The sequence below is a fragment of the Motacilla alba genome, chromosome 5 (assembly GCF_015832195.1).
Source record: "Motacilla alba alba isolate MOTALB_02 chromosome 5, Motacilla_alba_V1.0_pri, whole genome shotgun sequence".
Lineage (NCBI taxonomy): Eukaryota > Metazoa > Chordata > Aves > Passeriformes > Motacillidae > Motacilla > Motacilla alba.
This window is the reverse complement of record NC_052020.1, coordinates 53,877,173-53,996,451: the sequence shown is the minus strand read 5'-3', so window position 1 is coordinate 53,996,451 and position 119,279 is coordinate 53,877,173. Positions and strand designations below refer to the sequence as shown.

The 119,279-nt window shown below is 46.3% G+C and overlaps 1 protein-coding gene across 3 annotated transcripts; it reads left to right on the top strand.

The window, feature by feature from the left end:
* The first annotated feature begins 44,731 nt into the window (after positions 1-44,731).
* Positions 44,732-117,154, top strand: LOC119701204 (protein AHNAK2-like). 3 transcript variants are annotated; one of them, XM_038137490.1, is made up of 7 exons: positions 44,732-44,801; positions 91,632-91,708; positions 92,479-92,568; positions 93,346-93,402; positions 94,007-94,148; positions 94,499-94,674; positions 95,468-117,154. In XM_038137490.1, the coding sequence occupies exons 1-7, from the start codon at positions 44,747-44,749 to the stop codon at positions 116,156-116,158; spliced, it is 21,288 nt and encodes a 7,095-aa protein (XP_037993418.1). In that variant the 5' UTR covers positions 44,732-44,746; the 3' UTR covers positions 116,159-117,154. The 3 variants fall into 3 exon arrangements, with proteins under 3 accessions (XP_037993418.1, XP_037993420.1, XP_037993419.1); XM_038137492.1 differs by lacking the exon at positions 44,732-44,801 and adding an exon at positions 52,919-52,935; XM_038137491.1 differs by lacking the exon at positions 44,732-44,801 and adding an exon at positions 66,452-66,865.
* Positions 117,155-119,279: the final 2,125 nt, after the last annotated feature.

Genomic DNA, 119,279 nt, shown 5'->3' with positions numbered 1-119,279 from the left:
GACCAAAATACCCAATGTGGTCTCTTCCAATCTTACCCATTTTGTGATTCTGTGATCCTTGCAAGAAAAAAAAACCAAAAAAACAGTGGAATCAAATAGCAAAAAGACATAATTTGTTTGAATTTTACATATGTGTGTAAGTAAGGTAGTCACCTGCCTTTCCTACCAGAGAGTGCCACCTGTCCAGTAAAGCAGTATGGCTGCAGTACAGACAGCAGGCAAGGACTTAGCTGTCACATAAAACAGGTGACAATTTCTGAATCTGAAGTAAACTGCCTCCTGTACTTCCAAACCCCAGCTCTGCCTGCTTATGCCCCTGGGAGGTGGGAATGTGCAATATCAAACATAGCTGGTGAGCTAGAATGTGTGTCCCAGGGCTAGGACAGGTGACAGATGGCAGCTGGTGAAGCTGCAGTAAGTCCATCACGTTGGAATGCAGGTGAGCCCAAAGCAGCCAGGCAGGCTGCCACAGAATCATAAAATCATACAATATCCTGAGATAAAAGGGAACCACAAGGATCATCGAGTCCAGCTCCTGTCCTGGGCACAGGACAACCCCAGGAATGAAATCCCGTGTGCCTGGGAATGTTGGAAAGGTCTGTGGGAACAAATCCTTCTCTCCCACTTTTGCTACACACATCCTTCATGTCACCTTGTCTGTCCCTTCCCCTCACAGCTGTGGTGACAGTGTGTACCACACCACAGTTGTTTTAGAACCGTGCCTGCATCGTATGGGCCGCATTAAAAACTTACTCAAGCGCCTCCTTGAGCCGTGTCTCCAGATGCTCTTTGCAGCATGCAGCTCATAAGAAGTCAGGCTTTAGCCTCGTTTTGTCTGTACTGCGAGTGGTAAAATTAAATACAACCAACTGGATCACAAGGTAGTTGTTTTTGCAAAGAGAAAACTGTTTAAACCTCCGAGGCTGGAGCTGACAGCCAGGAGCTGGCTGGGGAACGGCGGCTGCTCCCAGCTCCATGTCGGTAACACATAAATACAAGGCTGGACAATTTACAGCAGAATCAAAAGAGGGCAGAGGAGGGAACACAGCCAGTCCCTCCTGCGCTGACAACACTATCACAGCTCCAGCTGGAAGAGGGCAGCATGTGTTTTATTTAATGCTTTATCTTACTCCACGCTGAGGCCACGTTTCTGAGAGCAAAACAAATCAGCAGCAAAAGCAGGGAACCTCTGCTGCAGCACCTGGGTCTGGCCTGGAAATTCAAAGTTTGGGTCCAGATCCAAACTCTCCCCAGGTGCCTACAGACTTGCATTTTAAGATTTAGATTTTGCTCATTTCTATTTATGCTAAAAAACCTCACCAAAGAGAAAAGGCTTAGCATGCATCTATTAGCAGCTGGCCTTGGCTTCTTATGCTATTGTAAATGAGGTCAGCAGGGCTCTGCAGAATATTATCATAAGGTTGCAATTAGCAATGAGACTTATGCCACACACATTTTACATTAAAGGAAACAGTTGCAGTAAAAAGCTGTTTAATTCAGACATCAAAGCACACGGTTCGTGTCAATTAATAATACAGCAAAATATGAACTTGAGATGCACAGACACATCAATAGTTGATTTTTTAAAAGAAAAAGCATTTGTTGAGAAGTTCAATCACACTTTATATTAATTTTCCATTTTTGAATATTGTATAAAAGCGCATACATTTATTATTAGCTTGAGTACAGACATGAGTTACAAGGGTATGAATGCGTCAGGGAAAATCAGAAGTTATATATGGGTAGGATCATGTCAAGAAAAGGCATTTTGTTAAATTAAAAGCTCTTTCAAAGTAAATCTAGTGAGCAATTAAATTTTATTAAATACTTAACCATAAACTAGCCTGTCAGTCTATTCACCAGTTGCTCTTTTGCTACAACCCATTTAGAAGTGCTGTTCAGGAGTGGAACCTTGCAGAATAAGGTGACTAGAACACTTCAGATTTTCGAGTTTATTGCTAACCTGGATGTTGTTCTCCCTACAGTCAGTGAGATCAGTTCACTAGCTTTAACTGGAAAAAAGATTGGGTCCTCTCTTTTGAAATAATGTCGCCAAGGATTCCATATTTAAATAAATTTATATGGAAGAGATGGCTGGCAAAAATATTGAGAATACAGAGAAGACTGAGCTGAATATATTGTGGTAAGGTTAGTACTTTAGATCTTTGCCTTGTTTAATTTTTAATGTATTCATTTTGCATTTCTATACAGCATCTTTCAACACAGAGGAACTGGGCTAAATTTAGTTCCAGTTAATGGGAGCTCCTTACTGAGTAAGTAAGGGTTGTGAATTCATTTGACAAAGTCTGCATGAAGGGCTGTGGCAGCACAAAGGAACTTCCAGAGAGCCCCAAGGAGAGGCTTGGAAGTCAGTGACATTAGATGAGAAATGCATGCAGTCTGGATCAGCATATCCCAACAGCTCTGCTGCAGGGGCCCCTCCCAGCCACAGCCAGCTTCAGGCTGCTGTTTTCCAGGCTGGAGCCTCGTGGAGGACAGCAGTGCAATTTTCCTCAGCCCCCAGTTGAGACTGATGGTGTATTTTTTGTGTGTGTTAAGGCATCCTGTTTTCCATACTGCCCCAGTGGGGCGAATTATGGCGAGAAAATCTCATTGCAGGACTGCTGAGTATTGGAAGGGCCAATATGCTGTGGGAAGAGAAAAGCAGCAAAGTAGAGCCTGTAATATAGAGAAAAGCATCCCAGGTGGTTCCACAGACTGAAAACACTCCTCAGACATGATTCTGCAAGGGAAATGTTGGTACTGCAAGAGAAATGCCAGCTTAGCTGTGGAGCCATGGTGATGGGAGCTCTCAGACTCTCTTGTCCTGTGAGCCACACGCCAAAATCTGCTGCTCTTAGGTTACAAGCATCCAAAGAGGTGGATCCAGCAGCCCTCCCTCCATCCCTCCATCCTGGTGATACCCTGAACAAGGCTGGGTCACTACTGGTCAGACTGGTGAGCTCAGCTGGAGCGTGTGTACCTGTTTTGCCCCCCATGCTGGGGATTTTGCTAACCCAGCAGAGCATCAGCTGTAGTTCTGCAGAGGATCTGTGCTCCATCTGCTCAGCAGGAGCATGTGGCTGCTGGTGGATCACCCTGGTGCAGACTGCTGTGATCTGCTGCCCAGGTTTCACCCAGCTCTGCCCAGGGACAGAGCCCAGCCAAGCCCTGTGTCCCTCAGTGTCAGTCCACCCTGAGGGTGGGCTGCAAGAGGCTCCTTCCCTTCTCACCCACTGGCATGAGGGTAAAAACCTGATTACCCATCACTTGCCCCTCTTCTCAAATTTAACTGTCCATGAGATGGCTGTACAGCCATGGCCATAAACAGATGCTTTGCACCTCACTCCTCAGACAGCCATGCCAGCAGTCTGCCATTAGGAGCATTCTGTGTGAGGCAGTTGTCTCTTTCCTGGTTTTGCTGTTATCTTTACCCTTTTCTTTCACTACATCTCAAAAAAATCTGCATAGTCTTAGCTAATTTGGCTTCATTTACAGCAAGGATTTCAACATTCAGTGAACCAGACCAAATTACTGATTTAAATGTCTGGTGTATAACATGGATAGTCTTGAATCAATTACAACCAGCAGAAATTATGTGTGTACAAAAGTGAAGCCTGGTTCTAGCGCTACACCCCTTTCTATCTCTATGCTTTTCCCAGGAACTGAAGAAACTTTCTCAACAAGACACAGAATCCATGATTTTACAACTCTGCTTTCTAGAGAGCAGTCCAGAAGCCCCTGACTCTAAAAAGCAAGCCTCACCAAGAGCCTTGAGAATACTGTCCTGTGGCTACAGAGCTCATCCTTGTGTGTTTCAGTAAACCCCTTCCTTCATTGGCTCAGATTTTCTACCAGCATAATCACAGGTTTGGAATAGTTAAAATCAGGAAAAAGATTTGCAAAGTCCATCCTAAAATGTTCTCCCCTTCTCTTAGGCAGCAATTTACTCTAATAGAGCATATGAAATAATTGCATAATATGATAAATTCACATCAAATGTTAGTTGTTCCAATTGATACAACAGTTTTCCCCAATTAATCTTTCTGTAATATAAAAATTAATCAAGTAATTTATTAGATTTTCAAGGTGAGCTTCTGAATTAATTAATCCAGATTTTTACATTTCTGAAGTGTATTTATACTGCTGAAGAGTAGGTGTGTGTGTGTGTCAGTTTAAATAATCAGACTAAATTATTCACAGTGAATATATATAGTTGCAAAATATTAATCTTAAAGAAAACACGCATTAGAAGAACATTAAATGATTATTTTCCTATTATTTGAGCAGTTTTGAAAGGCATTTTTCATGGGTACAGGGTGTCAAGTAAGAAATATTATGGTGTTTTGCCTTGGGGGGATTGTGTGCTTATCTCCCAACTCACAAGAGGCCTGGGGTGAAATGTCCAAGCTGTTCTCACAGTCACAGCCACAGAATTCCACTCTGCAGTGTGTTAAGATTCTCTCTGAGCTGCTCCTCCGAAACCCTGCTGTTACAAGCTGTCTTCAAATCACAGAAACAGCTCGAGGAACCCTCAAGCTGCAGGGCCATGCAGTGCTCCCTCAGACAAGTTGCAGAAGAGGACAAGAGCAGAGGCGGAAGGAGAGCCGGCTGATGTGGTTGCACTGGGGAAATTCACGCGTCCCCAGTTCCAGGGATTCGCTGGAATCGGTCCCGCAATCGGTTTGGTTAAGCTGTCTAAATCCTGGTGCAAGCAATGTGAGGGGTATTTGGTAAGGCTAAGTCAAGGAAGACTTGTTTGCCTGGGCTCTTTGCACAGTCAAGGGAGAGAGAAGAAGGCTTTTCCAGGAGGACACCTGGGGCTGTGGGTGCACTGAATTGATCTCACGATCAGATGTTGCAAGAGCAATGTCTCTTCCTCCTGTCTGTCTGCTCCCTCCAGCTTGCCCTTACACTCACTAGGCTTTCCCACCAGCCAGATAAGGTTTCTAACACTGGAGAAAAAGATTCCCTGTTTTTCTGCTGGGTTAGTCTGCTGCTAGGCTGGGGGCTGATCTGGCCATGGGGTGACCTGGCCTTCTCTGGGCAGGGCTCCCCTCTCAGGGTGATGAGCAGTGCTTTGAGTCACTGAGCATCTTCACAGAAATCTGACTTACAGGGCACCACCATAATTTTGATTACATGTATGTATCTCTGTCACCAATATCTTTATACATTTATCAATGTGTATATGTGCATGTTTACATTCTAACCACAGAGACACATACCCCCCCTACATTAGCCTAAGAAGAGGTTACATAAATGCATAAAAAAACTACATTGAGGAGCAGTTTGTTTAAAAAGTGTTGCTATGGCTGCAGTGGCTCTTGTGTACAGTTACTTAAAATATGGGCTTGTGCAGGATGAAGTGACACAGACAGATTTGTATCTGCCTGTGGTCAGACTGCCACTGGCTCAGCTCTGCTTGCTGGTTATAACCAGGGGCAGCATCCCTCTGATGTCCTGGGTGAGCAAGGCTGGAGCTCAGCACTCAGCTCTCTTCTGGCAGCTGTGACTCAAACAACTGCTCTGGAGCTGTTTGTTTGCTTGAGAAAGGAGGTGGATGTGTGTCATTTCCTTGCCTGGACACATGAGCATCATTTTCCTTTCTCTTTTTTTTTTTTTTTTTTTGTTTTGTTTTGTTTTGTTTTTGTTTTGTTGGGATTTTTTTTTGTGTTTTGTTTTGTTTTTTAATGAGACAGCAAATCACTTGCCAGAACACAAACTGCATCAGAAGGCTGAGGCTTCTGAGCATAAAAAGACTGAAGGAACTGAATTTTTTAACGGGTCTTCATCTGAAACCCTAAAAGTTCCAAGAAGTACCTGAAATGTCAAGGCACTTAAAATTGTTGTCCTTGGATTACACAAGGGCGAAACAGAGAGCCTATCAAATCATGAAACTCAACTTGTGAAATGTGGGAGCAGAGTGTGGGGCTGAAGGAACTGCAGCAGAAGTGAGTTCAAGGAAGAGCAAGTGAGTGCTTGGCAGACCTGAAAGGAATATTGTCCATCTCTACGGATAGTTCAGCCTTACCCATTCTGTGATTCTGTCCCTCAGCTTCCCCAGGAATCAACAGGCAAATGCTGTGTGCAGAAAACAGACCCCAATCCTGTGAGGCCCTCTCTGGTATTTCACATCAGTTCTGCCAAAAATGTCTGCCAAAAGTCAATTTGCAATTGTTTCCATAGCTGTGTCTTTATAATGGGGTCATTAATTATCCTCCATGATGTTTATGAAACAATTCTAGTGATTTTCAGATTTGGCCTTTCCATGCTGACATCTGTGCTCCAGAGGTGTATCCACCATTGCTCTGCTGCCTCTGATTTCCAGCTGGGCAGAGTCTTGCCCAGGTGAGCTCTCTGGAGATGCAGACCCTGCCCCCAGCAATCACAGTAGACCAGGTTTTGCTCCAGGAATTTCAAAGGTGAAACATGCCCAAGCTTCTAATTTAAGAGACAGGGATAGGGAGATCAGGATCATACTTGGCTGGTTTGGCTAGAAAGTACCTTTCTATCTGAAGGAAAGATCCTGTAGATCACAGCCTTTACAACCTGAAATGCTGATTACATTTGTATGGGAGAGAGTGTGTGCCCATAGCTGTGCCAGCATTGCCATACCTGTTATCCACCATCAGGTGGAAATGCTAAAGAGAAATAAAGAAAATGCGTCAACCATTATCTGGGAGGAAGTGTAGCAGAAACAGAACAACTCCCAAGGGGCCTTGGTACACTGTGAGGTAAACACAGCACATCCTTAAATAGATGTATGAGTCTGTAGTCTGAGCTAAATGATCATTCTCTGTGAGCAAATAGGACAAGGCCTGGATGTGAGCACTGCATCTGGCCATCCTCTTCATTAAGCTGCTGATGGACACCATGGCATACTTGTCTGCCCATGTTCAGAGTTACCAGGGCCAGCATCTCTCCCTAGAGCATCTCTTGGTCTAAGCCACCATGTCCTCAAAGAGGATGTCTCCCCCAGCTTCTATCTGAGAGGTGTTCAAGGTACATTTTGTCAGGAAGAGAGCAAGTGAAAATGTTAATATTAAGGTAATGCCTTCAGAGTCAGGAATGCTGTAGTATAAACCTTGTTCCTGTTCACCTGCTCGTGCAGATGATTTTCAGATGTAGTGCACGAATAGTCCCAGAAAGAGGTTAAAAATCAGGCTGGAAGTCACTTAGACTGTCCCAAACCTTTGTCAGGGACTGGTGCTGGCTGCCCCCTGTCTTCAATGCTCTGAATATTCCTCATAAAAGAATGCATACACCTCCTTCCTCAGTGTGATGCTGTCACATATTTTGAAAGAAAGGAGTGGATTTTATTCCTAAGAAAAAGGCCCTGAGTGGGCTGAGGCCCCTCTCTTGACAGGGTGCAGAATATGGATTCCAAATGGATAAAGGCCCAGGCTAACAGCTCCAGGAAGGTGCATTACTGCATGTAGGTGAAGTTTATATAGTTATTTCTGCTCTTCCCCCAGCAACCTGGTGATCCTGTGCTGCACAGAGAGGACCTGCTCCTTGTCTGAGGATCCCAAGTGCCCAGCACTGATGCTGGATTTCTCTGTGAGCAGTGGGGTTACACTGCTGTGATAATGACACACTTCCATCAGCTCCTGAGCTTGTAGTGCTGCAGAGATGCTGACATGGCTGGCTGGATGCAGCCAACACAAACCACAGGTCTACATCCCAAACCAAAGTGGTGTTGTGCAAACTTAGTAGGAAATGACACCATTTACACACAAAGCACTGTTTGAGCACATGGAGGAGTTGCTGGGCACTGACAGAGCAAACACACTACTGCTGACTGATCTCTTTGGCCCATCAGCTCCTCTGCTGCTTACTGAGATGTTAAATGCCCATTGGAACAGCTGAGGCTCCTGAATATTGCCTTTGTTGCCCCGAAGCCAGGGTAGGAAGGAGAGATGGCTGGATCACAGAGCACTTGCCCTGTGTGTGTTTGTGTTTCACATGTGCCTGAGAAACACACACCACGCTCTGGTTGATGCTGCACTGTTGTACCACTTACAGTGACATTACACTATTCCAAGCAGGCAGTATTTTGCAAAAATCAATAACCATGTTAATTAATAATGGCTAAAATCTTCACAGACTTTTTTTTTTTCCAGAGATATCAAAGTACTTGGCAAGCATAGGAATAATTCATGCTCCTATATCCTTAAATTAACTTATTGGAAATATTTATGTAGAAGAAGGAATTTGCTTATTTCCTACCAATGGCAACAGAAAAGATGAGTGAACCTTGTGTGGTTTCTCTTCAGAAAAGGCCTGGCACTCCTGGCTTGACCGGATGCAATGTTGGCAGTTCATTTTATTCTCTTCTTTGCTCTAACTTCTGTGAGACAAGGCTCCTCCTGGGTCTGTATTTCAGTGCTTTTGATACTCTGCTGGATTAGATTCACTAAGTTAAGGGAGGTGGCTCAGGATCCCTATCTTCACATTTGGCAGTGTGCTGGAGAAATCAAAAGGAAGAACTGTACCAGTATAGAGAGAAGTCTGTGTATAAAGGCAGAATTAATGAAACTGCTCCAGAATCTTCTAGTAGTGTGTGACAATGTCTCCTTTCCTCTTACCCACCTGTGTGACAGATTCTTTTATTTTACCACACTGGTATCACAACAGCAGTTCTTAGAGATTGGAATGTCAATGAAACAATAAAGTCATGATGTGTAAGTGAGACATGTGTGATGGTGAAATATTGGCCACTTCTGCTGGATCCCAAAATCATCATTCAGTAGATCCTTAAATCTGAGCCAGACAAAATTGTTTCTCATGCATGTTTCAGATAAAATGAATGGGAACAGCACACAAAACTACGAATACAGAAGAATAATAGATGACAAAGGACAGAAACATTGAAAAATTCAGGTTGGAAGGGACCCCTAGCTGTCATCTAGTTCAGGTCTTTTCTCAAAGCAGGGCCAGCTACATGGGTTTCTCTGGACCTTGTCTAGGTTTTTACTGTCTTCCAGGATGGAGATTTCCCATCCTATGCCTTGCTCAGTGCTTGTCAGTCCTCCTAGCAATTTTCCTCAGTAGGTGAGCTTCTCACTCTCCTACTTTTGTCCATTGTGTTTTTTCTTATTGCTGTGCACCTCCAGGAAAAGTCCGACTGCATCTTCCAATATCCTGCCACAAGGCAGCTGAAGAGAGCAGGAAAATCACCCGCAGCTTTTGCTTTTTAAGGCTGAACAAGCCCAGTTCCCTGAGTCCCTCCCTGTACATCATGTTCTCCAGATGCCCACCCATCCTCTCTGCTGAACCCCCCCATTTTCAGGCCTTTTTGAATCAAGGATAGACAAGTCCAGCTGGACAGTGACCCACTGTCCAAATCGTGCCCTACTAGAGAGAACTGCACTGTTTTTGGGGCATGGTCAGAGCTCTCTGGGCTCCAAAACATTCCTCCAGAACCAGCAATTTCTAAAATACAGCAGTCTCTGGATCCAAAGCGCTCATGAGTGCGGCTGCCAAAGTAGTTCTACATTTCTGCTCATTGCAGTTATTGCTACAGGAACATTGCTGGCAAAACATTTTCTCCTGGAGTCTTTCTAGAGCACCTGCTTCATTCACCATGTGTGCAGGCATCAGCCAGGACAGATGCTCAGGGAAAGAAAGAGCTGAAACCCCAAAGCTCACAGAGCTGACGCCCTTTATCAGAAAAGAGGCCACCCAAGTTCTTGTTTTAAGTGAGGAGGCAGGAGAAAGTCTTTGAAGAAGAAGCAGCTTCCTTAAAGTGTTTAAGGAAACTCTTTCCAGAGAGAATATTAAAAATGCATGGGTGGAGTGAGAGAGAAAGAATTCTTATTTATGTATAAAGTTACACATGGAGACAATGTCCAAAATTACTGAAAAAAAAGAGTCTGTGTGTCTCTGTTTTCCTGAGTTTTGACAGCATGTGTTTAGTATTATGGCTAGTCCATAACAGGAGCCAAAGTTAACATCTTCCAAAGCATAAGGGTTTTTTTTGGGTTTTTTAAAGCTCAGTTAAATTCTAGCACTTCAAACCTACTTAAACATGGCAAAATAAAAATCTCTGGAAAGTATTTAGTTTTCTGTAGTCGAAACAATTATGCAATGGGATAAGCAACCAAGTCAGTTCAAATTTGTGAAATTCTGCATTACAGGGCAGGATGAATTACATTTGATCCTGGAGAAAAAAGCAATATAAGAGATGTAGTGGAGATTTTTCCATTAAGAAAGGACAGCCACACAGCTCTAGTCCAAAGGGGTCTTGCTGTAGCTCGAGGAAACAAACCCAGAGACTTCATGGGATGGTGCATCATGCACATCTTACAGCACACAGCTGCCAGAGGACAGCTGGATGCAAGGAGCTGGTGCTGGAGATGGGGCCTTTGGAGGCTTTGCACAGTTCTGGCACCCCAGTGTACAACATTCCAGTCACTGAGGGTGCTCTCTGTGGGTTTTATGTGCCCACAGTGCACAGAAAACTGGGCTGGAGTGAGCAGGCTGCAGGCAGCAAAGGGGAGACAGGAGATGTTTGTGCCTCCCCATCCTTTGTCTTTTCAAGCAATTCATCCATTAGATCAGCAAGATGGTAAGGCACATCTCTGCTTCCCGAATGGCTTAAGTCACTTGTCTTTACAAAAACCTCTTTTTGTTTGCCAAGTAAGAGCTTTCACTTTTAAGATGATCTCTTCAAACCAAGCTGCTGGGAGCTGTGAGTGTGGATGTTCTGTCAGGGGCTTTCTGTGGAGCTGCTGGTAGGAGCAGCATAAAAAGGAGAGTTGTAGAACTGTTGTTTCAAGGAGTATTTCTTAAGTAGGAAAGGGCATAAAGCTAAAAGGGATGATACTTCCCAAAAAATCAGTCCCCCCACATCCTCTCTCTGCTGCTGGCCTCCAGCTCTGAGCTGGCTGGTGGTGGCAGCTGCTCGCTGTGGTGCTGTGCTGTCAGGAGCTGTCCCGAGACGCTGTGGGAGCAGCAGGGCATGGGCAGGCTCCTCTCCTGCTGCTTCTGCCAGGATTTTCTGTCATGGTCTTCAGTTCAGGACTAACAGATTGGGATTCCTTTCTCAGGTACTAATTGCCCAAGAAGATATAATACTGCTATGTATTGTTGCCACTGGGTGTCTTTAGCAATTTTCTTGTCTTAGGGACTTGAAGACAAGGGCCAGGACAGTGCAGTACGTCATAATGCCTGGAGAAGGGGACCACTGAATGCAAGACCTGTGATCCCTTCCAAAAGCCAGCTCTGCCAGGACAAGAAAAGCACAAAGCTGGTGGAGTTTCTCACCTCATTCCTCCCTCGTCCAAGGGCAGTTAATTCCATATGGTTTAAAGCAGGGAAATTGAACAAGAAGCAAAAAGGCCCCTTAATTAAAACCTGAGGGATTCAGCACAGACGTAGTGCCACCCAGTGTCAGCCAGAGCTCCCATCCATCCATCCAAGCTCAATTTCCTGCAATTTGTTTCATCTCACCAAAACAATGAGTAACAAATCACCTTCTCAGATAGCACAGAGAGATAGCCATAATTCCACAGCACAGCAATTGGAAACTAAATGTTACTGGGGGACTCCTTGGGTAAAGAGCAACCCAAGCACAGAGAAGATGAATTCTGGTGGTTTCTTACATGAACAGAGCAGTTCAGTTTTTTAATCCAGCAGAAGGAGGAAAACACTGAATTGTTAACTTGATTGATACTGGCATTGTCCAGGCTGCCAAGTATTTAGCAGCTGATAGTTAATTTGTACAGCTTCTTTTATCTGACTGATCCAATATATTTTCCAGAGTTTAAGGGGAAAACATGGCCAGATCCAATTTCTATATTTCCAGAGAACTGACAGAAGAGACAAGCCCAATTAAACATGGGCACATCTTTTTTTCTTCACCTAAGGTCAGGAGAACACAAATCACAGGAAAAACCATGAATTTTCAATGCTTTTAGGGCTGGATGGATCAGGTAATCTCCATCCAGCGAGCCAAGGAAAAGAGAGGAGAACATGTTTTCCTACACATCATCACTGGAGAACATGTTTTCCTACAGATCATCACTGGAGAACATGTTTTCCTACAGATCATCACTGCAATGGCAGACTTCCGTGACAGAGCCCCCTCACTGGAGTGTTTGTTTGGTTCTCAGCTTTGGCCCCTGAGTTTTACTTGTTCACACCTTCCTTGCCATTACAGTCTCTCCACCTCACTCTCTAAGTGAAACTCAGAAAGGAAATATTTTTGACAGCCTGCCTGCTCTGCAGGGATGTTTTTATTGGTACAATATTAGTGGCTTTCTCTCTTTGGTGGTTATAATATTATTAACTCTGATCTTACCTGGACACCATTCTCCAGTGTTACTCAAACTTTGCAGTGGGACCTTCACTTAGGTGAAGTTCCTTTAGGAGGATAAAAGCAGCAGTTTTGTAATTCTCACTGCTTCTCCAGCCCAGTTGCAAATCCCCCCATTCCCCATGCAGTCAGAGACAACCTCAGACAGAAAAGCCTTACAAGATTTTGTAGATTTGATTAAGTAGGTTAAATAGACACAAAGATGAAATTTGCAGAGCCCTTCCTGAGAGGCTGCTCAGTGGGTGGGAACAAGAACCTCCTCACTAATTTGATCACTTGAACCCCTCTGTGTTTTAGAGGCCCAGCCTGCAGGCAGAGATGCTGGAGGAAAACCAAGCTATCCAAAACTATTGTGAGGGTCTGGTGAGTGCTCTCCAACACTCAGCATCTACATGTATTTAGGTAACCTATTAAAATCACTCATTTAAGTTCCAAAACAACCCCTCCTTCCTTCACTGACTTCTTAGAAGAGCACAAAGCAGCAAAACCAGCTGGACTCAGGCCCTTGGTTGAGCTCTCTGCCTTTCCCCTTCACAGTAAAACCCCAAGTATGTGACGAAAGCAGCACTGCTCACTGTGACTGTGCTCCCTACAGCCTGTCACAGCCTGGAAGCAAAGCAGATGAGCAGTGGATTTATTCCATACAAGAGGCACACACACACCTCTCACCCACAGCAGAGCCCTCACAGCAATCTTCCCCATAGGCAAGTCATCAATACAACCACAATTTCTTCCACAAATAAGCTTGTGTTGCTAAATATAAATGCCTGCTAGGTCAGAAAGTCCTCTGACAGTTCTCTCTGACAGAGACAAGAAGCAGATTCCTGGGGGAAGAGGTAGGAAATACAGCACATACTGAGTTACCTGTTCCCTGCTTATGCCATTCCAGCCTAGATCCCTGCAACCAGTGCTTTAGGGACTGGGAATTATAGGGAAAATCTGAATTATCTTATTCAATAGCTCTCAATGGACTTCTTCTCCCTGAGTTTGTAGAAACCTGTGCAGGCTTTTGTCCTCCACAACATCCTGCAGCAATGAGTCACGATTCAGTTATGCATTGTGTGAACAAGTACTTCCCCTTGTTTATTTTAAAATAAATCTGCTACTTGCTCTTTTCACTGGACACCCTTCAGTTCTCATGTATGACAAATAATGCCCCGTTGTTCCTCAACCACCTTCTCTTTGTGACTGTAAAACTCTCTTAATTTCTTCCCCTTTAATAATTCCTCATGTTCTTCCCATTTATTGCTATTCAGTGCCCCAATGCCAGGAATTCAACAAGGCCAGTGTCCTCAAATGCATTCCAATATTTTCTGCCTGACCTAATAATTATCCTTATGAAGTGGATCAATTACTTTATGACCCAAAGGCAAAAGAACCCAAGAAAAGTTTAAAAAATCCCCAGGTGTATCACTTTAGGATGGCAAAACCTGCAGGAAGATCAATCTCATCTACTTCAAAATGCACCAGTTCTTGTACCCAGTCCATTTTGTTACAGTTGGTTTAACCACAGCAAAACTGAGCTCAGCTGGGTGAATCTTTTGAGCATTGACAGAACTGTGTCTCCTGGCTAAAAAACCCAAACACCTTGATTTTGTTTTGTACAATAATATATCCTTGGACATATTAGTCCAAAGTACAGCTCATCAGCATTCAAAGGAGATAACTGATGCCCAGTTCTCACCAACACGGCTCTGCTTGTCTTTGAGTCACACAGATATAAGATGTTGGATGCTTGAGGTGTGGAAATGCTACTGAAACCAGACATGCCTTCAGGTGGGAACAGGAGCATCCTTTGGCTCAAGGGTTTGCTGAAATAATTGAATGAACATCAAACAACACCTGAAGTGGTTTTGGGCTGTACAAAATTAGCTAATTGTCCAACACAGGGCAAGGATTTTTTATTAGAACAAGCAAATGCTTGCCATTTTTATTGGCATCTTGTGACCACAAAATAAGCTGGGACACTCTTCTTGCAAAACAGCTTGACAGTGCAATCTGAAATGAGTATGAGACACAGAACTGACCCCATAGGATGATAAAAAGGAAGGTTATTCCAAAGAAATCTGACAGATGTGCAGAAAAACTGTCTGCTCACTATGCCCCCTATGAGACAGCTATCTTAATAAAACTGGTTTTGCACATTGATTATTATTACAGCCAAGCAGATGAAATCACGTGTGAAATATGAAAATATTAAAATGTTATGAATAGTGGTAGCTGTAGATCAGCCCTTACATAGTGTCAGAGGTCAGGCAATGTAAAGTAATCTCCTAGCCCTGATGGCCAGGGACTGACAGACTCCAGGCTTGAGGTTTGGTAATGCAATTTATTTTCCATAAGTGATGGATTGAGGTTACTTTTCAGCAGCCAGGTCACAGCAGGAAGATAAGGAAATCCAAGGGAATCTGTTACTCATCATGGGTTTATCTCACTGAACCACAGTGTTTTACTCCTAATTTACACCAGTGCAGAGCTCAGCTGAAGGAGTTCACTGCTGCACAAGTGGTTCTGTGAAGAAAGTGTGATGTGCTCCCCCAGCTATGCCAACACTGAGCCTTTCTGATGCCAATGTGGGGATTCTCCATGGGGGAACATTTGATACAGGGCTGGAGGGGAACTGTGATGCCCAAACAGGTCTTGTGCTCCAAACAACACGGGCTGTAATATTAAAGTGTCACAGACTGACCTATGACTATGAAAAAAATCTGTGATGAACCTAGAACTCTAACCTTTAGCAATTGCAAAAGATGCCATATTGATGTTCTTTCTGCCACAGAGAGATTCCTTAATTCGCTGCCCTGGAAAACTGCTGCCATCAGGGGTTTTGGTTGTTATTTTTTTCTCCCCCTACCTTCTTTGGTGGAGAAAGTAATTTTTCTTCTTTCTGAGTTTGGAAGTTTATGGCCTTTGACCCCTGTCTGCACATGGAGCAGTTCAGGGTCAGCTCCTGGGTGAGGAAGGGGTCCAAGCAAGGGATAGCGGAAGATGGCTCTGCAGAGCATCATTGCAAACATTTTTGAAGGACACTGAAGATTGTTGCTGCTGTGTCTGGTGTAGAGCCCTGGCAGCCAATGCAGATGAGCTCTCCTGCTAGAACCAAGGGGATGGCAGGGAGCTGTCAGACATCCTGCTCTACAGCTGCCAGCCCTCGTTCTTTCAGAGAAAAAAAAGGCCTTTCCCTTAATTCCTTCTTCGCCTGCTCCTTGTCTGTCTCTCCTAATTCACCATGCTGGAGGGCAAACTTAGTTTGGTGTGGGTAGAGTTAATTTTCTCTCTAGTATCTTGTATCCTTGTGTTCAACCCTGCTCGCCTGCCAGAGCTTGAAGGATCCGTGGGTTTCGGGCTGTAAAATCCCCCCTGCTAGTTTGGGATTTAGGCCAGCACAGATACTACATAGACGAAGCAAAGGACAAGAAGCGCTCTTTCTCCACGTGGTTCTGATGTCCTGTTTTATTAGCTGGAAAGGGACATCTGCATCAGAGACCATCCAAGTGAAAAAAGAGGCCAAATTCCAATCCCAAGGGACATTTATACCCGTGGAATGGGAGGCGGGGACGGAAGGCCGCAGCCAAGGGGACACCAGTGAGGAGGGGCGAAGGGAGGAGCTGCAAGGGACAGATCACCTTATCAAAGGGATACAAAGGGAACAAACCACCTGAGGGAAAGGGGAACCGTTCATGTAAAATAACACCCAGTGCAGAACATCTAAATAACTATTTAGTGCATCACAACAAGGGCTGAGACAGGAGAAAGGGAAAACCTGCAGTTCCTCTTGCCTCTGCACCCCCACACCCCTTCCAGGTCCTTTGGGAGGTTCTGACATCTCAGTCTCACTGCTGGATGAAGCTCCTGCTGCAGGGTGGGATAAGGCATCCCATGCCTCCAGCCTACTGGGGAGGAGAGCAGAGGTGCATGGAGAAGGCTTCGAGAGGCTCATTTTAAAGTTTTTTCTGGGACTTCCACTGCTCTCCCCTGTGGTATTCACATTCTCTGAACAGAGAGAGACATAATTCTCTCTCCCAGGATTTTTCCTGGGAAGGCAGTGAGAAGCACAGAGAGAAGAAGAGAAAACAATTCTTATCTCTATTCACTACTCCTGTTGTTTTGCACCTGTAGAATGCTTTATGGAGATTGTTTACCCAAAGTGATTTATCAGTTAGATTCTACTGAGGACTGTTTTGTTGCCTTGGCCAACTGGGTCAAAGCTGTGTCCTGACTGTCTCAGTCAGTCACGGGTTTTTCTTTAGTATCTCTTTAGTAAAATTTTGATATAGTATTAATGTAATATAATATAGTGTTAATAAAGCAATTTTTCAGCCTTCTGAATCATGGATTTAGAACACATTATTCCCTAGCTAGAAGATCACCTGCTTCTACAATATTCCCCTAAATAAGGCAAGTGCTGGCCTAGAGCCCTGCTCCACATGGGAGCTGAGATCTTGTGCTAAATGGGATGGGAAAGCTTTCATCAGGCTACACTAAGAGTATTTTCTTCACTTTTGAAAAGCAACTGACCTGTGCAGTTTTGTTGCTGCTGGTATGGGAAGAACAGCCCTCCGGGGGGAGAAAACCTGGACAAACTGGCCCCAAACAGTCAGCACAGGCTGAGGTTGAGCTGAAGAGCAGCTCTGCAGGGTTTTTGACCCCCCACAATCCCACACTGGCAGGGTGATGACCGAGCAGAGGCCCTTCAGGAGGGAAGATTTGCTTTGCCATCACACTTGGGCAGCATCTCCCCAAGGGATCATGGGCTCCCCTTGTGCTCCCTCATGGAGGCAGCTACACCCAAACCACCACAGGACTGCACTGGCCAGGATTTAGGGGCATCCTGGATAGGATCAGTATTGCTGCCCGAGTGTTTGCTGTAGGTGCAGCCATGGCTGACACCTGCATGGGGGGCTCCTCAGAGGAGCTCTCTGTAGATGCAGCAGCAGCAGGATTAAGCATTAGGATTTTGCACACATCCATACACAACTGGCTGTGCCAAGGGAGGGAGGGAGGGAGGGAGGGAGGAAGGGAAGGTTGCAGAGCTCTCTGCTGGGGCTGAGGCCTGGGGCAGGACACCAGAGTGTGGATGTGGCAGAGGGATTTGTGCACATCCCCTGAGAGCACCTACATCCAGGCCAGGGAGAAGGAGGGTGCTGCACCTCCAGCCAGGTCTGTGCAGACAAGGTGGCCCCACAAACAGCCCCAGTGCTACCCACACAAATCACGGTGAGTTCCCACAAGATCAGATTCCATCCCTGCAGCCTGACACAGTCATCTTGCTTGCTTGCTTACCCTTTCCCTATATATCCCAAAGGCAGAGCTGGGAAACATGCTTTTTCTGGTATGGCCATGCCTGTGTGCTTCTGAGTAAGCTGCCACAGTTCCAGCCTGAGCTTTTTCCATTCTAATGGCTTCAGGTTTAATCATAAAGCACTGCTATAAATAATGGATTGTGAGAGACGACGTCTTCCAGTAAATCCTGCTGTGTCTGCTGGTGTTTGGATGGCTGCATTATGCCAAAGTCAGCTGCTCAGGAGCTATTGATGTGGGGAGGCAGGAGGGGATGAGGGAGGGAGGGAGGGAGGGAGGGAGGCATTCTGCTCTTTGTTGGGTGATGATTAAGGGGCACTGCTGGGGTGACTGGTTTGATCCTCAGAGTGGCCTGACTCTGCTCTGGGATAAACCGTGGGCAAAACCAAGTCCAGCAGGAGCTGGATCAGACAGCTGTGTGCTTGATTCACAGTGTAAGGGGGATTTCAATTGTTGATGGATTCACCTGGGATCTCTGGCAAATGGGTCATTTGACTGCCAGAGAACCAGGAATATGGCAGGGAATTTCAGTCGTGGATCAAAGGGTATCTCCTTCCATTTTTATGATGTATTTATAGGGATTTCAGGTGGGATCTGCTAAATGCACAGTGAAAATGTTCATACTGCTTGTGCAGCTGGAACAGACCACTCCTCAACACCAGGCACATAGGACCAGCAGCTGGAGCTTGTCCTTGCTGGGAAATTTCTTACATTAAACCAGCTTCTCTCTGAATGCAGTATCATGATTAGATAAGACCTGAATCAAATTAAACACAGCTCAGAAAATATAGATGGGACTTACATGGCCTCCTTTGAGCAGCACTCTGAGTTTTGATGGATTTAATCTCAAAACTGTGCAAAGTATGCATCCTACAGCTCCCAATATATTACCAAAAAGCTGAAACAAGAGGAGCTCAGCTTGGCAAGACCTGTGTGATGCTGGTGACAAAGAGTGAACCCCTCTATGTGACAGACACTGCGCAGGGACCCAGAATGAGCACAGGGTGGGCAGGCTGTAGGACTGGAAGCTGTCTAGCTGGGCTGTAGCAGTGCTGTTCCTGCAGCAGCAACTTCCAGGGAGGCTGGGCTGTGCAGCCCCAGCAGAAGTGCCTGCCCTGGGGCTCCCTGCTCCTCTCTCAGTGTTGTGTGCTGTGCTGTACCACCCTGCCAGCCTGCCTGGCTCCCTCACACCTCACTGCACACAAGTTCTCTGAATCTCCTCTTGAAAAGCAGCTCAGTGCAGGTCCCCACCTCCAAAGGTTTGCATTCACAACACCCCCACACAGCTGGCCATGGATAATTACTGTCAGTGGACACACAGCACTTTACAAAGCTACCCAGAAATGGATGGATTGAGAAGTCCTGCTGCTCACCAACCTGTTTTAACGACAGTAAATGGCTCTAATGAAATACTGTGCTGTGAACAATCACTTGCTGGCTCTGGACTGATTCATCACAATTCCTGAGCTCTTTGTACCCTGCATGGCTGAGGGCAGCATCACCCCCAGCAGGCACACAGCCTCTGGATGGAGCCCAGTTCACACAGCCTTTGTTTGTGGGAGGTGCACCCTGGACCAGGCCCTCCTGCTGCTCAGCCACTGCCATGTCCAGAGTGGGGCTGGAGCCACGGGTAATGCCCCAGCCGTGCAGGGCAAGGGATGTCTTGTGTTTCCAAACATCCCATGTCCCACCTGTCAGACCCAGCCCACAGCCAGGAGCATTATGTGTTACAGGAATCTGGATGGCAAATTATGGTAAGAACCTGAAGTGTTGTCAGTGAGAAGTGCTTTTGAAATAAGAGATTACTTTTCAAATACCACAAGAGCTATGGTTGTTCATTAACTTGCTCAGCACTCTCAATTTGCAAACAAAAACTTTATTCCTTGTTGATGCAGAATGAAACATTTTCTGGTGTTTCACATTTTTCACTTGTTTAGATTTTGTGTGGCTGTTCCTCCTCCTCTGCTTTTCCATCCCAAGTCCTTCAATCTGGCACTGATGGAACTTGGAGGGGAAGAATATAAATAAAAAGAACCACTCTATTCTTTTGTTGAAACATGGTTTTACTGGAGATTCAAAGAATTCCTAGGAGAGTGCTGGGTGGGAAGGCAAATAGAAGTTGTTATAATCACCTTCCAACCAGGACTGCTCCCATTCCCCCCAGCTTCCAGACCCAAAGCCTTGCTGAGCCAGCAGTCCTGAGCCTGCTGAGGGCTGCTGCAGTGTCCCACACTCCTGCCTGCAGCATCCCAGCCTCCAGCCAAGATTGGGAGTGCTGCAGACCCCATCATTTAACCTTTCAAAGGGCTCCTCTTGTCTTGGAGACCGTGCAAATATTCTCCACTTAATGCGAGTTCTTGGCCTGGCCCTGAAATATTGAGTGGTTATGGCAGAGAAGGAGTCTGTGATGGGTGATCAATTAGAGATGGTAAACATGCTGTCAATGACTGTTCCAGGAAATACAAATTTTTTTGAGTCATTTTTATGTGAGAACATGAGGAGGGTAATTAGAAAAGCTAACAAGTGTATTCACTTGGAATGAATAACATCTCACTGAGATGCACAGGCTTCCCATCAGCAGTGGAACAGAGATATCCTGGAACCCAGACTTTAGAAATGGATGAAGAATAACAAAGGCAGGTGATGTAACTGCTGAAAATCAGATTTTTCAAGACATCATTCACCTGTTAGGCTGCTCCTGAGGTGCACTCATGTTTGGGGTAGCATTTTATTCTCAGATCAAACTATTTCGGGCTCAGAGAGACTAGAGCCTCAGCTGGTTCAAATCAGCAATATCCCCATCTCCACCCAAAGCCAAGGGAGTTAAGATATTTCCACCTGTGGAGTATTCCTCAAGAGATTGATGGAATAATCTTAGGGAGGGCAGAGAGCTGAGAAAGGGCTGTGCAAGATGAAAGAGTTTCTGACCTGCTGTCCTGACCCTGAAAGTTGTAGTTTGAGAAAAACATTAGTATTAATTTTGTTTATCTTTGTCTTTCTTCCCTTCCTTTTTCCCAGCACCAAGAAACAAAAGTTTCACAATGGGCCTCTGAGCCCTCGAGAAACCTTCCAGGGGTGTCTGTATCTTCCCTCATCCAGTCTCACGAGCCTCAGACCTTTCCTGAGGGCACAGCCCAGTTCCTGGATGCCCCTCCTTGCCAGTCCCCAGCCACTGGATCACTGGGTGTCCTCATTGCTGTAAACAGTGAGCCTGGGCTGGAAGCAGCATCCAGCAGCAATGGATGAGAGTGGGCCAGCATTGCCAGCAGCTCACTTGGTGCCAGGGGTGAGGACAAAAGGCAGAGCCTACCCATCCAGGGCTGCCTGCAAGAGAGAATTGCCCCTGGGCTGCATCCTACAGGTCTTGGTAGGCTGCTCATTTGTGCATTTCTGTGTGTTGAGTAAATTGACGAGTTTGTCAGTGATTGCTACAGTGAAAGCAAGCCAGAAATGATGTGATGGAATGTTCAGACAAATTAAATTACGTAATATTATCCCAGGGAGATTTTCTCTTCTGATTACCCCTGAACACTCCAGCTCTTATCCTGTCACAGTTCTTCACCCTCTCTCTGGACTCTTCTCTTGCCTCTAGGCCGTGTTTTCCCTTCAGTCCCTCACTCCTCATGTGTGCCAGCTGTGCTGCCTGTGCCCTTCCCCCTGGCCTTGCTCTGTGCCATTTTCCATACCAGCCCTTCCCCCAGGAGCATCATCTCCAAGGTGTGCTGGTAGCTCTTCCATTAATCCAGACCCACACACCATTCCTCACTCCTGCTGGTCTGTGCTGTGCTTCTCACATGCTTTCCTTCCCTTACCTCCATCCTAGAGGTCTTTTCCAACTTCAACAATTCTGATTCCACGGTTCCTGTGCCCTGGGATGAGGTGAGTGCACAAGCCAACCTCTGTGAACTCTTCATCACAACTGGGCAACAACAGAGCTCCAGGGAGAAGAAGTTCTGGATCTCTTTGGTGAGAACCTTGGTGGGCAGGAGCACAGGAGAAGCTGAGGGAGCTGCAGAGCTGCTCCTGGTCAGAGGGGCTGTGAGTGGAGCAGCAGGGAGCCTTTCTGCACGGGGTCATGACTGCAAAGTGTGCTTCACTCACCCTTCCCCTTCCAGGCATTTCGGCTATGAGGCAGTTGTGATAATTTCCTAATTTATTTTATTTTATCCATGCTGCCACACTTGTAACTTAGATATGCTCCACTTGGATCAGAGCCTGCTGTCTGCTGGACATGACCCACCCACGGCACATTCTCAGAAATGCTAAAGGAAGGTAATAACAACATAAATGTCTTTTTCATCAGTGGATCTGGGAGTGCTCCATGAAAGATGCCAGGACAGTATCCTTTCTGTGAAGGGGAAGCTGAGACTGCTAAGGGTCTTGTCCAAAGTCACCCAGCAAGCCAGGATCCCAGTCCAGGGATCCTACACTACATGCACTCCTCTTTGTTGTAGGTCTTTAAACAAAATGGTATGAAACACCTTTTCCTCAATTCTCACCTCCCCAGAATAACAAAAATCACTTTGAAGTCCCAGGGCACATTTCACACATTGCCTGCTGAGAGTCTGCAGCCACCCTCCCCTCTGGCCTGGGACCAGGAGGATTGTTCCAAGCTGCAGAGAGCCTGGTGCACGGACAAAAGCCTCTGGCATGGACACATGAGGGTTATTGCACTTTCAAAAGCCCATATGTGAGTTCTGCTGGCACAATCTGGGCAGGAAATTTCACAAACATGCCAACTTTTCTTTGTAACTTCATCTCTCCTGACAGTGTATGTATGACTCATTCAGACATATCTGTACTCCATACTTCTCCCATTCCTTTTTAATTTATTTGAACTATGTCTCACTCTACTTTCTTCCAGAGAATGCCCTGTCATCTCACCACTACACGGGAAAAAAAGTGACTTTTTTTTTGAGAATAAAGGGAAAAAATAGTATTTCAGTCCTTTTTTTTTTTTTTTTTTTTTGGTGAGTATTATGATGACTGAAATCATCAACAACAAGCTTCAAGTCAGGGATCACAAAACCAATTAGGTTGGAAAAGACTGACACAGTCAAGCTCTCTACCTCTTTTATATACAGATATACAGATATTCATATATACATACATATATATTCTATATATATATATATATACACACACACACAGTTATTCATTACAACCCCTTCTTTTATATCTTCCTTTTCCTAATAAACACATCTCTTTTTTATACCTTTTGGGTCACACTGTGGTTTAGGCATGTGTTTCTGTTTTCTTAGGGTCTGAAACTGCTCAGACAAGAGCTGGCTGTGGAGTATGTTGCAGCTAGGGAGTTATTAGCAGCAAATTGAGCAAGGATCAATTCCTCACCCACACACTTCTTGCAGCAATCCAGATCTGCTTATCTCTTTGGTATGATGACCTGGCAAAGCACACGGTGAGCCCTGGCTGTGTCTGTCTGCAGGGCTGAGCAGCAGCTGCCAAAAGTGGCCGGGAGGGATCTCAGAATGTCCCAGATCACAAATGGGACATTGGTTTGGACAGGGAAAGCCTCAAGAGCTCTCAGCAGGGACAGTCATTCCAGAGGGGTTTTTTTCACAGCTAGAGAAGTGGCTGAAGGTGTACAAGCCTTCCATGACTATGTCTTGTCTGGCTGATTGCCAGAGACAGAACGTTTTGCCACAATAATAATAATAATTAGCATGTATTGCATAATGGCATTTCTTTTGGAGGTGGATGTTGTCTAGGATTTTGCAGGGAAGAAGCAGGGTTTGGAAAAAGGAATTACAGCTCCTAAATACCCAGCTCAGCCCCTGCTCTCAGAAAGATGCCAGAGCATCTGTCCAAGCCTGGGCAAGGAGCCTGGGCACGGAGCTCAGCCCAGAGGATTGAGGTGCAGTACCTGGTGTTAACTTTTTGCCTTCTTCTGGCCAAGACAGCTCCTGACTCAGTTTCCCCATCTGTAAAGCAGTGCTAATTATCTGTTTACTCCCGTTGTGAAATGCTTTGAAGCCTACTCATAGTATGTGTTACCTACAGGGCTGGTAATGGCTATTATAATGAAATTAAATTCAAATTATATATATATAGATATAATTTGCATATACATCATAATTAAATTATAATTAAAACTGATATTAATTTTTTTTCATGACTTGGGACAACATACACAACAGTTCCCAGTAAGCCAGAAGATTGCAAGTTTGTTCAGTATAGAGCAAAAATGCAATTAATTTCAAGATGGAGTTCTAGTGTAAGCAAACCAACAAAGAAAAGCCTAAATTAAAGAAAAAGTATTAAGGGATTCCAGGGTTGTTAGTACTTTACTGAGCATTTCAGTTATTTAAGCAAAGGTGTTTTTCAACATTGTTTTGACAATTACATAAAAGTAGAAGTAACAGAGTTCAGTTCTCTGCACCTAACCTGGAGATCCAGATCTGGTTCTGTCCATTTTTTGTCTGTTTTTTTCTACTTAAGCTTAGCAGTACTAATTCATAATTCAGACAGATGTGTTGACATTTTGGGAAACTGGAAAAAGGTTTGATTCTTCCTTAATTTAAGTGCCTGTTGGCTGCCAGTCAGAGGAAACTTTACTCTTTCCACTGGTTTGCAGTATAAGACTACTTCAAGCTTTGCATTAATTTGAAAGCTCTTTCCTAAAACTCTAAATTCCAGTAGTTGTTCAATTTAATAAGAAAAAGTTGAACTGACATGTAAGACAGGTTGATTTATTTGTGACTCAAATTGTCCGGGAACATGATCTCCAAAAAATAAAAAGAAAAACATTATATTAATGGAGCAATGTCAGATGCAGGGCACAGTTCTCTGGCTGAAGATGGAGTGAGTTGCATTTCCAATTTACCAACACATCAGTCACCTCTGCTTCAGAGGAACTGTGACATTGAATGAGTTTTTCTTCCTAACAGGGCACTGGGCATATTACAAAATTTTGGGTTAGAACCAGAAATGCATTTATCTGCTTAATGCCTAATCTCCATTAATTTCAGTCAGAATGCAACTTCTGCTTAAAACGTTCAACTATTTTTTTTTTTAATTGCTCTGGCAAGTTCACCAAATCCCACCCTCCAGTGGGCACCTTCACCAAATCCCACCCTCCAGAGGGCACCTTCACCAATCCCACCCTCCAGAGGGCACCTTCCCTTCCAAGCCCTCCCCAGCAAGCCTGTGAAGGGCCACAGGCAGTACTAACAGATTGTGGGACTCCCTTTTTGCAGTCACCACCTAAATGTCCCCTCAGCAGTGGGTTTCCTAACCCCAAACCCCACCACAATGCTCCTGCAGCTTTGCAAGCCTGGGATTTGCGCAGAAATGGGGCACAGTGAACACAGGAAGATGACCATGCTGAGGTCTCACTCTGAAATGAAAGGTCTGCAGTTTGTACCACCCAGGCTCCAGGGCTGAGCCCTTCCCACCTGTTGGACGTCACCTAAAGGGTCTGGGCAGCAGCGGTGCACAAAAAGCCTTCTCCAAGAGCAGGCAGAGAGAGCTCAGCTGGGCTTGGCTGCAGCTCTCACGAGTTCTTTGGAGAACACTTGCCATGCTTATAAAGATGCCCTCAGCTCACCTGCCTTCACATGCACACAAGAAGAGCTGTGAAATCACACCAGGCCTGAGCTTTCAATAAAGACAATGCAGCTCCCACAGTCACAGCCTGAAGGTTGCTGTTCCTTCAGGAGAAGTTCTTGACACGTTTGTCTCTTTGTGCTGAGCCATCAATCCCCATTGCTCCGTGCTGTGTGATTAAATAAATTACTGCTCTGTGGAAACTCTGCCTGGTGCACATTTCACACGGCTCAGTAGCTGGGGGAAAACTGGGGCTGATTTAGGTTGTGTGCTGCAAGGAGATAAAGTAGTCCCTGCACTTCTCCTGTAGACGTGAAAGCTTTGCCACCACCTGTAGTTTATTTCTACTGTGTTGTGGTTGAAGGTGTGTCAGAGCCCCAAATCAAAGCTGGAACTCTCAGCTGTGGATGCTGCAGAGAAAACAGTGTGTGCCACCCAGTCCCAATGTATCTAAACAAGCAAGAAAGTCATCAGGAGAAAGGCAGGGCTGCCCAGGCTGGGCCTTGAGGCTGAGCTGCACTGCTGCCAGGTCCTTGGCACACACTGACCTCATTCAGTGGGAATCAGGTACCTGCCTGTGCAGGAGGAGCTTCAGTCTGAGCAACTTGCTGGAGATCACACAGGAAACCTGGGATAAAGTTAGGAACTGATAGGCAATTTTCTGACAGTGGTCTTTATTGTGCTTTTAGAACAATTTCACAGTCGCCCAAGAAAGAGGCAGAGGGCTTGGTCTGGCAACTTTGCTCTGTAAGAATTTTCCCTTCAGGACCTACAGGTTCCTTCTTTCTCTTACCCCTGAGGGTATCTTGGCAGCCATTAAGCCTGAGTGCTTCCAAGCTGTAATTTCTAGAAATATAGGTAATTAATTTTGCCCTGAGTTGCTTTTTTTCTAGCAACAGGTGCTGTTGGAGAGTTTTGCAATGGCTCAGGAAGGAGAGACTTCACTGGGGGAGAAGGCAAGGAGCCTCCTGGGAGATCTGAAGAGCCTGTGGGTTGAGAGAGGATTTTTTGAAGAAGAAGAAGCAGAGAAGATTTTCTCCACAGAGAAAGAGAGTGAGCCAGCAGGAGCCATACTGCATCAAGAGACAGTGGGTAATAAGAATTTATAAAGATGCTTTGTTCTATTAAAATCTGGTTTATTTTGCCGAAACTCACTCAGTAGGAAACATCACTCTGGAGTTTCTCTTTCTCAGCTCCAAGTGAGCCCTTTACAGTGCCACTATACTCAAGATGAGTCCTTCAGGGCTCATGGACACACCAGGTCTACCTTTAAGACAGAGAGAGGTTTTGCAAGAACTGGGAGAAATCAAGATTTAGCATGAGAGATAAAGGTGGAAGCTGCTTTAATTATAGATTCAGAACACGTTGCATTAAGGATTACTCAATGATGAGATGACCACTCAGTCCCCATATAACCTCATTAAAGACTGATAGGCTTGTCTTTTGAATATGTGCTTTTCCCTGTGCCAGATCTTAAATGGTTCTCTCCCGGTAATGCAGCTGCACCTTTAGCAGACCTTTAGCTTTTTTTAGGCTATTGAAGATGCATAAAAAAATGAATCTGCAATGCTTCAAATCTTGGATCTTAAATGCTGACTGCTTGGCCTCTCAAAGGGCCTGGGGAGCAGCTGCTGGGCTTCCAAAGGTTAAGTTCTGCAGCCGAATGCCAGGATGTTTTAAGCAGCCAAGCCTGGCAGGCTCAGTAACCAGCCTGGTGGGTGCCACACTGGCAGCCCTGTGTGGTCAAAGGTTTGGATTGTGCCTCTTGTCTACAGTGCAGTTTGCACTTGTTTACCTGGATCTCTCAGGATCTACAGGGTCTTCTGTGGTGGTTGTGAAAGGACCACAGGGGATGTGAGCCCACCAGGACACAAGTGAAAACTCCAGGGGGACGGAGGAGAAGTGATGGAGACTCACCACCAAACAGCACCTGGGTGTTTCTGCCTAACTCTCACTCCTCTTGAAATGAGTTGAGGATGTTTCCTATAGGAGGAAAACAGTCTTATGCATCTAGGACACTCTCCACAGTCAATGCCACCTTTCCCATGGATTCCTCCTGTGACTTCAGACAAATAAGCTACCTTTTCCCTGCCCTTTTCTCAGAAAAAAAAAAGAGAATAACAAAATTTGCCTATGATTTGTCTCCCTCCAAAGTTGAGGTAAGTCAAGAGCATCTCAGCTGGGGTGAATGGATTGTCAAGGATGTAAAAGCAGGTGAAACAAACAGTGTTCAGTTACAAGTCTGCTTAGGTTTGAGGTGTCCCTGGCTGTTTTTACACCTTGCTGTATGATGTGTATATAATACTTGGTACACTGTGTCACAATCTCAGCTGGAGTCATCAGATGATTCTATCCTATAATTAATAAACACTGTTGTCTAAATATGACATGCAACGTTTATAACAGCAGAGTATTTTTCATCTGAGAGTCTTAAAACACTCTCAGAACAAACACTGATTTCTACTTTAGAAATATGTGCTTTTCACTGGTCTCATGGAAAGAAAACAGCCCTCCCCCTTGTCTCTCAATCTAGAGAACACAGAGTAAAAAAGCATTTATATGTCTTTGCATTCCTGCCAAAGTGATTATCAGTGTCTTTAACAATTACAGTATTTTGAAGTGAATCATCAGCCCACATCTCATCTGAGCATCTATTTTTTCCCCATAATCTGCTTTTAGAGGGGCTTTTAACTGCATCAGATTTTTCTTTCCCATTAAAATGCTGTCTGGATGACTGGAAAATAGAATAGCCAGTTCCTCACTGCTTAGTCTCCATAGTGAATGTCTGGAGCAAAGGGCTGTGGGATTATTCAATTACTGCAATAATGGCCTTTGACCTGCTAAAAACAATCCAGAAGACAGAATTCATATATTGGATTATTTTTAACATTAATCATATTCTATTTAGAAATCACAGTAGAGCAGCTAGGGTTGAAGAGAGACTGTAAACTATTTGTGTATACTTTACTGAAGTGGCGAAAATTTTTTATGCAGCATAGTTGTACAAGTGATGCCTTCAGGGATTTTCCTCCCCTCCCCACATTTCTGTACTTTGCTAAATGTGCTTTGGACTGCAAAGCCTCCTCCTTCAGCAGTGCATTACTAAATACAACGACTGGTGTGATCTGAGCACTCTGTGTAGACATTAAATTGCAGATAAAGAAACATTCTTGATCTTGAAACTGCAGAAGAGAGGGAAAGCAACAACACCTCGCACTTGAGCCCAAACTGGTCATTTCCATGAACTACAGCAAGAGACAGCAGACTGAAACAACTGTACCCCCCTTAACTATGCCCCCTGTCCACATGCCATAACCTCCCCCACAAATCCCCTTTTTGCAAGACTTTACTTTGGAAAAGAGTGAATCTCTGCCCTGGACAAACTCCAGGGAAAGATTCCTGAGATCACCATCTAGACGACCATGTGTCATCTAGATGTGCTCCCCTGATGTCCTGAGCCACTGACTGATGTACAGAACAGCCAGGCCACCACTCCCAAGGAAGGAGGAAACACACAGGGCTTGGAAAGGAGATCTATGGGGCTATAAATCAGGATTAGGTTTTAAGTTCAAGTACCAGTTGAAAAACACTCATTATTCCTGCAGCCTAATACAGGATCAGATGCCCTTGCTGAAATTTTGGGAGGTTTTTATTGGCACCAGAGCTACACCCATAGCAGGGACACACTGAGGACATTGGCAATACAAATAAACATCTGAAAAAGGAATTCACACAGCAGTAACACTGGCAACACACAGCTTCCCACCCAGCTGTTGTAGAAACTACAAAATCCATCTGCTTGGAAACCTGGTGGCTATAAAGAAGAATCATCCCTTATCAGGAGCACCGTGACTGTTTTAAACAGCTTCATCCTCTGTGGGAAGAAGTAGATTTGTGTTTTGGCATGGAGGCAGTGGTTCCATGGGCACCAATCTCTCCATCCAGGCCCTCACAAGGGAACCACTCCCCAGCTGGTTTGCTGCATGCCGAGGAGCTCTCACTGGTGCTGTAACCATGCCACAGTGTGTCTGTCGCCGAGAAGACTGGTCCTGCTGGGCTGATGGAGATAAAGGGATGGGAGCACCCTTCCCTCCAGTGAGATCTCCCTCCTGCCACATCTGCTCATCCAGCTGCTCCCAACAGCACCAAAACCACCCTGTGCCTGCTGCTCCTGCACCGCCAGGGCTCTGCACGGGCAGATGTGGAGGCTGCTTTTGTCCTATAACAGCAAACATTCCCAGTGACCCCTCTCCTGCAGGAGCACATTTTGGGGGAGCATGTTTGCTTCAGACACATAGTAAAATGAAAACTTTGCTGGTACAAAGGGAGGTCAGCCCTGGAGCTCCTGAACTGCGAGGTGAGGCAAACCCTGCAAATTGCCACTACAGAGCAGTGGCTACTCTGTGATGCTGTGACAGTGTGGCTGTGCCTTTACACTGGGGCCAGGCACAGTGCAAAGGGGTTCAGATGCTCATTCTGTCCTGGCTCTGCCCAGGGCTGGATGACTTTCAGAAATCCCTTTCAGCCCTTATTTTTGATGGTGCTGTGATAAAATTTGAGACGATGAAGAAAAAAATATAACTTTTCCCCCCCTAAATGTAAACTAGTAATTTCCTAACACAGGCATAGTGAATAAATCAGGTGTGTGCTCACTCTGACAGCAGGATCTATGGCACCCTGTGACAGTCAGTTATAAATGGCCCAGCAGAAATTCACACTGGCCAAAACCAGAAATAATTGTCAGAGCAGGTGGCACGAATGTGTTGAGGGGAAAATCAGATGTTACAAATAAACTGTTACCTGGAGGAAGAGGCTGAATGCAAAGGGGTTCTTAAAAGCTCAGTTCTTCTCTGAGAGCCCTCTAGGTCCCTTCCAGACCACTGGAAGCTTCACTGCTGCCTCCTGCTTGGCAGGAATGTGTGTGCACACACGTGTGTTTCTGTGTGTGTGGCCAAGATGCACAAAACACTGCCCTGCTTATCAGTCAGCCTCTGCTGATAAGGCTCTGCCTGAGAGCAAGGAGGTCTGTGTGGGGGAAAGATTCACCTGATCTGAGGGGATGGTGGCACAGGGCACGGTTTTGCAAAAGCTGTTTATGTTTTAGCCCCTTCAAATGCAATGCAAAAGCAAATCTGAAGCCCACCAGAGCACACTGCAAGGACAGACTCCAGGGCAGAAAGTGTGGAAGTGAATCTGTAACTTCACATCCCTGCCTGAGGAATTGCCCCGCGGGTGTCAGTGGTGCAAGGAATGAGAAAAGCAGCTGACACTCAGTGCCAGTGGCAGCTGGGCCAGGAGTGCTGCAGGTCCCTGGCTCAGCCGGGGATGGTCCCAAACACCTCCCTCTGCACAAGGGGTGTGGTGGTTGGTGCAAACCAGGGCTGTGTCCCAGCCCACGGGGAGCAGACAACCCTCACAAATTAGAGCCTTCCAGCCCTCCCCAAAACCTTGGGCCCCCAGCAGCAGGTACAAGCTGTCCCTCCATGCACATGCTGCTTTCCAAACTCAGCCTGAAAATGAGGCTTCTGTCTCCAGGCTGCCACTGAGCAGCCAGGGCTGAGCTGCTGAGCACCATCAGTTTCCTATCAGGTTCAGGGCTGGCTGGATGTGTCCATTTAAAGGGATGGCAAAGCTCTGTAAGTTGCCATCACTTGATGGCAAAAAAACTCTGTATTTTGGGACTGGGGAGTTCCAGTGCCCTGCCTTGGAGCAATCACCTTGCAGCACCCCACCAGAGCTTTTGGCCATCCGGCTGCTGGAAGTGGCATGCAGGAACCTGGAAAGAAACCCATGGCTTCAATATGAGAGAGGTACAGACAGGTTATAAAAAAGCCAAGCAAGCACACACTAGCACAGGTTTCTGTAAAGGCAGGGAGAGCTAACCCACTTCACCATGGAAGTGCTGCTTTTGATAGGGCTCTAATTGGGGATTTTTATTCAGCGTTGACTCTCTTTTATCAACTCCTTGTCTGCATAAGGTTCTTTCAGGCATGGTAAAATGAGATTCATATTACCACATTCCTGCTCCTCCAGGCATTTTCACATCACTTTTCCCCTCTGCAGATGAAAAGCAGTGCAGTAATAAGTGGCATTTCTGTGGAATATACTGCCTCCAGACACAAACTGCATGCACAATTACTTCTCCCCATGGGGAAGGTAAGGTGACTGAAGACATAATGATAACAGCACCTTGCCTTTGCTAGGCTGCTTTGATCCTGGAGGATCTCACAGATTTCCAGAAAGCCTTATCCTGAGGCAATAAATCATGTGAACTAGGCAAAACATTTCCGAGATTGTTTTTTTTAAGTACAAACACCGGTCATACATGGACAAAGCCCAAGAGGTTCTGTCAGATGTCTCCCGTGACAGCTTTGCATAAAAAGAGTGAGAGAGAATGAAAAATGCCCATGGATAAGAATACACCCAAACATTCTGTATTTTCCTTAAAAACTGAATCCCTTACCTGTGTTTCCTACATCATGACAATGTGCAGTTGAGGACATGTGCAGGTAGGGAGTTCTTTACCCCCTCTAAGTGGGGCTGGGCACAGCCCAGAGATTTGGAATAAAAACACTTTATTTTTTTTAGTGGCTGCAAGGGATTGGAGTTACACCCATCTAGCTGTGAGAAGACCTGACTGCCCACCTCAGTTCCCAGATACTCCTTATCCCAAGTATCCTATAGCCTGGAGATCAGGGAAATTCCCTGTTAGTGACGTGTTTGCATTGTACCATGTCAAGAAGGGCTTAGGCATGTGTCTTCTCTATCCATAAGTACATAAGATCTCTGAGATCAGCTGGAGCCACATCCCTCCAAGTCCATGTTCTCAGGGCACAGGCAGACCTGCAGCAGCCCAGAAAGAGAAATACCTGACATCAGGAATCATAGTAGGCAAGACTTGAATGCAAGTGGCATTGCACTTTTGAATGTCTCCACTTCCTTTCCTTATTTAGCTTAAAGACAGGTGATGTCAAATGGGTGCTTTGAGTCAAATAGCACATTTAGTGCCTGGGATATTCCATGGGAGTAGTTTTAGCTGCAGTAATTCAGAAAACATCATTGCCTGACCACCCAAGTCACTGACCCGATGTCGCTTTTTTAGGAGGGAGCTGTAAAGCACAGTAGGGGAAATTAAGAAAACTTTTGGTGATCTGGCTCTCTTAAGTAATACAATAAATGCAGAGGGCCTATGAGTGACTATACTTCACAGCCAACTGGAGTTTCTGACCACTGACTGGCTTGTGACAGGACTCACTAACAGACATGCAGAGACACCACATGAAAACTCTGCCCTCGACAGAGCTGCAGGTCTGAGAGTTTCCTTTGGTCTCACCCTGTGCTGGTGAAAAACTTTACTTCCATCACCCAGCTCTCAGCCAGATTTCACCTTTACTTGGTTTTAAACAGACTCATTAGACCATTCCTGAGATGGGCTTTGGTTGGTGAAACGTCACTTCCTGAGACAAAGTGAAGTGGGAAAGGAAAACTTAAAAGGTAAGGCAAGATGATTTTGCTTCTTTGCTGTAAGTAGATGGTTTTGCAGGCGTGACCAGGAAAGTCTTCCCAAAATCTGCGTTCATAAGCTCTCCAATCTGCTCTCTGCTGGCTGGCTCACAGATACTTTGCTGGCTCGGTAATGAGCTGTTATAAGTGAGACTCCTGTAAATCAGATGACTCTGAAGTCATTTGATGCTTATATTTGGCCTGCTGAGTCACAAGGACAGGGGTTACATCATGTCAAGCTAATCATGCACAACGAATTACAGATAGAGCAGAGCTCTGGGGTGTGCATGGGGTGGCCCTGAGGTGTGGGAGCTGGGCAGCCACCATCCTGCCCTTACCCCATCGTCACGATCGGTGGGGCTCTGTCCCTCACTTCTGCTCCTGGCACAACTCTTCCTCCTCCTCTGGAAGGAATATCTCCTTTGAACAGTATTTACAGCAGACCTCTAGAAGGCCCCCACCAGATAAGGTCTGGTCACACACCCAGGTTCAGAGCAAGGTCGGACAGGGTGTCCCAGCACAGCCTTACACAGAGGATGCTATTTTTCTTTAAAACAGAAAAGCCAAATCATTTCATTTTCCAACATAGTGTTCCCTCTAACAGCCCGTCCCTGACCCCGCCTGTTGGCTGTACACTGAGCCATGGCTTCCTCCCTGTGGTTCCTCCTCTTCTGCACCTTGTTGCTCCCAGTATGGTCCCCAGCCTTGCACCCTCTCCTCATCTTCACACCCATGTGCTGGCACTCACCCACTGCTAAGTGCTAAGCAACCTTTAGACTTCCTAAAGAAAACAGCCTTTATAGAAGGGTTTAATGCAGTAGGGAGTATTGGAGTTGCTGTTAAATGCTGCCCTGTGCTGCAGCTGGAGGTACCCACCTCTCCAATCGAGCTGTGGGATCTCTTTGTACCTTTGGCTGCTCAGAGCTCACACCAAAACCACGGAGACAGGCAGAGTGGTAAACAGGCATATTAACACCCTTATTTTTCATAGGGGTGCAGCAGTTCAGAAGAAAGAGCATTTCACTCCATTAGTCTTAGGATAGTCTTGCATCATGAAATAACTCAAAAATCCTGAAAGCTGAAGCCAGGACAAAAATCCCATAAGCTCACCAAGAAGCAGTGTTTAGATAATGGTATTCTGGTATTCCCCAGTGAAATATTTTGCAAGTTACCTCCCTCAGGTCACTCTTTTTCCTTCAGATTGTAGAAAGTAAAAAAAACCTCAGCACATGCATCAAGGAAAAAAATGATGACTTTGATGGTTTAGCAGTCAAGCCACTCACCTAGAAGAAGGGGCACTCTGCTCCAGAAAACCACTTCCTTTTTTTTACGTGATAAATATTTAATGCAAGATGTACAACAAGGTTTGGCAGCCACCTGCTTACCCTGACCACTAAATCACAGTTGTACTTGCAGTGGTGCCTCTCTATCTGATCAGAGTCTGAGCTTCTTGCTGCACAGCAGAGCCGTTTTCAGGAAATGCAATGGGAATTCCCACAGCTCCCACTGGACTACCTGGTGAGCAAGCATGGATTTGAATGCCATTACTCAGCAAATCTGGCTCCCCCAATTCCTGAACCAAAGCTCCAGATCCTGTGTAATCACTGAAAAGGAGGAATGGATCCATTCAGAAAGAAAAGATTCAGCTCTGGTGAGGTCTGTGAAAGGTAGTGTGTGCCTTCAGGAAAAGGTGCTGGGTGGTGGATCCCAGCTGGCTGTAGGTGTCTCCTCGCAATCCTGGAAAGGACACTGGTCCCACTGAGGCACAAGTGTTCAGGTAATAGCCTGGGCTGGGTGGTGGCACTCCCGTGGCAATGCCAGCCACTGACAGTGTGAAGAAACCAGAGAACCTAATGGGCCACTGCAGGCAGACACCTGGAGAAGGGCAGAGGGAGGGGGCCAGCAGACCCTGCTGGCTGCTGGAGAGGGCTCTGCTCCAGCACAGAGTCTCTGGCTGAGTATCCACAGTCTCTGCAAGGCACAGTGCTGTGCTGAGCCACCCCCAGCTCCCACAGAGCAGCAGGGGGTTATTCCTTAGGGAGTGCATTATCTCTGATGGTACTGCAGCTACCCTCCCTCCCACCAGCTCTTATCTCTCCTCCAGCCATACGTTTCAGTTACGTGACCATTTTCTGTTCAGGATGATATTTTTGTTCACACACAGAGTATTTTCCTTGGGAGACCAGTTCGAGAGCATCACACATTTGATTTTTGTCCCTATTTTCTGGAAAACAGCACAGCCTGCCTGGAAGTGTCAGGCTATCCAGGGAGAACATCCTCCCTGTGAGCCCTCACAGCTGACTGGTTTCCAGAGGTGATGCTGTGCAGATCATGGCCTCTGTTAACATGAGAATGATAACTGATCCTAAATTTTATGGCAGGTGAATAGCAGTGGCTGCAGCTAATGGTGTGTCCTTGTGTTCTGGTGGCATGGCTGTCCCACCCCTGTGCCTGGCTGAAACTGTGAATCCCTGAGGCAGCAGCCTGAGTCACTCTCATGCTTTCCCTTCACAGAAGTACCACACATATGAAATAAATAGCAGCAGCCCTGCTGAAAGGCTCCTGCCTTGTTGAGGACCAAGTTGAAACCCCAGCAGGCAACTCAGAATTGTCTCCTCCCTCACAACTTGCTCTCCCTGCCCTCCTCTGTGAGAAAAAAGGGGAAAAAACCCCCAGCCATGACCAGACCCCTCCCTGGTGGGAGAGGGGATACCTGGGCTTGGAGGGGCACAGTTCCCACAGACAGGGAGAGTAGAGTGAGGTCTGCATGAAACCTCCTTCAGGCTTCATCCTCTTTTGAGCAGGAAGAAAAACACTCCGTGCAGCACTTGACTGACCTGAGGTTGGTCTGCAGCACAAGCGAGCAGAAGGGTGAAGCCCCTCACTCACAGAGAGCAGCCACAGCTCTTGCCTCAGTCCCTGGTCTCTGGGAAGTGGCATCCTCAGATATCTGATCTGGCATGCTCAGATATCTGATCCCACCTGAGTACAGCCCTCTCCACTGTGACAGAGCCTGCCGAGCTGACAGCAAACAGCTCAGCTGGATGTGATGGATGGTCCTGCAGCCTCGTCTGTGCCAGTGTGACAGCACTGTCCCTCCTCTGTCCCCAAGCAGAGCTACTGTGCAGTGTGAAAGTGCTCTGGTCTTTGGAGGAGAACATCATGTACCACTTGATCTCCCAAGGACAAGTAATTCTGATGCTGTCTGCTGGTGCCTTGAGGACCAGCAGTGCATGTCTTGGCAGCCCTCATGTGTTGTTCAAGGCAGATTTCCTGCACAGATCCAGGAGCTGGATGACAGCCACAAGTAGGAAGGAGATGAACACGCCCTCTCAGGAAATGATAAAGGAACAGAGCAAATGCTTTTGTTTGTGAAACAGCATCATTTGGAGCACCATGAGAGCCTCCTTCCAGAGGCAAAGGCAAAGTGTGGAAATCACAAGCAGCTCCTAAGCCCGTGCCAGGCACTGGGTGTCACTGGGTGAGCTGTGCAATCAGCTAACACTAGAAAGGACCTTAATGCATTCTCACATCTGAGTGGTGGTCCCTTTGGAAACCCCACTGATAAGGTAGTGATCCACTTGTTATGAACTAATCTCTGTAAAAGAATTTTCTTTTTCAAAAAACCAGCATTGAGGAAGCAGGGGAATGATCCTGGCACAGAGGAAGGAACAAAAGAGCAGATGCAACACAGGCTAATGGAGTGGGAGGCACTGCTCAGGTGACACACGAGTCTGCAGCAGATAGAGAAGACCCAGAGCAAAGATGGACTGGGCAGATTTCAGCACTGGGACAACACATGGAGCCCTGGAGTTAAAAGGGCTTTTTCATACGGGAGATTATTTTGCAGGGATGAGTCATGAAAGGCTCACATCAGGCATCCTTCAAGGCAGCAAGCTCTGGAACACAGCCTCTGGCAACACAGAAAGAAGAGGTGCCCACCAGCCAAAGCCTTCTCCCAGACATGCCAGAGCCCAGTTCACACTTTTGCTGCTGGGTTGAGGGATGTTTTCATGCAGGGCACAGTGCCTCTCTCCCACTCCATGGTGCAGCCAGTGCTCTCAGGGCTCTCACACAGTGAGACGTCACCTTCAGGCACCCTTCTCCAAGAAATGGAGGGAACTGCTCTTCAGCTTCTCACCTTCCAGAAGTGTCCTGCTACTCCCCAGCTGTGTTCTGTGACAAAAGGGTGGCTTGGACATATCTCCAGGGAAGAGTCCATGGTTACAGATTCCAGGTGAGAGCAGGTACTTCTGCAGCTCAGAGCTAAGTGTCTGTATCTCTTTGCAGTTCCCTGCAGCTCTCCTTGACATTTTCTTCAGGCTAACTTAGGGGACTGCTCCTTTTTGGCCTTGGTGAATCCCACTTTTACATGCTGAGTTCTCCCAGGACTCCAATCAGAACTGGACAGAGACATGTAAGAGGTAAAGTCCTGAAATACTCAGCCCTGCAGCCTCTGAAATCCCTTCTATCTGGGCAATGCATGCCATCTGAGTGGCTTTTGCCTGGTTCATGGAGGAGCACTGATCTGACCATTGTGGAAGAAAAGGCCTTCCTGCACTGATATTTTCTCTTCAGCTGTGAAGAGGAGATTGGGAAACAGAGCTATGGAAAACTAGCAGATTTTAGGCAACCAATACCTCTTCATAGCCCAAGGAATGTAACATTGAAAAATGTGTGCTTGTAAAAGGGAAGAAATTGCTGTAATTGATTTCCTGGTACTCAAATGGCTGAAATGGAAAGAGATAAATGAACTATCCTCATAACTGAACAAATCGGGGTATGCAGATACTTTCTTGTAAAAATGAAAGCTTTTATATAGTTGAGGTTGATCTGTCTCACTCAGAAATTTTCAGATACATTTTAATGAAACTTTCAAAGTTATTTTAATAAAACCCTAACTAAGAGTATTTCTGGGTAAAACACTGAGGTATTACACCTGATTGTCTCAAAAAGGAAGCCTGAAAGCAAGTGCATTTTACTAGGAACATCTGTACTGCACTTTAGCATTACTATAGTGTGATGAGAGTGCAGGAGACCTAACCTGGCCTAAGTTTTCCTCACTGTTTAAAGCAGTGAAATCTCTTCTGCCCAAGCCTTGATCTCTGCCCAGGGACTTATCAGGAGGAGGCTAAAATCAGACAGCAGAGAGGGGACTCTTCTAAAAGGTACAAAGAGCAATAGTAGAAATTCTCCAGAAAAAAAAAATTAGGCACATAGGGTCCAGTTATATCAGCAGCAAAAGCCAATGTCTTTACAAATAATAATCATGACTGGATCAGTCTCTACAGGTCCTTACCAGTCCTCAGTCAGCCTGAGACAGATGCTGAACTATATTGAGACATCCGGTGTCTAAATAGCTTAGAACAGCTGGTCAGTAGAGCTTGGCCAAAAGAACAGCTGAGTCAGGACATCAAAACATGACCCTACAGAAATTCACTGGGCACTGCATATTTTCTTCCTTCCCTGCCCCATGGATGGACCGGTACATGCTCACTTACATGCACCAAATGCACATTAAAAAAAGAGAACGAACCACCATGACAAGATCCTTCACAGTCAGGAACCAAATTCTGGAGTCTCCACTTAGTCCAGCAAAATGGTGTGGTCCCAAGTTACTAAAGGAAAAGATCTCAGGCTAGAAGGAAAACGCCAGTGTAAAGAGCTGTGCCAAATTTTGTTAGGAAAGGTCCATTTTCTCATGCACCTGGACTCTGCACAATAAAGACCAGTGCACCTGGGATCCTTCTGCATCAGGGATGCTGCAGCAGAAACTGATGGTGCCTTGCATGCTCATTTTGGATACTCCATGTGCACAGCTCCAGCAGTGCTGCAAATCACAGACATATGTAAAAGGGAGGGATGGGGCTGGGAGGCTGAAGTTGAGATCTTTAATTATTTTTTTATTTCAGGCAAAATATTTTAATATTTTGTATCTAATTTTTCCCATGTACAATTATTAGCTCTGCTTGCCTGTAGGAACAATTTCAGACAACTTCTAAACTTGCTTCTAAGTTCTCTCTTCTGTTCTTGCTGCACTGCTTAAAAAAGCAAGACATGGCAGGAATGAGTGACACCCATTTGGCTCCAGGGAACTTTGTTGTCTGACTTTCCCATTTCATTTGTGCCAGAAAAGGTTTGTGCATCTGAGATGAGAGCAGCTCCCTAAGCAGATTTTTACCTTGGGGGAGCTGAATGTTACTGTTGGAGGAGATTGTGCAACTCAGCAGATACCAGATCACAAAAGTGAAGTGGGAAAAGTCACTGGAACTGGTCCATGTCACGTAGACTAAAACCTCCAATCATCTAGAAAGTTATGTAAAACACTCTAGGAAAAAAGCACAGAGTCACATAAAGAAAACAAGAAAATTGGTAATTCAGGAGATGTTGCAGGACCTTGCAGATCTCCGGCTGAACTGGCCAGAGTATAAATCCAAGCAGAAGACATCTGGCAAATAAGAATGGGCACACCTCAGGAGGCCATCGAAGGGGAGAGGGAAGGCTGAGGAGGGACTAGCTGAGCCTCCTGTTGGACATGGAAATGTGAACGTTTCCCAGGGCAATGCATCTCCTCTCTGATCCCAAAAGACCTCAGTGGGAAAATCTCCTGAGACCCATTTTTCATAATTGCCCAGGCAGTGGCAGCCCCATCTGACCAATAACCAACCACTGAGGGTCAGTGGTAAGGAACAGGAGGACACTCAGAGCAAGAAAGAAGGGAACTGAGAGAGAGGAATCTGGGCCCTCAAAAGAGCAAGTATAGTAATTTGGATGTAGAGCACAAATGCTGGGATGCATGTAGGAACTGAGGCTGGGAAATAGCTGTGCGACCTGGAAAGTTACAGCGCAGAGTGACAGCGACATCCATGCCCACGGGAACAAAGGAGCTGCTCCCAATTCAGCAATGTGCTGCTGCAGAGCAGCTGAAGGGCTGGAGAAGACACTGCAGGGCTCACGCAGCCGGCCCCGCTGAGAACAGATGCCAGTGGCTGAGCAGCCTTCCCCCAGCTCTGTGTTTCAAAGGCACGAGCTGTGTTCCCCACGTTTTGCCCAAGTATTTGAGGATCAGGGAGGCATTCAGCCTCATTAACCTTTCAGTGGTATGAAAACTGCAGAGCAAAAGGACAGCTGGAATTCTTCCTCCTGTACACACTGACCTAGGGCAAAGTCATCTGAACACCCGGGTGTGTGGAGCCCTTGGTGAGGGCTGACATTCTGAGGAACTGCTCAGGATATAACACGGACCTGCTGGAGTGGGTCCAGAGAAGGCCACAGAAAAGATCAGAGGGCTGGAGCACCTGTCCTATGAACACAGGAGTTGCTCAGCCTGGAGAAGAGAAGGCTCCAGGGAGACTTTATTGAACCTTCCAGTGCCTGAACGGTGGAGATGGACTTTTTACAAGGGCACGGAGTAGTGGAACAAAGGGGAAAGGTTTCAAACTAAAAGATTAGATATTAAGAAGGGGTTTTTGCAGTGAAAGTGGTGAAATACTGGTTGCCCAGAGAGACAGCAGATGTCCCACCCCTGGAAGTGTTCAAGGTCAGGTAGGGAGGGGCCTTGAACAACCTGATCTATTTGAAGATGTCCCTGCTTACTGAAGGGGGTTGTGCTATATGACCTTAAATAACCCTTCCTACCCAAACTATTCCGTCATTCTGTGATACCTCTAGGAAGTATATTGCTAGCACCTACTTTCTGGCAGTATTCATATTTTTGGCAAGTCTGTGGTGTTATTGTGAGAATCGAGGAGATCAGGTCTGTGCCCTGACCTCACCCTGCCATTGTGCTCCTGCAAGGCTGCCCTCCTCCAACACCACAGAGGGAACGAGGTGTGCCAGGCCAGAGCCATAAATCCCACTGGAGGAGTCTTACCTGTGAAATGAACTGGGTCACACGTCCAGAGGAGGAAGTTTCTCACAAGAAGCCCAGTGAGGTGTTGCTGTCCAGGAAGTACACACAGGACAGGAACACAAGCTCATTTGAAGAGCCATCTTCACTTGTGCTGCACTGTTTGGATGAGTTGAACTGCAAGGGAAAGAGTAATCCAAACAAAGCAAGTAGCAATGAATGTAGAAAAATAAAAATGCATCTCTGAACAATTTTGATCTACCCATTATTCGAATTGTCAAAATCCAGAACACATGTGTTGACTCAGCTTTAACAATGTCCAAGTGCAGCCTCCCTGGCCAGGCTCAGCTGTCCAAATGTAGGCAAGTTGTGCTTCCTGAGACAACCAGGATATGCTGCCTTGCCTCTGCTGGCCTCTCTGGAAGGGGACAGGTTTATCCTGGGTCCTGGGTCAGGTCTGCTAGCCCCATGCCTAGGGGCCCTAAGGTACCTAGGATGGGCATCAGATACCTTTGTGTACAGGAGAAAATGGAGAAACTGGACTGAATCCATCCTCCAGGCTCCTTGAGCAGTAATGGAGAGGTTTGAGTGTCTGAAACACCCATCTCTAGAGGAATCTCCCTTCACAGGTACATTTCTCTTTCCAGACACTATTTAAAAATCCTTGAAAATTAACTTGCGATGTAAATGTCCCGCTTGAAAAGCTAAAGACACTTCAGTTACTCTCTGCCTTAGTCACGCAAACATACTCCCTCCAATATCTCACTTTTTGGTCTTTGTAGACTCAGTTGGAAGCAAAGAGCCCAGAAATACCACACCACCAAACTCTGGCAGCCAATGACTGCCCTGCTCTGGGACATTGCTCTATTGGTGGCCTGGTCCAGCTCAGCCTAGTCCAGGATGACAAGCACTGAAGGGACACAGAGCAGCAAGGCATGGAAAAAGGCTCCCAGACAGGCAGTGTTCCCAAAACCATTCGCACCAGGGACTGCTCTTCCCTCACCACAAATTTTCTGGGGTATGAAATGTCACGAGAAAGGTCTGGTATTGTCTTTGAATCTTATTTTTGTTCACAGCCCCTGAGGGAGCGTTAGCACTTTGCAATTGCTTTTCCCTGTTCTTCTGTCATCTGTGGATATTTCCATGACACACTTGCCCTGAGGCCATCAGACTCAGCTGCCAGCCCTGAGGGCATCTCCACCTGGCTGAACTAATGAGCAATGGAGGGAGGACGTTTTTAGAGGACAAGATGCTTGGTTTTTACAGAGAAGGTGTGATCAGAAGACTGTAGCATTAGTAGCCCTACTCACAGGTTGGAAATGCTTGCAGAGAGCAGCAGGAAGGCTGGGAAGAGCCCAGGGAGGACAGGCTGAGCTGTGGCCCTGCAGAGGGTGGCCAGCAGGTCTGTGTGGTTGTGCACTTCTGAATCTTTGGTCCCTTCTATCAGCACCCCAGACCTTGTTTCAGCAGAGACTGCGGTGACATCTGGTCCATGGGCAAGCAGCTACTGATTTATGGCCATTTCCTTCAGGAAGGGGCTGTCACTTTCCCTTCATCTGCATGTGTGAAGACTCTGATGGAATGCATTCAGCAAGCAAGAGACACAGAGCTTTCTTAACGGTGTCAAGAAAGGATGTTTTTCAGATCCAATGAAGCTCCATATTTATGTCTCTGGTTCTTCTGAGGTAAGGATAATGTGAATCCAAACCCTCACCCTTGCAGAGCAAGCTGAGAACTGAACCCAGACCACCTGGATGCCAGGAGAGTGTGTGTGTGACCACCTGCATGCCATGGACTGGTGTGTTATGACAAAAGTGGGTACCACCCCTAAACCACTGCAGGTGGAGAAGCCCAAACCTGCTACCGTGGATCAATTAAGCTCCAAGGATACCTAACAAAACATCTCTGGAGATCCAGCAGCTCAGCAAGCTCAGGAATCCAGATGGATGGAACTTCTCCTGTAGAGCAGCCCCCTCTGGGCCTGTGTGGGAGAGATTCAATCTCTTGGGCAACAGAAACGAGATCCCTCCAGAGGGTATTAGTGTTCAGCACCAGGCAGCAGCCCAAGCAGAGAGCTGGGGTGCCTGGCAGCACAGTGCTGGACTCATTTCTGCACATGTCATGCTTCAAGCTCTGAAACCCCATTTAAATCTAGTCCCCAGTTATGGATCTCTTCCAGGTCCTGCCCTTCTGCTTCCTGTGCTGGATAGTGACACATTGGTGCACTCCTTATCCTGCACACTTTCTGCATTGTACAGGAATTCACTACTGACACCAGAAGCAAAAATAAAGCTAACCAAAAATATCTGCCCCAAGAGGAATTTTGGCTTTCTAGGTGCAAACATATGGCTGAAATGAGTAAATAGGGAGATCTTCCAGCTGAGTTGTGCTTCTGTGTGTGTGCGTGCACATGTGCTTGTATCTGCATTTTCACTTGAACTGTTGTCATCTTCACTAAATATTTTACTATGTTCAAAAGCATGTCTTTAAAGGTCTTTCAACAGTAGGCAAGAACACATGCATTTTTATTCCTCTACTGCACTAAGAATAATTCACTTGTCAGATACCACACTGCTCTCTTGATCAGCTGGTTCTGCAAATAGAGAGAAACCACATCCTATGTGCACAGAGAATCCCTGAGTCACCACTCTATCTTCTGATCCATCTTCTCCATGCTTGAGCCAGGACAAGCTGGGGCCTTGGACTGGCTCTTCTGCTCAAGGATTTATGCCATCAGGCACAGTTAGCAGAATATAAAGGTCAGAGATACAATTAGCAAAATATGGTTGGATTACTACAGTCCTTTGACTGCAGTGGGACACAGCATGAAGCTTTTATTCTGTAGATATCTAAAGCTGTGGGAGTTGAACCCTGGCCTCAGAAGTCCACAGACCTGACTTCTGGTGGGACTCATCTCTCCTGTGATCTCTGAGGCACCAAGTCCCACAGAGCTGGTGGGGCCAGGCTAACTGGTGTCCTGGGGATTGTGCTCCTCAGGACAAACTAAGGGCTAGGCATAGTCTAAGGTGGATGCCAAGCAGTACAGCCACACTTCTTGTCTTCCTTGCCATAAATGCCAAGGAGGCCAACTCTGGCACAAAGCCTTGAAGTCCCTTCCCACCCTGTGCTCTTCACCAATGCCACTGTGATAGCACAGCCAGGAAACAGGGGTGATGGTATGGACACATTCCCATTTAGCAGCACTGGTCTCCTGGCTCACACTGGCTTCTCTTGTCCTCTCCTCAGCTTCCATTAGGATCAGGGAAACTTGTCCTGTTGATCTCAGTGGGCACTGGATCAGACCCAGTGCACCTTCTTGCACAGCAGCTGGTTTTGGCCCCAGGCTGGTTACATGTGGAATGGGCAGCATGATTTTCCTGTTTTTTAGAGATTACTAATGAAATGTCTGAGCATTATAATATGTTCAACACAGAAAGTCTATGTATAATTTATATCTTGTTCTTTTTCAGTCTTGGTGGTGGTAAGTAGCTGGCCATGAATACAAGTTTATTTCCAAGATGTGTCCCAAATCCCTTCTTCTGATGAGTGTCCAGGGTTTAGGAATGTAATTTTAAACAGATGAGTGGGATTCCCTTCTGCTGATTTTGGGGTGGGGGAGGTGGGGGGAGTGGGGGGAGTGGGGGGGGGGCTGCATCAGATCTTGCTCACAGGGAGGGGAAAATCTCAGGGTCTGCTCTCCCTTCTTGCATGCCTCTCTGCATTTCCTCTGGGAGGCATGCAGAACCCTTCCCAGCCCCACTCCCCCTGGCTCTCTCCATCACCAGGAGGCTGCTGTGCTCTCATGTCAGCGTGGCCTCTCCGCTGGAGCTCGGGGAGTGCAGCAGCCAATCGGGCAGCCCTCATCAATCTCCCTAAGTGTGTTCCGACTCTGCGAGGAACATCCTCACCACTCCTCTTCCCTCTCTGCAATGACCTGAACTCCAGCTCTGCAAGCAGTGAGCAGTGAGGCATAATGCGATGCAGGGCAGCCCGGAATAATCTGGTTGGCATCCAAGGATGTATATTCACTGAGAGGCTGAGGAGTGTGTCAGCATTTAGTTTCAGTCTAGCTGCACTTTTCCTGCAGCACAGAATCACAAAGTCTCCGTCTCCTCCTCTGGATTGGGACTGATTCTGCACCGGGATCCTCTGAAAAGACAAAGTTTTCCTCTCTTGTTATTGCTGTACCACCACAATCTGCCAAGATGTGTGACTGCTTTCATCTAGTTCTTCCTAACTGGCAAGGATCTCCAGCCAGTGGTGGGCTTACGTTTTCTATACTTTTCTGTATTCTGCTTCTGCTTTCCTGTGCTCCGCTCGCTGCGACTCAGCCTCCCAGGCAAGCCCTGCAGCTGCTGGGGTGTGGCTTTCTCTGATGCTGCATGAATCAGATAAGGAAAAATAGAGTTAAGAAAAGCCTGTCGTTACCTCCTCTAAACTTTCCTGCACATGTCGAAGCTATGCTTAAAGAAGTCTTTGACTTTGTAAACAAATTAAATTCAAGCTGTGTCTAAATGACCTCTTTCGGGTTGCATGCCTTAATTCACGAGCTTGCCCTTCATCTCTCAGAGTAGCAGGATTCCTGCATGATCCAATCCACCCGGCATTTACAATGGCTAAAGCTGTGCTGTGCAGTGTATGTTTGCAAATTCAACGTGTCCTATGCTCTGTATTCGGTTTGTTGGCTGGACAACACAGCACTCCGGAAGAAGGGATTCTTTTCCTGGGTTTCCCTGCAGAGCAGAGGGAAATTAGCAATTTAATTTTTTTTTTTTTTTTTAAGGGGAAAAGATACACATTTTAATATAAAATATTGCTGAAGCAGAACAGTGATGACTGGAGGAATAAGTCTAAAGAGTAATGCAAAACAGTGCTTAGCTGGCAGAAGAGTATCAATAAATTACAAATTTGCTCTTCGGTTTATGCAGAGATTGACCTGTTTTAAAACAAGCAACTTGTAGTCTTAAAGTTGTGCCTACAAAAATGGCAGGAATCTGAAATTTCTACAGTATCTTTTTCTCCCTAAAATATACAAAAAACTATGTTTATCTACATTCTGCAATAAATTTCCTCAGTATTTATTCTGGTAGAAGTTATAATCTACAAAACACAGTCTGTAAGATTTTGATAGTCTGAAAGTGGAGCACTTTTTTTTTTTCTTTAAATGGTTGATTATTTCTGTTTTCTTTTGTAAATAGTTTAGGATTATATTTTCCATAACAATGGAAAGTCAGAAACAGCTTGTCAGACTCGGAGTCCTATTATTGCCTAAGTTAACTTGTTGGACTCAGGGAGACAACTCAAGGAATAACTCCTATCTCTCCACCCAACAAAAGATACATTCTGACTCTCTGCTGGTTACCTGGTGATTAGATAAACCAGATGAATCACTATAAGGTTACAGCAAATATTTTAGGACTACACTCTGACAGTATGTAAATATGATTTATTCAAAATATATTTGACATAGTTTTAGTGAAAATAATTCCTTTTATAAATGTGACTTTTCCAGTAGTAGCATTTTCCTAATGTTTGTCTGCCTGCACAGATTTACTTGTTTAGCAAACAAACTAGTTTTGTGGTTCTTACCACTCTTTCAGTTTACCACATCAGAGACATTCTTGGGACTTCTAGGTGCTACCTAATAGAAACAAATACAACCAGAACACTAACAGAGCACTCCACCAAGCCAGGCTTTCCTCACCGATTAGCAAAATGTTTGGGTTGGTTTTTTTTCAGGCTTTTTTTTGGCTAAGGAAACAAAATTCCCCCGTGCCATGAACCTGGGTTGTTACCTCCATGGTGCCAGTTTTCTGATGGTGTGGAAGGATGCTGCTGGTGTGCCACATGCAAGAGGAGCATCTCCTGCACGGGGTCGTGCCATGGCACCAGCCAGCTCCTGGTGCCCGGGAGGTGCCAAGATGGATCAGGGCCACGGCACCTGCAACAAGACCTGTGCTGGGAAGGGGTGCAGCAGGGAAAGATGGCTGCATGTGAAATTTGACAGGGATCTGCTTTCCAAACAGTTACTGCTGATGTTTCCTGACAATGGGTTATCATCCTTGGAGCTCAGGGTGTGGCGGGGAGAAGCAGCTCTGTTTTTCTCAGACAGGTAGGCTGGCTGGCTGCCCAGGCATGTGATATGGGTTTGAGAAAGGAGTATCAGCGTGGTGATGAGGCAGGATCATCTGAGCAAGGGTGGGGAAAACCACACCATGAATCCCACATCAAGCAGAGCCTATTAAATGCCTCGTTTCCTCCCCAGCATGGAAGGAAGGCTAGCTAAAAATAGGCTGGTTTTGTAAGCTCCTGTCTCTGCCGGCTATATTCACTGCTCCTGCTTTAGCTGACTGTCATGATGACACAGGTGAGAAACAGATAAACAAAAATTTGCCAGTTTTCTTTATTAGCCAGGCAAGAACAGGCATGCACTTGGATCTGACATCTGGAGGAGACTGGGAGTGTTTTGCTGTTGTTGATGAACATGTTTTTCGTGGATAATTTTTGAGTCACAACAACAGATAAGTAGGAGAAGAGAACATCTCCATCAGCAAACTGTGGCAATTGGCCAAATCCTAAAATATAGAGGTCTTTCTAGGTCTTTCTAGCACAAATGTTTTCTAAACCTTTTCTTCACCTTGTTTTGGGGCATGATCTAAATCCCCAGAAACTAATGGCTGTAAAAGACTCCATTCACTAAGACACTGGTGCAAGTGTGTATGGCCTCCTAATTAGCACCAGATTGGTGCAAGGGCCAAAATAAAACACATACTTTAGTCCTTTGCTGAATGGACACCTGGACCCAAGACTGCTGCTTCTCGGGTGCCATGTTGATCTTTGCACTGTGTGGGAATAACACAGCTGAGATCCTGAGATCAGCTGGAGCTGTAGAAGTCCCTGGTCAGGGCTCCACTGCAAGCTGTGACATCCAGAAAAACACAGTGATATCACTTCTCCTCTGTTGTCTGCCATGCCAAAGGCTGCGTGTTCATTCCACAGTGAGAACTGCTGAATATGGTCCACAAATTTTGAGGATCTAAACCAAAATGCCAGCACAGTTGCGCTTTTTCTTAGAAATATTTTCTCAAGATGTTTGACTATGAGCTGCAACAGCATCTATTCCAGCCCCATCAAGAGACAGAGATAAAAAAACCTGTAGGAGCCAGACTCCCAGCTTGGGTGAGGAACACCCTCCCCTGGTTCTCAGGAGAAGCTCTGAGCTGACACACCAGCATATTTAATTTACCCTCCTTTTACTTCATTCAGGGAGTATATTGTTAAAATGACAAGCTGTTTCAGTTTCAGCAGACACTCACTCTCTGCACAGTAATGCTTCCCGATATCTACTCTTGTTCTACCCATGGTGACACCAAAATAACTGTGGTGCCAGCACAGACTGAAAGGGAATCTGATTAATCTGGCTCTGGCAGAGAGCTCCCTGCCAGCATCATGAATCAGGCTCAGTAAATTGCATCCCTCTGGCTTCTCTCGGTCTTCCCTCCCTCCTGAGTCATCTTCTTCCCTCCAGAGTTTATATTTTTAGTTATTAGTTTCACACTTCTGTTTCCAATGGGTACACACGGGCTCGTTGGTGACTTATGAGCGCAAGTGGGAAAGAAACATCGGCATGACAGTGCCCCACAGGCAACAAGGCTTTCTTTGTCCATACCCTGTCCAATGAAGGGTTTGCTGTTCTCCATCAAGCTGCAAGAAATGGGGATGGTATGTACCCGCCAGAGGCACAGCACATTGTGTTTGCCACAGCTTCTGATTCATGTGAGGAACGGACATACCCCAGCAGCAAACCAAAACCAGCTGAAAAATGTTGATTTTTCTTTACTGCTGCATTTCAAAACTTCAAGAAGAAAGATCAACAGACATCTCAAGTCCACTTTAGTAGTGTGCTCCTCCCTGGGCACCAAAGCGTGATGCATTTTGCCCAGCAGTTTGGGCACCATCTGCTTCTGTCCGAGGCATCTGGCTGCAGCAGCCTCTTTTGCAGGGCTCTTGTTACTGTGTTAGAGGTGGAAGAATGTGAAGCAAAGGCCAGGGAGAGCCCCCACGAGCCAGGGCCTCCAGGGCTGCTGCTATTGCTCCTCGCTCTGGCGAGTGCTGCCACCACAGGAGATAAATGACACCCTTGGTTTGAGGTGGGGGCTCGCTGCCAAGACAAACACTCAAACAATCAGCCAGGCTGGGCTTGTCTCTACAGAGGAGTGGCTGCAAAATACTTCTGGATCCAAGCTTGCAGCACGCATGGTCACCCAGTGCCAGTGTCCTGTGCAGATGGACGTCGTGTTTTCCTTGTTTCCGTGTTTCCATGGCAAAGGGCAGTGCACCCTTGTTCCAACCAGAATGCCATCTCCAGCACATCTGTCCTGTAGTGTCTGCCAGTGCAGCCACCACGGTAACCTGGATGTGTGGGGTGCTTGGGGCTGCATTAGTGAGCAGTGGGATATGCCCATGGGGTTTTGGTTGGCAGTGAGGTTGCAGGAGGGTTGTTTTCTCCCTGGTCTAATGGAGAGCACACCTTTAGGGATGATGTGGCAGTGCAGGGGGTGCAGAGAGGGGATAATAAGGACCTCCTAGAGCCAGTGTTGATGTGTAGGAAAAGGCACATGGAGCTGGTATTCTGCATGAGGGAGCTTTCTCCATCCTGGTCAGCCCATGCTGGAGTGCGTTCACTGTAGGAAATTCAGGGCCCCAAACTCTCAGACACCAAAGGAGTAACTATTTCTCAAGGATACACCCCTGCCTTTATGGCAACACAGACAATTACATAACTGTGTTCAGTCATGAGACACAGATGAGTTTGAAAATGCCAATAAGGTTCCAATTTTTTTAGCCTTAAGCCTCTGTACTTACTAGTAGTAGATATTACAACTAAATAGTAGTGTCTGTGTATCTGTGTACCAAAACTTGCTGGCATAATATTTTGTGTTGACGTATCTTCAGGGCCATAAGAGTTGCACAAGTGTAACCTTTCATTCCTGTTTCTGCAGTAGTTTGTTCCCCTACTAACCCTGCCAGCCGTGTGCTTGTACAGGGCCTCGCCATGCGGATAGCAGCCAGGTCTGAGGTTGCAGTAATTAGTCCTGGCTGGGCTTCCAGTTTTCTTTAGTACATATTACCATTAGATTTCTATCAGTGTATCTTCCTCTGTCAGAACAGGCTTTACAAAAAATAGAAAAAAAACTATCTAGTTGTTAGAATTACTGCGGGAGAAATATTAGTAAATTAATGCTAGCAAATTAATTGTAAATTACACAGGTGCATTAGGCATACAGTCTTCTACCTGCATTTAGAATACATAGAATACATAAGAGACAAGAAACAAAACTGTTTCATCTGTCTTTCACTGCCATGGGGCTCTCCATCTCACCTCAATACTTTGCTTAATGAAACACACAGCTGGGATGGACCAGCAGACTAGTCCTGTGTGAAAACATGATGCACGCTTATAGGCCAAGAAAATTAAAGGAAACAGCCCTACCACCTTCACTCTTTTCTTAGGGCACAAAAGGCAGATGCACTGCACAATCTGGGAAGTTTTCCAGGCTTCTATTTTTTTTTAAGTTCATGACACACAGCATGAAGCAGAATCCTTTAAGCTACTGTGACATCAGATGTGTTTCAGGAGAGGTGCTGGGAATGTGGATGAATGCAGAACAGATCAGGTTCTGCACACTTTTGTTTTCAAGGTCTGTTTTGTGTTGTGGCTAAAGCTGTGCTTAGCTTGGACTGACGACCAGCATCAGTAAATCCCTTTGGGACTCAACAACAGCATGACAGGGAAAATCTATCCCCAGATCCTGAGGGACCTGGAAGCTTGCTGCCATGGGCTGGAAGGGGTAATGCGATAGCCCCAGTGAAGCCAGTGCCATATGGAGTGGCTTGTCACAGACATTTATATTTCCTCTGACCCTATTCAACAAAACACCAACCCCAAATTTGGCACAACTGTGGCATGGCAAAGACTCAGCACCCATTCTGTGGCACCCATTTTCCCAGTGGGATAAACATTCTGGTAAGACACAGACAAGAGATAGGGACTTTCTTTTTTTTTTTTTTCCTCCACTCCTATTGCTGATTTTGAGCCAATAAAATCAATGTGGGGTTTCACCACAGAGCCAGGGGAACTCTTCATAGATGCCTTTGAGAACAGTGCCTCACCCTGAAAATGATAACCCTTGTCTTTATTGGGCTCCTATACTTAATTAATGGCTGAAAAGCATCTGGAGAGGGTTGAAGTAGGTAAATGATGCAACTTAACTCCCAGTCTGATGATTGGTATCACTGTTCCCAGACTACAATCTCTCTTTGATATTGGAAACAACGGCGAGAAAGATGCTGATGATGGTGACATTGGTTTTGGCTCTGGCTCCTGGAAGGAACAGTCATCTCATATCTTATGATCCCAATTACACCAGCAGATTTACTCTGGATTCACACTAGTGTAACTGGAAAAGGGAGCTGGACCACAAAAGGCTTTAGTAAATGGGGATTACAGCTATGACTAGAAAAACAAAAAGGATTACAAGAAGGTACAGAAAAAGATGGAAGAGGTGGGTCAGCATGGATCTGAAAGAGCTGGATCTGAAGTTGTTGCAAAGAACAGAGAAATTTATGATCTGGCCCAACAGTCAGCATATCTGAGCCTCCAACAGCTGTTCTCAGTATTGCACAGAAGGACCAACAATATGATGAGAAGAGAGAAGCACATGAGGAAGAGCAGGAGAAAATATGAGATCTGGAAAGAGCCACACAGATCCCACCCATCATCAGAAAGGCAACAGTGGCATTAAAGGGAGGAGGAAGAAAACAGCCTAAGAAAGCTTTGCCATGAATGATCATGAAATGATGTCAAGCAACCTATAAACAGTCTCAGGAAAAAGCTAAATAGCAAACCTTTTTTTGTCTCACTCCCTTCCCCTTTGTGTCCTCCCCTAATCCAGAGTGACCTTAGGAAAACAGCATGAGAATAGCTGGGCTCCACCTAATTTGGACTAAGGATAACTCACCTCCTCCCTCCTATTTCTAGTTCTTCGCTTGACTTGTGTCATGTTTGTCTCTTGCATTCTGATCTTTGGTATGTGCCACAGCAGGAGAAGTAGGGAAAGGAGAGAAGTTAACCTTTCCCTTGAGAAGCAAAACACGACTGGTGTGAGGGTGAACACAGTGCCTTTTCTTGGCCACTGAATAAGGCAAGCAGAGAAAAAACTGCCCTTTGCATGTGTCTATCCCGATTTCCAAAGGGGAAAAATTCATAAAGGAGAATACACTTCTCGCCACCATCAATCCTGCAATTAAACTGAACTTTAGCAAAATATTTGCTGGGTTATGTAATAGGGGCGGATTACAACAGGCTGCCACATGGCTGCAAACTGCAGTTTTAACCCCTGGACAAACTGCCTTGTGGTAGGTAAAGATAAGTGACATCAGAGCCGTAAAAACAGTCAAGCTCAGACAAACCTTTAAAATACAGTTTGATGGTCCATCTGATAGAACAACTCCAAATATCTGAGGCTGCTTTTCTTCCTGATTTTCTTGCCTATACATGGCCTTTCTGTCTTTCTCCTGTCTCTCCCTCTGAGCACTGTCAGAGCAGTCTCCCCCATTCCCCAGGTGCCTCTTTCTCAGGCTTCCCACTCTTTATGGCTGCTGAGGATGCCCTGGAGGTGTTCCTTTGCACCAATGTGTTCCTGGTGTCATCCTTTCTATGTCGCAGCCACCCCTCCTGCAACTGCAGGTGTTGATGGCTTCCCCCCTGCTACCTGAGCCCAGTGATGTGTGCCAGGACCAGGAGCACACATGTGGCACTTTCTGGCTGCAGGGCACTGCAGATACCAAGGTACAAACCCTATTACAAGACTGACCCCAAGCCTCTGTGTCTTTTCTGAAGTTCTGTGCATCAGCTGGATGAACCTGGCACAGGCAGACACCACCTTCCTTCCCCAGCACACCTTCTGCACAGGCTTTAAAGCCTCTCTAGGTCTGACCAGCTATTATTCGGGCAGCACTTAAAAACTGGAGAAGCAGAGGATTGTAGCTAATTAGCTGAGCCAGAAAGGCACAAAGGACGTTTGAAACAGAAGAGAAAACAAACAAAGCCTTGGCGAGGACTCAAAGGCGAGGCAGGCTGGCTGCAATTCGCCGCTCAACACGCAGAGAGGCTCCTCAGGAGGGCTCACACAGACATGGGACAGGGGAGCACCCTTTGGGAAGAGCTCGCTGGGAAGGGCTCACATGATGTGAGGCGGGGTTTGGAGCCAAAGCCGCCCCTGCTGGCCCCACCCAGGGACCTGGGTGCATGAATGACCCAAAGCACCTCATCCATCAGAGCAGGGACACTGCCAGCAGGACACCGGCACCGAAACCTGCCCACGGCTGCCAGGTAGGAGCTCGCTGCTTGCAGCACATCCTGCTTTGCCTCCACTGCCCTGCCGCTCGTGTGTGAGAGAAGAGGCACTTGGTGCCCTCAAGAAGATGTAGTTTCTGGCTTCTCTGAGCACACACCACATCAAGACTTTCTACCCACATGCTAAGTTTCTTCTCTCTCTTTTCCCCATCTGCTGGGGTTTGAAAATCTTGTTGGATGTGTGCTAAGGTGATAAACTGGTTTTATTTCCTTTCTGCCTGGTATTGCTGTCATGACAAGCTGAGAAAAGTAGGATACCCCCTACCCTGACAGAGCAACCAACATGCTACTGGGGCATGTACATTTGCTTTCTTTACAAATGCCTGCAAAACAGAGAGTGGCAAGGAGCTTCTTGAAATGGTTATGCATCATTGAACTTAACTGGCACTCACCCAGACCCCCAGATGGGAGAAGAGGAGCTTTTTTCTAAGCCCTTCCCACATTCTTGTGCAAATAGAAAGGATGAATGATCACCATCCCCTGTGCCAGACAGTTTTCTGGGCCAAATTCACACACAAGCATAGGAAAGCCAAGGGGAACTGAAACTGGTGAAGCTCTCCCTTCCTTCCGCTGCTTGCAGTGACTGCATTTCATATGTTCAAATCCTTCTGGGATTGCTTGGACTGACTTTGTGTAATTATTTTCATCCTTGGATTAAATAGGCCAAATATGTAAGCTGGATCTCAACTTGCTGAGATCTTACTTTACACCATATTTTGTCCCTCTGGCATATATATTACACAGCAGCAGATTGCATTTAAGTAGTTTTTTCAGAATAAAAGTCTGTCTTTGCTTGAGGGTATCAATTTTCTCATCATTCTTGCTGTTCTGTCTTGTATGGATACTTCAAAGGATCATGGAATGTCCTAAACCAGGCATCTACCCATTCTGGCTTTCAGTACACTCAGTCTGACTGACACCTCTCCAGACTTGGAGCATGCACAGATTTCTCAGCCTAGAGGTTAGGGGGAAGGTGTGACTTGATGCAAAAGCCTGTAACTACACCCTTATTTCTACCAACTGTGCTTGTCCTTCATTGCTTGTGATCACTGATGAGAGGGGCAAACTCATGGATGTGCCTAAATCTGAGCCTTGTTTTCAGAATGAGTAGACAATGAGGCTTTTTGAAATTAAAGACAAAAGGATGCAAGGGGCTATGAGACCCCCCAAGGCAGAAGCAGTGGCTTTGAAATCCACTTTTAATTGCCTTGTGAGATGCCAGTAGGTACAGGAGAGAGGGTGGCCATTCAGTGTGTCATGTTATGGGAGATCCTGAGTGTATCCTGCCCAGATGGACAAAGTATTCATGCGTTATAAAACATTCAGTGTGTTCCATCTGCCACCAGGTCAGGGTCAGCAGGTACAGCCAAATTAAAACCAGCATTTTTGATGTGCACCACCTTTCTTTCTGCTGGCAAAGTGCCACCTTAAAAAAAGCTTAAATCTTTCATGAGTGAAAATTACTTGCTCAGCAGTCAGAGATTTCCAGGGAAATAACAATGGTTTTGAAATCACCAGCTGTGGGTGGAGGTTTGTTCAGTCTGTCCTAACTTTTTCTTCAAACATTTGGGGTCTAAAATGGGAACTGTGGAACTGGCTATACCTTGGCTAAAAATCTTACCACCCAATTACTTCATCTACTATTAAGAGATGCTCAAAATCTTCCTCTAGGTTCTTCCCCATTAAGTTGTGTGCATTAAGTTGTGTGAAATGCAGTTGTGGTGAGCAGAAAATGCATGAGGGTCAAATCCTAGCTACACTCCTGTGAGGACTGTTTCCCACTAGACCCATCTCTCCAACACTCCCTTCCTCCTTGTTCCACACATTGAATTCCAGCTTCTTTTGTATTGCTGGCATCTGCCTCCAAGTGCTCTGGGGGTTTCCTCCATGCTTCTTGTTCAGTCCACGTGAAGATGTGCTCTCCTTGGCTGAGCCTTGACTAGATCCAACTTTTACCTGAGCTTAATCCCTCCAGCCTGTCACAGTTCTTGTCTGCTGTCTCCCCTCTCCACGTCCACCATCTGCAGGATTGATCCCAAGCAGAGGCTGATGTGCTGCCATCTCTCCTGCCCCAAGGGATGGGTGTTCCTGGTAAGGACATGTTCTGTCCAGAAACAGTGAAGTTTTAGGGGGTGAGCAAGCAGGGCAACTGAGCTAAGAAAATGCTGCCATGGTTGGGAAGGAAGGGCTGCTTCAGGCAGTCTGTCTCATGTTGGCTCTATCTGAAGCACATACCCAACGTTCTCTGCATCTTGGCCCTGCACTGTTCTGCTCTGCCGAGTTCCTGGTCAGTTTGTTCTTCATAAAGTGGCTGTTTCTTAATATTAATGGGTGGCCTTGCTGGAAGCCTGTAGCTAACATCTGGCAGGGTGACTTTCCTTTTTGCAGCTCCCTGGATGACGACTGTGGGCCTTGAGCAGCAGATTCCCAAACTTGTTCTGGTTCATAGGCACCCCAAGGGTGTTCTGCAGTGCTGCCCTGTTCTAACTTGTTCCCTACTAAAAAAGCCAAAATCTCCTTCAGATTAAAAAAGTGTTAACTTAAAAAATAGAAGATTAGTGCTGTACCTGAAATTAATCTTTCCCAAGATGTCTTTAAGGTCTCACCAAGGCTTCTCCTCTGTGCAGTTACTGAGAACCAGTTCATCCATGCTCTCAATCCTTCGCCTCACAACCCTTGGTCCTCCTCTCTCCAGGTTTACTGGAGGGTTAGGTGGGTGCTAAGATAAATCTTTGAAGCTGTTGCTTGCATCTGCACCCTCCCTCCTGCCTCCATATCAGTGCAGGGAGTTAGATTTGCAGCTTGGTTGAGATTTAGGCATTTCTGAGGCTGTAAATAAAACACTGCATGCGATATCCAGGTTGTCTGGATTTGCTGAATTTGCACTGGGCTCACGCTGCTGTTTAAAAGTGAATTGGCTGCCCTGCCTCATCTCTTCCTGAGTATCATGACTCACACTAGAAAACTCCTCTTGGGTTTCTAATGGCTTTATTATGGGGTATGCACATGCAACATCTTTTTGATGGTCTCAGAGTTTGTGAGATGTGGCCAGATTTTCACAGAGACCACACACAATATGATAATAAAACTGACTAATTGGGCACTTGGGACATTTCACTCCTTCATTCCTTTACTAGTTTTAAAGTTTCAGTTTGTTGATTGAAGACTTCACGTTTCTCCAAGGGCTTCTGCTTTTCTGTGGTGCATGATCAGTTTGGAGATGGTTAATGGGTCCTTCATTTCTTACCAATGGATCTGTAAGAAAGGAATAAAGTTCAAAATCCAGGAGAGGAAATTAATTCTTTTCCCAAGAGAAAAAGAAAAACATTTCTCTTTGAGTGAGAATTTTATATCTGAATATAAATTGTGTTTCATTGGCTTTTCCCTGTTGAAATTTCCCCATTCACAGAATGATGAAACTTTTCAGCAAGGAGTGAGAGAATAATCAGAAAAGCCAATCTGCAGCTTTTCTGTTGTGATTCCTTGGCAAAATGGACTACAAAAATATTCGAATGCAGGGAAAAATAGTCCTAGGCCACAGCATTATGGATGTGGTTCCAGAATTAGTCTTGGAGCTGAAAATGATGGAAGCAAGGGGAGCAGAAAGGTGTCTCTGAGGGGGTTGTGGAGGAAAAGCTGAGCACCCTTCTGCAGTGTGTCCAGCCCTTCCAGCTCCTCCTGCAGCTCTGCGGGAAGCAGGGGAGTGGTGTTCATGTTTCTTACTGAACAATGAGAAGGGCTCAGAAAAGAGAGTGAATGAGAAACCCTCTGGACCCAGCATAACTGCACATGAGAGAGAATACAAACCAAATCAAATCTGGTTTAATTGCTGTTATTTGGGTTTGCATGCTAAGCAAAATCTGCTCTGCTCCCTTTTCCCCCTGCTCACAAGGGAAGAACAGAATTCCACCTCCCTCTGCCATCTGTGGGAGCTGAAAAGCACCTGGGCAAGCAGACACGATGAAGGCTCACCCATGGTGCACGTGCTGTTCCCGGGCATTTTTCAGAACCAAGAGAAAGACAAATGTTGTGGTGTAAATGGGATAAATTATTAGCCCCTGTAGCTGTGCTTAATTCTACAGAACTACAGGCCTACACCCAGTGAGGCCTGTTTTCCACAAAGATGAATCACTTGCTGGGTTTCTGTGCTCACCAGATTCACGTTTCAGTTCTCCATTCCTCTGGCTCTCCTCCCGCGGGTGAATGATGGATCGCTGGAAACGCACCCGCGGAATCAGCGCGCGGCCGCGCTCCGTGCCATCCCTTCAGACAGCTCGCTGAGCACCAGAGCCTGTCCTGTGCAGCCACACGGGATTTCCACAAGGGAAACGGCAGGGGATGGATGCCAGCCTGGCAGCCTCTCCCCTCTGCCACCCGAAATAGCGCTCAGAGCTGAGTCACCAGGGAGCCCGGAGTAACAACGGGTGATTCCTTTATTCCTTTAACAGGGACAATACTCAGCTGTGCTAACAATTACAGATGGAAATGGGCTCCAGGCAGTAGTTCATCACAAGACACTCTGAGCCCTGTCATTGCTCTAAGCAAAAGAAAAAGGCAGCCTGAGGACTGACCCTGTGCTGTTTCCCCATGGCGCTGCAGGACCTGGCTGTCACTCTCAGCATCCTTCTCATTCACGGGGGCTGCTTAAAGGATAACTTGCTTCTCTTCTTGCATCCAAAAACCTTCAGTAAGGACTAACAAATCACACGTGAGCAGGTGATGCTTGCAGTTCTGCTTTTCCGTTTCAGTGTCACACTTTTTCCTCTGTCATGTATTTGTTGAATATTTAGAAAAGGAATAGTTTCCTGAAACCGGGATTTTGAGTTTGGAAATATGTAGGGCCAGTGCTGTTTAACTGAACCACTCTCTACATAGGAAGCCATCAGCAGAAGAAGGTGGTGAATCATGTGGCTGTGTAGTGGGAAATTGGAAGCCTTCACAGAGCTGCTTGTGAGGTGTCACGTGTGTTTGTTTCCTGAGTCATTCGAATTACTCAGAATCATGGGCTGGGACGTGGCACATGGGTATGCCCGGGCAAGAGCCCAGTCCAGGCAGGATCCTGCAGCTTCCAGAGGGCCTTGGAGGGAGCTCAGGACCGTGTGAACAGGAAGGATCAGCTAAGTGATACCATGAGGAGCACTACAGCCTCCGTTTGAGCTCCTTGAGCAAAAACTGAACAGCGGCTAAAAAATACATTTTAAAAATTCCCCACTAACTTCTGTCTTAACCATTCATCCACACGAATATCCATTTCAAATAAAGGAACTTCTAAGGACACTTTTTCCCATTTTTTAAAAACAAAGGTGTTTAAACTAAGCTAACATAATTAAGCTGACCAAGCATGAGGTAAAAAAGAGAAGAGCTACATCTCCTCTCCCTTCTTTTTTTGCTGTTCTATTTTGTTACTGGTCAATCCAGGTACTTCTTGGGATTATTTCAATTAATAACATAACTTCTTATTTGAAACAAGACAAAGAAAAAACTAAACTATCTGTAATTCTATATTTAGCTTTTCAAATTCTTTCATGAACACTGCATAAAATTCTTCAAGATTCATTTCTACTCCTACTCCCCAAATACATTCAATACCTTTTTTTTAAAGGAAAAATAAACCTAAAATACTTCTATTATTTATAAGCAAACAAAGACTGAAGACACAAGCACTTGTGTGAGATAACAGATTGTGGAAGAACAGGACTCACTGCTGGCAGTGTTCAGTTTGCTGTGATCTCAGAATAAGTGCTCTTCTCTGCTCCTGACCCATTTTGGGCTCTTTCTTCTCAGCCTACATTTACAGGGTTTTCATCAGCAACTGAAAGCACTTCTGCTCTCAAAACTCCACTATATATATAATGTCTTCCTTTAAAAATATATGAGCTATTCTCTCTCTCTTCATTGATTCCTATCTATTGGCAACTGCAGCCAGAACCAACATAGCCCTGTGTGCTGTGCAAGACTGAACAGTGACCTTGTTTAGCATTAGCATCACTGAAAATTGGGAGGGATTAATTATTACACGCTGGGTATCTTCACTCAACCAAGTGGCAGCTGAACTCAAAGGCATCAGCGCAGTGGTGGAGAAAGGTCTCTTTTAGGGCTCCTTCCTCCACACAGAAATGCTGCCTCATAGCTGAGTGCTTCAGCAGAACCCAAGAGAATCCTATTCATACTTATCAAGCTGATTTTCTCTGCCAGGAGCATCAATCAATGTTTAAATTCAATTTCTGGATGTGTATTGAGGAATCCGGCAGTTTCAGTAACATTTTACCTTTCCCTGGTACTGACTGGTGAAAAAAATTACATGATGGATTTCTCACCCCTGTCCTAGGCTGGTCGCTGTTGTTTCCTCTGCTCTTCAGAGGGAGAAAGTCAGGAATGAAGCATTAAAGGGCTCAACATTGCTGCCATTCAAAGTCACAGGCAATACTATAGCTGACTTCAGTGACAGTAAACGAATGAAACAAAAATATACATGTGCCAAGACCCTTAAAGCCCAGTGATTTAATTCCAGCCATAGGAACTGCACAGGACAAAGCCAGTGGAATCACAAATGCATTGTGGAGGGAGCACTCCTTTCCTTACTCCCTCTTGGCTGCTGTTTCCCAGAGTTTTCCTTTCTGGGACACCAGCGAGCTGGTTCAGCTGAGTAAGCTGAAGTGCATAAGTCAGATAACTGTGCTGATTATCTGATTTTACTTGTCCTGTACTTCTGGCTTTCCCCTTTCCAAGGGAAAGTTTTTTGTGATGTAGGGCTTCGAGGTGAGTTTTGTGTTGTTGGAAAATCAGTCTTAGCTCTGTGAGGAAGCAGGAGGCTTAGAAACCCCAGATGGAATTAACCTAATGTATTTCCATCTCTCACTGATGTTGTTTACACAGTGCAAGCCAGTCCGGAGTGGTGAATGGTATATTTAAAACGAGGTCCTCTAACATTTGGATCCACCCCATCGCTCAACTTAACAGATACTTGATACCAATCAAGTGACTCACTTCATTAAGAAATAAACCCTGCTGTGTTGCTGACATCCTACAGCAAACACTGAGCCCCATTGTCATCTGCTGAGTCCTTTCTCTGTCCCAGCCCACGCCCTGAAGATGCACACCGAGTCTCAGGCACAGCAGCAGCACTGACCCTGTTTTTCCATGGTGGTGCGTGCCAGCCACAGACACACAGCAGCCCCTGTGTCTGTGAAATACCGTCCCTTAATCCCCAGCCTCCCTCTGTGCCCCTGCAACAGAGGGGCAAAACAGGGTGAGCATTCATCATCTGGAGGAAAACAGTTTGTTTTATTAGCAAGACAGGAGCTGGTGCTTGCTTGTTCCCAGTTTGAGGGAGTTTCTCCTGTTTTTCCCACTCACCTGGGCTTCTTGCTGCTTGTCAAAGGCAGCATCTGCCAGCTCTGCCCACCAGGCAGGACACAGAAACAGGTGCAGGTAATCCAGTAACAGGTGCTATTCCAGATGTGTGTGAGGACTTGGGTTAAAGCACTCTTAAAAAGAAGTATCTGTAAGAAATACAGATGCCCCGTGCCCAGAGCCACTGCCAGCAAACAGCCTTTCTTGACTGGGGCTGCGTGGGCACAGCCAGGTGCCCAGGAGAGCATTTACACCCCTTCCACCGCCCAGAGCAGGTTTCATCAGGATCCCGAAGCCAGAAGAAAGGGATTATTTCAGTGCAGTTCCCAGTTACTCCTTCAACAAACGTGGTAATCACTGGTAACCACCACTAAATGCCATGCAAACCCCAGGGCGCATCGTGAGATCATCTGCCAGGACTCTTTTATTTTAAGATCTTTGTTTAAGAACTGTTCTAAGGCTTTGGAGAGAAAGACAACAAGGTTCACTGAAGCATTTCCTCAGCTGGGGTGCCATAAGCCACACGACCACCCACAAAATGCAGTTTATGCCATTCCATACAGGGACTAGTAAAAACGAAAAGGGAAAAAAAACTCAGCTTTAAGTGAAGCATCTGAAGTGTGTTTTGCCATAGCACATAGAAAGTTCTGCTCTTTTCAATGGCATCCGAGCTACTGCATTTAATAATTATACTTGGCTTTTATTGATTTCTGGTTTTTATATGAGATCTTTTTATATTCCATATCGGTGGCAATATCCTTCAACATCCAATTTGATAGGAAAAAAACTGTCTTGATCAAATATAACAAATGTCACACAGATGCTTAAAAGTACTTCAGAAATATCTAACTCAGTAAGTGAATGAAAATGAAGAGTTTGTGAATGTTGTATCCATACTTTCGACAGTCCTTAGGGCGTTTTCTTCCCTGGATTTCGAAACAAGAAAACTTACTGACTTTGTAATATCCAGAAGTACCAAAACTGTGGAAATAAAAGTGCTTAAGGCAGCATAATGACATTGCAGAAAGAGAAACTGTTTCAAATAGTTTTCTTTAGGTGCTTGAGCATTGCCACCTAGCACAAACAGGTTATTCATGGGAAATTAACACCTATCTTTCCAGCTTGAAGAGCTGCTTTTGTTTTCCTGCTGTCGGCTATTTGTCACTAATATTCACTTTTCAGGGAGGAGCCCGGGTCTGCTTTTCATACATGACAGGTTTTGAACTAGTAAAATAACAAAGATTCACTGTCAGCCAGCTCTGAATTCCACTTGAGTGGGGAACTGAGAGCAGCAGAGAGCCGGGAACGAGATGGTTGTGGAGAACATAGAGTAAACACTAACTGCTAATTAAAAGCCTCCACAGCACAGTCTGGAGACGGGTGTCCAGCAGCAGCAGCAGTGACTGCTCAGGCCAGGGGGGTGACGAGTTCTGCAGGTGGCTTTGTCCCCTCTGCTCTGAATGATGTGACACACCACTGGGAGGGCAGGAAGGCAGCAGCTCCCCGGGTACCCTGGGTTTTGTAGGAGCATTGCCAATTCCAGCAGCTTTCCCCCAGGTCCGCAGCCGTGGCTGCGCTGCCCCTTGCTCTGGCTGGCTCCTGTTTTTCTGTTTCGTTCTGTCCAAGCTATTTTGGCTGCAGAAGGTCAAAGCCAGCACTGTCAGGGCCAGTGGAAATGCATTTGGGGGACAAAGAGAGATGGAGCATATGCCCGAGGACAAAATAAAAGAAACTGAGCAGGGTGAATTAGTTTCCTTTTTCTTCTCCTCCTGTTAGTGAAAGGAGTGCTCTTGGAAATGTCTCATTTTGTTTCATTTCTAAATAATGCTTTCTCTGTTGTTGTCGGGGTTTTTTGTTTATGCTGGTTGTAGATCTGCATTTTTAGGCTCTTTTTTATTTATTTTTTTTTTCTCCCCATCAGCAACAATATTAACCCCTAAAGTGAAAAAACATAGGTATGTAGGGTCCTGGAAGAGAATATTTGAATTTCTGATATGATACAAGTCTTCCCTGGGTTTGTTTGGGTTATTTTGCCATGAGTTTGGATTTTACTACTCCAGCCCTGGATACCTGGAGTTGACATTTGTTTATCTTCACAAAGGAGAAACCTCTTTCTATACAAAATATTATCAGTTGCATCTTGGTGTTAGCGCAGGAAGCAGGTCGTGCTGGTAGAACTTGCCACAGGCAGGTAGATACTGGAGCCTCTTTTGAGTAAATTCTCAGATGAAAAGACCAATCTATTTGGAGGACAGACTTCAGTTAAGTTACAAGGTACATGAATGACACCCATTCACTTTTTTGGGGGGAACTCATCTGAATTGACTAACTTCAGAAAGAGGTCTTTGAGTCCAATCCTGAGGTTTCTTAAAAGAGGCAGTGATGGAACCTCATTTCCATACCTGGCTCTCTCTCTGTCTGTGAGGTTGCATGTCTACCTGCAAATGGAAGAGCTTTATGCAAAAGAATGTTGGAGCAAATCAATCAAATTAATGTCTTATGTATTGCAAAAGAGAAGAAATTCAGAGGAAGTTTGTGTGGCTGGCTTAAATACCTTTTCAGTTCAAACTAACTGACTGTGAAATAGATAAATATATACATTCCTGTGTCGTAACAAAATGCAGTCATGGGAGACAAAGCATGGGCGATGTCTAAATTGGTGATTAATGTTACATTTTTCTTCCTCTGGGCTAGAACTGAGAGTTGGTGGCCACATGCTTCCACCCATCCATACCTCTCATTGCCAGTCTGATGTTCAGTTCCATCCACTCTTCTACATCTTGAATTCACACTGATCTTGTCTCTCCCTTCCTTTTTCTTTTTCCTGTGGTTCATTCTCTTAGCAGCCTATCTCTCTTTCACCTGGAGGTCCTCAATTTTTCAGCTCCTTTCTGAATTGTGCAGACAAGTTTGCTTTCTCCAGCTGATCTCTGCAACCCAGACTTATTTACTTGTGGAAATTTGTGGCTTTGTATTTTTCCCCCACATATCTGAAGATTCGTAACTGCTAAAATGGAAAAATAATAGAAACTATCACCCTTGCATCCTCCATACTAAACCACAGGGATTTGTGTTCCAGAGCATGCTTTACTACAATCTCATGGAACATGCTGCCTCTCTGCCTTTGGGTCAAAGAAAACACAGGAACGTTCTCGTTGTTTTAAATCTCATTTCGTAATTACTATTAAAGCAGCACACCCTTATGTGTAAGTCTAACATGAGTCCATGCACAGGTCAGGGTGTGAGCAGCACTAATAAAAGAAAGCTTGTGTCATTCAGCTGTGTGTTTGCAGATTTACCTGTGAGCAGAGTAGAGAAAACAACGTTGAGAAAACAACAGGGAAGTTGGGAAACGTTGGGAAACGGGGTTAGATACAGGATAGAGAAATGTGAGATACAATGGTGCTTCCAAGGCAGTTGAGCAGAAAGGAATATTTTTTAATATAGCTGCAGCATAACTCAAAGAGCTTTATCTTTTAATATGTAGATGTCTGTCAAGAAGAGTAAACAAAAGGGCTGTTTGGAGTGCTCTCACTGAATAACTCATGCTGGAATCACTTGGTGAACTGGGAAGTTATCAGTCTGATAGCATTTTTTCAATAGCTCAGCAGACAAACAGGGGATTTGATAAATATTTAAAAATAAACCAAGTGAGCATTATGAACTCCTGTCAGTCAAATAATGTTGAAATAATTTGACAGTCCCAGAACAGCACCATATCAGCTGAAAAGAGGGGAGATTTTAGGCTTGAAGTTGTGTGGGGATAAATCTGTGACACAGCAGTTGTCTTCACTGGAGTCACAGCTGCAGGGCAGTGCTCAGACATCCGGACTTACACCTTCAGATCCGAGATGAAACTGGAAAAAAGCCACTGACAGTGAACGTGGATTTCCCAATACCATGAAAACCAACAGTCATTTCTTCCAGGTTTATGGAAAAACAGTTGGCTTCTCTCAACTTAGGCAGGAGTTTGTCTCATGTGGGCTTTAAAAATCCTTAAAAGATCGAAACAACGCCCATCCATATATTCAGCAAAGACAGCTGAAATGCAGCACTGACTGGGGATGGAGCACACGGCAGCTGCTGCCACCCCACAGCCTGTGTCCTGCTGGAGTGCTGCTGCTGGCACCACTCACCCTGGAGGTGGGAGTCACATTTCTGCATCCAATGAACTGTCCCCACATCAATCCAAGATGTAGGCTGGGCTTCTTGTTTTGCATGTCTGTTTCTAAAAATGTATGTTGTTTGTCAGGATGTTGTAAGAGGCTCAGAAAGGCTGGACCTTGGTATAGTCCTAAAGACGGTGCACAGGAATAGGGATGGCAGCAGAGCAAGCCTGAGCCAGCTCTTAGCAAGGTCTTGTTCCCATTCTCAGCCATCTCAGTTCATTCTCAGCCATCTCAGTTCACTCTGCACCTCAGGAGGCCTTTATTGCTTCTGGCACCTGCAGAATATCTTGCTTGAAACACAGAATGATGGAATGGTTTGGGTTGAAAGGGACCTTAAAGACCATCCAGTTCCAAGCTCCTGGGATACCTTCCACTAGATCAGGTTGCTCCAAACCCCACCCAGCCTGGCCTTCAACATTTCAGGTGCCACCTTCTCACTTCACCTGCGCTGACACTGTGCCATTGCCTCATCTTCCTCCTTCACAGCCTTACCACCTTGCAGTGGCTACAGCCAACCTCTGCTTTTACCTCTTTATGTGGGTGCCACACTCACAAGAAGACAGAGGTTGTGTGTGAAATGAATACTGCTTCACAACATATTTATATTAATTATATATGATTATAGATATAGTATATAATCACACATTATATGTGATTATATATTATTTATTTTGTATAGCTATACAATAGAATCACATAATAGACAAAATTGCTGAAGTGTTAGTCAGTTCATGTGCTAAAAACTGTATATTAATTAGATAAAATTGCATACAGTATTTCTAAATTAAGTTATATCTGTGATCTGTAATTAATATATAATGTATAATTAGATGTAATAATATACTTTAATTGCACAAGTTAAATAATTTGCTTTACTATAAATACCATAGTTGTGTGACCCTGTTTTCATAAAATGCCTGTTCAGCACCCACATAGGATGGAATCAGAGATACACACTCAGTTTTCCCTCTCAGATTTTCAAATACCCTCTGTGGAAACCATGTGAGCCCATTCCAAACTTGGGTCCAGAAACCCAACATCTGCAGAATTTCAGGTGTCAAAACCTATTCAGAGCCAACAGCATAAAAATCCCTAGCACAGCGTCTGCCTTGACATGAAACCAGGCTGCTCTGTAAACACGGGGGTTTTCCTTCTCCTTTGGCTGGAGTGGTTTTTACCTGCTCTGGGGTGTTGGCAAAGCAGCCAGAGCAATTGCAGGACACTCCCAGGGCTACTTACGTGTTGTTTGTATTTTACACCTTCTCTCACCTCACCCCTTTTTGACAGAAGGCAAACCAGCAGTCAGATGCTTCTGTGAAACACGGAAAGCCGGGCTGAAATCTGTTGCTGCGAACTTCTTAAAACTTCAAGGGAGCAGGAGTCAAAGGATCAGTGGAATTCCTGGGAGAGGGAGGAATCAGCTGTATTACAAATTTCTTTCCTTTACATGGGGTGACATAGAAACAGGTGAGAGGAGGGGCTGGGAATTACAATAAATCCCTTTTTGCTGGCGTTAAGCAGCTTCCCTCCAGTGAGGAATATCAGCGCACGCTGAACGCAGCACTAAGCGCCGGCACTCCCACCTTGCCAGCCACCAGAGTGCTTCTCTTGGTCTAAGCGCTGTCAGCTCAGCATTCTGGGGGCTTTCGGAAAGAATCAAACAGCTCAATAAAAGTGGCAAGGAAAACGAACTGAGAGGGGACGCTGGGACAGCCTCGAAGCCCGTTCGAACCGTGCTGTTGTGACGGGCTGCATCCTGCGTGTGTGCATGCCTGCACGAGAATTTACTGATTCGTACAACGCTAATTACCCAGTTGTGTCCCGGAGCAAGGCTGGGAATGAATTTCAGGAAAAGAGATGTTTGTTTTGCGCGGGCGCCCACATCCCATATACTTCCAGCCCCGCGGAAATTGCCCCGCATCTCCACCCTGCGAGCGCCTGCAGCCGTGGGCAGCGAGCTGGGAGAGGACACGGAGTCGCGGAAAGCCCTGTGCCCCCATTCCTCAGCGTCCCCCGACATGGAAAGCCCGAGCAGCGCCAAGCCCAGGGTCTATCCCCTGCTCCCGCCTCAGCTGAAGCCGTACAGCTGTTGCCTGAGCAGAGAAAGGGATTGGATTTCACGGGCTGTGTAATCTGCGAGAGTGCTCTTTGCCTTGGGGATAGCAACGAGCCTCACCCAGGCTCAGCCATCCCCTCTCGGCCCGTGAGGAACGCCCCGCTCGACATAGAAGGAAAATTGTTTGCTGGATTTCTGCACAGCCCTCCTTCCAATTGCTGGAGAGAGAGGGGGAGTGAGAAAGAGAGAGAGTTTAAGGCAGGCTCTGCACTGGTGTTCTGGGCTATTTCAACTTCAGGGCAACTTTAGAGAACTTCAGTTATTTTTGGTAAGTTTTTTTCTTACAACACAAACGTCTCTCTCTCTCTTTCTTTCTTTCTTTCTTTCTTTCTTTCTATGAAATCTCTGGTGCAGATTGCAAAAGTTTGCAGTAGATGATTTTAAAAATGCAGCGAGATGTGGGTGTGAGCATTTCGTGTCCTTTGGTACCGAAACCAGACTTTACAATTGTAAAGACATAATGTTCCCAGCTGCTGTACTTGATAAGCGAAACCTGAAGATGTTGTGTGTTAAATGACACTGCTGGGGAAAAGTATGTCCAGAGCTTCAACCAAGGTGCATCTCACCTGGTGTAAACCTTTGCCCCTTTCTTGTGTATGGGAAGAGGTGAGATCAGGGATGAACAACTGTGTTCACCCTGATAAAAAGTTTCTGATCCACGTTTTTACGCAGGGGGTTTCAAGCCTCTAAGCCTCCCAAAGCTTTCAGAGGGATGTTGGTTCTTAGTGTATACACACCCCTCCATTCAGTAATCTCTATTCCAGATCATGCGTGTTGTTTTTCTTACTTCCTCTGTCTGTATACTTAACCCATCAGGACGATCTCAAAAATAGTGAAACTCTTTTGTAGTGCAAAGAGCCCACCCATTAGTTGCAATGAATTTCAGGGTGCACAGAGCCATTTTCTTACAGTGAGGTTGATTTCTGATGAAGATGAGTTTTCTGTTATTTGTTCTTATCCTAGATATGTTTGGGTTTTATAGTATCTCTGCTCCTGCAAGAAGAATACTATTTGTGCGGATATTATACCTCAATAGATACTATTTGCAATACATATATATACTGACTTGTCATTAGGATCTCTGAATGTTCATGGAATTTGAGACTAAGATTAACCTTGAAGCATTCAAAAAGCAGATCCATAACCTTGTCAGTAGAAGTTGGATCCTGGAAGTGCTCACTGCGAGGCTGCTGAGGCTAGTTCATAAAGTGCTGGGAAATACACAGGGTAGAATTATTCTGTCCACCTGTCTAGGTTCTTCCATGTACCCTGATACCTTTCTGAACATGTGAATGTAGGTGGTCAGAAGGAGAACTTATAACTGTAACCACCTGCAGAGAAAATGAAAAGTCTGTTCTCTCAAAACTTTGATAGAAAAGAGAGAAAACATTATTCATATGAGAGAAAAGACCAAAAATCATTGCTAAAACAACAAAAAAACCCACCACCCATTATTCTTTATAATTTATGACACAAAGAGCACAGAAGGTTGGAAGATGACTTGTAAGAGACACAGTACTTAAAATCACCTGTTGCATGCATGAGGGAAAAGGTCTAAGTATTGTCTCACTCTTTCTTTTACTATGATAAAGAAAAATGACAAGAAATTTTGTAGATCTAAACAATCAGAAGTAAAGCAGCTTACAACAGGCCAATTTACTTCCAAAATCTATCCTAACATAGGTCCAAAATCCAGCATTAAAAAAATGTCAGATGTTTAACGGCACGGGAAAACCTATAACATCTCAGGATTTATTGGGTTTTATTAGCTATGTTTAAAAATGATAAGTGTAACTGGAACTTTTAATTGCAGAGAGTCCATAACAATGGAGTTAACAATAACTCTTCAGCAATAAACTGAAAACTATAAATCTGCGCCAGGCGCTGTGCGGTGCTGACATGCTCCACGATGGCTGTAGCTTTTCTGTGCAAGCATGTAGATTTGTTAGCTAAAACGGCATTTTACTATCTTTGGTGTGGCACTCTCGTAAAGTAAACTCTACTATTAGATTATGAGGCTTGTGTAAATCTCTGACTGAAGTCAGTTTGACTCTAGTCAGTGCTCATAAGCAATCCATTGGGGATGGCTGCCTTCCAAGCTCCTCTGCAGCGGGTGTTAATGTCTTTTTAGTCGGACGGGGCAGCGGTAACTTCTGGCAGTGGCTGGCCAGGGGTTTGGAGATGGCACGTATTCCCTGCTTTTAATTGTCTTGGACTCTCTGTCTGTATTCACAAAACTATGAGGTCAACGTGCCTCTATTCGCTCTTGGCTGTACTTGAAGCTCATCACTGAAAGAAAATCCAGCAGTCTGTAACGCGTGGTTATTGGGAATAGCTGCAATCTGAGTTAACCTCCTGTTGGCTTCAGGGGGTTCACTGCCCTGTGCTTGGACACACCTTTCTCCAGGAAGCCACACCGTGAACTTCACAGGCATTTCACTTCACGTTGTCACAGTGAGTGCAGGGAGCATCAGAGTCTTACTGAGATGTCATGCCTTACATGAAGCCACAGGAATGTGTATTTGAAGGTTTGACTCTCCAGATATACTCAGAGATTTGGGTTGTTTTTAGTCCTCAAATTTTCTACTTGGGCAAAGAAGTAAGTTCATCCTATACAAGTGTAAAACGCTGAGGGATAAGAATAAGATTTTTTCCAGAATTCCTCACATTCAGAGACCTAAATAATTAGAATACAAGGCAGCGTATTTGAAAGGTGTGAAAGCTTGTAAGCTGAGTAAATATTTGAGTAAATAGAGTCAATCTAATTTTTTACATCTAGCTATTTTTGCATTCCATAATGTTGCTTACATTTGTAAACAGCTAAATATTTTCTGAAAAAAACCCAGCGTTTCCTGCTCTGGAGAAACATCTCTCTCAGAGCCCGTGGTGGGCTCTGTATTGCAGGTACAATGTGAACCAGTAAGGCTGAGAAAAGCCTCACCATTAACCTTGTTTGGAGTCAGGAGGGGACCTGGCCCTCTGCACCAGCACAGGCAGATCCAGCAAGGGCAAGCACTTGCTCTCAGGCAGTTTGCCATGTCCCTGACCCCCAGTGCACCAACAAACTGTTTTCCTGACAACACCAGCTAGCAACTGCTGCCTTGTCAGCTTCCCTTAGGTGTAACATCCCAGCAGCTTTTCCCTCCTCAGCCAAGCGGTGGAGCAGCACTGAGCGATGTGGGGGATTCAGCTCCCAGTGGAGCTAAGATTAAACCTGACCAAAACTAGTTTGCCATCTCTCCACATGCTGCAGGAATCAGGGCAACATCTTGTGGCAGGGAAGGTCCTTTGGATGACCCACAGCTGTGCCTAGCCCCAGTGTGGTAGGGTTATGCCTGCTCCAATGAAGATTTGCTAAATCCACGTTTGCTCGTTTCACTCCGGATTTCAGAGTCAAGGCTGGAATTCATTATTTTGTAGGGGAAAACAAAACCTCAGGCTAGGAGAGGACTGTTCACGTGCCAAATACTTCCTACCAACATGTTTAATTCCTGAAAGGGGACTATAGGTAGCTAAATACCTGAAAGTAACCACTGACGTATTGCAGAGAAGAAGTCTGCAGTTTTCTGTCAAAGAAGGGGATGACCAAATGTGTAGTCCAGAGTGACAAGTGAGAATAGTGAGTCCAGAGTGAAACAAGTCAAAGTATGCTAAGGAGGCTATGGCATGTAAGTAATAAATAGGCCAAGATAATCGATAGAGGACCCAACAGTAAGGGATGGCAGCTCTGCAAGGGTGAGAGTCCCAGGCCATGGTAACAGCCCAAATCCCAGTAAAATTCCATGGAGCAGGAATGCAAGTGCCTGAAGAAGAGCAGGCACCAAGTCTACTTCATCTGCCTAATAAAGATAGCAGTGTCTTCAGGGGGCAGAATTATCTGTTTTTCAGAAACACAAACAAGGAGATAAGGTTTATATGATTTCCAAGCTTGCTGATAAATGCTCGAGACTCCAGAGCCACAGGAACTGCTCTTCACTGCTGGGCAAATGTTGTTTCTTCTCTGTAGTTAAGAGAACAAACACTACTTGATTTTGATAGCAGTGGTCTGTACCTGACTTTCATCGAGTCAGAGGAGCAGCTCTTATCCATGCAGCCCTCTGATTTTAAACACCTTTTACCTGCCCACTGACCTCCCAGTTCTCTCCCCTTGAACAGTGGTGTGTTTGCAGCCTCAGCCAGCCAGCACGGAAAAGCAAAGGTTTCAAGCTGCGAATATTTCTTCCCATTTCCACAAGTCCTAGCTAAATAGTCTAATAAACTGTTACAGATATAAAATATTCCACCTTGCAGTGCATCCTGAAAGCTCACACATTTTATTAGTCCCCTGTTTTCCTAGGATTCCCATACTCCATACCAGCCATAGGAAGCAAATGTCATCAGTTTTCCACAGGTCCTCTCTTTATTTCTTTGCTGTGTGATTTACTCCAGCTCCTGGACCTTTGACTGTCAGCCAGGCACAGTGCTCTACTTTTCCCTCAAGTAAATACATGCAGGAACTTTTCTTTCCTTTTCCTCACATCACTCTTTTTTAATCCAAAGAATTTGCCTTAGTGCTGTTACTTGGAGGAGTGAATTCCAAAATGGGAATTTTTGCCTAAGTAGAAGAAACTCAAAGCAGCAAAAGGAGCAAAAATTATTAAAGTTAGCAAATGGGATAGTAACTTTTCCACACAGTAGTAGTGGCTTTAACTGATGCTAGCATTGTATTCTGAAGGGGGAAAATGGCTCAATGGGACTAGGCATCCTTATCTTGAAAATTAGTTAGAGATTATTTAGCTTTTGGTGAACCTCAAAGAAGTTCGCAGCTCTCCCTCAGATCAGAAGATCAGATAAGCATCCAAAAGATTTGGTTTGATTTTTTTTTTTATTTGCTTGAAAACTGAGCATGGTGGTATTAGGTCAAAGGTTGGACTTTACTTTATGATCTTGGAGGTCTTTTCCACATTTAAAGATCCTGTGATTCTGTGTGTGTGGGTTTACTGGAAGGTCTATAAGAGATGAAGATCTGTGAAACTGTCATGAGAAAGTTGGTGGTTTCAATTGCTGATGTTTCCTGATAGGAGTTGTGCTTCCCCTATTCCTGCTTCTAAAATCAGCCGAAAGCAAATAATTTACAAGAACACAAAAATGTCATTAAACATTCCCCAAATATTTTCATATATGTCAGAGCTGATCTGATTTATGCTTCAGTGAAAGGTTGCATTGATTTTTGTATGAACTGTGTCCTCGCACTCCTTAAAGCTGACTTTTTCACATAATGGGCTTGATTATGAGAAAAAAATTGTTCGCAGAATGAATAGCTCAGCCAGCTCAGTGCCTGAAGAGCGAGTGAGAGCTCATTTTGGGGGCAAACTGGGCATTTTCACATGAGAATGACTACATGCAGCACTTGGGTTCATGGTGATGCCATCTTGCCACTCAGGCTTCCCATGAACAGTGATGGGTGTGCGTTCTTAGGCTTTGCTATCAGTATCCTTTTGGGGGGCACGTCTCAGACTAGAAAATGATTGACTATGTAAGTGGTGTAAAACAGACTCTTCACACACAGGTATTTATGAGGGGACATTCCAGTGATCAACAGAGCTGGATGGAGGCAGGGCCCCCACAGGGTCTGCTATGAAAGGAATAAATTTAGTAATGGCACTGTGATCTTATATCTGTATTTGGATTATATGTTCACAGTGGATTTAACCACTGCTTCAGTCAGTCTAAAAGCACTCTGTGAATGAAAGGGTTTGGATAGAGATAGCAGGAGAAATCATGGTTTTCTTCTTAAAATTATCCTTCCTCAGAGATTAAAAAGAAGCTTTTGGATAACTGTAGTGGGTTACGCCAGGAAAGCTCATCACAGGGATTAGTGCATTAACTACATAATTATAATGTATACATTGCATGCTTCACCAACCAAATATATAAACCTTATTTAGTCTAAATAAACCTTAAAGCCCAAAGAATAAGCCTAGCACTTTCAGATAAGCTCAAGCATGAATGTAATCTCTCCTTAATATACCAGCTTTTTTCTTAGAAAGAAAACAGTGTGCTCAGCGCATGTGACAACAAATCATCCCTGGGTCTCATGGTGAGGAGATCAGAGCAGCCATCAGGAGTCCCTGAGGAGCCCAAGCAAACTGTCCACAGCAGCATTTTCCTGGGAGCTCTGCCCAGTGCTTCTCCCTCCTTCTCTCCCTTTCTCATTTTGTCTGCTTTTCTACTGTGGATAAACAGCCCCAGTCCTGCAGAAATGCTCACATCCCAACCAGATGGCCAGTCCCAGGCCATGGGACCAGAGACCTGGATCATCATTTCCCTTCTGCTGCTGCTGAACACAGCAGGAGTGTGCAAGGTGTGGGGGTGCCTGAGGTACCCCTGTTCAGAAGTCAGGCTGCTCAGAGGTATTGGAAAATACAGCATCCCAGACAGGCAGGATCTCAGCAGCAGTAGGTAGGGAGAATCTGGCAGCAGAAATATATTTGGAGGGCAGCAGTGTGTTTTCATTCTGTGGCCAGCATGAACAGGTACATTGTCAGCAGCAGTAAGATGATGTTGCAGTCAACCCACGGGCTCCCGAGCACGTTGTCACACAAATTCAGAACGGCCCCTCTCTTGATTAGGAAATGCAGTCCCTCTCTGTCAGCACAGAACCGTGGCTTTTCCAGGAGAGCAGTGCCTGGTGCAGGGCAGCGAAGGCTGTGGCAGGCAGATGGCAGAGCAGAGGGGTGGGGGTTCTGCAGGTTGGGTGTTTGCAGGCAGGCAAAATTTGCAATGCTGGCAGGGGCATTTAGAGCACTCAGCACTGCAGGTGCTTTGGAACAGAGAGGGTGAAGCACCTGAGTCAGATCAACTTGTTGGATGTGGACCATAGTGGAAACCTGTGAAAAAAAAAATCGATTTCTTATTTTCAGTTTTTAGAGCATTTTCCCTGCCCAAAAAAGTTGAACTTCATACAGCACTCATGAAGGAAGATTGTGACAGGCCAACCTTGAAGTCCTTTGCAGCTGGTAACTCCGGGATCAGTCTGCTTGGGAGAGGCAGTGTTGAGGGAAGATACCTTGGCAAAAAGACAGGTATGGGAGTAGGGGAGCCCACAGCACACACTCCTACCACAGGCTGCTGCCTCAGCAAGGCTGCCCAAAGGTGCCTGCAGACCCTTGGGATGCAGTTGTGGAGTCAAAGACAACCCCAGAGCAGGGTCAGAAGCAAATGGCATGGAAAGAAAACCAGTGATTTTGGATTATTTTTCAAGGGCACTGAGAAAGCAGCCAGTAGGGCCACACACAGACACATCCAGCCACAGGCCAGTGTGGGTGAGACAGCCTCATGCAGCAAAATCCCATGTGGGCAACCACAGCATTTTCCAGTCCAGGAGGAACACCTTGTAGGAGTTGTGTCAGACAAGACAACACAGAGCTGTGTTGCACATCAGCAACAAGACACACTGCAGTGGCTTTGGGGTGTTTCTGCTGACCACTGCCCCCATCATTCTCAGCTGTGCTTCATAATTTATTTGCCTTCCTGTGTGTCTGGAGCTTATTGCTGGTTCACATTCAGTCCCTGCCCTGCTCTGAAAGATGGGGATTGGAGTCAGCAGATCTCCACCCTGCTGTTTGATAGGGAAGCCACGCTTTTGCAATGATGCCCCAAGTTGTGACATGCACTGAAAACTGGTCCTCTGCCAGCAGTCCTCTGTGCAGGGAGCTGCAGCTAAGCTCAGGTGCTGCTTGAACACCTCTGCACTATCACACTGTTGTTTCATGGCCTGGGCTGACAAAGCTTGAGCTCCATGACAGCACACCCAGATACAGCCCATGGACCTGGGGCTTTCATTTGCAGCGGGGCAAAGGGAGGGCAAAAGAGCTATGAAAACCCATCATGAATGTTTCCCCTCCCCACAAATCCTCCTCTTTCAAATGCCCAGTAAGGGATATAGGGGGGAGGGAAAACCATCATCCTCTAATCCAAAACAGGAGCTGGCTGTCATACCAGCACAAACAGACCACGCCAACTCCTCCACTAACTCTGCTCTTGTGAGGAGACAGAGATGGACTGCGATAAGGTTTTGGCTCTCAGACACACTTGGAACCATGGGGAAGGCCAGCCAGAGCCTGTGCATTCAGGGGAATTGCTAAATCAGCACTGACAGATTGCAGCAAGGAGCAATGTCCTTGACCTGGCTGCAGTAGCTCTGAGGAGCAGGAGTGAGAGCTTCCTGCTTCACAGGGACTTTGCAGACAGCAGCGTCTCTGGCAGGAGCACAGGCTCAAATCTGTAAAACTAACTGTTGTTGCACAAAAATGGCACAACCCAGCCATGTTTGTCAAGACCTATTCCTCATTTATTGCTGCTGCAGTCTGAGGGCAGGTTAAGGTCCCCGCTGTGTTAGGTGATAGATACACAGTCTCCTGCCCAGGTGTGCCTCGGAGGATTTAGAAGGTTTGTGTCACACAAGTTGAGAAAAATGGAGGTGACAGTAATGAGGAAATAGCAGAAACAGTTCTACAAAGAAGGAAGGAAGGCTTTTTCGAGGTGCATTTTTGTCTGCTTCATTGTCTAGAAGATCTCAGAAAATGTTGATCATAGTAAAGCCCTGTTGGCTGGAGCAAAGCTGTGGATGCAGTTACCCAGCATGTGGGTTCATGGTGGAGGCACCTGATGCAAGAGCATCCAAGAAGACCATGAACTCTTTGACCTTGCCATGTGTGGGATCTCCAGCTGCTCTTCTGCAGAGGAGCAGGAGACTGCTGCTCTCTGACAGGAGACCTGAATGCAAAATCTGGAGGGCATTTGTTTTCCAGTCAAGAGAAGTGAGGGAGTTAAGTGCTTTAGGCAACCTGCAGCTGCTGAAGAGTTTGTTCCCACTGTCATGCCCCTTGAGTATTTGGGTGAGAGGAGGATGCAACATAAAATGCTGCATTTCTTTCTAACTTCTGGCCAGCTTCCCTGAAGTACCTTCAGGAGACAGAGCAGCATGTTGGAAGTGGAGTTATAGCAGCAGCAGCACAATACCTACAACCCCAGCTGGATTTGTATGATGACAGGTAGGAAAAATGGAATGACATTCACCTTGAGGTTGAGAAAACAGGCAAGTAAGAGTGTGTTTAGCTGCTCAGAGACAGGACTTACCTTGGGCTGACAGCAGTAAGGATATTTTGCTGACAGGATGTGACATATTTGATGGAAATGAGATTTACATTGCTTTTGGAAAATATATGAACATGGCTTACCACACAGACACCATAGAAAGTTTAATAAGCACATTTTAAATATTTAGACATTCTGTTCCCAAAATAAATTGATGGGAAATTAACATTAATTAGCTATCAGGCTTTTGGCAGACCTGAATGGCTTCAATGAAAGAAACATCCTGACAGACTTTTGAATTTATACTTAAAAAAGCATCCTGTAGCTTTTTTTTTTTTTTTTTTAGTAGTAATAGCTCAGTTTATTCACTGCTTGTCTAAGCTGCTGTCATGATTTAACCCCAGATGTCAGTTCAGCCCCACAGAGCCATTCACTCACTCCCTCCCTCCCTCAGTGGAATGGGGAGAGAATAGGAAAAGTGAAAAAACTCATTGGCTGAGATAAGAACAAAATCCACACACAAAAGGAAAACAAAACAAGGAGTTAATTAATTCACTGTTTCCCATTGGCAGGCAGGTGTTCAGCCATCCCCAGGAAATCAGGACTCCATCACGGGCACTGGGGAAGACAAATGCCATGACTCTGAATTGTCCTTCCCCTCCTTCTTCTTCCCCCAGCTTTATATGCTGAGTAGATGCCACATGATCTGGAATATCCATTGGGTCAGTTGGGGTCAGCTGTCCCAGCTGTGTCCCCTCCCAGCTCCTTTTGCACCCCCTCTCTGCTCAACGGTGGGGTTGCTGTGAGGAGCAGAAAAAGCCTTGACTCTGTGGAAGCCCTGCTCAGCAATAACAAAAACATCCCTGAATTATCAACACTGTTTCCAGCACAAATCCAAAACACAGCCCCATACCAGCTACTATGAAAAAAAATTAACTCTACCTCAGCCAAAACCATCACAGTTACAAAAAAATGTGCTTTCGTAATTAGTGGTTCTTTGCAAAATCATGATATATATACATATATGTATGCACAATGTGTATCTATATAAAAGTAGTATGTGCTTAAATGAGTTTTGCACTGATAGGCTACTTGGCAAAGAAATCACTTTTAGTTGTCCATTAGGGCTGGATTCAATAGAAATTTTGGCTGACTTTACTGCAAGCCTTGGAAACCATTGGAGTATTCAAGACTTAGGCAGTCAGATGCCTGCTTTAATTTCTATTGACAAAGGAAAAGGAGGGATGAGTAAATGTAAAACATTTCCTTCCAGCTAAGAGAGGCAGCATGGTGCAGGGAGGAGGTGGAACCCAGGACATCTGGGTTGTATTTATTGCTGGCTCTGCTGCCAACTTGCTTTGTGACTTTGAGCAAGTAATTTTTTTTTTTTTTCACTTTGCTGTCTTACTTTCTGCAAGGTGGGGACAGCTCACCTAGTTTCACATGGTGCTTTGGGCAGGTGGAGGCACTTCCTTGGTGACCACGACCAAGATGGTGCAGTTGCCAAGCTGGCAGGTTAATAAGTGCCAGGCAGTGCTGTCTGTGTGACAGAGGGTGCAAGCGGCTGCTGCACCTTCTGAGAGCCCAGAGAGAAAGAAGTTCATGAAGTAGCACCATGCCTGCATAAACATGTGTCCGTAAGTGCCAGTAACCAGTGCCTCCTACATCACAAAGTAATTTGGAGCTGAAGCTGGGTTGGCAACCTCTACCTATGATCTCCTATTTCATTTTCTACAGCACTCCCAGGGAAGAGCAATTGCTTGGGGGCTAAATCACAGAGAATGAAGTGTCTGTTTTTAAATGGTCTCTGTATTTCTGCTTCCTGGACCCAAAGCTGTTTTCAGGTCCTCAGTGTGGAGGAAAGAAGGCTGGCAGCTTTTTTTTTTTTTTTTTTTTTTTTTTTTTTTTTTTTCATAAGATACATTTTCTGCCAAATGTGAAGAACTGAAAAAGCATGTGAAAGCCAAGAGAGAGTCATATATGGCCCTCTGAGTGCCACCACAACTGTGGTCCAGCAGTGATACTTGGGCTATTCCCAGAAAATTCCTGCCTATCTCTTATTTGCCTTTGTTTCTCACTTTATACAGCACTGATGTCTTAGTGCTACTTGCTGCTTCCACCAATGGAGCTCATGGCTAATCTACAAAATGCTTGCATTTTTTTCTCAAAGCATTTTCTCTTACAGAGTTGCAGGTGTGATTGCTGTGAGCAGTGATGTGTACTCTGCTGGATTTTGCAAGATGAAATCAAAGCTGACCTCAGCCCATATCACAGTCTGAGTTACAAGATGAATGCAATATCATGTGCCACGTATCAGTTTCAATGAGGCCAAGTGATGTCTTGCTTGAGTAGGCACAGAATGTATGCATGTATCAATATTCAGGATTTGATCCTGTGGCATTAGATGATCACCAGGTATCATGTAAGTCCTACTGATTTTTGTAAGCTTCCAATTATGGCTATGTCCTTATGATCCTACTGGTGGATCAAGATGTCTTTCATGAAGCCTTTTGGAAATACCTGGAACATGAGAGCTAGGGCAGACTTATCTCTCCACAAGGTTGTACAGGAACTCAAGACTCTGTTGAGTATTGTACAGATGATGGAAGAACTTGTCAGGAACAGTGGTAATCATGTGCCTTTATGCACTGTACAAATCTGAGAATAAAGATGCAATATTCAAGTCTAGAGACAGAGTGATTAGTAAAATCAATGGAAAACATTGGTGGAGACTGATCTGATCTATACACTCTACTGCAATATTCCCCTTCATTTTTTTTAACCTACGAAGGAGAAAGGTTATTAAGAATAACATGGTAACGCAAGTATAAATTTTTCCTGACCTACTCTAGCTTAGTTGTAAGCTATCCTAGTTTAGGTGTGCCTTCAACTGCATTGATTTTCTCTCCTCTGCAGGGTACATAATGTATTCTTCTTCTCACAGTAACATATTTGGCAACTAGACTCAGTCAGTTGAACCGGGGTGCAAGACACCTGGGTTCAGCCTCTGACTGGGTGGGTAATGCAGTCACATCCCCTCTCTGTCCCTGTATCCCCCTCTGTCCAGCCCCCTCCCCCTTTGGCTCTCTCTGTTAGTTTAACAGAAAGCCCTTTGGGGCCAGCACAGTTCTCCATTGTGTATTTGTACAGCATAATGAGGTGTCAGTCTTGGGGCAGGCTCTTGGAAACTACTAAAGCATAAATGGTATAAAAATTAATTAAGTGAATACCCATGTCCTAGGTGTCAAGGCAGGGTGTAAAAATTATCTCCAGTAAAGTGGTCTGAGTGTTTTAAAGTGTGATACAAAGCTTCTCCAGATTTCAGAGGCTTAAATCCATCTCTTAGCATGCAGCCAGGACTTCCTGCAAAGCTCTCTAGTCCTGCACAGACAACTTTGTGATGTGAAGTGAAAGCTCAGTTTGAATTGCCGTGGGTTAAAGGCGTTTATTCCCACAGTTCCCATTTCCTAATGTTTTCCACTTATGATGTTCTTGTCTTTTAATGTTCATAGTAACTTGCGCCAAAAAAGGTGTTTCCTATCATGTTCTCCTCACATTGTGTGTTGTGGTTTAGAGAATTTTTTTATTCCATATTTTCAATCCCCAGAGAGCTAAGGTTAGTCATAAACATGCTTTTGGCTATCAGATTCATGTGTGGTTTGCTATAGCAACAAACAAAAGCATTAGTCAGAAACTGGCATGAAGCTATAAACACATATTTTTTTGTGATATTACCCAGAGTTAGCTGAATTTATCTGGTACACTGTTGCCACACAACTGCATTGTATTTAGACTGTAATCCTGGTTGAATAGGAACATCGTAGAAAACCCAAATAATACATATTAGAGGAATAAGTAAGTCTTTTAACTGATGTTGTTGTCTGAAGATCATGGCCAGATTCTGCTATTGCACTGTTATAAATTCAGCTGAACACCTTCAGGACACAAATTTAGATCAGAGGCTAAAATCTGTATCTATATCTATGGAATAAAAGGAAAATTATCATTAAAATATAATAATCTTGCTTTGCCTTTGCTGTTTTCACCTCCATAATTCTACTGCAGCAAAGTGATTAGAGGTAGGTGTTACCAGATTGCAGTAGATGGTGTAAGTCCACTGCCAGCACTCCTGGAACACATTGTCTGCAGCATGGCAGGGAGGAGCATTGGTAAGGACAGTCTCTGGCTGTGTCTCCACAGCCCTGGGAAGGTGCAGTCTGTGCAGGGCTGGTGTCTGTCCAGCCGCTCTGGGCACGGGAGGAGCGGCTGGTGCAGCAAGTCCTGGCTTCCCTGGGGAGTTGGTTGGGTTTGTAAGGCATGCACTGAAATCCCACAGCTACCAGTCCCTGAGCCAGCTAGTTTAAAGGTTGCCCTGAAGGCTCTACAGAAGTGGTGATTTTTGCCTAGGCAGAGTAGGCACATTCCTGCTTTATTCCAACCATTTGTCTTCTCATCCCTGCACCTTTTCAGGAACATGAGCCCTGCTCTGTTTTGACAGCTGCATTTAATAAAAAACATATGCATGAAAAACGTGTTTTCCAGTATTCCTGAGCTGGCACTGCTCTGCAAGGAGAACCTAAACTTCCCTAGAAATTGTTCAGATGCATTTTCAGATCCCTCTCTTTGAAGGTATATGTGTGAAGTGGTCATGACCTTCCCTGCTGCAGAGGTGTGCAGAGTGACATAGCTGTAATATCCACACCTGCCCAAGGGATAAGAGTAACAAATCCATCAGAACCTCCTTGTACCAGCCACTCTAGAAGTTGTTCACAGGGCCAATGGTTCCAGCTGCAGAGGATAAACCTGCAGCAGCATGCACGTTGCACACGTGTGCCTGAGCCCTCTGAGAATTGGCTTTAGAAGTTCAGGGATCAGGAACAAGACCTACCATTGTCTAAGTTGTGTTCCAAAACTAAAGTTTTTTTCCTTAACCAACCCCCCAGCAGAAGGACATGCCCCAGGAGATCCTACATTTTAACCCTCACTCTGAGCTTTGTTTAGTGTTGCTGAGTCTGGGTCCCACACCCCTGAGACCCTGGCCCAGGGATAATTTTTCCACAGTAGATTTCCCTGATGTAGAAGGATCTGGTTTTTGGTTAGCAGGGCTTCAGGAGGCTTTGAGCAACCTGTTCGAGCGAAAGGTGCCTCTGTCCATGGCAGGGGGTTGGAATGAGATGATCTTTGGGGTCCTTTCTAAACTATTCAATTATTCTATGATTCTGTGACTTACTCTGGGCTTATGTGTGGGTTTGTCTTTGCCCTTTTCTCCCATGTCTCCTTTTTCATCAAGCCCTGCACTTGATTTCTCTGAAAAGAAGAAGAGGGCATTTCTCTGGGCGTTTGTCTTTAAGGTCAGCAGAGTGATTTTCTTTACTCTTGTTTTGGTCAAATGGGGGCAGATATTCTTCATAAGTGTTCAAAGTGGGATTAAGTAGTGTTCAAAGTATTTGCAATGAAAAAAGAAACAAATTCTGCTCTCATTGTAGATGCAGAATTCTGTCAACACTGCCCCAACACCACTATATAAAGCAAATATTTCAGTCTCTGCTAAAACTCTGTTAACATCTCACTCCGTGGAGGACATTGGGACTTCAGTATTTTAAAATGTTACAGTAAGATGGTGGTGGAGCCTTTTGTTTTAGACAGGATAATTTCATGGTAGCAATCGTTTTCCTTTTCTGGTGTTATTGACTGTAAGCTGTGCACAGTGCAAGGAATGCAAATCCGCCTTCCTTAGGAGAGGGCAGTGGTCTCTGTGCTGCTCACAGAACTCACAGGGAGCTGAACCGCTGCTCAGACAGCAGAGTCCTCATGGGGCCATTGGATCAGGCAGGGTGCTGGACAGCACAGGTAGTAAAACTCCATTGGTTTAAAAATACTCTTTGCAAAGATGTGCAGAAAACCCTACAGATGGACTGAAGGGCATCTCCAGGTGCCTCCCATTCTTTCCTTTTACTCAAACTCTTCATAGCTCCACCAATTAAGGTGGTCATTGCTATTCTTCAGAGTGGGGACAAGCCACTGGATTGTCCTCCTGTTGCACAGATTTAAATGACTCTGGAAAGATCTACAGTTTTTGCAGCAGATCTCAAAAACTGTAACTGAAGCTCCAGGATCTTCCTTTTCCTTATACTTTGTATTGGTACAAAGCTCTTTTATTTCAGTGGAGCCCTTGATCTGGCTGAAGAGTAAAATGTAATTTACTCTCCCTTATGAATTGGTCTGAATTTAGCACAGCTGTTTATCAAGAAAAACCTTACCACGTGCCTCTAAAAAGAATGCATCCTGTTTTAACTGAGTTAGAAGATACTTAACCTGAGTGTGAACAGACCATTATGATAAAGTTACTAATTTCCATTAGATATCGTTATTTTCGTATTACAGAGAAGCTCTGGATGTTTAAAAATGTTATGAATCAGTGTTAGGGTTGATAATCAAATCCAAGAAATAGTCTTCTTAGTGCTTTCAAACAACTCTCATTCACCAGTTACTACATGGATGAGCCACAGTGTAGTTACTTTCTTGCTATTTTAGTCTTTACCCAGAAAGAAATCCCGAACTGCAGTAATGAGTCTTGAAAGAAATGGTTTCTCCCTATCGTTTATACTTGTGTCTGTGGAACCTAAAACTGAAATCTACTTCCTTAACTAAACTGTGTTTCCCTCTAATCTATTAAGCAAGCATTTTGATTTGTTATTTTTGGGTGCTAGGAGGCACAGAAATGGAAAATCAGTACTGCACCATTTAAAAACCACATGCAAAGATTCAATTTGATTTTTTTCAAAAAATATAATGCAACAAAAGTTTGTCAGCATCAGTTTTTCCTTCTGTAAATTAATATGCACTTAAAATTCCAATGCTTTTCAGTCTTAAATAATGATTTCTAACTTCAAACAATGCAGATTAAGTTAACAGATTTAATTTGTAAAAGAAGACATGTATCAAACAACACGTTTAGAAAATGCTGGGGAAAGGTATGCATTTATTAGGGAAAGGTGTTCCAAAAAGAGGTAAAAGCCAGTGGCCTGAAATCAAGAGACAACATTTTCAAAAAGAATTTGGTATGTGACCAATTCAATTATTTTGAAATCTGACCTTTTTGTGACTGAAAGCCAAGTTTATAGTCCATTTATTCAGATTTGAATTACACTGATGTGGGCAGAACTAAGCTAATTTATTTATTTATCTGACTCAATGGATTAGTTTGTCTGTAAATGAGATTTTACGCTTTTGTAAACCCACAGTCTGCATCCAGAAATTCTCTCTAATTTTAAAGAGAATCTCCTACCACACAAAAACAAGGAAAAGTGAGCTGTGCCAAATGCTATTTTGCTACTGTCAGTGTTTATTGACAGAAAAGATTTTTATCTTAACAAAGTGAGGGAACTGTTAACTTTATCTTTGATGTAAAATATTTTCCCATAATAATTTTCTGTCACCTTTATTCCGTATCTCTTGTATTACATATACATTAAGGAATTTAAAAGCTTAAAAATATTTTCTTCTGTGGTGATTTACATCCAAACAAGTTGCCCAGGGAATTTTCTCTCAAGGAAAACCTGTTTCCAAAGGCAGATATTTATATAAAAGCCCCCAGAAAAGGCTGTGGGAAAACTACCAGTTTTTTTTCTGCATTCCTGTTTTGAGAGGGGCTGTGCCCAGCATACCAAAGTGATGTCCAGAGTAGCATCACTCCATTAATATTCCTGTATCTGGGCACTTGATTGTGCACTGAATTTTATCAGTTGGGTAAGGAGAAATAAAAGTCTTCTAGACCACAAGGACCTTAAGGCCATAAGGATCATAGTACAAACTCTTTCTCTCTATATATGTATGTATGTATGTGTTTATATTTATCTCTAAACACAAACATTTTTACTGAGCATTGATTCTGATGAGGATTTTTTTAAGCAAAGGGTTTGAAGCGCATTTTTAGCAGCTTGGGCTGAAATGTCTGTTTCTAATTTGGAGTGGTAAGTGCCATTTATACAAAGCCTGCATCAGTTTCTTTGGGCTTTCTGCAAAGTGTTAGCAGTTCCTCTTCTTATCTTAAGACCTATTCTTGCAGAACAAATGTGCTTTCTACCAAAACCACTGAGAATTAGCATCTTTCTTCAGTGTGTCAGTACTGGGCTACCTTAAGAGACAGCTTGGTGTTACAACCACTTCTTCTTAAGAAATATTGACTCTGTGGCCAGAGAAATTGAGTCTCGGGGCTGCCAATCAAGCCTACGCAGGCAGAGAGATCATTTTCCATAAATGCATTCATTTGATTCATTTATAAATCTGAGCAGGGCTGTGCTTTGGCAGTGGAACAGGCAGTCTGCTCTGGTAGAAGGCTGAATTCTTGGAAGGGTGAATCAGAGAGGAGAAGGAATGTGGCAAAGTTAATTATTGTGATCCTTATGGGCCTTATCTGCAGTAGGCACCCACCTCCCTGTGCTTCTGGGCGAGTCATGGTAAGAGCTGAGTTCACAACAGGGAGGACAGCAGGAATCAACTCCTTCCTCTGAGAGGAAGGCAGATGTGCTGTGTGTTTCCTTCCCAAGTGTAGTTTGTTGTAGAGGTGAAGGGCTTTCTTTCAGAGGGGAGAAAACTGCAAGATGCCTAATCAATATATTGGATAACCAAATAGCTGCAGAGTAGTTCCCACTAGGGTTTCTCAAGCTGGTAAGCAAGTGAGAGGTCTTAATTTGCAACACATTTCTGAAACCCTTCTTAAAACTCAGATTATCCAGATGGGCAGTGACACTCTAGGAAAATTTTATTTGGGTATCCATACAACTGTTTATGGCACAGTAGCAAATCAGTTGCAAGTAAAAGCAGTATATCCCAAGAGATAAAACTGTTGAGAGTCCCAGGAGATAAAACTGTTGAGGATCAGAGTGGATTAGACCAGTCTTTATTGCTTTATTTGGCTATGAATTGCTAACTCGCTTTCTGTCCAAAAGGGTAGTAAACAATTTTGGTTCAGTCCAGGAGACTGGGCACACATAGCAGCAATTGCTAAAAAGTGATTCCCTTCTCTCATCATCTTTGTGAGAACAGGCCCTGCAATCCTGGAAAAATCCTAATTTATAATTGTCAGAGAGGGTCCTGATTCACAGTTATTCCATTATCACAAGACTATGCAAGAAAACACTGTATGAATTTGTGCAGGAAGTAAAGTACAGACTGGAAACCCATTCTGTCTCATAAAACCTGAGAGAGAGGACAACTCCTGCCTAACACATGCAAGACAGAGACACAGAGCAGGAAGTTATACCTACCCTCCATGCAAACAGACTAAAACTGGAGGTGATACAAAACTTGTGCTTCTGAGACAGAACCATGGCCTAGGGGAAGCAGCACCAAACCTCTGGTTGCCTGCTGGGTACCATGAGCATTTGCGTTTTTCACTCATGTTTTAGCTAGGAAAAGGAGGGATTGTCCAGGAGAGCCAAATACAGCTATCTACCACTGCTGTCTGCTTTTGCTGTCTCTTTTGGACATCACTCTGTTCTAATGTTCTTGCAATAAACTTTGGTTAAGATCTTATTTTCAAACTTTTTGTTACTTGTAGGAAACATGATTCTGTTTCACTAAGAGGTGAAATATCAGACTAATGAAGTCCTTTAGTTCATATTTTGTCCTTGTAGCAGAAGAGTTATGTGGATCTGGCCAAACTACATTTCCTATATAGCCAAGTAACCAATAAATGATGATAGCTAGATGAAAGCCATTGACTCGGGATCTGCGAAATTTCAGTTTGACAGTTGGAAAAAAAAAAGTCCCCTGTGCTTTTCATGTTAAAATATGACTCAAACTGAGAAGGTCTGTGCAGAGCCCCACCACAGTGATTTATTTTCACGTTCTGAATTGTTCTGTGGTTTCTATTAAGTTTATCTTTACCATCAGAGTAAAGGTAAAGAATCAAGAACTTCTTTCTTCAGCCTTCCTCAAGGTTTTGCTCCTATTGTGAAGTACGAGCAGGAATGTTTTTAATGCTTTTAAATCTGTGGGCAGAGCTTATCAATAAACACACACTCATGGGAAAGCCATTCACTCTTCTTTTCATCTGGGGGCTGTTTTTATGGTAGTGTTTATATCAGTTCTTAGTTGCCATTGCTCTTACGCATCTTTCCTGATATTAGTCAACCTGTAGAAAATGCTCTATAAAATCCTAGCTCAGTGTGGTCTGCAAGGAACCTTAATTCCCGAGACATTTCCCTGCTTGGATGTACTTTGCAGAGCAAAGTACTGTTTCTTTTGATAAAAATAAGTGTTAACTTCACGGACAATCCTCTGGCTGGGCAAGGAGACTCATGATTGTAACTCACGTATATATAATGTCTTCAAAAGGTTTTGAGATGAAATGATTTGAAGGCTTTTAATGAAGTACTCTAACAGCCAACAAGGGCAGCTTAACATACCAAGGCAATGAATCAAAACATCTTGTTCATGCCTTGAATGGAAGGAAACTATTCACACACGTTGGTTATTTGGGAGTAGCTGCTCCTTTAGCACGACTGTGCCGCTGCTTTCGACTCCCAGGTCTGAGCTGCGTTCATCACGGCACAAGTATGCAGCCCAGGGACAGAGTGCAGCCAAGGGGCATTGCCAAACCAGAGCAAAACAAAGGCAGGAGTGTAGCTTGAACACCGGCCCAGCTGGTTCTGATAGCATCCCGCTGATAATGAGGCCTGTTAAACTCCTTCAGCAGCAAAATCTTTATCTTCATTCCACAGAGCAGTCCTTTGTCTTCATCCCACAGAAATTTCAGGGCTCGGTGGGGAGGGTCCCCCTCGCAGCACAGAGCAGAGGGGAAACACTAAAGGGGCGGTGCTGATGCTCGCTTTACTTTAACACCTTTTTTTGGGGCAGAGCGGCTGCTTTTTCGCTGTGGCATCCGTTCCGTGCTGAGCGGACGGGCTGGTTCTTCTAGGTGGAGCTGCTGCGTGCCCCGCTGTCCCGCTGGCAGCGGTTCAAGTGAAGTAACATGACATTCCAGCCATGGAGGGCTGGGAGAGGCAGCCCTGTCCGTGACAGAGCGCCCGCATCTCCCGGTGGCCATGGAGCCTGCCCGGACAGAGTGACAGCCGAGCATTCCTGCTGCGCTCCGGCCGTGCCCCAGAGCCCTGCCCTGCAGTTGCTGTAACTCAGTCCGTGGGATCTTGCAGGACAATGGAATGAATCCAGGTCTCTGGAATGCGCTAGGAAATCTCTGTAGAAGATGAACCTCTTGGTTTTCTTGCGGGTGGTTTTCCCCAGCATCACTGGAGCTGTTTATGGAAGTGCCACGAACCTTCTCGAGGTCGTGGTCGAGCCTGCGCAGGCTGTGCAAGGTCCTGTGCTATAGCCGTGTTTAAACCTCATGGCAGCTTCCTTCAGGAACACAGCACATGCATAACAGGGTTTATTTGCAGACACTTTCAGATTCTTATCTTTGCAGCTGATGCTTGCAGGATCATTTCCCTCCAGCATTACTTGCTTGGAAGTCAGGTGAGCTTACCTATCTGAAAAAGTGCTCTTGAGAGGCCAAGATTAATGTCAGGCATGTGCATAGTGTTCCTGTTATCAAGTGCTTTCCTGAACTGGGACCCGCGATTTAAAACATTCTAAGTATTCTAAGTATTCCCTATTTCAACTCTAAGAAGTGAATCAGAAGGGGCTGCGGGACTTCACGGCAGCACTGCTCAGGAGCTGTGAGAGCTCTGAGGCAGGAGAAGGAATCCCAGCAATGGCCATACCTGCAGGAGAGGGAGAGCAAGCCGTGGGGGGAAAGTCAGGCACACCATCCATCTGGAGAGAGGCATGTGGTTTTAAAAACAAAAGACTTTCTGGAGAAATGCATTAGCAGTTACCAGCCATTCATGCACGAGGAGTAACAGCCCTGTGTGACAGGGTGGCTGAGGGCAGAGGGACAGACAGACCTGCAGGTACAGGGACTGATGGCTGCAGGAGGACAGGTCTGGCACAGGAGCCAGCTGAAGCTGTCCCTGACAGCAGCCATGCACAACTTTGTTTACATTAAGACATAAGCCCATGAGGGAGCACCATGAAAACTGCTGGCCTACATGTACGAGTTCTTTAGTGGGGCAGACACGGTGCCAACAATGACAATGCCATTAAATTATTACTGCTGCTGTTTGTCTTGCAATTATTCTCTCCTCCTTCTCCTTATTAATAACACAAATGAGGTTATGTGTCCAGAGCGTGCTTTGTGCTGTCAGAAAAGACCTGATCTAAAGATGTCCCAGTCTTGCCCACGTGTCAAGGTACAAGTTTTCTAACTGGCTGTGGACTCAGAGTTATTTCCACAACACTGCACAAACAGAACTCTTAGTTTCTTGTCACAGCTTAGAAATGGTAATTAGCAAATGCCAAAATCCTCATAAAGAAAAGGCAGAGGTTGTGACAAAGCATAAAGAAAAGGTGTAGGGTGTGTAATTGTTAATAAGTGAGTGAGCAAAGCATGAAAGTTCTCACCTGTGGACAGATATTTATCATGGATCAGGTTTTTGTCTGTTAAGAGAAATTATGTGTTGAAGTAACGTTGAAGCTGATGCAAGGAAAAGTAAGATGCTTAAAGATGAGAGCAGAGCACTTAAATTCACTATTCATATGCAAATATAACTTTAGTACAAAATCTTAAAAAGCAAAAAGCCCAAATCTAAGAACCACAGAAAAAGGGCTATAGTCTAGAAACAGAGAAGCTAGCATGATCAGCAAAAGACATTTTTGTTTCTTTTATTAATATCTCTGGTATTTTCATGTACTATTTTATTTTTAAGTATACAGATCACAGGAATTTTATATGCCAGTGTTCCAATTAAAAGTAGGTTTCTCTTTATACAATACATGAAAGCACATTTGATTTAAATTCAATGACACTGTCATACTTGGAATTCATTATATTGTATCAAATGTGATTTTGGAGACTGTTGCCCACTGAATGTGAATACCAAAAAAATAGCCTCTTTTTACTTTTTTCATTCTGGTTTTTCCCAAACAGTCTATCTGGGTTGCTAGGCTAAAGATAAAATAATTTTAAAATAATTGCATTTCAAAAAGCAGATACACATTTCAGTCATATGATATGAAAATGATCCAGCCTATATAACTCCTACTGCTTACTTTCAAAAAATTCCCTTGTTCTGAAGTCAGTCCAGTGGCTATTAGAAGTAGTCACTGATGTAGATTCCAACTTGTTTATGAAAACATTTTGAACAAAGCATTGATTGTCCAGGGTCCATAAAAAAATGTTAAAATCTATAAAATGTTGGCATTGCTACTATTCAGGGCATGAGAATGACATGCATATAAATCATAGTTTGTTGGCACAGGCTTTTCTGCTCAGAAAGAAGGCTTTGCTGAAAATGTACTGTAATGCCCCTCTTTTATAATTTCTTTTGAAAGTATTCTGAATCAGGAAATAAAGAGAAGCAAATCTTAGTTTACAGTGGGAATCAAGGGCACAAGAAGTCTTTTATGACATGGGCTAGTTATCATCAGGGGCAGCCTAGGCAGAGTTTGGGGAAATCAGGGTGGGTGGCAAAGCCTTAGTGTGAAGCTTTGGGAGGGAAGGTCATCTGTGTGTCTGATGCCCCTCCATGCAGTCTCACCCACCTCTCTGTTAGCCCTGGGGACAGTCATATGTTGGTTGATTTTTTTTAGGAAAAGGCACTACTGTCACAGTTTAGGAGAGGTACCATTCTTGCATAGCTCCAGTTCCCGACAATTAAAGTGTCCCTGAAGTTACATCAGAGTAAAACAAGAGAAACTGCAATGAACCAGCCTAAGAAGTCTCACAGATGATTCTTTCCTGTCTCTTTTCCAGTAGCAAAAGTATTGGCAGCCACCAGGGATCAATGCTGTAGTTAATGTTGGAGTGCTGCACTGAAGAGCAAACACTCCAGCAATCCAAGCAATTTTCTGTTAAGTCATTCTACTGGACTGCAGGGCTTGTGGGTGGGATTCTCCCAAGTGAAAAATATGGCAATGCCACAAGACTAAGTCCTTACTATTTCTTGGAATTTTAGTAACGGCCATAAAATTTATTGTTGGCACCTGAATCTTTAGAAGCACTAGGCAAATTAAACAATCAAGCATCAATCCTGCAGCTCTTCTCCTCATATGATGCTTATTAAAATACATTTGGTGAAGTGCTCCATTAATGGATTCCAGAATTTTCAAGCAGAAATGCTTAAAAACAGGTTCATAACTCCATGTCTAAATTTTTAAGAAGATTGTGCTAATTTTTCAATTTTTTGAGCTTCTAAACACTGCAAATGCTAGCTCTTTTGGAAAAAAATCAAGCTAATTTTCAAGCAGGTCTTTAACCTGAGTTTAAATGTACATTAAACCATTTTCTAGAATTTGCTGGAATTGTCCTTTGTAGGTGTCAGGACTAGTGCTGTGAAGGCTAAAGGAGAAACGGTCCGGCAGCCCTGATGTGTTCTGGGTTGATCCTAATTCCCTGGAGCTGGAATACTGCAGGACAGCTGATTATGATGTTGTGCATATGACTAATGTGGATTGCCTCCTATTTTATCAAGTTTGGAAGCCTGACCCACAGATTGTTAGGGAATATTCCCACTGGAAGCACACTGTTTCCATCCGTCTTAACAAAGTGGTCCATCACTGATCACGGGGGCATAACTCTTGCAAAACTTTGCCTGTACTGTATAATTTCATCTTCAAAAAAATCAAGGAAGAAGTAAATGTAGGAGATCACAAAACTGTGACTGACCAACAAAATCCCAGCTGCTTTAACAAGAGCTTGGCAGCATGTGCAAGTCAGTGATTGCAGACATGACTAAGTCGTGCCATCTTGTCTGCACACACAGTGTGTGTAACGTCCAGAAATCTTCTGTTCCAGCCCAAGATTCTCCATTTAAAAGAGACAATGAGTTGCACAGTTCTTCTTGACAATTGTTTTCTCTAGTTTCTTGAGCATATTTTTAAGCCAGAGGATCTGTTTAGGAGAGCCAAAACTATGTATAGTAATGGCAGTTGCAGAACTGAGTGTTGGGGAGCTAGACAGCCTGATGGCTTGGAAAAAAACAAGCATGGAGACAGGAAAGAGACATAGTTATTGGGACAAGAACTTGGGCATGTGTGTGAATAGCTGGTGCATTAGGGAATATGTTGTTCAGCCACACTGTCCTCTACTGGCTAAGCCTGGATCTCTGAAAATGTTTCTAATCCATGCTGTTTTCATTATTTGGTGCCCAATTAAAAGTGTTTCAAGGCAATCATACTTTCAGACAGTCCATCTCCTTCACCTCAACTCTGTCTGCCGTCAATACTTTTAAAAACTAAGAAAACAGTGTCTTTTGTACTGTCAAGGTTCATGATACTTATCTGTTCTTAAGACCTTTGTCAGAAGTGAGGAAGAGTTTCAATATGAGGAATTTCAATCAATTTAATTCATTGTGAATTAGCAAACTGTTAATTACTGATTCTGCTATTTTGAAGAATAAAACAACTCAGAGAGAAACACTTCAGATTCCCTCTGAAGTACACCTCTCCTTCCCTTTTTCTGGTCTCTAATCCTTCCAAGCCTTCACTGTGGGCTATGCTCAGTCCCTTTGGAAAGGTGGGGGCTGGTGCAGGAGACAGGGGTCAGAAGATGGTCAATGCTTTTCTTTTTCTAAAGATATCAGAAATACTCATATCCAGAAATGTAAAGGCTTTTGTGAAAGAGAAAAATCCCCGATCTTGGAGAAAATGTGGAATTAGAAGTAAACCAGATTATAATCCCTGCCCATGACTAGTAGGAAGAACTAGATGATCTTTAAGGTCCCTTCTAAGCCAAACCGTTCTGTGATGCTAGGAATCTAAATATAGGCAGGCCTTTCCAGTGGCCTGTGTACAGCCCCCTGTGCTGCTGCAGGGGGTTTCAGCTTGCAGGCTGACTGCTCTGTGCTCTGTGCGGATCGTGCAGGCATCAACAACCTGTGTGCTGCTTTCAGGTTCTGGACGACAGCTGAGACCGGCCGAGCCCTCGGGAGATGCTGATGCCGATGCAGATGCAGAGGAGGAAGATTCTGTGAGTTTTTTAGAGTTGAATTTTTCTGTGATGACAGTTTGACAAAATGGGATCTTAAATGTTTTGTTTATGGCTGGGTCTTGCTGGTGGTTTTCCTTCCCATTAAAATGTTGTATTTTTGCTTGTGATAGTTCTGCCAGCTCAGAACTCAGAAAGATGTTTCAGTGTAAAGGCATTTGCTCTTTGCCATGGTTCATTGGCATAAGTTTACTACCCAGACTTAGCAAACTAATACATGGCTGTTAACTACAGTAACTTTTCTTTAAGGATTTTGACAGTTTAGGTTCCCTATTGTCTGACTGCAGAAGGAAGAATGCCAAGTGCTTGTCAGCAGAAATTCTGCTGGGACTTTTCCATGGTTTGTGTGCTTATAGAGGGCAATAAAGTTTGAAGCCATTGGATGCAAAGTTTAGGTGGACAAATAGAGCAGGGAAGGGATTTTACTTTTAATTTTTTCAGTTATTGCTAATTGATCTGTTTGTTTTCAGTCTGTTCAGTCTGTAGATACATACGATACATAAAGAAGATCAAAATAAACTTACCACTGGGTTTTGACTCTCAGAACTCCATCCCTGGTGATTTTGAGTGCTTTAACATGAGAACTGTATTTGTTCTTGACCTAAAAAAAAGTTATTGGTTATTTTTTATCCACCATCACTAATGAAAGATTTTTACTCAGGACACTATGGACAGCTAGAGAGACATTCCTAAAAATGAGTCACTGTTTAATGGTGGGTGTTCCTTTACCACTGGTGATGTCTTTTCCGCAGGTTAATGAAGTGGCAGTAGAAGACGTTCGTCCAAGGCCACAGGGATCCTCTCCAGTTTATGAGTATCCCATAGAAGAAGACTATTTAAAGGCAAGATACTGAATTTTCATGCAGGCATGGCTTTATCAATTTGATTCAAGAGGCTTTAGCTCCCACAAGTAGCAGAGAGTCACATGCCATAGAGTGGGACATTGCTGCAGCCATATTGTCTTCCTGTCCCCACCAAAACTGCATCTGTGTTCATTGATGGATTTATTTTGTGCTGGGCTTCCTGGCCATGTTCTTGTTTCTTGGCAAGAAAATGCATTTGACTTAATTCTGTAAAGGACACAAGGCAGAGAGCATAAAGAAATTGTAGTGTTTTTCCTGTTAGAATATATGGCTTGAACCTAACTGATAAGTATTTCAAAATTACCTGTACCTCTTGGTTATTCAAAGTTAGACATTTAATTAGTACAGCCATGTTAAGTAAGCAACCGTTTAAAATTCATGCTGAAGTTGAATAAGTAAAAAAAAAAAAATTATGTTTACGAAATTGAAAGATGAACAATATACTACATTAGGACACAGAAAAGCTCCAAATATCTTAAGACATTTGGTCTCTGACCAAATGCAAATTTTGTTACAATGGTCTCTGATTTAATGCAAATTTTGGTACAATGAAGGGAGGCCTTGGCATCTAATTAACTGCTGGGATTAGCATAGTTAAATCATTCATGTTGTACATAGCACTTGATCCTGATTTTGCTCTGTTGCCATTAAAGTCAGCCTCATTTCTTGCTCTAAACCAGGAATTTTACCTGACTTTTGTTGTACTTTAGTGCACCGTGGCTTCTGAACCTGAAATAATTAAAAATTGTTTTTCAGCTTCAAGAAGAAAACAAAAAACATTCTACAGACAAATCAAAGCAAAGTCATCCACAGGTCAGTTTAAAAGCACTCTGTAGTTTTAGATATGAGCCTTATAAATAGTAAAGTTTGTTAAAACACACAGACATGAATGGGTGGACAGAAGGAAGGACAAATAGGCAAAGAATCACTTTGGACTTGTTTTGATCAGGAACTTCGTGAATGGCCAAGTTGTAGCACGGGCAGGAACATTTATTTGTCATATTTGTGGTCCTTCCATAATTCTTTTTAGAATTCTTTCTTTAGCCTTCTCTGATTTGAGTGCAGTACAGCATTAGCTCTTATTCTGACTTTTCTGGCCCATTGACTTTAATTTGAGTGGTTAACATCTTCTCAGAAAATACAGTCTTTCAGCCCTAAAGGTTTCCATATGTTTCACATTTTAAAATTATAACCTGTTTTCCCTATGACCCTGATTCAACATAACCCTAACACATGTGCTTAATTGTAATTTAGAACAGAATCAAACCCACACTAAATATATCCTCTATTTTGGATAATTTTTCTTGAGCTATTGAAAATGTACCTGAGGAAACTAAATTTTTTATTGTAGAACAACTTAGAACCCTTTAATACACATTAATAAAAATTAAAAATTCACATATTTTTCTATCTCTAGGAGACAATGGAAGTGACCCTGAAAACAGAAGTGGAAGCTGGAGCTAGTGGTTTTAGTGTGAAAGGTGGAGGAAATGAAGGAATATTTATTAAAAAAGTACTTAAGGAATCTCCTGCTTCAAAAATATTTAGTCTTAGAGAAGGTACAGTCTGATTTTTTGTTTTGTTTTGATTTTATTCTGTATCTTTAAATAATGAGATTTGTAGCTGTGTGATCTGCCATCTCTTTAGGTGTCAGAAACAGTAGATTTCAAACCAACTAATGTTATCTATGAGCTTAACCTGTCCATATTAATAATTTCTAAGATCACTTGCTTGAACAATAATGAAATGTAATGTTTTTTGTGTACCATAAAAAAATCAGTTTCACTGGAACAGTGGAAAAGACACATAGAAAGTAATTTATACAAAACTAGAATGGAAAGCAAAGAACAATTGAGAAAACTGTAATAAAACACAAACTAATTAAAATTATGTATTATTCTACTTGCAGGTGATCAGCTTCTAAGTGCTACAATATTTTTTGATAATATCAAATATGAAGATGCACTCAAGATTCTCCAGTATTCCGAGCCATACAGAGTCCAATTCAGCCTCAAAAGAAAAATTGCTGTGCAAGAAGATACAGAACACTCTACAGCCCAGCACAAGAAGGAAAGAATAGGCCAGGTAGATTTCTGATTAGTTTACAAAGTTTGGTAACATACTATAGTAATGTGCTGTGTGGAAAAAAAAACCGTAAAACAAATGCATGTGTCTTCTTAAGACTTACACGTGTGTTTAAAGTTACTAGTGTGAATATTCATGATTTTAAAAAATCCCACACAGTATTTGCAGCTTTTTAAATATCTTGAGTGAGACTATGGATTTTATATAAATCCACAATCTTGTCTGAGGGTAAAAATATTCTTTAGTGAGTCAGCATTTTTTAATTGTTAATTGTCCACTGATGGAACAGACGTGGGTAATCTCTGTAATACTTTTAAGTATGTTCAGAAATGCAAAATACTGGTAAAAATTTTCATCCAAAGCTCCTTTGTAAGATTTTTCTATTAAAAAAAAAACCTGTGTCTAACCACTGATATTTTCATAGGTTTCCATCAACTTAAAGATTATATTTTCTTCACATACATATACATCAATACTATATATATTTGGATGGGCATATATATTTTGATAGATAGATAGATAGATACATACATACATATAGAAACCTCTGTTTACTGTAACGTTTTGCAAGGAATGAAAATCTTCAAAAATCCATATTTTACAGTCCATTTGTTTTATATAATTTCTGCCTGATGTTGCATATTTTTATAATCTTCAGGGGTTTTTTATATAACAAGTAGATACTACTAATAAAAAGAACATTTTTTTACATGTTTTATGGTATGTTTTTTATTTTCTGTTGCACCTATATTTAGGTTACTTCTAATCTTCTGACTACCATTTGTTCTTTTAGGAAAAAGAACTCAGTGAGAGCATTCCTGAAGAAACACTGCATGTTTCAGGAAAATCCATTTCAGAAGAAGATAGGGAAACATTAATTGTAAGCCAAAGGGTAGGAAGAAGTAAGAGACCTAAAAAAGATAGATTATCATGGCCAAAATTTCAATCAATCAAAAATAAAAAGATACTGAGGCACAGAAGATCTCATAGTACATCAGATGCATATGAGCCTGCTTTGCAGGATATTTCCCCTACAAGCACGGACACAGAGTCTCAATTTCCACAAGAGGTCCATACCAAAGAGAAAAAAGGAAGCCAAAGGAAGCTGAAGTTCCCTAACATTGGATTCAGAATGCACAGGTCCAAACCAGAACCACAAGAGAAGCAAAAAAAAGAAATAAAAACGACACTGATCCCTGAAAGAGAAAAAATACATGAATATGATATAAGCCTGGAAAATCCTGAAATTTTAACTGTTGAATATACCACATCTTCTGATTATGAAATGAAAACAGGGGAGGGACACGAAGCTTTAACAAAAGACTTAAAAGAGATTAAAAATGGCATTCCATCCCATGTAAAACAATGCCCTGAAGTTGAAATAAGCATTAAAAAAGACAAGGAAGCAATATCAAAATTTAGTGTACCTGAATTACCAGACATAACAACAGAGGTACCAAAGTCTAATTTAGAAACTGCTGATCTGAAAGTAAGCCCAACTAAAAAATCACCACAAGCCACATCAAAATCCCGAAAAAAGAAACAGAAGGGAACAGCAGATAAAAAAGATGGAGAAAGTGGAATTAACATAGACTTGATGGGTCACAGTACTAAAGGATCTGTACAGGTAAAAGGCCTAGAAATTGGCACTGCTAAAGCAGAATTACAGACATCTGACACATGGGATACAGGAGAAAAACACGCAGAAGAAGACACACACATACTAAATATTACGAAAATAAATTATGGAATTTCAGTGCCCAAAAGCAAAGAGACAGAGACTGACACTAGCAAAATGGGAAGTGACATTCCACAGTCAGTACCAGAAAGAACAGCTGATATGACTTCAGAGGACAGCAGGAATTTCACTGTGAAAACTCTCATGCCAGATGCAGAATCAGACATATCTACTTCAAAAATACAAATGCCATCATTCAAAGTGGCCAAAGCACCTAAAACAGACATAAAAATAAGAAGAGAAGAAATAAAAGAGGACACAGAAGATAGGATAAAAAAAGAAAGATTAGAGGAAGATGGTATGCCCACAAATGACAGAGCCTTAAACATAGAAATTGGAATGAAGAGAGAAGAAAAAGATACAGAGGGGAAAGAAAGCAAATTCAGACTGCCAAAGTTAAAATTCCCTACATTTACCTGGTCAAATACCAAGGAAGAAACAGCCAAGCCTGAAGGACACATAAGTGAAAGGGAAGTAAAAGTGAAAACCCTGGAAAATGCAGACGGACTTCAGGTCAGCAGGAGCCCAGAAAAAATTATGGCTCCAAGTGCTGAAACAAAAATGGTAAAATCCGTGGGAAAAAAAGATGAAAATGATATAAAACAAAAACCTGAAAGCCAGTTGCCAAGCCCGAAAAAATCAACAACAAAATCTTCCTCAATGGAAATTAAAACTGAAGACACAAAGGGAAAAATACGGATTACAAAAACCGATATAGAAATGGAGGAGGGCGAATTAAAAAAAAAATCAAAAGCTGAAACCTCAGAAATTACACCATCTAACATAAGAGATACCAAGGTGGATATCTGCCTGCCCTCCGCTGAGGTCACCCTTCCACAGGCCAGCGTCGACCTGCAGGCGCCCGAGGCCACGCTTAGCCTTGAAGGAGAAGCCAAAGTCCCAGAGAAGGAGGCCGGCAAGACCAAGGACGGCAAGTTCAAGATGCCCAAGTTCGGCATGCCTTCCTTTGGCTGGTCCAGCAGCAGAGAGGCCAAGGGCACCGTGACCGCCGAGGTGGACGTCAGCGTCAAGGAGCCTCAAGTGACGCTGCCTTCCGGAGCCACCGAAGTGGAGGTGAGCCTGCCCGCGGCCGATATCCAAGCGCCCGGTGTGGAGGTGACGGTCGAGACGGCCACGGTGGCGGCAGAGGGTGAGAAAGGCCGCTTCAAGATGCCCGACGTCAAGATGCCCAGCGTCAAGCTGCCCAAAGTCAAGGCTCCACAGGTTCAGGTCAGCCTGCCAAAGGCCGAGGTCTCGCTGCCCAAAGGCCAGGAGGGCGAAGTCGCCCTGCAGGGCCCCGAGGCCGAAGCCAGCCTGGAGGTGGCCGCTGGCAAAGCGGAGGGCGGCGGTATGAAAATACACATGCCCAAAGTCAAGGTGCCCAGCGTGGTCTTCTCCAAGCCCACCGTCAAGTCTCCCAAACTGGACGCAGACGTCAGCCTCCCGCAGGCAGAGCTCAAGGCTGCCGACGCTGACATCACTGTCACGGCCCCCGACGTCAAGCTGCCCTCCGTCGAAGGCTCCCTTGAGCTCCAGGCGCCCGACATAGACCTGAAAGCGCCCTCCGCCGAAGGCAAGCTCGAGCTGGAAGGCACGGGCCTGAAAGGCAAGCTCAAGATGCCCAAGTTCGACAAGCCCAAATTCACGGTGTCCTCGCCCAAGGCCGAGGCGCCCACAGCGGAGGTCAGCCTGCCCAGCGCTGAGGTCGAGCTCCCCTCGGCCACCGTGAGTGCCACAGGGGAGGGCACCGGCGTGAAGCTGGAGAAGCCCTCCCTCAAGATGCCCAAAGCTGACATCAAAGCTCCCAAGGTGGACATCAGCCTGCCCTCCGCTGAGGTCACCCTTCCACAGGCCAGCGTCGACATGCAGGCGCCCGAGGCCACGCTTAGCCTTGAAGGAGAAGCCAAAGTCCCAGAGAAGGAGGCCGGCAAGACCAAGGACGGCAAGTTCAAGATGCCCAAGTTCGGCATGCCTTCCTTTGGCTGGTCCAGCAGCAGAGAGGCCAAGGGCACCGTGACCGCCGAGGTGGACGTCAGCGTCAAGGAGCCTCAAGTGACGCTGCCTTCCGGAGCCACCGAAGTGGAGGTGAGCCTGCCCGCGGCCGATATCCAAGCGCCCGGTGTGGAGGTGACGGTCGAGACGGCCACGGTGGCGGCAGAGGGTGAGAAAGGCCGCTTCAAGATGCCCGACGTCAAGATGCCCAGCGTCAAGCTGCCCAAAGTCAAGGCTCCACAGGCTCAGGTCAGCCTGCCCAAGGCCGAGGTCTCGCTGCCCAAAGGCCAGGAGGGCGAAGTCGCCCTGCAGGGCCCCGAGGCCGAAGCCAGCCTGGAGGTGGCCGCTGGCAAAGCGGAGGGCGGCGGTATGAAAATACACATGCCCAAAGTCAAGGTGCCCAGCGTGGTCTTCTCCAAGCCCACCGTCAAGTCTCCCAAACTGGACGCAGACGTCAGCCTCCCGCAGGCAGAGCTCAAGGCTGCCGACGCTGACATCACTGTCACGGCCCCCGACATCAAGCTGCCCTCCGTCGAAGGCTCCCTTGAGCTCCAGGCGCCCGACATAGACCTGAAAGCGCCCTCCGCCGAAGGCAAGCTCGAGCTGGAAGGCACGGGCCTGAAAGGCAAGCTCAAGATGCCCAAGTTCGACAAGCCCAAATTCACGGTGTCCTCGCCCAAGGCCGAGGCGCCCACAGCGGAGGTCAGCCTGCCCAGCGCTGAGGTCGAGCTCCCCTCGGCCACCGTGAGTGCCACAGGGGAGGGCACCGGCGTGAAGCTGGAGAAGCCCTCCCTCAAGATGCCCAAAGCTGACATCAAAGCTCCCAAGGTGGACATCAGCCTGCCCTCCGCTGAGGTCACCCTTCCACAGGCCAGCGTCGACATGCAGGCGCCCGAGGCCACGCTTAGCCTTGAAGGAGAAGCCAAAGTCCCAGAGAAGGAGGCCGGCAAGACCAAGGACGGCAAGGTCAAGATGCCCAAGTTCGGCATGCCTTCCTTTGGCTGGTCCAGCAGCAGAGAGGCCAAGGGCACCGTGACCGCCGAGGTGGACGTCAGCGTCAAGGAGCCTCAAGTGACGCTGCCTTCCGGAGCCACCGAAGTGGAGGTGAACCTGCCCGCGGCCGATATCCAAGCGCCCGGTGTGGAGGTGACGGTCGAGACGGCCACGGTGGCGGCAGAGGGTGAGAAAGGCCGCTTCAAGATGCCCGACGTCAAGATGCCCAGCGTCAAGCTGCCCAAAGTCAAGGCTCCACAGGCTCAGGTCAGCCTGCCCAAGGCCGAGGTCTCGCTGCCCAAAGGCCAGGAGGGCGAAGTCGCCCTGCAGGGCCCCGAGGCCGAAGCCAGCCTGGAGGTGGCCGCTGGCAAAGCGGAGGGCGGCGGTATGAAAATACACATGCCCAAAGTCAAGGTGCCCAGCGTGGTCTTCTCCAAGCCCACCGTCAAGTCTCCCAAACTGGACGCAGACGTCAGCCTCCCGCAGGCAGAGCTCAAGGCTGCCGACGCTGACATCACTGTCACGGCCCCCGACGTCAAGCTGCCCTCCGTCGAAGGCTCCCTTGAGCTCCAGGCGCCCGACATAGACCTGAAAGCGCCCTCCGCCGAAGGCAAGCTCGAGCTGGAAGGCACGGGCCTGAAAGGCAAGCTCAAGATGCCCAAGTTCGACAAGCCCAAATTCACGGTGTCCTCGCCCAAGGCCGAGGCGCCCACAGCGGAGGTCAGCCTGCCCAGCGCTGAGGTCGAGCTCCCCTCGGCCACCGTGAGTGCCACAGGGGAGGGCACCGGCGTGAAGCTGGAGAAGCCCTCCCTCAAGATGCCCAAAGCTGACATCAAAGCTCCCAAGGTGGACATCAGCCTGCCCTCCGCTGAGGTCACCCTTCCACAGGCCAGCGTCGACCTGCAGGCGCCCGAGGCCACGCTTAGCCTTGAAGGAGAAGCCAAAGTCCCAGAGAAGGAGGCCGGCAAGACCAAGGACGGCAAGTTCAAGATGCCCAAGTTCGGCATGCCTTCCTTTGGCTGGTCCAGCAGCAGAGAGGCCAAGGGCACCGTGACCGCCAAGGTGGACGTCAGCGTCAAGGAGCCTCAAGTGACGCTGCCTTCCGGAGCCACCGAAGTGGAGGTGAGCCTGCCCGCGGCCGATATCCAAGCGCCCGGTGTGGAGGTGACGGTCGAGACGGCCACGGTGGCGGCAGAGGGTGAGAAAGGCCGCTTCAAGATGCCCGACGTCAAGATGCCCAGCGTCAAGCTGCCCAAAGTCAAGGCTCCACAGGCTCAGGTCAGCCTGCCCAAGGCCGAGGTCTCGCTGCCCAAAGGCCAGGAGGGCGAAGTCGCCCTGCAGGGCCCCGAGGCCGAAGCCAGCCTGGAGGTGGCCGCTGGCAAAGCGGAGGGCGGCGGTATGAAAATACACATGCCCAAAGTCAAGGTGCCCAGCGTGGTCTTCTCCAAGCCCACCGTCAAGTCTCCCAAACTGGACGCAGACGTCAGCCTCCCGCAGGCAGAGCTCAAGGCTGCCGACGCTGACATCACTGTCACGGCCCCCGACGTCAAGCTGCCCTCCGTCGAAGGCTCCCTTGAGCTCCAGGCGCCCGACATAGACCTGAAAGCGCCCTCCGCCGAAGGCAAGCTCGAGCTGGAAGGCACGGGCCTGAAAGGCAAGCTCAAGATGCCCAAGTTCGACAAGCCCAAATTCACGGTGTCCTCGCCCAAGGCCGAGGCGCCCACAGCGGAGGTCAGCCTGCCCAGCGCTGAGGTCGAGCTCCCCTCGGCCACCGTGAGTGCCACAGGGGAGGGTACCGGCGTGAAGCTGGAGAAGCCCTCCCTCAAGATGCCCAAAGCTGACATCAAAGCTCCCAAGGTGGACATCAGCCTGCCCTCCGCTGAGGTCACCCTTCCACAGGCCAGCGTCGACATGCAGGCGCCCGAGGCCACGCTTAGCCTTGAAGGAGAAGCCAAAGTCCCAGAGAAGGAGGCCGGCAAGACCAAGGACGGCAAGTTCAAGATGCCCAAGTTCGGCATGCCTTCCTTTGGCTGGTCCAGCAGCAGAGAGGCCAAGGGCACCGTGACCGCCGAGGTGGACGTCAGCGTCAAGGAGCCTCAAGTGACGCTGCCTTCCGGAGCCACCGAAGTGGAGGTGAGCCTGCCCGCGGCCGATATCCAAGTGCCCGGTGTGGAGGTGACGGTCGAGACGGCCACGGTGGCGGCAGAGGGTGAGAAAGGCCGCTTCAAGATGCCCGACGTCAAGATGCCCAGCGTCAAGCTGCCCAAAGTCAAGGCTCCACAGGCTCAGGTCAGCCTGCCCAAGGCCGAGGTCTCGCTGCCCAAAGGCCAGGAGGGCGAAGTCGCCCTGCAGGGCCCCGAGGCCGAAGCCAGCCTGGAGGTGGCCGCTGGCAAAGCGGAGGGCGGCGGTATGAAAATACACATGCCCAAAGTCAAGGTGCCCAGCGTGGTCTTCTCCAAGCCCACCGTCAAGTCTCCCAAACTGGACGCAGACGTCAGCCTCCCGCAGGCAGAGCTCAAGGCTGCCGACGCTGACATCACTGTCACGGCCCCCGACGTCAAGCTGCCCTCCGTCGAAGGCTCCCTTGAGCTCCAGGCGCCCGACATAGACCTGAAAGCGCCCTCCGCCGAAGGCAAGCTCGAGCTGGAAGGCACGGGCCTGAAAGGCAAGCTCAAGATGCCCAAGTTCGACAAGCCCAAATTCACGGTGTCCTCGCCCAAGGCCGAGGCGCCCACAGCGGAGGTCAGCCTGCCCAGCGCTGAGGTCGAGCTCCCCTCGGCCACCGTGAGTGCCACAGGGGAGGGTACCGGCGTGAAGCTGGAGAAGCCCTCCCTCAAGATGCCCAAAGCTGACATCAAAGCTCCCAAGGTGGACATCAGCCTGCCCTCCGCTGAGGTCACCCTTCCACAGGCCAGCGTCGACATGCAGGCGCCCGAGGCCACGCTTAGCCTTGAAGGAGAAGCCAAAGTCCCAGAGAAGGAGGCCGGCAAGACCATGGACGGCAAGTTCAAGATGTCCAAGTTCGGCATGCCTTCCTTTGGCTGGTCCAGCAGCAGAGAGGCCAAGGGCACCGTGACCGCCGAGGTGGACGTCAGCGTCAAGGAGCCTCAAGTGACGCTGCCTTCCGGAGCCACCGAAGTGGAGGTGAGCCTGCCCGCGGCCGATATCCAAGCGCCCGGTGTGGAGGTGACGGTCGAGACGGCCACGGTGGCGGCAGAGGGTGAGAAAGGCCGCTTCAAGATGCCCGACGTCAAGATGCCCAGCGTCAAGCTGCCCAAAGTCAAGGCTCCACAGGCTCAGGTCAGCCTGCCCAAGGCCGAGGTCTCGCTGCCCAAAGGCCAGGAGGGCGAAGTCGCCCTGCAGGGCCCCGAGGCCGAAGCCAGCCTGGAGGTGGCCGCTGGCAAAGCGGAGGGCGGCGGTATGAAAATACACATGCCCAAAGTCAAGGTGCCCAGCGTGGTCTTCTCCAAGCCCACCGTCAAGTCTCCCAAACTGGACGCAGACGTCAGCCTCCCGCAGGCAGAGCTCAAGGCTGCCGACGCTGACATCACTGTCACGGCCCCCGACGTCAAGCTGCCCTCCGTCGAAGGCTCCCTTGAGCTCCAGGCGCCCGACATAGACCTGAAAGCGCCCTCCGCCGAAGGCAAGCTCGAGCTGGAAGGCACGGGCCTGAAAGGCAAGCTCAAGATGCCCAAGTTCGACAAGCCCAAATTCACGGTGTCCTCGCCCAAGGCCGAGGCGCCCACAGCGGAGGTCAGCCTGCCCAGCGCTGAGGTCGAGCTCCCCTCGGCCACCGTGAGTGCCACAGGGGAGGGCACCGGCGTGAAGCTGGAGAAGCCCTCCCTCAAGATGCCCAAAGCTGACATCAAAGCTCCCAAGGTGGACATCAGCCTGCCCTCCGCTGAGGTCACCCTTCCACAGGCCAGCGTCGACATGCAGGCGCCCGAGGCCACGCTTAGCCTTGAAGGAGAAGCCAAAGTCCCAGAGAAGGAGGCCGGCAAGACCAAGGACGGCAAGTTCAAGATGCCCAAGTTCGGCATGCCTTCCTTTGGCTGGTCCAGCAGCAGAGAGGCCAAGGGCACCGTGACCGCCGAGGTGGACGTCAGCGTCAAGGAGCCTCAAGTGACGCTGCCTTCCGGAGCCACCGAAGTGGAGGTGAGCCTGCCCGCGGCCGATATCCAAGCGCCCGGTGTGGAGGTGACGGTCGAGACGGCCACGGTGGCGGCAGAGGGTGAGAAAGGCCGCTTCAAGATGCCCGACGTCAAGATGCCCAGCGTCAAGCTGCCCAAAGTCAAGGCTCCACAGGCTCAGGTCAGCCTGCCCAAGGCCGAGGTCTCGCTGCCCAAAGGCCAGGAGGGCGAAGTCGCCCTGCAGGGCCCCGAGGCCGAAGCCAGCCTGGAGGTGGCCGCTGGCAAAGCGGAGGGCGGCGGTATGAAAATACACATGCCCAAAGTCAAGGTGCCCAGCGTGGTCTTCTCCAAGCCCACCGTCAAGTCTCCCAAACTGGACGCAGACGTCAGCCTCCCGCAGGCAGAGCTCAAGGCTGCCGACGCTGACATCACTGTCACGGCCCCCGACGTCAAGCTGCCCTCCGTCGAAGGCTCCCTTGAGCTCCAGGCGCCCGACATAGACCTGAAAGCGCCCTCCGCCGAAGGCAAGCTCGAGCTGGAAGGCACGGGCCTGAAAGGCAAGCTCAAGATGCCCAAGTTCGACAAGCCCAAATTCACGGTGTCCTCGCCCAAGGCCGAGGCTCCCACAGTGGAGGTCAGCCTGCCCAGCGCTGAGGTCGAGCTCCCCTCGGCCACCGTGAGTGCCACAGGGGAGGGCACCGGCGTGAAGCTGGAGAAGCCCTCCCTCAAGATGCCCAAAGCTGACATCAAAGCTCCCAAGGTGGACATCAGCCTGCCCTCCGCTGAGGTCACCCTTCCACAGGCCAGCGTCGACATGCAGGCGCCCGAGGCCACGCTTAGCCTTGAAGGAGAAGCCAAAGTCCCAGAGAAGGAGGCCGGCAAGACCAAGGACGGCAAGTTCAAGATGCCCAAGTTCGGCATGCCTTCCTTTGGCTGGTCCAGCAGCAGAGAGGCCAAGGGCACCGTGACCGCCGAGGTGGACGTCAGCGTCAAGGAGCCTCAAGTGACGCTGCCTTCCGGAGCCACCGAAGTGGAGGTGAGCCTGCCCGCGGCCGATATCCAAGCGCCCGGTGTGGAGGTGACGGTCGAGACGGCCACGGTGGCGGCAGAGGGTGAGAAAGGCCGCTTCAAGATGCCCGACGTCAAGATGCCCAGCGTCAAGCTGCCCAAAGTCAAGGCTCCACAGGCTCAGGTCAGCCTGCCCAAGGCCGAGGTCTCGCTGCCCAAAGGCCAGGAGGGCGAAGTCGCCCTGCAGGGCCCCGAGGCCGAAGCCAGCCTGGAGGTGGCCGCTGGCAAAGCGGAGGGCGGCGGTATGAAAATACACATGCCCAAAGTCAAGGTGCCCAGCGTGGTCTTCTCCAAGCCCACCGTCAAGTCTCCCAAACTGGACGCAGACGTCAGCCTCCCGCAGGCAGAGCTCAAGGCTGCCGACGCTGACATCACTGTCACGGCCCCCGACGTCAAGCTGCCCTCCGTCGAAGGCTCCCTTGAGCTCCAGGCGCCCGACATAGACCTGAAAGCGCCCTCCGCCGAAGGCAAGCTCGAGCTGGAAGGCACGGGCCTGAAAGGCAAGCTCAAGATGCCCAAGTTCGACAAGCCCAAATTCACGGTGTCCTCGCCCAAGGCCGAGGCGCCCACAGCGGAGGTCAGCCTGCCCAGCGCTGAGGTCGAGCTCCCCTCGGCCACCGTGAGTGCCACAGGGGAGGGCACCGGCGTGAAGCTGGAGAAGCCCTCCCTCAAGATGCCCAAAGCTGACATCAAAGCTCCCAAGGTGGACATCAGCCTGCCCTCCGCTGAGGTCACCCTTCCACAGGCCAGCGTCGACATGCAGGCGCCCGAGGCCACGCTTAGCCTTGAAGGAGAAGCCAAAGTCCCAGAGAAGGAGGCCGGCAAGACCAAGGACGGCAAGTTCAAGATGCCCAAGTTCGGCATGCCTTCCTTTGGCTGGTCCAGCAGCAGAGAGGCCAAGGGCACCGTGACCGCCGAGGTGGACGTCAGCGTCAAGGAGCCTCAAGTGACGCTGCCTTCCGGAGCCACCGAAGTGGAGGTGAGCCTGCCCGCGGCCGATATCCAAGCGCCCGGTGTGGAGGTGACGGTCGAGACGGCCACGGTGGCGGCAGAGGGTGAGAAAGGCCGCTTCAAGATGCCCGACGTCAAGATGCCCAGCGTCAAGCTGCCCAAAGTCAAGGCTCCACAGGCTCAGGTCAGCCTGCCCAAGGCCGAGGTCTCGCTGCCCAAAGGCCAGGAGGGCGAAGTCGCCCTGCAGGGCCCCGAGGCCGAAGCCAGCCTGGAGGTGGCCGCTGGCAAAGCGGAGGGCGGCGGTATGAAAATACACATGCCCAAAGTCAAGGTGCCCAGCGTGGTCTTCTCCAAGCCCACCGTCAAGTCTCCCAAACTGGACGCAGACGTCAGCCTCCCGCAGGCAGAGCTCAAGGCTGCCGACGCTGACATCACTGTCACGGCCCCCGACGTCAAGCTGCCCTCCGTCGAAGGCTCCCTTGAGCTCCAGGCGCCCGACATAGACCTGAAAGCGCCCTCCGCCGAAGGCAAGCTCGAGCTGGAAGGCACGGGCCTGAAAGGCAAGCTCAAGATGCCCAAGTTCGACAAGCCCAAATTCACGGTGTCCTCGCCCAAGGCCGAGGCGCCCACAGCGGAGGTCAGCCTGCCCAGCGCTGAGGTCGAGCTCCCCTCGGCCACCGTGAGTGCCACAGGGGAGGGCACCGGCGTGAAGCTGGAGAAGCCCTCCCTCAAGATGCCCAAAGCTGACATCAAAGCTCCCAAGGTGGACATCAGCCTGCCCTCCGCTGAGGTCACCCTTCCACAGGCCAGCGTCGACCTGCAGGCGCCCGAGGCCACGCTTAGCCTTGAAGGAGAAGCCAAAGTCCCAGAGAAGGAGGCCGGCAAGACCAAGGACGGCAAGTTCAAGATGCCCAAGTTCGGCATGCCTTCCTTTGGCTGGTCCAGCAGCAGAGAGGCCAAGGGCACCGTGACCGCCGAGGTGGACGTCAGCGTCAAGGAGCCTCAAGTGACGCTGCCTTCCGGAGCCACCGAAGTGGAGGTGAGCCTGCCCGCGGCCGATATCCAAGCGCCCGGTGTGGAGGTGACGGTCGAGACGGCCACGGTGGCGGCAGAGGGTGAGAAAGGCCGCTTCAAGATGCCCGACGTCAAGATGCCCAGCGTCAAGCTGCCCAAAGTCAAGGCTCCACAGGCTCAGGTCAGCCTGCCCAAGGCCGAGGTCTCGCTGCCCAAAGGCCAGGAGGGCGAAGTCGCCCTGCAGGGCCCCGAGGCCGAAGCCAGCCTGGAGGTGGCCGCTGGCAAAGCGGAGGGCGGCGGTATGAAAATACACATGCCCAAAGTCAAGGTGCCCAGCGTGGTCTTCTCCAAGCCCACCGTCAAGTCTCCCAAACTGGACGCAGACGTCAGCCTCCCGCAGGCAGAGCTCAAGGCTGCCGACGCTGACATCACTGTCACGGCCCCCGACGTCAAGCTGCCCTCCGTCGAAGGCTCCCTTGAGCTCCAGGCGCCCGACATAGACCTGAAAGCGCCCTCCGCCGAAGGCAAGCTCGAGCTGGAAGGCACGGGCCTGAAAGGCAAGCTCAAGATGCCCAAGTTCGACAAGCCCAAATTCACGGTGTCCTCGCCCAAGGCCGAGGCGCCCACAGCGGAGGTCAGCCTGCCCAGCGCTGAGGTCGAGCTCCCCTCGGCCACCGTGAGTGCCACAGGGGAGGGCACCGGCGTGAAGCTGGAGAAGCCCTCCCTCAAGATGCCCAAAGCTGACATCAAAGCTCCCAAGGTGGACATCAGCCTGCCCTCCGCTGAGGTCACCCTTCCACAGGCCAGCGTCGACCTGCAGGCGCCCGAGGCCACGCTTAGCCTTGAAGGAGAAGCCAAAGTCCCAGAGAAGGAGGCCGGCAAGACCAAGGACGGCAAGTTCAAGATGCCCAAGTTCGGCATGCCTTCCTTTGGCTGGTCCAGCAGCAGAGAGGCCAAGGGCACCGTGACCGCCGAGGTGGACGTCAGCGTCAAGGAGCCTCAAGTGACGCTGCCTTCCGGAGCCACCGAAGTGGAGGTGAGCCTGCCCGCGGCCGATATCCAAGCGCCCGGTGTGGAGGTGACGGTCGAGACGGCCACGGTGGCGGCAGAGGGTGAGAAAGGCCGCTTCAAGATGCCCGACGTCAAGATGCCCAGCGTCAAGCTGCCCAAAGTCAAGGCTCCACAGGCTCAGGTCAGCCTGCCCAAGGCCGAGGTCTCGCTGCCCAAAGGCCAGGAGGGCGAAGTCGCCCTGCAGGGCCCCGAGGCCGAAGCCAGCCTGGAGGTGGCCGCTGGCAAAGCGGAGGGCGGCGGTATGAAAATACACATGCCCAAAGTCAAGGTGCCCAGCGTGGTCTTCTCCAAGCCCACCGTCAAGTCTCCCAAACTGGACGCAGACGTCAGCCTCCCGCAGGCAGAGCTCAAGGCTGCCGACGCTGACATCACTGTCACGGCCCCCGACGTCAAGCTGCCCTCCGTCGAAGGCTCCCTTGAGCTCCAGGCGCCCGACATAGACCTGAAAGCGCCCTCCGCCGAAGGCAAGCTCGAGCTGGAAGGCACGGGCCTGAAAGGCAAGCTCAAGATGCCCAAGTTCGACAAGCCCAAATTCACGGTGTCCTCGCCCAAGGCCGAGGCGCCCACAGCGGAGGTCAGCCTGCCCAGCGCTGAGGTCGAGCTCCCCTCGGCCACCGTGAGTGCCACAGGGGAGGGTACCGGCGTGAAGCTGGAGAAGCCCTCCCTCAAGATGCCCAAAGCTGACATCAAAGCTCCCAAGGTGGACATCAGCCTGCCCTCCGCTGAGGTCACCCTTCCACAGGCCAGCGTCGACATGCAGGCGCCCGAGGCCACGCTTAGCCTTGAAGGAGAAGCCAAAGTCCCAGAGAAGGAGGCCGGCAAGACCAAGGACGGCAAGTTCAAGATGCCCAAGTTCGGCATGCCTTCCTTTGGCTGGTCCAGCAGCAGAGAGGCCAAGGGCACCGTGACCGCCGAGGTGGACGTCAGCGTCAAGGAGCCTCAAGTGACGCTGCCTTCCGGAGCCACCGAAGTGGAGGTGAGCCTGCCCGCGGCCGATATCCAAGCGCCCGGTGTGGAGGTGACGGTCGAGACGGCCACGGTGGCGGCAGAGGGTGAGAAAGGCCGCTTCAAGATGCCCGACGTCAAGATGCCCAGCGTCAAGCTGCCCAAAGTCAAGGCTCCACAGGCTCAGGTCAGCCTGCCCAAGGCCGAGGTCTCGCTGCCCAAAGGCCAGGAGGGCGAAGTCGCCCTGCAGGGCCCCGAGGCCGAAGCCAGCCTGGAGGTGGCCGCTGGCAAAGCGGAGGGCGGCGGTATGAAAATACACATGCCCAAAGTCAAGGTGCCCAGCGTGGTCTTCTCCAAGCCCACCGTCAAGTCTCCCAAACTGGACGCAGACGTCAGCCTCCCGCAGGCAGAGCTCAAGGCTGCCGACGCTGACATCACTGTCACGGCCCCCGACGTCAAGCTGCCCTCCGTCGAAGGCTCCCTTGAGCTCCAGGCGCCCGACATAGACCTGAAAGCGCCCTCCGCCGAAGGCAAGCTCGAGCTGGAAGGCACGGGCCTGAAAGGCAAGCTCAAGATGCCCAAGTTCGACAAGCCCAAATTCACGGTGTCCTCGCCCAAGGCCGAGGCGCCCACAGCGGAGGTCAGCCTGCCCAGCGCTGAGGTCGAGCTCCCCTCGGCCACCGTGAGTGCCACAGGGGAGGGCACCGGCGTGAAGCTGGAGAAGCCCTCCCTCAAGATGCCCAAAGCTGACATCAAAGCTCCCAAGGTGGACATCAGCCTGCCCTCCGCTGAGGTCACCCTTCCACAGGCCAGCGTCGACCTGCAGGCGCCCGAGGCCACGCTTAGCCTTGAAGGAGAAGCCAAAGTCCCAGAGAAGGAGGCCGGCAAGACCAAGGACGGCAAGTTCAAGATGCCCAAGTTCGGCATGCCTTCCTTTGGCTGGTCCAGCAGCAGAGAGGCCAAGGGCACCGTGACCGCCGAGGTGGACGTCAGCGTCAAGGAGCCTCAAGTGACGCTGCCTTCCGGAGCCACCGAAGTGGAGGTGAGCCTGCCCGCGGCCGATATCCAAGCGCCCGGTGTGGAGGTGACGGTCGAGACGGCCACGGTGGCGGCAGAGGGTGAGAAAGGCCGCTTCAAGATGCCCGACGTCAAGATGCCCAGCGTCAAGCTGCCCAAAGTCAAGGCTCCACAGGCTCAGGTCAGCCTGCCCAAGGCCGAGGTCTCGCTGCCCAAAGGCCAGGAGGGCGAAGTCGCCCTGCAGGGCCCCGAGGCCGAAGCCAGCCTGGAGGTGGCCGCTGGCAAAGCGGAGGGCGGCGGTATGAAAATACACATGCCCAAAGTCAAGGTGCCCAGCGTGGTCTTCTCCAAGCCCACCGTCAAGTCTCCCAAACTGGACGCAGACGTCAGCCTCCCGCAGGCAGAGCTCAAGGCTGCCGACGCTGACATCACTGTCACGGCCCCCGACGTCAAGCTGCCCTCCGTCGAAGGCTCCCTTGAGCTCCAGGCGCCCGACATAGACCTGAAAGCGCCCTCCGCCGAAGGCAAGCTCGAGCTGGAAGGCACGGGCCTGAAAGGCAAGCTCAAGATGCCCAAGTTCGACAAGCCCAAATTCACGGTGTCCTCGCCCAAGGCCGAGGCGCCCACAGCGGAGGTCAGCCTGCCCAGCGCTGAGGTCGAGCTCCCCTCGGCCACCGTGAGTGCCACAGGGGAGGGCACCGGCGTGAAGCTGGAGAAGCCCTCCCTCAAGATGCCCAAAGCTGACATCAAAGCTCCCAAGGTGGACATCAGCCTGCCCTCCGCTGAGGTCACCCTTCCACAGGCCAGCGTCGACATGCAGGCGCCCGAGGCCACGCTTAGCCTTGAAGGAGAAGCCAAAGTCCCAGAGAAGGAGGCCGGCAAGACCAAGGACGGCAAGTTCAAGATGCCCAAGTTCGGCATGCCTTCCTTTGGCTGGTCCAGCAGCAGAGAGGCCAAGGGCACCGTGACCGCCGAGGTGGACGTCAGCATCAAGGAGCCTCAAGTGACAGTGCCCTCGGGAACTGCGGTCATGGACATGACATTTTCTGACTGTGAGATCCTAGCACCCAGCTTTGATGTTCCCGTAGATTCTTCTATTTGTAAAGAGGAGGAAGTTGGTAAATCTAAAGCGTCTGTATTTCGAATGCCTAAAATTTCTCTTTCTAAAAGTTTCAAACCTCATCCACAAATCCAGTCTGGATGTGATGTTTCTGTGTCAGAAACTCTTTGTTATTCTTTAACAGAGGAAGCTTCTTCTCTTCATTCTCAGATTGTTGAACCTAAACATTCTCCTGACATTAAGGGGGAGAGTGTATCTAAAAGTACCAAATTCAGACTTCCTAACATTGGTTTCTCTAAATCTGAAATGACTTCATCTAAAATTGATGTGGAGTCCTCATTAGAAAAGGGGGATACTACTCTTACTAAATACCAAATTAATCTAACCGAATCGGAATCAAAAATAGCATCTCTTGCTGATGAAAATCTTTCAGATTTTGAAATTTTAAGTGGAGATGGTTCTGAGGATCAAGGAGGTTTTAAGCTAGAGGGTAAAACCGCATCTGCTGAAATATCTTTGGTTGACACAGAGGTCACAGTTAAAATTCCTAAATTCCGAAAACCAAAATTCAGAATTCGATCAAAGGGAAAAGTGTCTGAAAGTGACATTGGTTCCAACTTGGAATCTGAAATTTCCAAGGGAAGGATAACATCTGATATGACTGACCCTGATACTGAAAAACCAGGTGAAATTCCTGGTGCCAGTCTTGGTGTAAAGTTGCATAAGCCTTCACTTGAAGTTGTTCTGGATGCACCAGCAATGGATCCAAATCTCTCACCCATGGAGGTTACCTTGCCAAACTTAGAAGCAGAAATCCATGGCCCAGATTTAGAGTGCAAGGCAGAACAGGAAGTAGTGACAGGGGAAAAGGGTACCGAGGAGAAAGAAAACAAATTTAAATCATCAAAATTCAAACTGCCTTCATTTAGGTGGTCACCAAAGAAAGAAGCTATTGCTTCTTCTCATGTTGAGGAACATCTGGAAGGACCCACTTTGTCTACCTTATCTGGAGACATGGGATCTGAATTAACTTTTCCTACTCCTGAGAATCAATACCTTCATGAAGAATTTGATACAACAGAAAAAGATGGTGAAAAGGCCAAAACCAAGAAGTCCCAATTTACCATGCCAAAGATCTCATTCCCTAAAATTAAGGGTCAGAAACTACAAGTCTCTCTGCCTGTGTTGGAAACTGATGTTTCTGGACCCAAAGAAGAAAAAGAAGGTGTTTCTGTTCAGAAATCTGAGAAAGCAAGTAGTGGAGAAGGGGCAGGACTGGGCATAAAAGTGCCTAAAGTTACAGTCCCAAGTTCAGAATTTTCCAAACCAGAAGCCAAATCTCCCAAAATAGAGATGGATATTAGCATGTCTACAGGTGAGCACCAAGTTCCTACTTGTGGAGGAGATGAGCTGACACTGAAATCATCTGCTGCTAATGCCAGCCTGTCCACCTCAGATATTAAGATGACACCTGAAGGCTCACTTGAGGTGAAGAGTCCTGACATAAGTGTTGAAAGAGCATCAAGTGAAATTGCTGTGGGTTATGTAGAGATAAAAGCTGAAGGTTCTGAAGGGAAAACAAAAATGTCTAAATTCCAAATGCCAAAGGTAGGAGTTACACTTTCTAAAGGGAAAGGGTCAGAAAAGGATGTTGACCAATCCAAATCAGAAGTCAAGGTTCCCCAGCTAAAAGCAACAGTAGAAATATCTGACATTGCTGTTGAAGCACCTGACTTGAAGGTGGAATGTGGCCCAGAAATGGGGACTTACAGACCTGAAGCCAGAATTACCAAAACTGACAGTAAGACATCAGAGGCTGATGTTAACCTCCCATCAGCTGACATTCCTTTTCCAAAAACAGACAGTGATATTCAGGATTCAGATGCAGCAGTAAAGATCAAGGGGGAAATAAAGCAAGATGGAGAAGAGAAAGAAGGACATTTCAAAATGCCCAAATTCAAACTCCCATCCTTCAGTTGGTCACCAAAGAAGGAAGCAAGTGTTAAATCTGATTCTGGAGCAAATTTGGAAGACCAAAAGCTTGCTGTCATGTCAAGCAGAATAGACACAGAAGTGAAAGGAATTGCAACTGATGATCAAGGTAGTGGGCCAAACCTTGATCTGGAAATATCTGCAGGAAAGGTTGAACAAAAAATTCCAGTTAAAAAGCCTCAATTTGTCATGCCTAAAATTTCACTCTCCAAGATTAAGGTTCCAAAATCTCAAAAAGTTGAAGCTGATGCTACTCTTCCTAAAACAGAAATAGAGGGTGATGATTCTATAAAGATACCTGATATAGAAAAAAGTCATCCTGAAGGGGCTGAAGAAGGGGCACAAATCAGCATAAAACTGGCTGACACTACAGTCCACACTCTGGAGTTTTCTAGAGTAGAAACTGAAGCCTCTAAAACTGAAATAACAGTCAGCTCAACAAAGATTGATGCTTCTTTGACTCCCTCAGAAGGTAGTTTTCAACAGGTTGACTTAAAAATAAGTTCTACCAATGAATGTAACATTCAAAAAACAGGTACTAAGCTCCCCAAAGGAGAAGCTTCAGTTGATTTGAAGAGCCCTGATATATTAACAGAAAGTTCATCAGTTGTGGACGGAAGAAAAGTGAAATTGGAAGGTCCTGAAGGGAAGATTAAAATGCCCAAATTCCAGAAGACAAAGTTTGGAATCTCCCGAACAAAAGGGAAAGTCCCAGAGACAGAGATCAGCTCTCCAAAAATAGAAGCTGAGCTACCTGAACTAAGAACAACAAACGAAATTGCTGATATTGCTGTGGGAGTTCCAGCGTCAGAACTTATATCTGGTATGTCAGATCCTGGAGTAGTTGATGGTAAGATAAAAACATCCCAAGCTCTGACGGGTGGCATTGAATATGCAGAGGTAGACTTAAGCACCCAGTCAGTGTCTAAATCAAAGACAGAAGGAGTAAGTGAGAGTCTTGAGGAGAAGGAAATCAAATTAAAAGAACATGAAATAAAAGCTGGAGAAGTTCAGACTGAAGAACATCAGGGATGGTTTAAAATGCCAAAATTCAGAATACCTGCATTTGGCAAGTCATCCTTAAAGGAAAAAAAAAGTGATGCTGATATTGAAAGAAGTATGGAAAAAGATCAGGCAACTATTCCTTCTTCTAAAGTACAAACTGAAACAAGTGTTCCTGAAAATACCTTCTCATTACCACATGCAGTTGCTGAAATTACTGTTGGAAAAGAAGGGATTCAAAAATTAGGAGATTCTGTGAAGAGTTCTAATGTTAGCTTGCCAAAGATTGAAGGAGATATTTCATTATCCACAGAAAGAACAGATAGTAGAGTGAGTATTGCAAAAACTGAAACTTACGCAGACGTAGTTAAGCGCAGTGCTGAAGGACATACTTCAGAAATCACAGTGTCTGCAGCAGAATTGTCTAAATCATACCCAAGTGCTTCAGAAACTGACAAAGACAAGAGTTCAACAAATAGGTTTCTTTCATGTACTCTGTCTCCAGAGCATAAAGGCAAATCACAGGATATAAATGAACAAAAGGTACAAAGTTCTATGAAGTTAGAGACACCAGGGGTAGGATGCAAACCATCATCAGCTGAAATTACACTGGATGCAACACAGAAGAGAACAGATGTTAATCTTCCAAAGGAAGAGCTAGATATTCAAAATAAAGAGGCAGCAATTAAAAAAGGAAAGATAAAGGGTGAGGTGAAGATCATAGGGAAAGAGAGTGAAGAAAGTCAATTAAAAAGGTCTACGAGTGAACGGTCTATAACAGAAGGATCGGAAGATGGTACTTACGTTACTGCTAAGCTGGAAGATCTAAAGGTAGAAGTTCCAACAGTGAAGACAAATGTTAAAATTACTGGAGTAGATCCTGAAATGAAATTTCAAGTGAAAAGTGTTGAAAAGGATGTGTCTGCAGGACTGGAAGTGCAAGTAGAAGACAGAGTAGAAACAAGTAAAATTAAGGCATACAAGTTTAAGATTCCAAGGTTTGGAATGTTGCATTCTGAAATCAAGGGGTTTGAAGATCATACCGATTTGGCAAAGTCAGAAGCTGATTCAGCACCTAAAAGTGAAAGAGGTACAGCAGAAGTGCAGCTACAAAAACCAGAAGGATCGATTGGCCTGAAGAGTCCAGCTCTAGATCATATAGAAGCATCTGCCAGAATAACAGGGGAAGCAGTGGACCAAACACAAGGTATCCCAGAAGTAAGTGTAAGAATTCCCAAACTAAAAATACCAAGATTCACTTTCAGAGCTCCCCCAATTGAAGCTGATGTTCTACTGTCAAAAGTAGTAACAGATCCAAAGGGATCTAGTACTGACATTGAAATAGTACAACTGCAAGCAAGCTCTGCTATCCCTGAAGAAACATCAGGAGCTGTAGAGGGGGGTATTCAAAAAGCAAAAAGCAAAATTTTAATGCTGACTGAACCTGACATTAAAACAGCACAAATGACAGCTACCATAGAGTCCTCCCTTTCAAGTGCAGGGCAAGACATTCATTGGTCTTACATAGAGGGCCAAGAAGTAAGTGAAAAAGTAGAACCTGAACATGTTGCTATTGAGAGGTGTGAGATTTACACTACTGAAATACTGAAAGAATCAGAGATTCTGTCACCAGAGGTCAAAACTGCTACTTTGGGATTCTCATTGCTCAAGGCCAAGTTGCCTGAATCACACAGTGATTTAGATGTGCTGGTCCAGCAGCCGTCTCCAACAGGAGATGCATCAGTGAGACAACCTGCAGGTGCTAGTGAAAGCTTTGGAGTAGCACCACAGAGAACTGGCAGTGCTGATCTTAAACTATCTGACAAACCACACCATGGGTCGGAAGAATCTAGAGGAAAAGTAAGTTTGTCAAAGGTAAAAACATCTGCTGCTGAAGTAAAGGGTTCCAGTAAACTTGAAGAGAGTTTTCCTGATAAATCACCAGAGGGAATAACTGCAGCTCCTCTCTCTGAAGATGAAGATGCAGTTGAAGCAGTGGAAGGTGAAGAAAAAGATACAGCCAATGAGAAAGAAAAGACTGATAGTAAGAGATCTCCTGGAAGATTTAAATTTTGGCTTCCAAGTATTGGCTTTTCATCTTCTGGGGATGAAACAAGCACAGATGCAAAAACAGAAATAAAAAAATCAGTTCCAGAAGATGTGAAACCTGCTGACACATCAGATGATTCCTCTAAACAGGGTGAAAAAGCTGGGTGGTTTAGATTTCCCAAGCTTGGTTTCACATCTCCTTCCAAAAAGGCTAAGTCTGTTGACAAAGAAGAGGTGAGTCATAAAGAGGGGAGATTCTCAGATGAAGATAGCCCAACAGATAAGCCAGATGTGTTTTTTGATGCACAAGAAAGCTTATCACCTAAAGAAATAGGAGAAGGTGAAAAAGCTGAAACTGATGGGGCCTCATCTATCGTGACATCTTCAGCAAGAACTGAACTAATCTTGTTGGAGGAAGAAAAAGATAGTAAATCTAATATTGTTGGAGATACAGCCAAATGAAGGTTGAATTTTCTTAATCCTCAATTCTCAATGCTCAATGAAGACAAAATTATCCACAGAGAGAATGTTTTCCTAATTTTCTACCAACTGAAAATTAAAACCCAAGGTTGGTATTCATGAAAACACTTGAACAGAATTTACTACATTCACATTTTCAAGTACATGGATGTACTAGATTGTACACTAATAAAAATAATGATTTCTTCATATCTACCCCAAGGGCAACAATTATGACAGGTGCAGATGAGCCTATAGGTTGAGCAAAGTCTGAGTAGATACCAGAACCATGAAAGTAAATCACTGAAAGGCTCAACGATACCAAAAGATTTGTTAAAGAGGCTTCTCAAAACACACCAGTTATATTTAGTTCACAGATTATTTCCAGAATGGGCTCTAAACTAGTATTATGAGAACTATACTTACCTGTTTAGATTTTGGAACTTTCTGATCTACTTTTGCTTTGTTATTAAAATGGTTTTTCTTTATTTCAGCTAAGGTAGTATGTATATTCCACAAACATTTTAAAATATAAAATAAAAAGTAAATATTAGTGTAGAGAGACTAATGCTTTGCCTCTTCCTCGCTTCTCATTTTTATTACTGTGGCAGGTCATATTTAGCCTTACAATAATTAAAAAAAAAAAAAAGCAAAAACCAACAGAATAATTTCAAGACCAAAAAACATGTAACTAAATCATGTTTGTAAGATACCAGAATAAAACATGCTTACAAAGAATATTATTCAAATGTGGATAAATAAATTTTAATGTATATATTTATGGGATAGTTAAATGTTTAGAATGATCTGCCACACTGGTGGAATTGCTGCAGAGATTTTCTGGGAAAGGAGGTGTATATAATTATTTGCTCCTTTGTTTATATTAACGCTTCTCTCAAGTGCACAATGAAAACCAGGGTGCATATGTGACAGCCTTCACTTGTACCATTAAAACACTGTCTGTATTCTTAATTCACAATAAACTCACTATACCAATAATGACTTGAGTAGTGTGAGTTTGAACCTCCCCTGATGCAACTTTGAACTATTCCCACACATCCCAACACTGATACCAGGAAGAAGGAACTGGCACCTCCCTTTCCACTTCCCCTCTTCAGGAAACTGCACCACCACAATCCACCCTGCAACTAAGGCTGACTTTTCTGGGCCTCTACAGAGAGCAGAGGTCTGTGAGTCAGTGCCCACGGCCCAAGAGCTATCCTCTAAGGATTGTGGAGATATTATTGATTGTCAAGAAATTAAGTGTATCCTGATATGGCATAAATGGTAGATGAAATGTTTTCTCAGTACCTGGATTAAAGCAACAAAGGTATGTTTTGTCTGTAACAACTGGGAAAGGAAAATCCTGGGTAACGGCTGGAAAAATTGTGAACAGATAATACTAAAGCTTTTGGAACAAGCTGGTGTCTAATAAGGTGACTTTGTGGTCACGTCAGTACTCATAACCCATGGAGCCAGCTAGGTTCTGTCTTGCTGTCACAGCACTGTGGCCACAAGGCACTGCACCAAACCAAGAGCTTCCAGAGGTGATCCTGCTGGGAGAGCAGTGCAGCAGCTCCTCCTGAAAGCCACTGCAGTAAAGCAGAGCCAATTCGCACACCTGGTACTCCCTCATCACACAGGTACCTGAGGTGAGCTGATCAGAGGAGAGTATCCATGCTCAAGAGCCAAAACAGTGACCTTTTGTGGACATGAATATACCAATACTGACAAAAATCTGAACAGCCTACAGTCAGACTAGAAAATCATAGAGTATCCTGAGCCAGAAGGGACTCACAAGGTCCAGCTCCTGGCTCTACACCAGGAATCACACCACATCTCCAAGAGTATAGTTCAAATGCTTCTTGATGTGACAGCTTTCCTGGGGAGCCTTTCCACTGCCCAGCTACCCTCTGGGTGAAAAACCTTTTTCCAATCAACAATCTGGCCAAGGATGATGTTAATAAATGCCACTGGGGGACCCAGTATACATTTGGCACAGCCCTTAGCTTGGAGAAATCACAATCTAAATGAAAGAGGTAAGTAAGAGATGAATGAATAAGGACTATTACTAACCCTGTTTCATAAATAGAAAAGGATTGAGACTCAAAACCTGGTTATAACTTTCATGTCTAATAGAGAACAACTAAATAAGAATCAAGGTATAAACAGGCTTCATAATTCTCACAAGAAACCAGGGAAATACTCCCAAGCTCCTCTTAGATCCAGTTCATTGTAATAGTTGTAAACTCTCCCCTCACCTTCCCATATATAGAGGAAAACCAGCAGTGAAGTCAGTAGAGAAAATAGAAGAGCACTCTCCTAAGCATCCATTTTTCTTTTATAAGCCAAACTTTAACCCCCCTGAGGTTTATATGGCCATAAAAAATTCTGCCAGCTTGTCCAGAAACTCTGTCCCACTGAACAACTAATCCAGCCCTGTTATATTTGAGCTCCCAAGCAGAAGAGAAGGAAGTTTTCTTCTTACTCCTGCAATAGCTATCCCTGCCGAAACAAAAAACCCAGCTTGGAGTGCCATCTAGAGGAATGCGCTTCTCTACAGAAAACTGTTTTGTTGGTTGAAGATGCACAAAGATTTTCAAGCTAGCTCTAGTAAGGAAATAGGGGATGAGAGCCCGAAAAGCATCTGCATGTTCCTCAATATTTTGGCATGTATGTGAATACTCCCAAAATTTCAATGATATCTGTACATGTTACTACAGGTCTTAGAAAATCTGCCACAGTAACAAGAAGCATTGATTTGTAATGATGGATAAGATACTCCAAGGAATCACGGAGGTGTCTGAAGAGATAGCTAAGGAGCAGCCTGGAAACAAAAAAAAAGGAACATTGATGAGGGTCGTCTCTAAAAGTCCTTATTTGTGTGGGGATTTTTATGTATGCACAGCCCTGGCAAGGCTCATGGAGCTCCAGCCCAGTGTCACTCACAGCTGGAATACAAGCTCTGCTCTCCTTTCCTGTCACCTCAGAAAGTCACCCAGGGCACAGCTGTGGATATCAGGCACCAGATGGCTCAGGGCTGTGGTCCCTGAGTGACCGCAGGAGGAAGGGCAGCCCAGAGACACAACGCTGCTCAGGACCAGCACCAGGGCAGCCCAGAAGG

Excerpts from the sequence above, each read along its gene's own strand:
- LOC119701204 (XM_038137490.1), top strand. The coding sequence starts at position 44,747 with ATGTGTGACTGCTTTCATCTAGTTCTTCCTAACTGGCAAGGATCTCCA. Across the intron at positions 44,802-91,631 it reads GCAAGGATCTCCAGCCAGTG|GTTCTGGACGACAGCTGAGA; the intron begins GTGGGCTTACGT and ends TGCTGCTTTCAG. Across the intron at positions 94,675-95,467 it reads AGAAGGAAAGAATAGGCCAG|GAAAAAGAACTCAGTGAGAG; the intron begins GTAGATTTCTGA and ends TTGTTCTTTTAG.